This window comes from Notechis scutatus, chromosome 8 (genome assembly GCF_049901735.1).
Source record: "Notechis scutatus isolate UNSWTSFEM ecotype Mainland chromosome 8, rNotScu1.2, whole genome shotgun sequence".
Lineage (NCBI taxonomy): Eukaryota > Metazoa > Chordata > Lepidosauria > Squamata > Elapidae > Notechis > Notechis scutatus.
Window position 1 is genome coordinate 10,610,780 of NC_142016.1, and position 142,801 is coordinate 10,753,580.

Sequence of the window (142,801 nt, forward strand, 5' to 3'; positions counted from 1 at the left end):
TGTTAAATGAAATCTGGATCCCCCGTTGACTTGGTCAGATGGTCGCAGCAAGGGATCACGTCAGTGGTGGGATTCAAATTTTTTTACTACTGGTTCTGTGGGTGTGGCTTGGTGGGCGTGGCAGGGGAAGGATACTGCAAAATCCCCATTCCCTCCCCACCCCACTAACCTGCTTTCCAGCTCCGTTCTCCTGTGCAGGGCAACAAAAGAGACCCAGCCAATCAGCTGGGACTCGGGAGGTGGAGAATAGATGGGGGCGGGGCCAGTCAGAGGTGGGATTTGCTGGTTCTCTGAACTACCCAAAATTTCCACTACCGGTTCTCCAGAACTGGTCAGAACCTGCTGAATACTACCTCTGGATCACATGACCCTGGGATAATGCAACCATCATACATACCTGCCAGTTTTCAAGCAATCAAATTTTGATCCCTATGGCCTTGGGGATGCTGCAATGTTCATAAGTGTGAAAAATGGTCATCAGTCAGATCCATTGTAACTTTGGTCACTAAGCAAATGGTTGTTAAGTCGGGGACTATCTGTACACTACCAATCATATATTTGTTTAATAAATTTATATGTTACTCATCTTCCTATCCGAAGTGACTCTAGGCCAGGGCCCCCAAAACTTGGCAACTTTAAGACTTGTGCACTTCAATTCCCAGAATTCCCCAGCCAGCTGGCTAGAGAATGCTGGGAATTGAAGTCCACAAGTCTTAAGTCTTAAAGTTGCCAAGTTTGGAGACCTCTGCTCTAGGCAGTTTACAATACAATAAAAATACAAAAACAGCTTGTTTTCAACAACTATTGAAAGTTACAAGAGTGAGAGACTAAAACCTGGGGGCTTGAGTGGTGTGGAGGTAGGTGGTGTCTTCTCGTACTCACTTGAATAATGTCCTTTACTAAGGTGGATACCAGTTGTTGAAGATGGTGGTTAGTCAAAATCTCTAGCAAGCGCCAGGTTGGGGAGGGTGTGTTAATTCCCCTGGTTGAAGTTGGTTGTGTGTGTATTTATCACACCTCCTTAAGCTTTTCTTGTTCAGATTTAACTGCACTTCTGCAAGATCTTTTTACTCTCTTTCTCTGCCACAGATGATTTGCTCAGGTACTCAAATCAAGTGATGCATTTCTCTTTCTCCCAAGATTTTGGTGGCTTTCTTTCTAGATTTAAAGAAGGAAAGAAAAGGCGCTTAGAGCAAGATGCAGAAGAGATGTTTTGTGTTGAATTTGCAGCTCTTGAAGCCGAGGGGGGGTGGGAGAAGGGTCAGACTGTCCAATAGACCCCTTGGAGATTTCATCTTCGGGATCAGAAGACTGGCGATCCCTGCCTAGTGGAGAGTTACTCCCAAGTAACAGCCTTGAGAACCTCTCATGTCTCATCCTTTTGCAAGTATTCCTAGCAGGAAAATAAGCATTTGCCAAAATAATTTTTTTTAAATAGACTCAATAGTACAGAATCAAAGAGCCTTTTGACATGAATCAAAGGGTATCATTCTAGCTCCTTATAGAATTTCTATTGAATTTTGAAGTACAGTGAAGCAGCATTATTTATCACCTTCATTCAAACATCACAGAATGTGTCTAAAAGACCTGGCCCCTCACATTTGGAGCACAGTCTTCAGAGCAGTTCTTAAAGATGGAGGAAATGTTTTTTTTTCTTTTGAATGATGTATATCTTCCCTATCTGTGTATAATAATTTACTGCCTAAATGCATCTGAGAGCAGCAGGGGTTAAACCAGAGCCAGACATGATTCAGGGCATACAGATAATCCTCACCACAATTCAGACCAGAACTTAATGCTAATGATGCAGTCATTAAGTGAGTCGTGCCCAATTTTATGACTGTTTTCCCATATGACACAAACCCAGTTTTTCCCCTTGAATTTGATTATCAGAAGCCCCCTGGGAAAGTTACAAACGGCAACCACATAATGCCAGGACACTTGTAAATACATGCTGGTTACCAAGTGCCCAAATTCTGATGATGTGGCCACAGATGGTCATAAGTGCATGGTCAAAAGTCACTTTTTTCATCATCATTATAACTTCAAACAGCCTTTAAACAAATAGTCATAATTTAGGAACTATCTGTATCTTTTTCTCTTCTCCCTGCTCTGTCCAATGCAAGTATCTGCTAAGGAGAAATATCAAATATACAGTACTCTTTCCAGAATCTAAAATAAAATGCATTAAAAATCTGAATGAACAGAACAGTTTTCAACAGATAGCAACTTTGAACTTGATAATGAACTTGAAAGTAGCCAAAGATATTTTTTACTTCATTAAATCTAAGACTCAAAATTGAGTCATTATTGCATTTGGCAGTTAGAAATTGCATACAACTTCCAAGGACCTTAGCTAATCTTGAAAAAGCTAAACAGGGTTAGAGATTACTTGGTTAGGAAAGCTCCAGAAAATCCCAGGGCAGTAGGTTAGACTAATAAATCAATAGTAATCATCATCATTGTCATCCTGGAAGACGGCTGTGGCAAATCACATATTATTGCCAAGAAAACTACATGGTCTTATTTATGTAATTATCAGGAGTCATATAGGACTTGGAGAAGATTTGAATTTTTATTTTAAAATTGTTTTGGTTTATCCTTCTGAACCAAGATGATGTTCATAAAATTCAGTGGAGTGAAATCCGAGAGGTAAAATGCATTCCACCCCACACATACACTACAACTGATCTATGTTTGCTTGGATTTTCTTTGAAATCTGAAGAAATCTTTACAGGCTCTCCATCCCCACCTTCTACTAAATGTTGTAGCAGACTACAGCAGGAATCTTCATTACAGCAAAGGGAGCGGGGAAACGAGAAAAGATGGATGGGGAAAAAAAACTAAAGAAATATGTTCTACCATATTAAAGGAGAGTTGAAAGTATACGATTATTCTCTGTTGTCTAATATGGCAAATTTGTGAGTGTGGTGAAATTTCAATTGATTGGTAAAACAAAACCACCACTTCATGAGCACATGGCACAACATAGAAGATCAAAATCCATCAGGACAAGGTTTAGCACCCATCTGCGTTTGAAAGACAAAGGTCACTCTTTTGAAGAGAGCAAATTTTGGATAGAAAGGAACATTGGTTTGAAAAAAGGGTAAAAAAAAGTCCCTCTATTATAGAATTTAACAACCCTCCCTCTACAGAGAGTGAGGATTGGAATAAGGCACCCCCTATCTCCAGTTTACAACTTGGCTTTTGCAGATTCCACAACCAGTTGCACCCTAATTCAGATGCTCCTGAGGGCACAAATAAACCCCCATGTGGCCTCAACTGCTCTCAGAGAATGCTAACAACCAGATGACTGCAAAGAAATACAATCCTTTCATACCCCTTCCACCATCCTATCAGAATCTGTCCTTGCATCCCTCCACCATCAGAACTGATGAAGCTTCTTGAATTAAAAGCAAAATGTTTTCTTCCTCAAGGAAAAAACAGCCCAGTTGTCTTTCGAAGAGAAAAAAAAGCACCTTTTGAGATTTCAGTTGATTCTTATCTCTTGACTTTTTGAAATGCAGCTGCCAGTTCAGTTGGAAGAGCAGAACATGCAAACTTACAAAGTGTAATTATTTCAAACATATTGTGACACCCCCCCACACCAAAAAAAAAGTCTGTGGTCTAACCAATCTGCAAAAGAAGGGGTTTTTTTTCTTCTAGAGGTGCGACATGCAACACAGCAAATCATGCCGCTGTGCTCCAGTGGGGAGAAAGTATGTCAAACGGAGGACATGAATATTACAAGTACATCACAATTTATTGTATAAACTCCTTACAGAAGGAAAACAATGATGAAATAACATAGCAACTGCGTGGCATGCAGATTGACATACTTGTTCTAAGAACTGTTCTTGAGAAAAAGACAAAGGTAGCATTAATAGTATTTTTTAAAAAACCGTACTATGTACTATGAAATGGCAAGAGGAGGTTTGGGAAGCTCTTGGCAGAAATTTGGTGGCTGGCAAAGTGGAGTAGACCTTCTTTCTAAGAAGGAAAAATGGGAGCACCAAAAAAATAGAAATAATTGACCGGCTATTTATCTGATTTCAGAAGGAAGGGAATAGAAGGAAACTCACAGTTTGAATGAACCCACTTGAATTTTTTAAGGCATACCACAGATTTTGCTCCAACTGAAAGAAACACTGAAGTGCATTAGACATCATACATTGGCTCAAAAACAGTTTATGGCGTCCAGTGATATTTGGGTTTCCTGTGCTGGGATTTCCTTTCCTTCCCCTCCCCCTTTGCTACCCTTTGGGCCCCAGCAACACAAACTGAGAAAACTAAGCAATTTAGTATTTTCTCTAGTAAGGAGAGAAGAACCAAGGTGGAAATGGGAAGATTTATAGCCACTCGCAAGACTGTTATTAAGGACTCTACAGCCAAAATCATGTGGATGTAAAAACATAAAATTGCAAAGGGAAAAGTGAGCTTTCTCCTTAGATCCTGACCACACATGAAAAATAACAAGCAGGAATGCCATTTCCACCAGAATCAAAGGGAGCTATTTAGCCAGTGTCGGGAAAAAGATACTGGCAAGGCCCCTCTTATATTTTCTTCATGTTTAATGGGTGTCCTCTTGTTTCAATAGAAAAATGGAGCATACAGATCATTGCTACACCTCTTCAAGCACATAACTCCTGTTTTAAATGCTATGTGTTTCTGTCCCTATGTCTGAATACATATCCATCATTTGATGGCTCTGTATATTAAGCTACATTCATCAAGGTGGACAGCAGCCTCAATGTCACATATAAGCCCTATAGTACCACAGTGACACTAAAAATAATAAGGGAAGGCAGCATTTTTGGTGGTTTCATCATTTTAATCTTTCTCGCACATCCAGGTCTAGACAGCAAAAGACATAAAAGAAAGAGGAAAAAAATAGTAATCTGAAGTCAAAAATGAAACATTCCAATGTGTTTGGGGTTCTTAATTCCGCCATCCATCATCGGAAAAATATAGCTATTCTTTTATCAATCTGGGAATTTCATAAGTGCTGTAGGACTATGCAGGCTTAATAAGGATCTGGTAGACAGTGATTTATGGAAGAAGATTTAAGTAACTTAATATTTATCGCTTGGCCAAACAACAGCTAGCTAAAGAGGGATGTGGCTTTCATGCAATAGGTTCTAAGACCTGCATTCATCAAAGAGAGAAGGATATAAAAACAATGCAATGGCAAAAAGCTATAGAATGGTTTGATACAAGATAGGAGCACTTGTGAGTTCTTTGTACAAAAGTGCAAGTGAAGGGGAATAGCTAGACAAAAATGGCATGGATTGTATACTGCATCACAATCTTATTTGATTTATATCCTGCTTTTTGTTTAGGAGCAGGAGGCAGTATTTGCAAAGCTTCCTACTCCTATTTTTCCTAGTCCTTGTTCTTAACTATGACACTATACTGCGTGTAGGAACCACCCTTAATGGTTGGCAAACCATGGTGATGGTTTAGCATGTTGGTTGTGTTGGGGGACTTCTTTGACAAACAGCATAAACAAAGGGTTGTTTAATGCCTTGTTCAAACCAGCCCCATAAATCAAATAGAGCCTTGCAGAATTTGAAATATGGTTGCTCTCATCTTAGAGAGACCTGCATTCATTGTGCCTCCCAGATGGCTGCTGAAAGTAGGTCATGGAGTAGAGTGGCCAATATCCAACAAACCATAAGCAAAATGTGAAAGAGCAAATTCTGTGCATAAAAATTAGATCAGACTGTCTAATAAGAGGGAAATACAGAGCATAAAACAGCAGCGGAGGTAAATAAGAAAATAACCATTTAGCAACTATTCACAGTTGCAATAATGAAAAAGGAACTTTGTGACCAATCCTCAGACTTACGACCTTCTCAGGATTGCAAAGCAAAGCTGAAGTGAGATCATAAGCACAATCTCGGTTTCACTTAGTGACCACTTTGCTTAATGACTGAAATGCCGTTACAAATTGTGGTTGCTAAATGAGTACTACCTGTATTATGCTACATGTACTTATTTTTATTTCTACCCTATCTTTTCAGAGAAAAATAATATTTATTCTCGCTAATTTTATTCTTGCAATTACTTTGAGGAAGATATGGAAAGATGGCGATCCAGGTTTAGTGTCACATGAAGTTACAATTTGTTTTTAAGTGATTCACTGAATTACTTGATTGGATTTATAAAGTACCTGGTGAGATACAACATGCCAGCAGCGCCTCTGTTCCCAGGCATGTAAATCTTTCTGCTTGGTACACTCATCTCTGTGTATCAGCAGAGCTGGCTGTGTTGTAAAAGCCAATGTTCCAGCAGTTCCAGCTGTTGCAATGGTTACCTCATTTTTCCTAGAATGAAGAAAAAGGAAACAAATATATTATGGCAGAACAGAACTTGCTCTTTTTTTTTTAACCTCCATCCCATCTTGTAGGAATGAAACAAAAAGAGCCACGTATATGGATTGTGCTGTGAGGCCCTGATACTGGTGCAACCATTTTAGGACTTATCTCAGCCCCGGTATTGTTATTCGTTCACGATCCAAATAGTTGACAGAGGATTCCAGCCAAAATAGATTTATTTATAATGTGTAACACATTCCTAAAGACATAAGCTACCTGTTAACAGTTTCCTCATTCTGAGGTCTGGATTGGCCTCTTAAGTAAACAGTGGGCAACACTTCACTCTTTTCTCTGGGACTGACATACGGATATTTAGGAGATGAAACATTTTCTCTTTTTTTACTCTGACCAGAAGGAGGCAGGCTAGCGTAAAAGATTTATCCCAGTCAGGGCTGCCCAGTGTTTTCCAGACAAGAGAGGAGTTTTAAACCTCATGCTGTGAGGCTAGCACTAGAGACTGGAACTAAAGCCAAGTTTCATTAAGTAAAAGTAAACACAGTTAATATGATTCTGTTTCAGAAATGTCTTTTAGAATTTCTCCTTTGATAACACTTAATGGTTTCTGGGAGCCTCACTCAAGTCTTTTTCTATCCCTTGAAGACCCATGCACATCACCAGAAATACAGAACAAAAGAATATGAATTCAAAAATAACAATGGCCACAGGAGCAGCATTAACGTTACATTGACTACAGCACACTCACGCTACAAAAACCTGTTCTGTCTTGGCTCTTTCTTCTTACAGGACTTGAAAGCTCAGACACATCCCCAGAAATCCTCACAAATCAAAAGTAGCGTCAGCCACTGGCTGACTGACCTCCATGGATTTCAACAGACAGTTCGGTGTGCCACCAGCAACAAAGCAAAAAGCTCACACTGTTAGGATACACCCTGCTCGCTGGATGGTATGCAGAAATATTTGCATTTTTGTAGTTTCGCAAAAGAGAATTTGTTTCTGAAATTTGTTTCAAAGGAGAAATTAATTTATGTGAAATTGTCCTAGATGGGAGTGCGAACCTGCACCTCTTTATTTAGTCATGAAGCAGCTATATTTTAACAAATATCTTGTCTTTCATGGTACAATAATCTCTCCAGAAGTTTGCAGGCTCTGTGGCATACCATACTTCCAAAGGAAAGGATCTCCAAAACATGACTTTTTTTTAAGTGACAGACTGGGAAGTGCCAAGTAAACTGGAAGAATTCAAAATGATAAAACATTCAGAACAGAAAGTATAGGAACAGCTGCACTAGAACATAAAACTGTCAGAGAAACTGTGAGGTCCTGTAGTTCTTCAATAAAATAATTTTAAAAACCATTGGTACTGTCTTAGTGCAGAGATGAGTTCTGGTCGCATCAAAACACAAATAAAAGGACATTTTGTAGCTGAACACTTCTTCCAGTCATCACAAGTTTCCATTCCATGCTGGATTCTATAAAGCTGATGCCATCATCAAACTGACCAACATATTGGCCACAACCCTCAGAGGTTTTTGGAAGGCCCTGAAGACACGGCCCTGCTGCCATGCCTGGGGATTGTGCAAATGGTGAGGAGCACAATACACAATGGTTGTACTGAGCTGATGCAAAGTTTAATAGAATAACTGCCCAAGCAAGAGAATGCATAGGTAGATTCTGGTGCTGGTGCTGATCATGATTATTTGGTTTAAATTGATCATGGATGGTTTTTATCTACTTGTCTATTGTTTTTAATTTGTTTTTCACTTGTAGTGAGCCACCCAGTTGCTTGGATAAAATGGGCAGCCATACAAATGATGCAAATAATGATAATAAATACTACTAGCTTTAGTAGTGAGTAGCTGAAAGCTTTACTACAGGGATCATACCCATCTCTTACCATCTTTTGTGGTGGTTGTGCATTAATGAGCATGGAGCATAAGGTAAGAAATAACTGCATAGATATAGATGATATAGATGGTTGGAAAACTGGTAACTGATAATTTGATAATGAGCAATGAACAGAGGACTGAAATGTCCTAAGCTGCGAGTTAGGATGATGAAATCCCTTGAGATGTTTTTCTTTGCTGTTTGGTTCTTTAGATTTTGTTCCTAGGTATTTTATTTTCTTATTTCTGAATGTCATTTCATTTCATTTATTTTTAATGTTATCATTACACCAATTACCTCTATTGATACTTGATTTTGATACATGGATACACCTACTGCTTGATACACTGTATTGTTGCAAAACTGTATTGTTTATATCTGTTTTCATAAACCTTTTTTCTTTTAGTTTTTTTTTTAACCTCTAAGCCCAGTAGTAAAGAATAAAAAGAAAAGATAAAACAAAATGTTACAAGATCAAGACAATTTTTTGTGGCGGTCCTTTTCATGCCTACTTCTCCGGAGAGTCCCCAGACTCTCGTACTCTGGTAGCCACCAAAGCACCCAAAATGACTTTGGGCTGATCTCAACCTCAACCCATCCTATCCCACAGGGTTGTTGTGGGGAAATTTATGGAAGGAGATCTGAAGCGAATTACAGGTAGTCCTCAACTTACAACAGTTTGTTTAGTGACCATTTGAACTTACAATGGCACTTAAGTGATTTATGGCTGTTTTTCACATATGACCGTTGCAGCATTCCCATGGACATGTGATCAAAATTCAGACGCTTGATGTGACTCATATTTATGACGGTTGCAGTGTCCCGGCTCATGTGATCCACTTTTGCAACCTTCTGACAAGCAAAGTCAATGGGGAAGCCAGAGTCACTTAACAACCATGTGACTAATGTAACAATGATTCACTTAACAACTCTGGCAGGAAAGGTCACAAAACAGGGCAAAACTCGCTTAATAAATGTTTCACTTCACAACAGAAATGTTGGCCTCAACTACCTGTAGGAAAAGGATCGAGTGGGAAGGGAGGGCGAGCCAGGAGACCCTGAGCAACTCCGAGTCGGCCTAGTGGGCCCCGAGCGGCGGTGGTGGGAAGACTCGGGGAGGAGGAGGGAGGAAGACCGCGCAGGCCGCCTGGACCAGCGCAGGAAAGGCGGGAGGCGGGAGAGGGCAGCTGGAAGCTCCGCCGTCACGCCGCGCCGCGCCGCCCGAGGCCGAAGTGGAGCCGCCTGTCGACTGAGGGGATCCTGAGATGCCGCCGCCTTCGCTGCTTTAGAGGTCCGCGAAAGAACCACGAGGCCGCCGCCGCCGCCGCCGCCTCTCTCTGCATTCCGGGCGAGGCGGGACCGAGAGCCGGCGCTTCCCCCTCCCGGCCAGCGGCGGCCATGTCCCGCGGCGGTGAAGAGGAGGGCCGCCCGCCCGAACAGGCCGCCTCGCCTACGGAGGCCTCCCAAGGCGGCGGTTCTGGGCGCCGGACGCCACCGGCGCTTCCTCCTGCTCGGCTGCCACGGCTGGGCCTGGGCCTGGCCTTCCTGGCGGCGCTGCTGGCCGCCAAATACTACCGGGACGCGGAGGCCGCCCGGCGGCAGGTAATGAGGAACTGGGTTGGGGGTGGTCGGGCCTTGGGGGAGGAGGGGGCAGCTGTGGGGTCTCGGGACGTTGAAGGGGACTGAGACTCATAATAGGAATAATCCCATAATCATGATTATGTACCATGATATGGTATGTTTCATATTACATTTCATCTTATATTGAAGAGAGAGAGAATGAATATCATACTGAGTAAAGTCATAATTAAATATTAAGTCGTGATAAAGAACTGTAACCCCAAGGAGTGCAAGGAGCCTGCAGTCTACCAGGGCTTCTGCACAAGATATTCCTAAGGCCTTTTTTGAGGCCATTGGGGTTTATTCTGGAGACAGTGGAGAGTAAAGATGGGGGGTCCTTCCCATGGTGCTTTTGAATCTCGGTTTAGAAGGGGGCTCAGAAGGGGCTTGGTCACATTCTGACATTAACCTGGCTTGAGTAACTAACGTTTTGGATGTGCAAAATGCAATCCTGAACCATCCTGAAATGGCAAAAGGGCCTCAGCCTCATACACACAACCTCCTTGTAAGGTTAAAAACTGTCAGACATAAAGTGCATCTGCTAGTTGTTTACCTGATGGGTGTACATCTTGTATGGATTAACTAGGCGTATGTGCATCTGTGTCCTGTTGGAGTGGAGAACATCTGTTTTATTTAGGTATTTACATTGTGTGTGTGTGTGTCTCTCTCTCTCACACACACACACAAACACACACGCACATACAAGGCAGTGAACATACCTCATACTCCTTCCTCCTATTTTCCCCTCAACTACAACTCTGTGATGGATTAGGTTGAACCAGAGAGAATGAACCAGTCATTCACTTTGGTCCATCCATCCATCCATCCATCCAGGTTTCATGCCTAAAGTGGGACTAGAACTCTGTGGTTGTTTGAACTGGACACCCAACGATGGCGCATACCAATCTCCTAAGGAGTTTGAAAGGTATTTCTCCCAAGTAAAGAGCTGTATAAAAAATGGGCAACAGCTTGTATTGTTTGGGGGAAATAAGCCCCATAAAATTCAGAAGTGTTTTTATTAGAAATAATTGTACATGTGATGTGAATGTTGATGTTTGGAAGAGTGTTTGTTCTTGGAGTGCTGGAAGTTTTTGAAGGCTCTTTCATCTTTTACTAGGGTAATAAAAGCTGAGCTGCCCAGGGTTATATTCATAAGACAGGCAGCCACACTCAGCAGCATTAATAGAATTGTTTTCACTGGGTAACTGTTGTTCCTGGTGCCATAAAACTGAAGGGGAGGGCATTTGAGGACAGACAAAAGAATGCACTTCTAAATGCATGTAACTGATTGGATTCTTTGCAGCCTTCAATTACTTTAAAGGAGGTTTAAAGGGGCGTGCATAAGCGCACCAATCGTGCCTACCATCCCTGTCCTATTCTTTTTATTTTTCTTATAAGTATCTATCTCATGTATTCAAAACGATGTTTATTCTTATACCTGTATCTTGTAAGCGATTGACAAATCAAATAAATACTAAAAAAAAAAAATACTAAATACTAAATAGGTTCCTAAAGGGAGGGGCAGAGGATAACCTTTCAGCACCCCCCACTAAACTTAATTCCTAAATACAGGTATTCCTCAATTTACGACCACTTTTGGAACTGGTACTTCCAATGCCAAGCGAGGCAATGGCTAAGTTAGTCATGCACAATTTTATGGCAGTTTTTGCCATCCTCATTCAAAGAATCCATATGGTTAAGAAAATCACGTGGTCTTTCAGCAAATCTAGCCCCCCTTGTTGACTTGCTTGTCAGAAACCAGCTGGGAAGGTCATAAATGGGAATCACGTGTCCCCAGGATGTCACAACCATTGTAAATGCATGCCGGTTGTTGCCAAGTGCCTGGATTTTGATCATGTGACTGCAAGGATGCTGCAACAGCCATAAGTCCCAGGACCAGTTGCATGTCACTTTTTTCAATGCCGCTTTAACTTTGAATAGTTGCTAAGCAAATGATTGTAACTCGAGGATTACCTTTAGATACAGACGGATGCAGATAGTTTGGACTGTATAGAAATAAATCTTTTTATATTGTTTTGTTTTCCTTAAGTCTACTTATTGTGCCTGCAGATTCCAGGTTTTGAGGCTTGCCATTTTGCAGTTAGTGTGAATACCCTGGGGGAAAGAAACATATTTGGGAAATCAACATCCTGGCTTGCAGAACATTATTATACTTGTAGGCATTTTAATGGCATTGCTCAGCCAAACGGATAACTGGTTGTACCTCACTGCATTTCAAACAGCCTTGGGCTAGTGCCACTAAAATAATGTCCTGGCCTTAAATGCTTAGTGATGTCACTGTTTTTTTAGCTCGTGAGCTTTCATGTCTTCTGAGTTTTAGCTTGGGATCCATTCCCGACCCATTTCTACTTTTGAATCAGCCCTGCAAGGCACTTAAGTGTCTTCCTGTCCATAATTGACAACAACAGCAGCTTTTCAGGGCGCATTAGCATCCTTTTAGGCTGGCAGATAGCAGATGGAAAATAAATGCTCTTCAGAGCTGTGGGAACTTTAATGGGGTGGCAAGCAGCAGAGAAGCCTGCAGAGGGAAGAGGAGACCACATTGCTCTGGGGAGATGGGGTGGGGGTCTGCCTGCACTCCATAACAGATGACAGAGTAAATTTTAAAGTCACCTCCTCCAACCTTACTTGAGATTGCTTGCTCATAGACCAGTGTTTTTCTAACCTTGGCAACTTTAAGACTTATGGGCTTCAACTCCCCGATTTCCACAGGAGAATTCTGGGAATTGAAGTCCACATGTTTTAAAGGGACGTGTCTTAAAGGGATGAGGAACATGTGCCCTTTTAGGTACTGTTGGACTCCAACACCCATTGCCCTCCATTGAAGTCCAAAAAACAGTAGAGTTCCTTACTTCTAATCTTAACGACTTACTCATGTTTCCCATACTCTCTTATATCTCCAAAACACTGCCTGAATTAAGCAATTTTTTGCCAACCTGGCAGTAATGAGCTGAGATAGAAGGAATGTGAGCTGTGGACTCAACCCATCAGGAGAATTTGCCTTAAGTGACTCATAGAAATTAATGGGAACTAGTGAGATAATGTAACTATATTTGTTTTATAACAGCTGCTACATCTCAGCCATGAGATGGAATAGGTTTGGGGCCAAACATCTCCCCAAACATTTGCCCTGTACAGGAGAACGGAGATGGAAAGCAGGTTAGTGGGGTGGGGAGGGAATGAGGATTTTGCAGTAACCTGCCCCTGCCACGCCCACCAAGCCACACCCACCAAGCCACACCCACAGAACCGGTAGTAAAAAAGTTTGAATCCCACCACTGCAGAATTCGCATAAGAGCCGCTGATTCATTTAACTGCTGGGATTTACTTAACAATGGTGGAAAAAAAGTTGTAAAGCTGAGTGCAACTCACTTAACAACACACTGCTTAGCATCAGAAATAATGGTCTCGGTTATGGTCATAAGACAAGGACTATTCGCCTTCTCTCTCTCTCTCTCTCTCTTTTCTGAGATCTTTTTTTTCTAAGTAGCAGCTGCAGGAAAAGAACAGCTAGAGAACTCCCAGAGATCTGTCTGATCATTGGTTGAAGGGTTGTGAAGATAGTCCAAGGGCTTTATGAAATTATATTGAAGCCACCATACTGCAGAAAAAAACAGTGAGCCATGAGTTGCAACTTGTTATAATCCTCTCCAGTATGATAATCAGTTTATTCTTACTTTGTGTCAAAACAATTCACCCAGAACCAAAGTGACAGCGGGATTAAAAAAAGGGAGAGTGTGTTGTATCATATCACACAGAATGATAATAGATGTTTGTATAATTTCAGCAGTCTATTTGCAGTTAATTGCACAGATTAAAAAAAATCAAATTGTCTCTATTCATTTGTAAAACAAATAACTTTTAGGATGGAAAATCTTCTCAAAACAGATTTTGAAGGAAAATGTGAGAGTCCCCACTATCCTGTCAGAACTGAAGAAGCTTCTTGGATGAGAAGTGAAATGTCTTCAAAAGAAAAAATAAAGTCCACTTGCCTCCTGAAAAAAAGCACATTTGGGAACATGTAATATGTTCTCTCTCTCTCTTTCTCCCTCCTTCCCTCCCCTCTCTCCCCCCCCCTCTGAATATATATCTGTGCATCTATAAAATATGTATATTAAACACGCACACTGTATACACACACCTGTATACACACATATATTTATTTTATGGGTGTTTGCATGCCAAAAATGATGCTGCCAAAAGCCAGTGTTTTATTGCCGAATTTTGGCAGTCTGATGTTGCATAGTACACAGAAATGCAGAAATGGTTGAGGATGGAATCTTTGTGACTCATGGACTGTAAATTGTCTACTAGTACAACTTTATCGAAGGGACAGTGCAGGTAGTCCTCAACTTATGACCACAATTGAGCCCAACATTTATGTTAAGTGAAAAAATTGTTAAGTGGATTTGTCCCATGTTGTGACTTTTCTTGCCACATTTGTTAAGTGAGTCATTGCAATTGTTAAATTAGTAACATGGTTGTTAAAAATTAATCTGGCTTCCCCGTTGACTCTGCTTGTCAAGAAGGTCGCAAAATTACTCCTGAACACTGCAACCGTCATAAATATGAGTCAGCTGTCAAGCATCTGAATGTAAATCACATGACTATGGGGATGCTGCAATGTTGATAAGTGTGAAAAATGGTCATAAGTCACTTTTTTCAGTGCTGTTGTAACTTGGAATGGTCACTAAATGAACTGTTGTAAGTCCAGGATTACCTGCATTGGGATGAATTAACTGAATTTTGTTAATTTTTTGCAGTTAATTTTTAAAATTGTTTACTGCTCTTCCATTCTTGCACCTGAGGCTTCAGTTGTATTCCATTGCTGGACAGGGATAATCACTTTTCAAGCAGGTTCTATTAAAATTAGACAGCTTCAGAGCTCCTGCTGCTACTGCACTTGCAGGAAGAGCATTGCTTAAATTTAGAAATACCTTCTGCCGTATTTGAGAACCCTGCACATATAATTTTTCTGACCATGTACTTGATTGATTATATAATCCCTGCTACTGGAGCATGATAAATATCCCTGGTTCACTAACCATAATTGCAAATCTTTGAGCTATCTGAAAGACTCAAATTCCTTGTGAACAGCAAACCTTTTGACAAAACAGTGGCTGGTGAAGTTAGTGTCTTGTTCGCTTTTCAGTTCAATTCTAAATGCAGTTATGACACAAAGTTCTCTTCAGTTAAGTGCATTGGTGAGGCAAATTTGATAACAACCCAATCTTTTTATGCCTGCTATTCTACCAAATAGCAGGGAGGTAATTATCTTTTGATTTCAACCTGTAAAGTTGGCTTACCTTCTATAGCGCATCAGCCTATTTCTAATTTGCCTTTGCTGAGACTAAAACAGGTGCCATGCAATCACGAATCTCCACTTTGGAGAATATGTTCTGAAAAGTTAGTATCAGAAGGCTTTGCCTTAGAAGAGTGAAAATGAAAGAGGAAATTGGTTCTTTCTTCACTTCACCTTTTCCTAACATAATTCTCTCCTGTGATGTTAGTCTTGCTGGGTGAAGATTTTTGTTTTCTGCACCAGAAAGGAAAAGAATCCCTCTGTGAGGGAGATGAGCGGATTCTAAATTTGATAAATAAATAAAACAATAAAAGCAAGATGATGCATGCATTTTTCACAAGCATAGCTAATACCTGCCTCTAATTGGTGTTCCTTGGGTGTGTCAGACCAACAAACATAATACTCAGAGACGAAGTCTAACAAAACTGGAGGGTTCTTGGTACTGTAGAAGAAGGCTGGCTTACAAATAAGGATATGTAAAAATTAATTAAAAGAACAGTATCAAATTTAGCTGTGCTGCATCAATGCCATTTTCTTGACAGGATTATAGAAGTGGTTTGAAATTTCTTTCTCAGTCTAGCTTACAACTGCAGTTATGAAGAAGCATACAGGTAATCCTTGATTCATGACTGGTCCCTTAGTGATGATTTGAAGTTCTGATGGACTTACCTGAGCACAGTTTTTATGACCCAGTTCTGAAGATTTAGCAGTCACTCACCTTGTTGTCATGTGACTGGACTTTGGTGCTCAGCAACCAGGCTGCTATTAACTATGTCCCATCATGTGACCATGATTTATGATGGTTTTGCCAGAAACCAGCATTTACTTTTGGTTTTCAGCAAAATCCATATCAAAACATGGATTTGCTTAATGACCACAGCATTTATTTCACCACCACCATAAAAAAAGAAAATAAAATCATGAGCTTTTATGGGCCACCACACAGTGCCTGATACCTAACCAAGCTATAATAGCTACAATAGTCATGACTTATAACCATGATGGGCAGGCTCCATTATGGTCAGAGTTTGAGGACTACCTATACTTACTTTCAGCATATGTGACTCCTTCCATCAAAATTAAATCCTTTTCCCTCCTGGAGTTTCGTCAACATTACAATACCGAATTGGAAAAAAATCATTTTCCAGCTGTTCTGCATTATACCTGTTTTGATGAAACGATCTATCTGCTCATTTCATTTGTCTGAAAGAGGAGATTCTTACGCTTCTTACCTGCCCAGGTGCATATCATGTAACTAGCTTGGGTGATGAGACAGATGGTTAATTTGAATTTCTTTATTTCATGAATGTATGATTTAAAGAATCCCTTTCCTTCCACTTAGGAAACAGCCCTGAAATCTCTGGGAAATGAGGGACTTTTCCTCTTCTCTTCCCTGGATACTAACAATGATTTGTTCATCAGCCCTGAGGAATTCAAACCAATTGCAGAGAAACTGACTGGTAAGTGTTTTAAGAATTTGAGAGCAGAAATGATGAGTAAATATCGGTGCTGCGCAAAAACATTCCTACCATTTTTTTCCTCATGGCTTAAATGTGTGGCTTGTACTTCTTTGGTTATGATGCGGCTAAGCAGTGTGTGAATATGTGGAAATGACTTGCTTTTAATTGTAAAATGATCTATATTTTATATAACTTCCCTAATTTTCTGTATAGTACTTCCTTTAATTCACAAGGAGTGACTCCAGGATGGAATTTCTCCCACTGATTTTGTTTTGTTCAGTGTTATTGTCTCTAGCAAGGAAAGATCCTACCCTTAAAAAAAAAATCAGATTTGTGAGAACATGGCGTCCATGAGGGGACTGTTGCAATAATGTAAACAAAACTTTCCACACTGATCCAATATGTTTTTTGCTACCTCTTTTTTTTGTTTTTCCTTTCATTTCTTGGCAAATAGCCATATCAAAATGAGAAGATTTTGTTTTGCTCTGCCCTGATTACAAGCTTTGGAATGAAGAGTTCTCGAGTGTGTAGATGCTGCTTATCGGTTTTTAGGTGGTGTAAGCCGCCTAATGCAAAAGACTGATGGCCACTTGAAACCAGCTTTAACAGCTATACGACAACAATTCTCTTTTCTTGTGCCACAGCCCTGCCATAAAGTAGCTACTGCAGTTGGATTAAATATCAGGAGCTGTGTGGTGGCCCATTAAAAAGTTTGTGATTTTTTTCAAGGATTGACAATTTTGACTTGAATTCCGGATGTATGAATTGCCTGCCCTTTGAGGGGAAGGTATCCCTTGTAAATCCATCATGCATAGATGCCAGTCCTACAATATATGTATGTACATTGTGTGTGTGTGTGTGTCAGTGAGAGAGAGAGAGAGAGAGAGAGTTGTGCCCACAGCCTTTTCCTCAGCTCAGTTTGATTTTCGAAGGGCAAGGGCGATGAGTTCTCTGATTTTCTTGAAAGGCTTGTGTGTCAGATGCTGTTCTCATCAAGGACAGTTTTTTTTTTTGTAAAGTTGCTATTCCCATTGTTGTACGAGCTGGTTTTGGCTACAGCTTAAAAGGGATCCAGCACAGCTGAAGGCAAGAGGGCTCTGCTGTCAGGTGACCGGAGAGCTGTCCACGGGGAGGTGTCAATGGGCTACTTTGAACTCAGAAATCTCTTTGCGTACAGCATCCTAATGTCAAGATTTCTATCTACTGGTTACTTGGGGTTGTCTTGATGATATATTTGCTTGGGAAATGGATCCGGTTGCCTTTTCCAGGGAGTCCTCAACTTAGGTCCCCAATTGAGACCAGAATTTCAGTTGCTAAACAAAGCAGTTGTTGAGTTGCACCTAATTTTATGACCTATTTGCCATGATTAAGTGAATCATTGCAATCGTTAAGTGAATCGTGTAATTGTTAAGGCTTCCCATCGATTTTTTCTTGTGGGGTGGGGGGAACCAGCAGGGGAGGTCACAAATTGATCACATGACCCTGGGAAGCTAAAACCATCATAAATGAATGCCATTTGCCAAGTGCTTAAATTTTGATCACGTGGCCATGGGGAAGCTGTGATGGTTGTAAGTGTGAGTCACTTGTTCAGTGCAATTGTAACTTCAAACTGTCGCTACATGAAGGATTGTAAGTCGAGGAGTACCGGTACAGGAAGGAAAGATTAATTTGGCCAATGCTTGTCCTTTGCATATCTATAAGGAGATCAAACTACCAGGGAAGCTAAAAAGGTTCTGTCAACTTTTCTGCTATTTTCTTCATAGAAGTCTAGTACTGTTGAACTACGCCAAGGATAAACGCCTCGGTGGCAATGCCCTAGCATAGTGGTCACCAGCTTCTGTAGTTTTAGAGTCAAAATCTTACCAGTTCTCCCTGGTCATGGAATAGCCTCCTCCTCATTTTGGCTGGATTCACACACAATGCACAGTGGTGACTTGTTTTAGTAATAACTTGCTGAACAAAGTATAGTGGCTTTGTTTCACATATGTTGTATGCTATACCTCAGGTGTGCCCTACCTGAGACCTTCTCCTTCCTCCAAATGTTTGGGTGTGGCCTCGAGAAGTTTCTATAGAGATTCCCTAAAAGTGCTGATTTACTGTTATTTTATTAATTGATTTCATTTTAATTTTACATTCAGACAATTTAATTGTGGGGCTAATTTTTGTGCCTGCATAACCTTTGCATGTTTTGGGGTGGAAGGGTTGCCAGTGAACCACTCCAGGACCATGTACAGGTCTCTGTTCAAAAAAAGCTTGTGCAGCCCTGCAGTAAACCTGATTCCTTCCACCACAACTGTGGCATTAAGCCAAACCCAGACAAATTTCCTTATGGTTTCTGAATCTGATCTGTATTGTATTTCTTCCCAACCCAAAGTATTTGGCAGCAGGCTGTATCCCCCTCTCATCCCCAAATTATTACCATCTTCCAGTTTGATGCATAGTAAAGTGGAAGGAGCTCACTTAGCAGGAATCTGAGAAGAGGCAGGAGGAAATCCACAGGCCTTTTGCTTAAGCCTATTTATGGGAACAATAATAAATTTGCAATCCCACTTAAGCCCCCATGTCAATTATTGATGGTCTGTTACTGCCACCTGGTGCATGAAGGTAGAATTGTTGAGCTCTGGCTCTCTTTTGGTATCTGATTTGAGGGTTTGTTATAGTTGTAAAGTGTAGTTTCCCAACTGCACGTATAATCCCTGTTTACAATGTGGAATGCACTGTGTGCTTCTGCTTGTTCTGTCATGACAAGGAGCAAATATAGTTGTACTAGATTGCAAATTGAAAAAAGGGCAGTCATAATAATTTGGATCAAGCTTTTTTGCTGGTGGTTTCCATTCTTTGTAGCTCACATCTGCCAAATTGAAATTTAAGATTTCGTTGGCTTTTTGAGTAGGCTTACCTGCTGATTTTCCTTGTTTTTCATTTCAGTGCTTGATTTTAATAACTGTAGCTTTATATTTTTATAGCAATCTGTCATGGGAATTTTGGTAGTGAAATGTAGAACAAGTTAAATGAGTCAGTATGTTCACGAGGACAGTGGTGTAATTTTTAAATGCTTGGCAACTTAAAAAAAAACCAAGGTTTGTCAGCATTGGCACTAGCTACTTGGTGAAGCCCATAAAGAGCAGATAGAAGGAATCGAATCAAATGTAAGGTCTTGCCTCAGCAGTCCCTTCAAGGAAGCAGAACTCTTGAAACAAGCAGCATTTCAAAAGGAACTTGTATTGGGTGGCAGTGATAGCAAAGAGAATAGGCAGGACCTGAAGTTCCCACGCTCAAACGTTAGGTTAAAAGTTACCTGGACAAAACCCCTGCCCACCATTCAGTCCGACACGAGCCAATCACCAGGTGTTGAGTTGCTGTGAGAACTTTAGGCTGGGAAGGTAATAAGAAGTTGTTCTCAAGCACCACACTCTCTTCTTCGGAGCTAAGATAAAACAGATGGCCCCAAGCCCATCCCATCCCTATCCCAGAAAAATACATCAAAGTAAAGAAAGACCAAAGCAGGTGTCATAAAAATACTAAGGCCCCCTCCTTCTCCCAGAACGTCGATGTCCCGATAGGGTTCTATTGGGGACCTGATATCAATGATCACATAATACTCTGCTCAAAAAAATAAAGGGAACACTTAAACAACACAATGGAAGTCCAAGTCAACCACACTTCTGTGAAATCAAACTGTCCACTTAGGTAGCAACACTGATTGACAATCATTTTCACATGCTGTTGTGCAAATGGAATAGACAACAGGTGGAAAGCAGAGGCAGTTAGCAAGACATCCCCAATAAAGGAGTGGTTCTGCAGATGGTGACCACAGACCACTTCTCAGTTCCTATGCTTTCTGGCTGATGGTTTGGTCACTTTTGAATGCTGGCGGTGCTTTCACTCTAGTGGTAGCATGAGACAGAGTCTACAACCCACACAAGTGGCTCAGGTAGTGCAGCTCATCCAGGATGGCACATCTATGCGAGCTGTGGCAAGAAGGTTTGCTGTGTCGGTCAGCGTAGTGTCCAGAGCATGGAGGCGCTACCAGGAGACAGGCCAGTACATCAGGAGATGTGGAGGAGGCCGTAGGAGGGCAACAACCCAGCATCAGGACCGCTACCTCCGCCTTTGTGCAAGGAGGGATAGGAGGAGCACTGCCAGAGCCCTGCAAAATGACCTCCAGCAGGCCACAAATGTGCATGTGGCTGCTCAAATGGTCAGAAACAGACTCCATGAGGATGGTATGAGGGCCTGACGTCCATAGGTGGGGGTTGTGCTTACAGCCCAGCACCGTGCAGGATGTTTGGCGTTTGCCAGAGAACACCAAGATTGGCAAATTCACCACTGGCGCCCTGTGCTCTTCACAGATGAAACCAGGTTCACACTGAGCACATGACAGACGTGACAGGGTCTGGAGATGCCGTGGAGAATGTTTTGCTGCCTGCAACATCCTCCAGCATTGACCAGTTTGGCAGTGGGTCAGTAATGGTGTGGGGTGGCATTTCTTTAGGGGGCCGCACAGCCCTCCATGTGCTCGCCAGAGGTAGCCTGACTGCCATTAGGTACTGAGATGAGATCCTCAGACCCCTTGTGAGACCATATGCTGGTGCAGTTGGCCCTGGGTTCCTCCTAATGCACGACTATGCTAGACCTCATGTGGCTGGAGTGTGTCAGCAGTTCCTGCAAGACGAAGGCATGCTATGGACTGGCCCGCCCGTTCCCCAGACCTGAATCCAATTGAGCACATCTGGGACATCATGTCTTGCTCCATCCACCAACGCCACGTTGCACCACAGACTGTCCAGGAGTTGGGGGATGCTTTAGTCCAGGTGTGGGAGGAGATCCCTCAGGAGACCATCCACCACCTCATCAGGAGCATGCCCAGGCATTGTAGGGAGGTCATACAGGCATGTGGAGGCCACACAAACTACAGAGCCTCATTTTGACTTGTTTTAAGGACATTATATCAAAGTTGGATCAGCCTGTAGTGTTTTTTTCCACTTTAATTTTGAGTGTAACTCCGAATCCAGACCTCCATGGGTTGCTAAATTTGATTTCCATTGATAATTTTTGTGTGATTTTGTTGTCAGCACATTGAACTATGTAATGAACAAAGTATTTAATAAGAATATTTCATTCATTCAGATCTAGGATGTCTTATTTTTGTGTTCCCTTTATTTTTTTGAGCAGTGTATTTTTCATGCATCCCCTCAGATGCTATCTAAATGATTTTTATATAAATTTCTGCCACTCTAATTTGGACAATAACTGCTATTGTGGATTCTCTGTCACAGTGTCTATCAATCAGTTACACTGTAGTGTAGCAGTGAGATCTATTGTACATGAAACATTTATTTCACTAAAGAAGATAACAACTCAGTAGGAGAGAAGGAATGAGAATAAATCTCAAATCCCAAATCTTTTAGGACTGCAGTATTTTTGGATTACGTTTTAGGGATGAAATTGCTGAAAACCTATATGACACGATAATGGCAAAATGTCAGGTATGGTAAAATTACGGTATGATTTTGTTTGGTGGCATTCAATTCCTAAAAAGGAATTATTTTTCTAAATGTTACTTAACCTCCCTGAAAAAGGGGGGAAAAGGTGGGGGGCAAAAAAAAAGGAGAACCCCCCCCCCCCCCCCCCCCCCCCCCCCCCCCCCACACCCCCCAAAAAACCCCCCCCCCCCCCCCCCCCCCCCCCCCCCCCCCCCCCCCCCCCCCCCCCCCCTATTTAGATCAGCCTGTAAAAAACACCACTGGGTCTGTAAAGGATATATCTTATAGTGAAACATAACATCAGTGTCATCTTGTTTCCTACTAAGACATTTTTTCCTCTCTGCATCGCCTGTTTCATGCCAACTTTTTCTGATGGAAATTCTTGTGTCCTCAATTCCATTTTTTTTAATTTTTTTTTTTTTTTGCATATTAAAATGAGTTTTTGCCCCATTCAGGCATGGTTCCTGTGTCTGGCACGGAGGAGGAAGAGGTGACGGATCCGAATGGGGAGACACTCTCTATCCTTGCAAAATTCCAGCCACTGTTGATGGAAACCATGACAAAGAGCAAAGATGGCTTCCTTGGCGTGAGTAGCACATGTTTGAAAATATTGCAGCTACAGACATATGTGGGGAAGACAGTTTGTCAGAGCATTTGCAGCGTGACTACTATTATGAGACAACCAGGAACAAAACACAGCACACAGAGACTTAACAGTGGTTTATATACAAGATATATACAGTAATATATGTGGTAGGCAAAGACCTGACAAGCAATCAATCTTCTTAACTCTACACTGAGAACTCTGCAATGGATACCAGAAACAAGGACAGAGAATATGCCCTCTAATGGCTACTTTATATAAACATCTCTTAAAGGGGTAAAAGCATTCCCTTGAATCACAGGATCAGAATTTGGGCACTGGAGCAACTGGCATGTATTTATAATTATTGCAGTGTCCCAGAGTCATGTGATTGCCATTTGCAACTTTCCCAGCTGGCTTCTAGCAAGCAAAGTTGTTTAACTTAACAACTGCAGTGATTTGTTTAACAACCGTGGGAAAAAGGATCCTAAAATCAGGCAAAACTCATTCAACCACCACCTTGGTTAGCAATGGAAATTCTGGTCCCAATTGTGTTTGTAAGTTGAGGAGTACTTGCAATCTCTTAAAACTAGGTTTGCTTATTAATAGGCCTTCTTTTTTCTTTAGATTTCCCATGTGGCCTTTACTGGTCTCCGCAATTGGACAGCTCCTGCTTCACCCCTCAGTGTGATGTTTGCTAGACAATTCAAGGCCTTTCTTCCCCCAAAGAATAAGTTGGAACTTGGTGATCCATGGTGGATCATTCCCAGTGAATTAAACATATTTACCGGATATCTTCCCAATAATCGTTTCTCCCCTCCAGCTCCCAAGGGCAAGGAGGTAAGCATTGCGCTTCCTAATGAGGAAGAAAAAATAATTTTTGCAATTGTTGAGTGGAACTATCTTGAATTTGATTCAATGGTCAGGTTGTTGGTTCTTATTAAAAGGGTAATTCTGCACCTTTAATTTTGTTTATTGGGAAGTGGAGTTAAATGCCTTTAATTTCTGAACTCTATGTATAGAACAATTTTGAAATTTCTTAGTCTTAGAAACTTCAATTCGTTTGGATTTCAGCTCTCTAGAATTCTGCAACTAGCATGCTGGGGAATAGAAAATAGAAAAAAAAAAGCCTGCTGGCTGGGGAATTCAGGGGTTTTGAAGTCCACAGGTCTTAAAATCACAGAGATTGAAAAACACTGGGATATAAGATGATTAATTAAATCCAGTCCCTGCAAAACTGACTTGAGAAGACGACTTTGGAAAGTGGGGTAAGGGGGAGAGAAAGCAATGATATTTTAGTGCAGTACTTTCTGAATCACAGAAAGAAATACTGCAGATCGATAGAGCACAAAGTAGAAATGCAGTGCAAATGGGCAGATCAATTTCCAGTCCTTGGCAGCTGCCCATTGGAATATTGGATAATGTGTATTAAAGACCAAAACAGCTGTGATTACTATAACAAATATTCAGTAATGACAAGAGCTATAAATTATTGAAAGGAGCAGAGAAACGGGAGGGAAAGCGAAGAACTAAGATACCTATTTCAGAAGGACATTTTTCTCTGGTGAGGAGAGGCAGCTGGGGTATGTTTCCTGTCATAGAGAGACAATGTGAGGGGAGATTTAATAGCTCTTTTCAAGAACCTGACAGGCAACTTAGACCAAGGATTTCAAGATAATTATTTCAGAATGCAGACAGTAGAGGTGCTTTCTAGTCCTGAGATTCTGTAATTCTTGGCTTATCGTTTCAGGGGCTATCATTTCTTTTCAGGTCATACCTCCTTATATATTTTCCTTTAGGTCATCATTCACAAGCTCTTGAGTATGTTCCACCCACGGCCATTTGTGAAAACTCGTTTTGCTCCTCAGGGAGCAGTGGCCTGCATTCAAGCTGTAGCAGAGTTCTACTACAAAATAGCCTTCAGGTAAAGTAAAGGTAAAAGGTAAAAGTATCCCCTGACTAGTCATGACCAATTAGAGGGGATGTTGCTCATCTCCATTTCTTAACCGAGGGAGCCAGCATTCCAAAGATTTCTGTGGTCATGCAGCCAGCATGACCATACACCAAAGTGCACAGAACTTGGTTACCTTCCCACCAAAGTGGTACCTATTTATCTACTTGCATTTGCCTGCTTTCGAAGTGCTAGGTGAGCAGGAGCTGGGGCAAGGAACGGGAGTGCTGCACTCGGGGTCTGGAACTTGTGCTGTCAGCTTTCCTGCTGATAAGCTCAGCTTCTTCAACTGCTTAGCCACCCATCCCACCCACACTTCAGATATAGTTCCCCCAAGAGAAGAAAGGTCGCATTCAGTGTGGGGCATGGGAGGAATAGTCCATGTATGTATGGGTAGATCTGAGCTGGAAGCATGTTGGGTGCAACCGTGAAATGGGACCATTTCATCCTGTTGCTTAGAACTATCTGAAGGAAAGACACTGAGGGATGCACATTAGGTATGTGACTCTGTGGCCTTGATTCATGAACTGGCCCCTTTCCAAAGTTATGGCAATCTGAATTGTTGGCCATCTATGTTCTCTGAAACGGGGTCCCCCACTACCGGGCCCCCCGGGCCCCCCCCGGGGAAAATTTCCCCCCCCGGCCCCGGCGGCCGCCGCCCCCCCCGTTTTGTGAAAAAAGTTTGTGTGGGTTTTTCCTGGGGGGGGGGGGGGCCTTGGGGGAATGTTAGTTCTTTTTTTTTCCTTGGGGTTGGGGGTTTAAAAAACAAACAAGAGGGGTCACCCCCCCAACCCAAACAACACCACCCCCACCCCCCCCCCCCCCCCCCCCCCCCCCACCCCCCCAAAAAAACCCAAAAAAAAGAAAAAAAGGAGGGGGGGGACCGGCGCCTCCCCCCCCCCCCCTCCCCCCCCCCTCCCTCCCCCCTCCCCCCTCCCCCCCCCCCCCCCCCCCGCCCTCATTTTTGCCCCACAAAAAGTGGGGACCACCCTAGAATGCTTTTCCTGTCAAACTGAGAACTGACGATCTTGCTGGAATTTTAAAAAGGCCTTAAAACATATTGCAATTGTTTTTCATTGTAGGTAGATACAAGTTTTTAAAGTTTGTGATCTGTTTGGTATTTATGTTCTATTTAAATTGCTAAGGGGCTTCAGTATTGAAGGCTCTAAAATGTAATTATAAATAAAGATGGTCCAATGGGTTAACTTTTAATTCAAAGTTAAATTTAGCTTTCTTTGTCCCCGAACAGATTGAATTGTTGGGATGTGATATTCCTCCCTCAGTGCCATTTAAAGACCATGTATTTAAAAGCCTTCTGTTGCTGGGTTGTCAGATTGAGAACAATCGTCCTTGCTCACTGGTTGTTCCAAACTCCACAGTCCTGCACTAACATTGCTTATTGGAATCATGTGTTACTTATTGGTGCAGACAAGCAGTTCCCATGTGATGGGGAGGGTGTGTTTCATGTGCCGGTGAAATTGATCACCTGAGGATTACCTTCTCAGCTGAGCATCTAGCCAACCTGCTTTGCATGTAAATAGGCTCTGATTCATTCCTTGGCATCTCCAAAAGGTCTGTCAAAAATTCCAGCCAGGTCTCAGGAGAAGGCCAGTCACTGTACAGCTTAACAGTACTGAGCAACCATTTAGTTTCCCACTTCCATCGTTCAGTCATTGAGATCAGGGGTCTCCAACCTTGGCAACTTTAAGACTTGTGGACTTCAACTCCCAGAATTCCTCAGCCAGCAAAGCATTGCCAAGGTTGAAGATCCCTGATTTAGATCTACTATACCTAAGCAAGAAGAGCTTGAAATGTATGTGTGTCATTTTTTGCAATTGTGGGTATGTGACTGGTTTTGTCACACATTCCTCAGGAATTTCTGTGATCTTCTATAACTCCTGGATCTGAATGGATTTGCACTTATAAATCTTTTCCTAACGGTAGATCAAGCTAAGTGACCGATGAGAAATTGACAGTGCAGTTTATTAACTCAGAAAATGCCTAACAAGAGAGCTGATGTTTCATCGATGAGAATATAGAATTCTGCTTAATAGTTAATATGCTGTTAAAAACAGAAAGAAAACTCAGAGTTACAATTACGTGCTTTATATAGAACTGTTTTCATTCAATTTTGGGTCCCCACAGATCCTAGCAACTCCATTTAAAATAATTAAATTAAATTAAATTAAAATAATCACACACAATCATTTTTAAATACTGCAGAGTACGAGCTTTTAAAAAAACACCTTCTGATAGCCAAAGACTTCTTTTATGCTTTGAAGGCAAGAAGCACCATCATTGTTGTATGTATGAGAGGCAGAATATTCCACCCTGTCAATTATTCAGTATTAATGGCAGTGCTGGGAATTTTACCATAGAGGTAAACTGGAAGCTTCTGCAGCTGTCTAAGCCAATATAGATAGATGTCTCAGTAAATGAATCATGTGAAGAAGTTCCACTGTTTAGCCACTTTATTCTTGCTCCTTTACAATAACCCAAAATTCTTATGGCTTACTATGATGTGTGAATCCCGTCATCTTTATTTGGTGCAGAAGAGGGAGGATAATTTTTGTGAAAACGAAGTGCTTGGCTTCATTAGGACAGAATGGCTGATTGCTCTTTTTGATTTCAGAATCCATGCAGAATTCCAACTGAATGAGCCTCCAGATTTCCCATTCTGGTTTTCTCCTGCCCAATTCACGGGCTACATTGTCTTCTCAAAGGATTCTTCCCATGTTCGAGAGTTCAAGCTATTTGTCCCTAATAACAGGTAGGTTTCTCCAGTTTCCAGTACCAATGATCAAGAAACAGCATGAAGTTAGCGTCAGATTCAAAGCATGCACGCTCAATACATCATTAACAATTTCACATGCTTCTGCCTGAAAACAGTTTACAATAATCATTTCGGTATGATTCATTTTCAGATGGAGAAACAGGTCTGCTTTAATTTTAGTTCTTAGCAAGTTTAAAGCCAAAATGATTATCATTTCCCAACTGAACCGGAAGGCTCTGTTTTCTTCTCTGGATAGAGTTCACTACCTTGATCAACCTATAGTTTATGTCATCCTGGTTTCTTTAAAAAGATACAGTGACTGAATGTATATCATGTGCTAAGCCAAAATCGGATAAACCAAATTGTAGCTTGTGGCGTGATTTCATCTACTCAGTCAGGCAACTATCGGGTTTTAGAGCAGAGTTTCTCAGCCTTGACAATTTTAAGATGTATGGACTTCAACTCCCAGGATTCCCATGCTGGGCAGGGAATTCTGGGAAATAAGTCCACCCATCTTAAAATGGAGAAACCCTGCTATAGAGCACGTGCTTTGACACTGACCTTTCTCTTTCTCTTCCCTTTCTCATGGGTGCCCTGCTTGATATGAATGAAAATTTCTGGCATTGTTGAATACAGTTTTCCCATTTCTAATGACGGTGATTTTTCCCCCCATCAGGTCTCTCAATGTAGATATGGAATGGTTATATGGTGCCTTAGAGAGCAGCAACATGGAGGTGGATATAGGATACTTACCTCAGGTCTGTAGCCAGTGTGGACTAATTCTCTGTGTACACGCATAGACTTTCTTGTTCTAACAACAAGAACATTCCGTCTTTTCCAATCTAGTCTCGACCATCTTTCCATAAAATGCTGGCTAAGAAATTGGAGAGTTCTTTTCCAGCTGTTCCACAGTGATTGCATTTACTGTTATGTTTAATGTAGCTATTGAAACAGCCCCTGTTCTGGGTTTGTGAAATAGATGACATCATAAGGCAATCACATACCACTTCGGTATTCCCAAAAGATCTTACGTCCCTGTTGCTTCGCAGATGGAGCTGGAGTCTCTGGGACCATCTACCCCTTCAGTGATTCATGATGAAAATGGGAACGTGATTGACAGCAGAGAAGGAGAACCAATTCAATTTATTTTTGAAGACATTTCCTGGCAGAGAGAAATAAGCTGGGAAGAAGCATCTGGGAAGCTGGAAGTGGTCATGTATCCATTTAAGAAAGTATGTAAAGAGCTTGACGTTCTCTCAAACATGATTAAATAATTATGTCCATGCTCTAAGGCAGGGGTGTCCAACCTTTCACCTTCCCTGGGCCACATTAGAAGATGAAAATTTGGTTTGGGCGCACATATAATAAATTATTATAAAATAATTATATTATAAAATTATATAATAAATTATAAATTATTTTTATTATTTATTATTAATTATTTATTAAAAATTATTAATTTTTATTAATTTTCCGGCCAAATTTTGCGGGGGGGGGGCGGGGGCAGAAGCGGCGGCGGCAGGGGCAGAAGCAGCAAAGGCGGCGCCCGCCTTTTCTGTTGCTGTTTGGCGTGGCGCTCGCCTCGCCCCGCCTCGCGCCTGCCTCTCCTCCTCCTCCTCGCTGGCTCTTGCCAGAAGGTTGGGGTGGGCACTGGGCCGCATTACGAGGCGACCTGGGCCGCATGTGGCCGCGGGCCGCAGGTTGGACAAGCCTGCTCTAAGGAATGAAAGTAATACAACTATGCAGGCGATATACCAGTAGTGAAAGTGAATTAACCTACTAACAAAACAAGCAGCTCTTTTAGCCAAAACTCAGATATATTAAATAAATACACAGTACATTTTTTGATACATGCATTCGTTAGCATTCGTTAACAAGACATGATAAAGACATGAAGGGTACACTCAGCTCATTTTGTTTTTCAGGTTTCCTACTTTCCCTTTACCCAGGCTTTTGAAAAGGCCAAGTCTGAGGGTAAACTTGTTCATTCCATACTCTTATGGGGAGCCTTAGATGATCAGTCATGCTGAGGTAAGGGCTAAATTTGACACTGGGTGTTTTTAAAGGAGTTTGTCAGGAAGTCTAAGGGTTTTTCCCTCCATCCTAAGATAAAAATGTTAGAGCAGGGGTCTCCAAACTTGGCAACTTTAAGACTTGTGGACTTCAACTCCCAGAATTCCTCAGGAGTTGAGGAATTCTGGGAGTTGAAGTCCACAAGTCTTAAAGTTACCACGTTTGGGGACCCCTGTATTAGAGGATGCTTACTGAGAATATTAGCAAATTAGCATGCGAGGTAAACATAATATATGCTTGTTGTTTTAATACCCTGACTTTTTAACTCCAAGCTCATGAAACCCTAATTTTGCAAAGCCTCTATAAAGGTGCTTCATTTGTTAAGGATCTTGTGCTAGGTTGATTTTATATAAAAATCTCAATAAGATATATATGGCTACAAGCCAATATTTCTCAACCTTGGGAGCTTGAAGATGTGTGGACTTCAACTCCCAGAATTCTTAGAGTGAAATCCACACATCTCCAAGCTACCAAGATTGAAAAATTCTGATCTAGACTTTAGTTTTATATGGAGCAAAAGGAAGCCATTCTCTGAAGAACCTAAAAAGTAAATTGAGACCAGACAGGAAGGTAAAAGTTGCAAATGGAGATAGGAAGAGGAAATGCAAAATAGAAGGGCATACATTCAAGCCATTATAAAACAAATGGCATTTTGGTACAGTAGGATGTTTTAACTCCATTTGCATATTATCTCTCATTGCTTCTAATGCTTCCTTTCTGCTTCTCTTGGAAGTCAGTGGAACATCAACCTGTGTGCCAAGACTTTACTCCAAACTGCCCTACTAAGCCAATTCAGAGTAACTTGCATTAAGGAAAATTGAGTTCCATCTCCCTACCAGACATATCAAGAACCTTGCCTAGGAGCCCTTTTGACAGTGCCCACTCACTCCTATATTCATTACCCAACCCAATATTTGCAGCAGGACCAACATAACAGATATCCCCCGAGGTGAAAGTGATAAACGAGATATGAATATTATTCCTTTACCTAAAGATTCAGAGATCTGCTCCTAAGTGGTCCTATGTTTCATCCAAATATTTCACTAACTTCTTTTGTTGTTCCTCTTTGGGCAGGTTCAGGGCGAACTCTCCGGGAAACAGTCCTGGAAAGTTCGCCCATCCTTGCATTCCTGAATGAGAGTTTCATCAGTACCTGGTCGTTGGTGAAGGAGCTGGAAGATTTACAGGTAAGCTGCTCCTGAAATTCAAGAGGAAGACAAAGTGGAACAGGTAGCTTGAGAAGACAGGGAAGAGATCACATAAGGTGACCCTCCTTTAGTAGTAGTTTGATTAATTAGTCTTGCAATTAGTCTTATCAATCTTGGCTCTATTAGATCATGTTCTGTTGACTCTTCTACTCTTATGGTGGTCAGTTCTTCTTTGAATAGATCTGGGAAGCTTTATAAGCAAGACAACAAAAGCAGAAGTACCATCCTTCTTCTGCTTCTCAACACATTGCCTCTGATTCTTAAAAGTATTTCATAACCCTTATGACTATCTGATAAGCTGCCCCTCCATTGCAGCAAACCCCAGAATGGGGTCCCTAAGCCCCAGGAGTGTGTCCTCTTTGTTTAGTAAACTTGTAAGTGCCCTAATCTATTAAACTCCTGGTGCCTATTAATATGAATATATATTAAATTAAAGCATCCTTACTGATCTAAATTTGTGAATAGCAATTAAATTACTGATAGCAATTAAATTACTGATTAAAAGTGAAAGATAAATAACTAATCATAATCCAGAATCAAACATGCGTGGTTCCATCTCCGTTCATCAAGTGGCCTCCAGAAGGTCTCAGTTTTTCCCTGAGATTAGGGATAAGGGACAACTATGATCTCTGTGGGAAAGCTGTTCACAAAAATGGCTGCTAATATTGAGAAGTGACTCTGAACCTCAGCCCTGCCTCCCCCCTTTACTTTACAGAAGTGGAGCACTACCAATGGCTTCTCTCAAGACAAGTTGGCTGGGCCTATAAGTGCCAACTCGTAGAGGGCTTTATATGTGCACTTTGAGTTGCATTCAGACTTATCAGAAATCAGTGAAGGTTTTTATCTTTCAAAAGCAAATCCTTCTGTCCTTCTGCTCTTACTCATTCTTTACTCAACACCTCACAACAAAGCTTATGAAACAGTGGTCATGCAAATGTTGGTGAATCACAGCTTCCAGCTTCTCAAGCCACAGAATATAGAGTTGAACAACATCTGGAAGACAATCCAATACACCAGAATAAAACAAGAAGCAAACTATTAGGAAATACTACATCGTACTAAATATATATATAAATACTAAATACTATAATCTTTTATGGTTTTTAGATCTTGATGCAAGCATAGACTTTGATCTCATTTTAAACAAGATTTGTTTCTATTTGAACAGCAGCGAACAGCATCTTACACAAGAAATGTTAAATGCAAATGTCTTTTTCACAGAATAAACAGGACGAGATCATCAGCAAACTTGCAGACCTACATCTTGAAAAATATAACTTCCCTGTGGAGATTATGATCTGCCTGCCCAATGGCACTGTGGTAAGATTCTTACTCTCTTGGATCTTTTCAACCCCCTCTTGTCTATCTTGTATTTTTCTAAACCATGGAATCTTTTGGAATCACTTTGACTTACCTACAATAAGAACTGAACATCTCATGGACAATTCTGTATCACAGAACTAAAATCAAATTATATGGAGCAATGTGGTGTCCTTGCAGCACCTAAAAGAACAGAAAAGTATTTTCTAATGACTATGGAGATTCTCACTCATTCAGGTCATGGTTGTCTCAAAGGTGTCTTTTCAAGAGGCAACTGGATTTTCTGGTTTTTTCTTTGAAGATGTTTCTCATCACTAGAGCTGAAGAAACTTCTTGGATGAGAAGCGAATTGTCTTCCAAAAAAACCCCCCCAAAAAACCCAGTACAGTTTCCTCTTGAAAAAGCACCTTTGGGACTATTTTCTACTGGTTGTTCTTTTTGTCCCAAAGACTCAGAAATCAGTATTTGCCAAGCATCTGTAGGATGGTAAAAGTTACTTGCTTGAAAATAGCTACATCTTGGGCAGAGACATGGCACACACCTACTCAGAGCCACTAAAGCACCGGAATGGATTAAAGTGAAGAAATTAGCTGAAATACTCCCAAAACTTCAACTTGAAGCAGGGAGGGTTTATCACAAATATTCAAAGAAACCTTACAAATTAAATATGAATTACTATTTACTGTTATGACTCTAGGTATTCATAGCTACAAAAAAAGATGCATGGGAGTTTGCAGTGTATGCATGTATATGTAAATAGTATCTATCTATCTATCTATCATCTATCTATCTATCTATCTATCTATCTATCTATCTATCTTTCCATCCATCCATCCATCCATCCATCCATCCATCTATCTTTCTATCTATCTGCACCAGAGACATCTATGGGACAATCGCCCTTTTTTGATCCAAGAGATGCAGGCAAGGAAGCCCTGGGCCCCCCTCCACCTTCAGTGGCTCCTGGGGAAAACAAGAAACATTCTGTGGAGTTTGGAACCCGGTTTCCTTGTTTTGTTTTGCAGGTTCACCACATCAATGCCAATTATTTTCTGGATATTACTTCTATGAAGCCTGAAGAAGTTGAGAGCAGCATCTTTAGTTTCTCCTCCAGTTTTGAAGACCCCTCAACAGCAACTTATCTCCAGTTCTTGAAGGAAGGACTTCAGAAAGCCAAGTCCTACCTGTAGCCCCTAACACCCAGAAGCAGCAAACAAGTGCTCTCCTCTCGATCCAACACGATTGTTACAGTTCTTCTTCTTGTGTTTTTGGAGCTCAGGATTAACACAGTATTGAAAAGCAAATGTTGTATGTAAATGAAAACTCTCCAAACCAGTAAGTGTTCCTTGGAAATATGAAGTCTGAAATTTCCTGATTAATGTGAAGGACGCTGCCTGGACATCTTTCTTAGTGGTAAATGGTGGGGTTATTCTGAATCTAGACAGGCTATAAGAGACGGAGTTTTGAAGACAATATAGTGCAAAAGATGGAGACAGATTATGAGACTGCAATGAGATACCAGCAGGTTGCATTTTTGACTCCTTTGGTGTAGTTAAAACTTGGTGAGTTGATTCCTGAATGAGATGCCATCATTTCCACATCAAACTAGACCCTTTTAGGATCCTTTGGCAGCAGCCAAAGCAGTAACTAATTTTATACTACTGCAAATTAGAGGGAGCGTAATTTTAGAACACAGGGCTGCTGTCATGCTTTAATGTGAAAGAAACAAAGGGGAGCATGTTCACATTAATTCTGTAAATCCAAAGAGGGTAGCTTTTTTTTCCTGGAGAAGGTTCACACCTGGCCTTTGAATGGAACATTGGGAGTTGCATTCCTAAAAGGAGAGTGAAACTAGGATAAAAACCACATTTCATTTATATTTCAATGTAATTACCATTGAATATAGGTGCTTGGGGAAAGCCACATTTATTGCATTTAATTTAAAAGAGCTTAGGGAATCATGTATTAAGAATTTCCCCCTAAATTGCCATTTAGTGATAATGTTTGAAAATTGGGGGAGGGGGGTGTTTACAGGCAAGGTTTGTGCTTCTTTTCTGTGAAGAAGCATTCCTGAAATCTTAAGATGTTTTAGATGCATTCAGAAAGAATGCCAAATATTTATGCTGATTGCCAAGCACTCAAACCATCTTTGCAAGACCTTGGGTTTTATCCAGAGTTAAGGCAATGGAGTTGAGCAGACATTTAGTAATTGTTATGGGATGGTTTTACTCAGTAGTGGGATTCAAATAATTTAACAACCGGTTCTCTTACCCTAATGATTTCTTCCAACAACCAGTTCACCAAACTGCTCAGAAAGTTAACAACCAGTTCTCCCGAAATGGTGCGAACTGGCTGAATCCCACCACTGGTTTTACTGCAGGAAATTCTGCTTCCTTTTTGCAGTAATCACCACACCCTCAATATTTGAAAAACAATTTAAAAAACACTTTAATTTCCCTGATTCTTTCTCCTGCTTGAATGTATGAAATTGGCTTACATTATGAGACAGATCATGGGTTAGTCCCATGAACAAAAGTCAAGAGGTTTCAATTCAATTCCCAGCATTCTCCAGATAAGACTGGAAAAGCTGCTGCCTGAAATACTGGGGGCCATTGAGTGCTGTTAGTTGTTACATTTATCCACAGTTAACTGAATCTTGGTTTGTAGAACACATGCACACTAAGCCACAAACAAGCCGAGCACACTTCAGCCTAATGGATAGTGGGGATTTTACTAGTACCAGACTAAACTGAGCCAAATGGTGGCAGGGTTTTTTTTTTTTATATTTCTGTGTACACAAAACAACATTAATAGACCAAAATCAGAGTTATTCTCTTGTTTCCCTACCCAAGATTCATTATAGGTTGATATTTCTGACTAAATCTGAAATTTGGGGACTTCAGAGAAAATGGACATTTACTTCTGTTGGATGTTGATGAGGGTTGTGTAAACTTAAGAGCAAGAGTGTCCAACTTTGGCAATTCTAAGACCTATGGATTTCAACTCCCAGAATTTCCCAGCTAGACATGCTGGGTGAGGAATTCTGGGAGTTAAAATCCCCAAGTCTTAAAGTTGCCAAGGTTGGACACCCCTGTTTCAGAGATACCTTACTAGAAGATATCTTTCACCCTACTTCAAAACAGAATGCAGAGACTTGGTCGCATGTTTGTATGCCATTTTGTCACATCACATCATGCCATTTTGTCACATCGTGTACTTACAAAGGCTGTGTAAGGTTTTATATTCTTGGAAGCTTCTGCACATTTCCTGTCTCACCCTCTGACTTTAATTTGATCCTGATTTGCTGTAGTTTGTTCAGGCAAAAGGCAAACACATTATTGAAAACAACTAATGGTGTTCTTGGAAAAGAACCTTCTCTGTGGAAAGTTATTTAATGCTGCCAACTTGCATCAGAACCAAGAATAAGTTCCACTGAGCTCAATGAGATTTATTTTGGAAGCACTGTGGAAAGAAAACACTTGTGGGCACTTTGGGGTAATCACTTTGTTTATTCTATTTTTGATCCCTGGATTTCTTAACCAAAAAAGAAAAAAAAAGCTAAGACTTTTCTATTTATCTTATCACTATAAATAGATTTTATAGGTATTTTGATAACTATATAGAGAAGAAAATGAATAAGTTGGTTTCTCTCCTTGCTCATCTGTTCTTTGTGAAGGCCTGATCTTAAATCAAGGATGGCTCAGGCTTGATGTCTGACAGTTGATTGCAAGGAGAAAAAAAATCTTTATCATTCTCTTCATTTTTTAACTATTCCTTTAAAGATTTTTATTTTATTTTTGCTAAATGTTCCTTTTTTTAAGGTGCTTTATTGTACAATACAAACTTATTTGCATTCCCTATGTTAGCAGCCTTTCCCCACTTAGTCTTTCATGATTCTTGGTGATCATGAGAGTTATACAGGTAGTCCTTAACTTACGACTAAAATTGAGACCAGAATTTCTGTTGCTAAGCAAGGCAGTTATTAAGCGCCCAATTTTATGACCTGTTTACCATGGCTCTTAAGTGAATCACTGCAGTCGATAAGTGAAACATGCAGTCATTTAGCCAATCAAGCTTCTTCCATTGATTTTGCTTGTCGGAAGCTGGCTGGGAAGAATACAAATGGTGATTCCAAAATTCCAGGAAACTACAACTGTCACCAGTTGACACCAGCTCCTAGTGCCCAAATTTTGATCACATAACTGTGTGAAAGTTGCCATGGTTGTACAGCACATGTGAAGACCAGTTGTACGTCACTTTTTCAGTGCCACTGTAACTTTGAACGGTCATTAAACAAATTACAACTTACAACTGTTGAGGACTATTTATCTTAAGGAACTACCCATATCTTCAAGAATAATTAGTTTGGGGCTGTATAACATTGAGAATGTTTTGGATCTAATTAGTGTTGCTATTCATAAAATTATATTAGAATAACTGTGCTGGACAGGTTTTTAATAATGGTTATCAGAGGTCTGTAAAACAAGTTGAGGTCAACCTTTCAGAGACTGTGCCAATATTCAAAGAGACTATTTTTAGTTAGAAAGTTTTGGCTTCAAAGCATTGAACGTTTTACACACCTCTATTTGTTATCAAATACTGAAAAAATATTAAGAGGAAAAATCAGGAGAGTCAATTAAGTGATGGTCAATGTATTTTTAAACACCTGTATATTTAAAAATTTTTTTAACTTGCTTGTAATTCATATAGAACCACAGTCCTTGAATTTATTCAAATCCAAAGAATATTCACTTTCACTTTGAAACTGAACTGAATATTTGGATATATAATCTTAATTTCAGACCTCAGTTATTAAATTTGCAAGTTCACAGATTCATTTATAACAGTTGAACCAGTGTTATAGTAAACCATCATGGATTTATTCTTGTATAAAATGTTGGCAACATGGCTGTTTGTAGCAGCAAAGATCACTTTTTTTCAATAATAAAAAATTGGGAAAACCAAACAAATGTGTTTTTGTATTTGATGCCAGGGCAACAAACACCGTATATTTGAAAAGTAAAAAGGAAATGGCCAAATGAAACTGGAACTAATCTGTAAGTGGAATAGTGAAATGGGCAGCATTTTTGCTACCTGCTGGTGAGAAGGCAACGAATTTTAAAAATGTCTAATTAATTGTAGAGTTGGCCTTTTAAACTAATACATCAAAACAGGGTTTTCAAACTTTTTCAGGTCACAGAACCTGTCATTAAAAAAACTTTCCCTGAACCCTCTAGCAAAGTTCTTGTAAAACAGGTTGTTTTCCCCACTTGGTCTTTCACAGAACCCTATCAAGTTCTTGGGAATATGATTTGAAAAACCTGCATTAAAACATGGAATGGTTAGCTGGAATCATAAGCGACGTTGTAGCCTGGGCTGGGTCTGTGCATGTGCGAACTAAGCTTATAAACATTCCCAAACCAGAGCCTTGGCTCTTTAGCCTAATCCTGTTCATACTTAGTCAGCAATTCTTCTTGTGTAGTTTATTGGATCAAAGACATCACAACATTTTGCAGCACACCCGTTATTTACCCTAGGTCTCACAATGTCAATTCAGTTTTGAAATTCAAAGTGATTTGCAGCACTGAAAGTAACTAAGCAAATAATGTGGCTTTGGGCAATAAAGGAGATTCTTCGAGAAACAGCCTAAGGTAGTACTATATCTTCTGGATGGGGCAAGTTGACAAGTAGCTGTTACTTCCCGAGGCAACTCTTTCCTGAACAGCAGCTTTTCAGGAATACTCCTTTGATTTGACTCACCCCACCTGTAGGCATTCATTATAAATCACAATGATGAAAGATGATGAAAAATCCAAAATACGCACCTCAATGACACACACCAAGTCTGACTTTTCATATTTGTGTCCAGATGTTGGGTATCAGTACACAAATCACAGGAACAATGCTTTTTACATTCTGGGGAAGCCTGTGTACTACCATTCGTGGGACTGATTAGGAGGGGGGTGCATCTCTGATTTAAAGTAACACAGGTTTGTTTCGCATAGAATAGAATTATTTATTGGCCAAGTGTGATTGGACAAACAAGGAATTTGTCTTGGTGTATATGCTCTCAATATACATAAAAGAAAAGATACATTCGTCAAGAATCATAAGGTACAACACTTAATTATAGTCCTAGGGTGCAATAAGCAATCAAATCATACTAGGAAACAGTCAATATAAATCGTGAGGATACAAGCGGCAAAGTTACAGTCATACAGTCACAAGTGGGAAGGGATGGGTGATAAGGAGTGATGAGAAGATTAATAGTAATAATAGTGCAGAGTTTATAAATAGTTGGACAGTGTTGAGGGAATTGTTTGTTTAGCAGAGTGATGGCTTTCGGGGAAAAACTGTTCTTGTGTCTAGTTGTTCTGTGTGCAGTGCTCTATAGTGTCGTTTTGAGGGAAGGAGTTGAAACAGTTTATGTCCGGGATGTGAAGGATCTGTAAATATTTTCACAGCCCTCTTTTTGACTCGTGCAGTATACAGGTCCTCAATTGAAGGCAGGTGGGTAGTAATTGTTTTTTCTGCAGTCCTAATTATCCTCTGAAGTCTGTGTCTGTCCTGTTGGGTTGCAGAACCAAACCAGACAGTTACAGAGATGCAGATGATAAATTCATACAACTAAGCTGCAGTTCCAAGCTTCCCTAAGCCTCAACTTCTTTGAAATCAGAATTCTGGAGAAGCATTCGTACTTTTCTCTTTTTTTAGGTGCCGTAACTCAATTCAAACATGTCAAGTCATAATTTAGTTTGGTTTATGAACCATGGCTTGTGATTGTGGTGGGCTTGTGGTCCCATGAAATACAGACCTGGGACCAAAAATAAGGAGAAACTTTCTAATAGTGAGAATCAACCAATGGAACAGTTTGCCTTCAAAAAGTGTGGAGGGTTTAGAAAAGAGCCTGGACAGTCACTTGTCAGAAATGGTATAGAGTCTCCTACTAGAGCAGGGGGTTGGACTAGAAGACCTCCAAAGTCCCTTCCAACACTTATTCTGAAAGTCAGAAATCAATGAATGATAACTTCCTCCAACAGAAGCTTCAAATAAAACCTCAACCTTCATTGTGACAGTATCCGTCAACTCTGGTATGAAGTTATTGTGAAGTTTCCATTTAAAACTTTAAAATGTTTTATCTAAATTTATCTATTTATTTATTTGATTTGTCAATTGCTTACAAGGTAATAGTATAAACATAATTATGAATACATGAAATAGATACATATAAGAAAAATAAAAAGAAACAATAGGGACGGTAGGCACGTTGGTGCGCTTATGCACACCCCCTTACAAGACCTCTTAGGAAAGGGGTGAGTTCAATAAGTAGACAGTCTAAGGTTAAAGTTTTTGGGGTTTGGTTTGGGAAAGAAACCAGAGTCAGGTAGAGTATTCCAGACATTGACCACTCTGTAATGCCCCCAGTATGTATTTTGAAATAATTTAAGGGTGAGAAAGCTGAACACCACGTATGAACATCAAAACTTAACTAAAAACTAATGTAATGCACTACATACACCCCAAACCCCAGACTAGTAAAAACATCCAAGCTTGGCATATTGAGTTAGCTCAGAGGTCTCTGAACTTGGCAACTTTAAGACTGGTGGACTTCAACTCCCAGAGTTCCTCAGCCAGCAAAGCTGGCTGAGGAATTCTGGGAGTTGAAGTCCACCAGTCTTAAAGTTGCCAAGTTTGAGGACCCCTGATTTAGCTGATCCCGTTAAATGCGTTCAGCAAGCCCTGCTCATCGTTGCTTATTCAAAAAACCGTGTTTAATTAAAAAAAAAACATGCTTCCGGGGCTTATTCTTCCAACGAGGGCTTGCAAGCAAGCGCCTCGCCTCAAGCATCCACGGTGCCCCCGGCGGGAGGTGGGGGGAAATGCCTCCCGACGCTTTCGTCACCCAGGAGGCGGGGCGGGACCTTCCCTGCGCATGCGCCAGGAGGAGAGCGGGGCGACATTTAGGAGGAGGGGAGGGGGCGAGCCGCGGGGGCCGAGCGGAAGGGCAACACTCGGGTTCGTCGGGAAGCGGCCTTCGCGGTTGGTGCCTCGGGGGTGGGGTCGTCGAGGGCGCTTTCCGCGTCCGGGTCGTCTTCGCTTGAGCGGCGGCGGGGGGCAGGGGGCCTCGGCTCGGCCTGACGGGACCACCGCCTTCCACGGAAGCGGCGGTGGGGACCCAGAACCGTGTCAGGGAGAGAGGAACGTGTGAAAGGGGCAGGGGGAGGGGCAGCTTGCGGTGGGAGGGGGCGGCTTGAGGGCGACTCTAACGGGACCTCCGTTTTACTTCCATCCACCTCGTAGGCCCAACCTCTGCGCCTGGTCACGAAGTCGGACAAGAGGGCTCCTGAGCTGGTGCAGAGTGCTTCCCCCCTGGCAAGCCAGTTTTGCAGAGGCTTTCGGACGGGGGTGGGTGGGAAATGCCGGCTTCGCCCTCCGCAACAAAATCCCTCCATCCAGGCTGCACCCCAAAAGACCGTCTGGTGCTTTTCCCACAGGCTGGTTGGGGATTTGGGGGTAGGGAGGTGGGACTGCCACTCCCATCCTCCCCATCCAGCCTGCAGCTAGTGGGGATTGTAGTGCGTGTGTCCCGTTAGCCCGAGAAGGCTTCTCAAACCCAGGCAGCTGCCTGTAGGTTTGCCCCGAGGTTCTCCCTTTATTGTCATTTATTTTTAAAACAATCTTTTTCCTCCAGTCCCCTCCCACCACATTAGACGACTATGAGGGGCAGAGCTTCTAAATTGGAGAATCACGATTTAGCATTCATTTTTTTAAAAAAAACACCTAGGGAGTCGTTAGTCACTAGGTATTTCAGTTTTTTTTATTTGTTAATTCATGTAATAAGCCATTTTTTTCTCCCTGCGTGCAACTCTGTTCCATGATGGTTCAACAAAACTTATTCCCTGAATTGACATCGTACAGAATGCATCCCGCTGCTTCTGGACAGTAAAAATCCTGATATAGATATTTTATAATTGTTTACTCAAGCTTTTAAACCTTGTTACATTAGGTAGATTAGGTTTTAAAGGTTGGTGCTTAGGTTTGTCCTTAAAATGGTTTTTGGTTCTCTGTTTCATTTTGCTGTTTCAAAGTAGCATATGAGACCAGAAGGAGGATTGTTGTGTGAGGATGTCTTGAGTGATATTTCTTAAAAGTAGAAAATTGATATTAGGTTATTAACTTTGTAAGGACAAAGTTGTTCATCTCTTTTTTGGACAGTTCTTCCAAGTTTCTTATAGAGAGCAAGCTGCTGACTCCACAGTAAATTTCTTGGAAGAATTCAGTGTTTTCTTTTTCCAAGTAACTGTATTATGATGACAAAGTTTTTCCCCCCCTTAAATGAAAATACTGATGATTGAATTAGCTTTTTGCTTTTGTTTTCAGAACGTTTAAACCTGAGAGAATTGGCTTTTTTTCTGGCAAATACCTTCACTGAAAAACATTTTCTCTGTTGTGTTCCCAGACAGTGATGCTTGAAACTTCAATAGGAACTATTATTGAAGAATTGATTCTAGTATTGTATCCTAACTTTAATCTGCTCATTCAGGAGCTCTGGAATAGGGGTGTGTTAAGGCCTCATATCACCAAGTGTACACTGGTGCATACATTCAGTGTGGTGGCTTAGATTTTCAAAGCATATCAGCTCTTTTCTTGGTTTAGTTTGCAAATTTGTAATAAGTAGATGTATGGATATTAGGTTATATTATGCTTATTTGTTTGTTTTAAATTGTAAATGCCTCACACTCTGTTTTTATAACTCTAGCCAGCTAACAAATAGGTTGATTCAGTATTATAAACAGGTTAAGTGCATTTTGTGAACACATCTAGTAAATATTACTAAGTCAGTGGGAGAAAAGAAACAGAAACTTTGTTATTTATTATTTCCTACTATATCCTTTGTCTGTGTCAGCCCACTCCCCAAACTGATGCCCCCCCAAAATTTTTGACTGGTAATTTCAGCCAAGCAAGTATTTAAAGCATTTGATTTAAGACAACTAATCTATCTGGAAGTTATCTGTTATTATTAATATTGTTGGAATACGGTCTTTCCAAGTCTGGAGTGTAATATAAAATGAAATACAGGTAGTCCTCAACTTATGACCATTTATTCAACCATTCAAAATTATGGCACTGAATGAGTGGTGGTTAGAATTAGTTTTTAGAGTTCCACCCCTAGTTACATGATTGAAATCTTTGTGTTTGGCAACTGGTTCCCATTGAAGATTAATTGCAGCACCCCACAATCACATGATCATAATTTGTGAGCTTTCCTACTAGCTTCCCCAGAAAGTCAGTGGGGAAACCAGCATGCAAGTCACTGGTGCAAGTCACCTGCGCACCCTTCCTTAACCGTTCTGCACTTGCACTAGACAATGCACCCTCCCCAACCCTTGCCATGCTCCCCCACCCCCACTCATATATCTCCCCATGTATCTTGCCCAAAGCTCGCTGTGCCTCCCTTGCTGGCCTGGGATTCTTTCCCTTATGTGAAATAAAAATAGAGGGGTTTTTTATACAATTGAGTTCTATAATCTGAATTCTATCACTGATTATGGTCTGTAGGAGGAGGTAGCGATGAGAAACTGACTTCCTTTTTCTTCTTCTTAGCAATGCATTTGTTAGTAATGCATTTTGCCAATTTCTGTGCCAGATAATGTGGCTTTGCATTAAAGCATCCTGAATTTTATGTATGGATTTTGAAAAAGATTTTTTCCCCTTGATTTTTAGAGAAGCTGATACGGTATTGTTGGATCAATATTAATTTCTGTAAAAGCTGGTATTGTCCATTCCATGAACTTCCAGAAAGATACTTTGGCCTTATATTATCAGGGCAAGCTGGGCAAAACAAAAGCCTTATTTTTTTCCCAACTAAATCAGCTACTGAGTTGTCTTGAGCATTAGCTTTTAATTTCTGGTGTGTGTTGTTGCTGCTGATCTCTCTTTGATTTCCCTCTTCCTCCAAACTGGGCAAAACAAATACTAAATACTATATCTGCCTTCTGCATGACATGTAAACTGAGGATGGATAAGCACTAACTATATATATGTGTCTCTGTCTAAATAATTTATCAAGAAACTTTTGCAATTTATCAAGAAACTTTTTCTTCTGAGGTGGCTGACAGTGATACCAGGAATGGCACATGCCAAACTCTTTGACACTAATTTTGTGTAGATTGGAGAGTTGACTCTCTATAGTAGGACATATCAGATAATTATATTTTCTTGTAAAGTTTGCCAGGATTAACAAAAACTGCTAATTGCCTCTGAATAGAATAGGAAATTTTATCTAGTTGGCTAACTTAATGTTTTAGTTTAACCTTGTACTTATTTCTTTTATCTTATTTTGCTTTTTCCCCTTGTGAACTTCTGTAAAAAAATTCTTAACACTCGATATATTTCTTCTCCCCCCTCCCCCCCCTCCCCGCTCTATTCTTATGAGTCAAATCAGGGACTGGCTGTGTTTTCAAAGCCAAACTAAGTAGTGTACATGACTAGTGAAACTTGGTCAGTCCAAAAGTCCATGTCACAAATGTGGGGGCTGTCTGTGTTATGTGGTGGATTTTAGGAACCAGATAATTGCATCACAAAATCAGGTGGCTAAGAAGGGAAATGAAAGTATAGCTTGTTTTTTGTGGAACAAAGTCAACGTTTATACATTTCACTTCCCACAGACAATATTTGCTCATTTTCATATACAGTAAATAAAGTGGTTATATATATATTCAACAGAACAATCATTCTTGGGATAATTACCTCTCTGTTCTGTGATACCTTTGGCGAATGGGATGCCACTCCACAGATCTTCTATTATGAGGAAAAGCTGAGCTCCTTCAGATTATTAGGTGAGTTCCACATTTAGGAGGGCAGAGGGAGAGAAAAGTAACTTTATTGCTGTGATTAACTAGCATAACAAGAGTTCTTGGATGAGTGTCATATTTGCAGAAGCCCCCAATATCTTGGGGGACTGGGGAGGGGAAACCTTTAATATTTTTGGACAAAGAATGGCCTAATCATGGATTTGTAATTGTCCTTGTCCTGGGAAGAAATCCACTATCAGCCTGTCGGGGGGTTTTCTGGGAATTGAAATCCACCCATCTTCCAATCGCTAAGATTGAGAAATGCTGATCTAGACCTAAGCAGCATAGAGATGCTCACCGGATTTGTGGTTTTTGTCAATGTGATGAAAGCATTATATTGCAAGCCTATAGTCCTTTCATAGAGACAGGCCATGTCACACCACAGAAGGGACAGAATGTAAAGGCATTATGCCATTTGTTCACTGGAATCCCCTCTCTGGGCTGAAACAATGAAATTGCATCAGATTTGCCCTGTTGTTATTCTTTTGAGAATGCAGATAGTTGTGTTACTAGCTGCATTTCATACCATACTTAGTAGTTGAATTTCAGTGAAAAGAAGATGAAATCTTCAAAACTGGAAAAACAATTTCAGAAATGGCCGCCCTAAGCTGTACCTTTATAGCAAGGATATTCTTGTGTTTGTAACTTGAAGTAACCTACGTTTTGCAAACTTTTAATTCTCTTAGGAGGGACATTTTCCAGATGATAGCAAAGGAATGCATGCTGAAGCTTTAAACTGAAGATTTACTTAGATTGTAGTATTTTTTATCACAAAGTAAATATTAATTGTAATTATGAGGGAGTATTCTCTTTCACTTCAATCAGTATGTAATCATGACAGTATGTCAACCAAGGGACTTGTCTTACTACTTGAACGTTATCCTAATAGTTGTATAATTGAATAGTGAAGCAAATTATCAAGGGAATTTGTGTAATTGAGAGGTTATGTAAGTGTCTATGAGGAATATCTTTTTTAGAGTACAAGAAACTCATTTCTGTTTGGCAAACTATCAGCTGTTCCAACAGCATCATTAAAGGCCTCTCAGGTCTTGTTTACCTTTTTTAAATACATGAAACAACTGTGAAACCTGCATTCATCTGTGTTTGTAACAAGTCAGTTTTCTTTAGGGATGAAATACTGTGCAGCTTATATATAAATCCTGGGGCTTCAGTTTTTTCCTGTGACGTATCTATACTTCTTGTATGGACAGACATGGAAGCTGAATCAGTAAGTACCTGATTTCTTTTTATTTTGACAGTATACTCTATGGATTGCTTATTTTATTTATACTGTTAGAAATGTATAAGACCACCCACCTCTGTAACAACTGTGGGCGGTAAAAAGTAAAAACAAATACAATAACATTAAAATGAAAAGAACATCCAAACACTGTAAGACAAGCAACTCTTACAAGACAGATTAGCCTGTTCTTCCAGGTATATTGCTTTAGAGAATGTCGTCCCCTAGCGGGTGAAATTTAATCTCCAAAATTAAAGATACATGAAACCTCATTTTGATGATCGGTGCACGATTGGCATGATGAAGCTGAGATCTGAAGCTTCAAGCTTGCCTTAGTTTTCAGGGACTAGGCAAAAATATATACCAATAAAAGAGAGCCAAAAGTTGTATAACCTGGCACTTGGTCTGAATAAATTATACTGTGTCCCTCATTGTCAAGGCAGTCGGTCCCTTCTTTATAACTTGATTGATTGATTACATGCCATCAGGTCAATGTAAATTCATAGTGACTACCTCAGTATGTTTTCTCCAGGACAATCTGCCCCTATACTGACCTTTTAGGTCTTCTGGTGGCGAATCCATCGCTATGGCAATTGAGTTCATCCATTTTTTGCTGTTGGTCATTCTCCTCTTTTCTTCCATCTTTCCCAGCATCATAAACTTCTCCAGAGAGCCAGGTCTTCACATTATGCGTCCAAAGTATAACCTAACTTGGACAATTTGTGTCTCAAGTGAGAACTCTTGAGATAATTTTATTCGATGATCCGTTTGCTCTGTGCACCTATTTAATCATAGTGCCATCAATATGCCAGAGTTGGAGAGTTTGACCAACAGTCACAAATGTCTTCTTTGGAAGCTCTCTTTTATTTTGAGTACATCTACCTCCTGTTATCAGGGCTAGCTGCTCCCATACCTTGAATGTTTTAGATTCTGCTCCAAATTGTTCTTTATTCCAGGAATTCTCACCTCTTTAAGGCTATTGGGTCACTGCAGCTAATTTGGAAAAAAACTAATTAAGACTCTAGAAGGTCAATCTGGTATCTGATTACTCTGAGCAAGGTGGGAGCCAGTTTGGAGCTGAGATAACATGCCCTGCTCACCTGTCTTCAAATGACTGGACTTCTCCCCTTCTTCCTCTTTATGGTCAGGGCAAGCCCAAAGGTCCTTGATCCCAGGCAACTACCTAATGGGTTGAGCCTTTTCTCAACCTGTTGAGATTTAATACCTTGCCTCCAGGGTTGCTAGACAGGAGACCAGGCATCCCAGGACAAGACCCGAGTGACCTTGAGATAGCCACATGGGTTCTCCTCCTGCCCTTTTTACACAGGTTGGCATTCAGACCTAATCCCCCCTCTGCTGCTAAATTGTTCTTGCAGGTCAGTCATGGAAATGTGTTGTTTCTTCCAGCAGACAAACATGTATGCAGAAATCTTTGGAAACGGCTGAATTCTGTGCTGTTGCCATTGCCATTTGGATAGAAATTGTTCAGTCCCGCCCCCCAAGTTTCATCAATTCAATTTGTTTATTGCTTTGACCATGGATTATGGGAAAAAATTTCCTAAATTCACAGTCCCTCCTCCCACACCACTGAAAATTTTGGCCCATTTTGCTTTTATCTCTGTTTCTATATCTTTAAGTGTTTTGTGTTTTATAGTGCACGTACATACGCTCATTTGAGAAATTTGTTTCTTTTTATTATGCTGGTTTATGACCGTAATAAATGTTAATTATCATTGTTCTCAAGTGAGATTTCCAAAGCACGATTGTCCCATTATAATCGTTATCTTGGTTCCAAGTAACACATCCCATCCAATAAGACTCCAAGGCAGGCAAGTTCCTCAAAGGACATTTTATTGAGACATATCAAATTGGCATATTCCTGGTGAAAAACCGGCTCTAGGTTCCTGCCGATTTTACACCCCAATTAAAAGTAAAACTTTGTCACTCCCCCCCCCCACATTCTCCAGTCACATGGTCCAATCAGCATGCAGTCCAGTTGCTAGGTGACCTCAGTCTCCACCTTTTGAACACCTGCACCCATGTCCTTGATTCCCAGGGGAAAGGATTTTATTTTGGCTACAGCACCCCAGCTATCTCTACACCCTCCTCCCTGGCCTCTTCACTCCAGGCTGTGTCAGTCCTGAAGACGTGAGAAGAAACTCCCTAGAAAAAAACTAACAAAAGAAAATGGCCGTAGTTCAGCCAACTTCAGAGTTGACACATTATATGAGTTGTCTCTGGTTTTTTTTATTTACCGAGATTGTACCCTTGTACAGGATCCCCAATGGCAGACCCAGGCCCAGCATTGAAAAAGGTTGCCAACCTGCCAGTTACAGAAACTATTAATCTTTCTAGGATAGAGGCAGAGTTCTCTTCTTGATTCCCTTGCCATAATAATAATTTTTAACATATTGTGACACAGTATCATATGGTATCATTTGTTTTGACAATACTTGTGTTTTCCTCCCTTATGTTGGCAATTTATATCCTAGCAAAGCATTAGGATAGAGAAGTATCACTTATTCCTTTTGCAATTCAGGGTCAGTTATGGAATTGTGGGGAGGCCTTCTAATTCCCACATTGTGTTTATTCTACCATTCAATTACTCTGTTTGCTGTATATAATCTACGTACTAAAATTTCTGAAAATGAAAGTTGATGTCTCATTTTTAAAGAAAAGTTCTGCAGCATTTAGTGACTAATAAACTGCCTGCAGAATAACTTTTTAAAATGACCAGGCACAAAACGATCAGTAGCTAAGGCCCCCGGGCTGTATTTATAAAGCCAGTTGTTTTCAAATTCCTTAGTACATTATAAAGATTAATTCCCTTTAAACAAAGCTATCCCAGACCAGCAGTTAAAGTTAATATTATGGATCAAAATATGTTGTATGATGTTTCTTGATAATAGTAATCAAATTGTATTAAGGCCACTGTCTTTAAAACATTTTTATTTTGAATTGTTTATTTCGTATTTTTCTGATTCAATTAGTTCACTTTGTGGTTGTAAAACTAGCTAAACTAAGAAGCGGGTGACCAAGTCATCACCTGCTTTGCTGTGTTCAACCTTCATTTGATAAATGACAATTGAACTAATAGGGGTTATAGTAGCTTGCTGGCAACCTGCAGACAAAAAGCATCTTCACAGTGTTATTGTGACTAGGAAGATTACAGTGGCAAGACAGATTTAAGATATAAATTTTGCACATTGGCCATTAGTATTCCAACACATTAACATATAAGCAACAGGAAAGATGCTCTGAGCAAACAAGATCAGTGAATTGAGTCATTCAAGTTCCATTGAGGGATTTAGCTAAAATTTTGGTTACTTCTCCCATTGTTTTGTGATGATGTAAAGTTAGCTGCAAGCGTCCAGTATATTTAGTCTCTTGCATGAAACTACGAAGACAGGTGTGTTTTTTTACAACTACTCCTTATCTACAGATTGAATAATTTAATTTAATATTGTATTGGTCCTCAGACAATACCAATTTGGCAGAACAAACCCCATGGTTCATCTCGCAGTTTTGTGAGAAGAATTGGAACAAGCCTTCCTTTAAAACCATGTCCCAGAGCTTCCTTCCAGGTAAAGTTGTGTGTTTGTGATAGTGTATCAATCACCCAGGTCATGGTTGTCCCAAAGGTGTGTCCAGGGAACCTGGTCCCTGATTAATACAAGTAGGATTGTAATAATAAGATACTGTCTTCAGTATCAAGTGTATTAAGTAATAATAAACATCAGATAGGAAATCTTAAAGGGTTACTTTGATGATAGAATGAAAGGTTACTTTGATGATTATACAAAACCAGAAAGCACTCCACCCATCTCAGCATTCTAAATAAAGTGATCCATTAGTAGTCATCACCAAGGCTTTAATATTGGTGTATATTATTCTGTGAGGGAGGTGGAAACTTGCTATCTGTCACACCTTAGATGGTATCCACTGATCTTCCACATTAAACGCCATTTTTAAGCTTGGAATCTTCTGAGATTTCAATATTCTCATATTTCATGAGATCACAGGATTGAGAAAACAGAGACCGTATGAGATTTAAACATTCTGAATAGATTTCATATGATCATTAAAACATTTCATGGGAGTAGAGGCCAGTGCCTTAAAAGGTTGCCAACCTCTGCTTGTGAGGACATCATTGTTGTTATCATTCTGTTGTGGTTCCAGGGTTCGTTTATGTATACAATACTTGCATAAGAGTTGCTTCTCCAGTTGGAATGAAGCTTTCAGAAAAATAAATTGCCTTACCTCTTATCATTTGCATTACTTTTAGGCTTCAGAGGTAATGGATCACCATGAGGTAGCTTTTCTAGCTTCTTGCAAATCACACATGCTGGGAAGTTTTTATGTGTAGTGCACAAACTCCGCATGAATGCTTTGGGCTCACATCTACTGATTTCATGATTGTTTCCAATCTCAAAAGGACTGAGTGCATCTTTTCAGCATGTTTTTGCAAAGTAGCTGCTTTCTGTAAATGACCTTCATTTACTCGCCCTCCTACAGAAATTGTCCACTTGTGATTTTCTCTTAAGAGCAAAGTCACTGTGCCATCCTGCTGACAGAAACAGTTGAAACAGGAGAGCTAGTGTGTTCTCTAGGGAAATTTGGGAGTTTTGTAAAAGGACAAGGAATTTATTATAGTCACAAAGACAAATAAAGCAAACAAAACAAGCCACCCACTTCCCCACTCCGCAAGAGTCAGTCAAAATAGGAGCCTTCTCAATCAACATCCGCCAAGATTTGTGATTACCTAGGAAAAGCAGGCAATGAGCGACAGTTGAGCCGTTTCAGCCTGTATCACCTTATTACCTGGGTGTGCAAAAGGGGTGTGCCCTCTACAGATGTTTCCAGTTACAAATCCTATAAGGTAGCCAGCGTGGCCAATATGAGGGATTACGAGGTCCCCTAGTTCTGGGGTCCCTAACCCCCGGCCCACGGACTGGCACTGGGCCGCAGCATGCCAGAAACCGGACTACACAAAGAAGCGAAGCCCCGTCCACAGGACGCAGGCAGCATATGCAAAACCACGCCTCCCCTCCGATCCATGGAAAAAGCCTCTCACCACGGAACTCGTCCTTGATGCTCAAAAGATTGATGGCTGCTGCCCTAGCTTCCAATAGCTACGAAAGGCTGACCAGCTGGAATCCAGAAGAGAGTGCCTGATAGAGCGGTAAGGGTGTGCTTATTTCAGATGACGCTGCTTTTCTAGATTCACCAGGTGTTGGTTTTCTGTACCCTTCTTTAATTGGGCAGGTGTAATTTTTAGACTTCTAAGCCAACCTGAGCCCCAAGGTGAAGCAGGAATTATTTATAAAGTGAAGACCTTCCACAGAACAGTGCTTAAGAATTAGCTAATGAGCTTGGCGTCTTCTCTCCTCTAGCCACTACCAGACATTTCTGATTTCTACTTCAACGACACCCCGCCTGTTCCCACTCTGGCAGATGTTGCCTGGATTGCCTCTGATGATGAAGAAACATATGCCAGAGTCAGGTAGGTTCCTTCTCCTTTTTCTACTCTTTTGACTTCTAAAGTAGAACATCCCCAGGGCAGGAATTATATATACCCAAGAGAATTAAGTCGGGGTCAGTTTACATTTCTTCCTAAAGTTGTCTTCTTACCCTAGACTTAAATTGTGTTTTTATAATGGTTGTTGGATAGCTTCTCCAAAGCCATCTTTGTGGTCCCCTGATTAGACAAGAGAGGTCTTTGGGCAGATCAGAGTGGACTCTGTGCTTTCATACAATTCATCAGGACTGTCCAGCAATCCACATTCTGAGGTCAAGTGTTGATTCTGAGTGACTGTGGCTGGCTGCATATGAATCATCCCTTGGGAGAATCTTCAACAAATGTATCTTTTTCCAGAATCACCCAGCAGCTGCAGAAGCCAGGACAAGGCATTGCTTTAAGGCATTCCCAGCAGGTGCTCTGTGTGTCTCTAAAGCAGGGATGGCAAACATTTAGGGCTCAACATATCAAATGCCTCCAAGGCCCAGCGCTCTGTGAGATCTGCCACATACCGCTTACCTTCAGGTGGTCTTCTCTTTCTGTTGACAGGCCTTCGTTCTCAAAGCCGCTTTGGCGAACGCTCTTGGGTAGTCCCTGCAACATCAGAAAAATGTGCAAAAGCATGCCCCGTACTCACACCACTTCCAAAGACCCCAGAGGCTATACAAGAGCACGCCTTATTCTCATGTAGTCTCTGCAGCTTCATACAAGAACGGGGTGTGCTTTCAAGAATAGTTGTTGGGAGTTACTTAGTGCTAGTGTGTCACTTTCGATACGTGTGTCATAGGTTTGTCATCACTGATTTAGAGGGACTATGAAGTTCATGCCCTTTGGATACAACTGCATTGCACAGCGCTTCAACTCAGGATAGCTGGTCCCTTGTTGATCAGGGTCAGTTTCACTGAAATGTTGGGTTCTTGACTTCTAGGACAGATACACGTCCACTCAAGCACAGATGGAAACCCACTCCGTTCTTCGTTATTCAGCGGAATGCTTCGGTCCCAAATTTGAGGAAGCAAGAAGAAAAGTTGTTGGTTCTGAAGAAACCATGTTTACCTGCCTTGAGTCGAACCACAGAACTCCAGGAAGAATTGAGTCACCTGCGGAGTCAGATCGCTAAAATTGTTGCTGGAGATTCAGGTAAATGCCCAGGATCTCATTATTGGAAGCATCACACTAAGAAATAAAACAAGAGCCAAAATATTTACAACCATTCATTTGGTGATTTTGAAGTTGCAACAAAACGGGGCTTATGCACTTATGAGCATTGCAGCATCAACTACGGTCACGTTATCAAAATTCAGGCCTTTGGCAACCTGCATGTTATTTACAACAGATGCAACATCTTGTGGTCCTGTGTTTGGTATCTGTGATGTTTCTCTGTTCAACAGGAAACATCTTTTACCTCTGCATCCTCTTGTAACTTAAGAGCCAATTTACTGTCTGCCACTAATTTAGAGGTTGAACTCAGTGGAATCAACCTTTCATAATTTATAAACTATTGTAGTGTATTTTAAAGTTCTTTTGCAGTCTCTCTCCTCTTTGGAGAGTCTGTGGTCTGGGCCTGGAATAATTATAGCAGCCTTGTTATTTAAACACTTATCTGGTGGCTGCTGGTGATGGGAGGCTCCATGCAGGCATGTGAGTGGGTTGGCAGAGCAGAGATGATGCTTGTGTCCCTCTTTTGCTAGTCTGTTTAGTGTCTGTCCCAACGTATCTGCCTGTGAGGCCAACATCTGTACCCAAACTATTAAACCCTGTTAGAGAATCATGTTACTGCCCTTTTAAACCGGAGTTTAACTTACGACTTGTTTATCTATCTACTTGAAAGCAGAAAAGGTGGAAGAATGGGGAAACTAGTATGTCTAATGCAGCTGTAATACAGTTACTACAAATAGCCTGTCATGGTTAAAGCGAAAGAGTCTGTGGAACCTTCTGAAAGGAACCCAGAGAACGTTGCTTCTGCTCTTTTGATGCCCATTGAGAAGTTGCTCCTGTATCCCGTGTGGCCTGCAAAATGTTGCCCTTCTAGGCTGGAGGGCAGATTTTTCTGCTTTCTTTTTTTTCAAAAATGCATGTGTTAAAACAACCTATGAGAACCTTACTCCTTCTGGCATGCAAAGCAGGCAGTCCTATCTTACTGGGGGGGAAAGGATTCTTTGGGGGGTGTTTTGGCTGTCTGTAACTGATAAACTGGATTCTTTTGTTGAGCTTATGAGAATGGAACCGTAGATTCTGGATTAGTCTTTCTCAGCCTCAACAGCTTTAAGACCTATGAACTTCAACTCCCAGAATTCCATATGCTGACTCTGTAAACCACTTGCAGAGGCTGTAAAGCACTGTGAAGCAGTGTATAGGTCTAAGCGCTATTGCTATTTCTCTCCTCCTTTCCTTGGCCCAGGTGATGCAGTGGTTAGAATGCAGTATTGCAGGCTGATTCTGCTCACTGCCAGCAGTTCAATTCTCACCAGGCTCAAGGTTGACTCAGCCTTCCCTCCTTCCGAGGTTGGTAAAATGAGGACCCAGATTGTTGGGAGCAATATGGTGACTCTGTAAACCGCTTAGAGAGGGCTGTAAAAGCACTCTGAAGTGATATATAAGCCTTAAGCGCTATTGCTATTGCAAGGACAAAACCCTTGATCCAGTTCATGTCTCCTTATATTGTTCTCTTTTTTTTTTTCTAGCTTCCTCTTCCTTAACGCCAGAATTATTATCTCCAGGAAGTTCCAATGTGTCTTCTCCCTTGCCCTGCTTTGGACCCTCATTCCAGTCTACAACTTCTTTTGTCATTAGTGACATCACAGAAGAGGAGGCTGACTTAGAAAGTCCCGAACTTCCATCTGTTTCCATGCTTTGTTCTGCAACTTCTGAATCTTGCAAAGCCGACCTGAAGGATTCAGATGACGAGGACACAGTGTCTCTCTCAAAGGCCAGTAGTTTTGCGGATATGATGGGCATTTTGAAAGACATTCACAGAATGAAACAGAACAAAGACTCGTAAGTCTTTTTTTATTTTGGATTTGTGCCCAATATTTTGGAGGTATCTATTAATCCAAACAGTGAATTGCATGTGAATCACTGTGTTTTAATTCCCAAAACAGTAGCTAATCCAGATCATAGTATGGCTGCATTCTCACAACACCTGAACCTGGCTCTCAGATTAATCCGCATATGCATCACACAGTAAGTTAACCAAATGGTGTTGCACCAGTAGAGTTAAAATTAGACCAGCCTAGTACAGGTAGTCCTCAATTTACGACCACAGTTGAGCCCAAAATGTATGTTTCTGATGAGAAATTTGTGAAGTGAGTTTTGCCGCATTTTACAACTTTTTTGCCATATTTGTTAAGTGAATCGCTGCAATTAGTAAAATGGTTGTTAAGTGAATCTGGCTTCCCCATTGACTTTGCATGTCAGAAGTCCGCAAAAGGTGATCACATGACTTCAAGGCACTGCAACCGTCATAAAGATGAGTCAGCTGCCAAGCATCCGAATGCTGATCATGTGACCATGGGGATGCCACAAAGGCCATAAGTGTGAAAAACGGTCATAAGTCACTTTTTTCAGTGATGTTGTAACTTTGAACAGTCACTAAACAACCTGTTGTAAGTCGAGGACTACCTGTATGTACCATACCAATTACTCAGTTTCCCTTTGGCTTGGCATAGTGATACGTAGGCACCAAAGCGGTAACTGGCTGTTAATATTTCCCTTCCACACAACCTTGATTGTTATGACACCCTTCTGCATTATCCAAATGAAGGTCAAATTGTTTAAGGACTAGGTTGATGAATACAGACCACTTAATGAAGGAGTCCTGTTGAGGATGACATTAGGAAGGAGAGGGGCACCTACCAGATTAAAAGGAACATTTGGTTGACGATCATAGTTCTTGTTTTGGGAGTGAGTTTCCTTAATCTCCTTAATCCTTCAAAATGGCCCAGGAAGTAAGTTGGCATAGATAGTCCTTGATTTACAGTTGGTCCATTAGCATCGTTCGAAGTGCTGATACGTCCCCCAAAAGTTATTTACAACCTGGTTCCAAAGTTTTGATGCACCACCCACTCACATACCCCCACAGTCACAGGGGCTTGGCAGCTGGCCTACATTTACAGCTGTTGGCAGCATCCCATGAACATGTGACTTGGTTTTACAACATTTTTGCTGAAAACTGGCTCCATTATGGTCACAGGTCAGCGGTGACTAACCTTTTTGGGCTCCTGTGCCAAAAATTGTGTGCACACCGGTGCTCGCACGCTTGCATGGCACCACCCAAAAGGCAATGCGCGCCCCCCACGCCCCCTGCGCATGCATGTGCCATCCCCCCACGCCCCCCTTACCTGCACTGCACCTTACAGCTGATTTTCGCCTGGTTTGAGGCCCTTTTCGGCCTCCCAGAAGCTTGAAAAAAAGCCTCTGCAGGCCGAATAGGCCTGTTTCATCATTTCTGGTTTGACAGGAAGTGACGAAACGGGCCTATTCGGCCTGCAGAAGCTTTTTTCAAGCCTCTGGGAGACGGAAAAAGGCCTCAAACCAGTCGAAAATCAGCTGTGAGGCACGCACATGCGCAGTGAGGCAAGTTTGCGGCTTGCGTGCCGGCACAAATGGCTGCGTGCCACCTGTGGCACACATGCCATAGGTTCACCATCACCGTCATAGGTCAAGGACTACCTGTAACGTATGGAGCAAAACAGAACTGAAGGAAGGGTGGAGTTCTTTAAAGGATGCTTTTCCATAATAGTAGAGCTTAACATCAGTTGTACTTTAAATCCTCCTGGCACCTTTTAATATGCTCATCCGTTGGGATTCTTGCTCTTACTTCAAGTTAATTAAACCAGTAAACAGAATTACCTCATTATCAGGGGGAAACTGGATGAAAATTAAAGCTGGAACAGATGTGAGAAACACATTATAAATAAGTGAGCTCACATTTAAATACGTTTAATTCCAAACCCCCATGCCGGTCTTTTAGTAATAAATTTGATTTCCTGGGAGTTGGTCCATGGGTCTATACCTGAACAACATGGTTGCTTACTGCATAGAGTATTTATTGTATTGTTTTGAATTTTAGGGCAATGCATCTTTTGTGGTTGTTGACCGTAAATATACCATAGTGGAAGGACTTGGCTAACCAGTCGACACCATTAGCACCCTAAGATGTGTTGCTCTGAGCACCACCACTCCCCAGGAGCCCCTTCCCACACTCATGTTCCACTCCATGGTAGGACTGATTGTTGGGAGCAAAAGAGAGACAAGGCTTCATCTGGGATATGGGAAGAGAAATCTCTGCTAAGCAATGAAAGAAAGGCTGTTGCAGCAAGGAAGTTGAGAAAGGAAGGGAAAGCTAACGAGAACAAGCCAAAGGAAATAAAAAAATCTAGGCCAGTGTTTCTCAGCCTTGGCAACTTTAAGACCTGTGGACTTCCAGAATTCTCCAGGCAGCCAAGGCCGAGAAGCACTGATCTAAGCCAGGGGTGTCAACCTCGCGGCCCATGGGCCTGGTGCGTCACGTGCTGGCCCCGCCCCCGCCTGGTTTAGCGAAGGGCGGCAAAGTCCCGATACATCACATGACGCCACCGTGACAATTTGGCGAGTTTGACACCCCTGATCTAAGCCCTTTATAGTACCATGTTTGTAGATCGTATCATCTTAGCTATGATCTTGGGGAAAAATAAACCACTCGGGTAATAAAACGGATGAAAAGGCTGCCAGCTTCTTTTAGAAGGTTGGTAAATATTTTAGAAGGTTGGTAAATAATTCAGGAACAATTGCAGCTTATGAAAATCTCCCCATACTCCTATGTAACGGCCTTCATCTGGTATCTTCCTTTCAGGAACAGAAGTTTGCTGAAAGAAGAGGATCCTGCGATTCTTATAGCAGAAGTTTTAAGAAGGAAATTTGCTTTGAAAGATGAAGATGTAAATATGAAAAAGAACTAGTTACGTTCATTTCTTATGTTAGTATGCTGCTTAAATTTTTTCTCTACAGTGGCTGCCTTTCTCGAACATTAAATATCCTTTAAGCTTCCTGTGTGCTTTTGTGCAAAAGGAGCACACTGAGAAAAACTGACATTTTGCTGGTTTTTTCCCACACAGCCAAACGATATGAATTTTTTTTTAAAGGTAAAACTTTTCCACATTCTGAACTGAAGCAGTGAATATGGATTCTTTTAAAGTTGGAATTGCCAGTGGCCGACAGTGATTATTTTCATTTAAAAAAAGAAATTAATTTTGCATTCTTGCTGCAGAACTGAAGCCTGTGAATACTTACTGTTGAGTCCCAAGATTTTGTTTTGTAAAGATAGATTTCTGAAAAGTTCTTATTTTCTGCAGCCTCCCTCCACAACCAGCATTCTTCAAACAACTGACATATAGTTAACTAAAGATGGCATCAGGCATCTAATCTAAGCATTGAATTTAAAATCTGGTTGTTGATAATATACATAAAGCTGTGCAGCACTACAGATTTGAAAGTAGACTTGGAGTCCATGTATCAACACCTCCTTAAATACATGTATGAGTTGAAGCACACCTGTGTGCACTCCAGAGTATCTTTACCCCTTTGAATTTAGGCTGCTACCCAGTCTTGCAATTAAGCTCTGTAAAGGTAAAATTCATTTGTTGAGACAGAACACAACATCTGCGTGCCTCGCTCTTTGCTTTAAGCTCAGGGGCCAGCAGGTTAAGTTAACACAAATGGAAAAAGTTTCTAGTGGGAGGGCAACAAAATAACTCGTGAACTTGATAATATACTTTAGCACAATCCAAGGGTGGTTTGATCTTTTGTATTGGCATTAGAGAATAAAACCCTATTGTGAAGATGGGCTTTGCAAAGTTTTGGTCCAGGCAGAGCATTTTTTTCTCATGGGGTTCTGGCACAGTTGCATTAATGATGTTTGCAGTTTTATCTTCATGTGCATCTACAAACATCTCTTTCTAGTGAAGCATCTGTGACCCAAGAACCCTCAAAGCAGCTCCTCAGTTACCTTTCTCCCCAATATTTTGCACATCAGCTCCTTGGACTCTGGTGTAGCATCAGGCCGTGGCATTTTTAAAGCAGTTGGGAGGTGTTTTCTAGGGCTTGTCTGCATGTTTAAAAATATTATCACTAATTATCTTCCAGAACCTCCTTGCAATTTGTAGAAGGGCAAAAGTGTGGAAAAGTTTTTACAGTATATTTTAAAAGCCTTTTGAGCACTGGCTGGTCCTTTGTCAGCAGCAATTGTAGCATGATAGTTTGTGATGCTGCCACTGTTATCTAGGGGAACCACGATGGTTTAAATCACTAACTTCTACCCTCAGGGAATTTATAACACTCTCTTTCCCATGGCACACAAAACAGGTTTCCACTTTTTACTCATTCTTTTCTCTTTTCTCACTGTTAATATTCTATTGAGTTAAAGATACTGTAAAGCCAGATGTAGACAACGTGGTATTTTCCAGTCATTTTGGGCTACAATTCCCAAAAGCTCTTGCCATTAGCCTGAGGTTCAGGCTGATTGGCATTCAAATCTCTGGAGAACATCAGGTTCTCATTGTGGCAGAACAACTGTGAGTCCTGTTCATACTCATTGGAGTTCTTTGTTAAATGTCCAAACTGGTGTTCTAGTCTTAAACATCGACTGCGGAAGAGAAATAGACCCATGTTGGCAGGCTGGATCTTGCTGAAGTTGCATGGGGTCAGGTTCACTAGCTATGCAACCTGGCAGGTCTGTTTTTGTTTTTTTTAAAGCAGGACATTTCCCCACCCACCCTCCATTTTGAAGCAGCGAGAACTGGTCCGCAATACGAACTTTTAAGCAGTGCTGTAGCTGATGGGTCTGGCTGAAACCCATCTTAAAAAAAAAAAAAAAAAATCTTAAAATCTTTAAAAAAAAAAAAGCCAACCTTTCAGCTACCTGAATGAAAGCTGGTCGAATCTCAACTCGTGGAACAATTCTAGAGCAGCCTGACATCTTTCTAGAACACCAGGATTAAGCTTGCATTCCTCGGTTTCTTTTATTAGCTCCCACGCCGAAGGAAGCATGTTGAACAAAACAGGTTAGGTATGCGACACACAGCCACAGGCAATATACAAAGGGGCCCTTTAAGCCAGGTTTGTTTTGTAAGGAGGCACCGAGCACCCGCTATCTCACAGAGCAATTACGACTTAGTGTTTAATGACTTTATTGCCTTCTGAATCCTCTGTGAATAGCAAGTCATAACACGACTTTTCCCTACGTTCTGTCGGAGGAGGAACGCTCCTGCCCAGAGACCCAGGGGGGCTTCTGTCTCCAGCCCAACCATCCCTAAAGCCGCTCTTATTATTGAAGGAGCTTCTTACAGGGGTCCCTTTGCCCCACCAGAGCTCCTTTGCCAAGGACGCTTTGCTTCCTTCTCCTCCAAAGTGGTGCAGAATGACTCTGCAGCCCTCAGAGTCCTGTGTGAACAGCCGCTGAGTTGAAGCTAGGGAGCTGGTCTCACAGCTAGTGGCGTCCGTGTATTTTCTGCAGAGTCCAGTTTGATTGAACCCTCTCGTGTGTGCTGCTTCTGGTAGGTTTGCTTCCAGTTCAGGATCCACATTTTCAGAGTCAGAGTTGTCCGCAAAAGTAGAGCCCGCCGAAGAGGAAAGGAGTCTGCGTCGTTTCCCTGCACCCATTCTTCGGTTGGGAATTATTTTAAAACTTGGGCTTCTCTGAGAAAACAAAGTGGGGCTCTCTCCTCTTTGCCAGCCACCGTTTTTCTCTTTCAGGGGGGACCCCGGAGCCACCTGCTGCTGAAGGCCCCCCTTTTCTTCCAGGCGCCGCATGAGATCTGTAGTTAGGAAAGCCTCCCCTTCTGTTACGGCATCTTCCTCCCGAGCAACAGGGAAGCTGCTGGGGTGGCTCTGGGCTCGAGCGGAAAGAGAATTGCAAAGGAAAGGACCTGAAGCCTTCATGGCCTCTGCAGGTTGGCTTTGGCAGTCTTGCAGGCTTGATGGTTGAAGGGCAGAAGCTGCGGCCCTGATCCTTTTCCCTCTAAGCAATTCAGAGTCTTTTAGATTGACAACGTCGTCGTTTGAAGCGGAGGTCGTTAACTGCTTGTTTGGGTCTGTGGTCTTTTCCCCTGCCAAAAACGATGGAATCTGAATCAGCCAGAGGTCAAAATACACAGCCTTTATATAGCCTAGCAGTCGAGGGAAATGGCAGGTGCAGCTCTTTTACTTCAGGAGCCAGATATATGACTGGGGGGAAAATGCTATAAATCCAAAATCCTATTCTTAAGAGAGGTCCATGTGCTCCATCTCTCGAAGAGTCTCCCTGAATCTAAGAGATCAGGTGTTCTCCCTGCTAGGTAGATGACCTGCCCTTGGAAGGGATCCCCGTCTCCCTGTTTGATTTACGGTGGTTTCCAGAAACTTTGCCAAGACAGGGACTTGGGCTAATCTAAAGCTTGCAAAGGAGGGGAAGAAGATCACTTTATTCAGGGAAAAAGTGTGCCTTAGCCTCTGTGTTTAAAAGAAAAGGTTTGGGGGATGTGTTTGTTGTTGCAAAAACCTGACTTGCTAACCACTGAACCAAATATACACAAATACTGATCAGGCTCTTGTTGTAGCCAGGACTATGCCTTGAACGATCAACACGCCTTTCTTACTAGATCTCAATTATTCCCTCTCTTGCTCTTCTGTGGGACTGAAAGAAACAACCAACGAAGGACTGTTACCTAAAGAAAAGACTTGAATTTTTTTTTTTCAAAAGTTGCTGCTTTCCTCAATTATCTTTTCCCCAGTTTTTTAAGTTGTGAAGAATAAGTAGCGGAACAGGAGTTGTCACACATCCTCCACACCTTTTAGTAGTAGTAATGCAGTGGAGAGACAAAAGTTTTTTGGATGACATTGTGTGTTTTGTATGCCTTTGCAGTGAAGAATGCGATGGAATAGCAAATAAATCCTCTTATATAGAGCTCGGCAAATGTATGTGCAAGTTATTTGAACTTACTACTTAACTTACTAATTACTATCTAGCCTTGAAAATGTGCAATGACTGCAGCTGCTAAAATATGGGGTGAAAAAGCTGACCACTAGATGGCGCTAAAAAGTTTACATTTATCTTCTTGCTGCCATCTAGTGGTGGGGCTTTTTGCAACCCTGATGTAGTTGAAGAGCTTCCGTTTTCACAATGATTATATCCAAGAAAGTTCATAAGCCTCCCCACCTCTCTCCACTTTTCAAGAGCAGACCGCAGCGTTTCTCCAGTAATGGGGAGATGGAGGAGTGAAGTGGTTACGTGACGGGCTGCAATACAGCTTCTAATTTTGTCTTAGGGCCATAGAAAACCCTTCCATGATAGTAAATGGATATGGTTGAAATTTTCAGGAGTTAAGGATGAGAATATAATTTCCTGCCAGAACAAAGACTCTGGCAGGCAAACTCTTTCAATTGCTACCTTTAAACTCCAAAACATGGCCCCAGGTCCCACTGGAAATGTGGCGAATAGAATAGAATAGAATAGAATAGAATAGAATAGAATTCTTTTATTGGCCAAGTGTGATTGGACACACAAGGAATATGTCTCGGTGTAAATACTCTCAGTATACATACAAGAAAAGATAATAGCTTCCAAGTGTCAGCAAAGCTACAGCCCTGCACCCCCATCTACCTGGTACAATTCGCCAACTTGCTGCGGCCAACTTGCCACAGGACAAGAGTTACACTAATATCAAAGAAATTGAATAGAATCACTAAAGAAAGGATGCAAAATAAAGGACAGAATGAAATGTGAACGACAAAAAAAATTAAATATTTATTTTAAATAATTGCATTGTTAAATTGACTCCCCTCCTTGCATTAATGTGGAGATTAAACCTGGGCGGGTGGGGAGTACTTACTACATTTCCCAGAGACCGATCACTCTCGTTTCTGCCTCATTTTAACAGGAATCCCGAATTTGCCTGCTGCAGATTAGGGCATTTGTGACACTGTTGAAGCAGCATGTAAAGAAATGGAATTTCTGCCAGCTTAGATAGCATGTACTAAATCCTATTCAAATTATAACGGAGAGTTTACATTGTGCTAAGCCACTGTCCATTGTAACCATAGTGGCCTAATGCCAGAATCTGGCAGACTACATGATGGCTTAGCACAGGGGTCTGTCTCCAACCTTGGCAACTTTAAGACTCGTTGGACTTCAACTCCCAGAGTTCCTCAGGCAGCTTTGGCTTAGCACACCCTGTAACCCCATAACGAAAAGAGAGAGCGCCATGTTCTCCCAGTCCCCTTTGGGATTATCAGTGTGTAGCCTCATTGTATTTGTACACAAGCATAAACTTAGATCAGAAATATTTGTTTCAGTTAAGCCTAAAGTAGTTTCACTCCTTCTTCCAAAGCCTAACTCTGAACAATTTCATATGTATGTATGGTCTCCTCTCCCCCAGCAACAAAAAAAAAAAAGCAAATGGTGGGGTTTTTTTTTACTGGAGGATTATAGAGGGAGAAATCTGTGTTTTGGGGTCCCTCATTTTACCCAACATAGCTACAAACCTACCAGCTGCATTTACACAACACAGTGCGCTTGATTTGTCTATTGTGGCTTAAGCAAAGCAAAGGACTTGAGCCACTGGGTCTGCTGATGTTACAGTGCAGTGTGCATAATGAGTCAAATTGGTAATTATTTCTGTGAAGACAATTCTCTTCCCATGTCATGAGTACCTAACAATTGTTCCCACTTGTGGGGGAGGAAAAAACAGACTGTACCTGCTTTCTGAGCAGTGAAGAAAGTAGAAATAGTGGTTTGTTTATTGCATGGATGAGCTCCAATTATTGCAGAAGGATGAGAGTCCCGGACCAGGAGAGTTAAGGCTGACTTAGTGGCAACATTCTAGATGGAACAAAATACAGAAGGAAGAGCAACTGTTCCTCATACATTACCTTTAGCATATTGTGTACACTTAGTTAATCCCAAACCCTAAATTAATAATGATTCACTTAGATAAAACCAATTTGAACAACATCTGCAACCAATAGGCAAAGTGTATGGGTATCAAACTCAGACACATATCACATTGTCATCACGTGATCTACCGCGATGTTTTTTCCCTTCAAGGAGTTGGGGTGGGCGTGGCTTCATGTGACGCATCCAGCTTCATGTGGGCTGCCAGTTTGACAACCCTGCTGTCATAGTGTGATTTCCTCTATTGACAGGAGAGTTCCTGGTCACAAAACCTTCCTGGCAATCGTATCTTTGTTTTTGAAAAATGCCATCACACTATGACTAACTTAGGTTTGCACATGTTAAGGCAGGGGTCTGCAACCTTAAACAGTCAATCAGCCATTTGGACCCATTTCCCACAGAAAATAAAACACCGGGAGCCTCAAAACCTGGGTGGGCAAGGCCAACTCAAAGTCACTCCCACTCAGTCACATGACACACACCCTACCCAGGTTTTGTGGCTCCCAGTGTTTTCTGTGGGAAGTGGGTCTCTCTCTCTCCCTCCCTCCCATTTCTTCTCAGGCGAGGTGAGTGGCTGGGAGGGGAGGGTGAGGGGCGGGGCCAGCCAGTGGTGGGATCACCCAATAGGGAGCCACAGCAGAGGGCCCAAAGAGCCACATGCAGCTCCAGAGCCACAGGTTGCTTACACCCGTGTTAAGCCAAAGGAACCCTCCTTCCTCCCACCATGTTTTTGCAATGTGTGACCAGTAAGTAAAATAACCTGATGTTTTTTGAACTAGAGATGATCTTCGGGTTATGGTCATGACGGTCATAAAGCAAGTCAGTCACGTGACTGATCTAATATTAACCACCTTTTTTGAAGCGTTTGTTAATCACGGTTGTTAAGCAAACCAATGGTTTGCTAGGAGCATAGTTTTGCTGATAAGAACTGCCAAGTTTTCAGCAAAACTCTGATAATATGTAGTCACATGACCATGGAATGCTTCCAAGAGCTGTAAGTGCAGCCTAATGAACATTTGAAGTGCAGTCATGTGACTACAGCCTTCTCTCCACCCCAACCCACCCCGCCCCCATCATAACTTCAAATCTGGGCCATAAGTATCCCCCAAGTAGGTCCATCATAATTTCAAATAGTTGCTAAGCAACCAATCTCAAGTCAAGGGACTACCTGTATGGCACCATAATACTGGTGCTTAATACTATTGTTATATGTGACTTTAAGGCATCTTTCCAGAGGTTCTAAAACAGGGGTCCCCAAACTTGGCAACTTTAAAACTTATGGACTTCCACTCCCAGAATTCTCTGCTGGCTGTAGAATTCTGGGAGTGGAAGTCCACAAGTCTTAAAGTCCAAGTTTGGGGACCCCTGTTCTAAAAGGTCACTCTAAAAAAAAAAATCAAAATCAAACTAAGGTAAGATTAATAATGTCTGACCTAGAGCTGCTTATGGATTTCCTGGGTGCTTACCAACCTGTTCATCTCCTCAGACTTCCTCTTTGATACAGTATTCCAAGGCAGATACTGGCTAAACTTGTACATCCTAAATCATGGTTAGCTTAACCATCATTGACAAAATCACAACGATCTGGTTTCCTACTCAATTTATGCTAAATATAAATCACAATATACAAATCCCAATCAGGCAAATTCACCCAATACATTAACCCCAAAATGAGCAAGCCATTATGGCTTAGCTTGTTGTATGAACCAGGCCACAAAGGGCTCTACTACTATCTGAAGGCCTGGAAAGATGACAAGTTTCAGATTAACCTGCACAATGAAATATCTCGTGTTATTTTGCTGTTCAGCTTTAACACTGTATGAAATAAACTATCTTAGTACATTAGAGCCAGTTTGGTCTAGTCTAGCGGTTAAAATGGCAGGCTAAAAACCAGGAGGCTGTGAGTTCCAGTTCCGCCTTAGGCATGAAAGCCAGCTGTGTGATTTGGGTCCAATCACCAAGAGATCGAGAGCCTTCTAGTCCTGCCTTAGAGATGAAAGCTGGCTGGTTGTCTTTGGCCCAGTCCAACACACATCACAAGAGTTATGGAAAAATAGGAAGAGGAAGGGTATTGTGTAATTCACAACCTTGAATTATTTATAAAAATAATAATAAAGGTGGGATATAAATTACCACCACTTTGCGTCTTTTGAGTGCTGAAGGATCCAGCCACACATCACAAGAGTCCTGCTGCTTTCCAACAGCACTTCTGCCTTTCCTCTTCATTTTCTGCCTTCGGACTACATGAAATATCCTTCAGTATGAAAACAAAGAGAAGATGCAAATTAGGGAACTCCTCAAAACATATCGAAGCTTTGGAAACACATTGTGAACAAAAACCAGTGTGCAAAATAGAAGAATCCCAACTGACTAACATTTGTAAGGCTGAAATGTCCAAGAATACGACTAACCAATTTGTTACTGCAACTGCCTCATAGTCTTTGAGTGTACTCAGATTAAGGTTACCTTTGCACAACTTCGTTGCCAAATTACTTGGCCACCAAATTAACTCACCCATTTGTACATATATCCAACCATAAAGTAATCAAGACTGACTGGATTTGCACACACAAATTAAAAATTATAAAACTAGAGGTGAGCATGTTTGCTCAACCTTGACAACTTTAAGGGGTGTGGACTTCAATTCCCAGAATTCCCCAGCCAGGATACTGTCATTGTAATCTCTTCTTATTTTATTTATTAATTGTAATTCTTAAAATAGGATAGAAAGGCTCATGGAAAGATACTTCAGGCATTCTAACAATTAAAAGGTCAAGGTTCCTTTGAACTCAGCTCATTTCCAAACAGCAATACTGACAATGGACAGTACTTGTTTTCTTGGCAGCAATATAGTATGCTTCACCTTCTCCATTTCTCAACTCCCAAAATACTCCACAGTCCCGGAATCTCCTGGTGTTCTCCCACCCAAACATCAACCAGGCCCAAACACTGCTCAGCTTGGGACAGCATCCCAAAGCAAACCTGTTTGCACATGTTTATTATACATACACCCCACATCAGGAAAGGGAGAGGCAGGCTGCACCCCGGTTTTATGAGGAGTCTCCACAGCACAAGTCCCAAATCTTCTTTTCCCAGGAATTGCCTTCCTAAGGTGCTACAGAGGCGTCTCCCCATCCAAAGGGACCTGCAGAGTTGGGTGGGGAACCTTCGCAAGTCAAAAGTCTGTCGAGATTCTCCGCCATTCAGGTCATGGTTGTCCCAAAGGTGCTTTTTTTCAGGAGGCAACTGGACTTTGTGTTTTTTTTTCTTTTGAAGACTTTTTGCTTCTCATCCAAGAAGCTTCTTCAGCTCTGGCAGGATAGTGGGAAGGTGACAGAGCTGAAGAAGCTTCTTGGATGAGAAGCGAAACATCTTCAAAAGAAAACAAACGAAGTCCAGTTGCCTCCTGGGGGAAAAAAAAGCACTTTTGGGGCTTCTCAAGACAGCAAATCTCAACTCCATGCGGTCGGGATTCACCCAGTGCCCCGTGCAAACGCTCTTCCCCTTCACTCGTACTCCTATGAGTAATTCCCCTTGCAACCCTTAATAGGAGTGCTCGGCCTGATACGAAGCGCTTGCGGGCTTAGCTGCGTCTTACCGGCCTCCTCTTCCTCCAGGCAGGGTGGAGCAAACTCCAGCTCTCCAGTTCTGGGAACTCTACAAAGAGGCTTCCGGATTCCAGATTCATATTTCCCGCCAGCCTGACTCCGCCCCCCCCGTTAGGAACTGCCCAATGGCAGAAGCAAGCGGCGATTCACCACGCCCCCCTCGTGGCTTTCTGGAGGCGGGATCAGTCAGGGGCGGGGCGTGGCCAGGGGAAAAAAGAGCCCGTTCTCGTTTGCGCCTGCGCCGCTTCCAAAGAGGCAGGGGGTCCCCAAACTTGGCAACTTTAAGACTTGTGGACTTCATCTCCCAGAATTCTCCAGCCAGCAAAGCTGGCTGGAGAATTCTGGGAGATGAAGTCCACAAGTCTTAAAGTTGCCAAGTTTGGAGACCTCTGCAAAGAGGGATCGCTTGCAAAAGAGGGATCAGTAGTTGCGCCGCCGTTTGCGTGTCAGCGCCAGATCCCGCGCAGGGGATGGGCTGCCTTGCCCGTGTTCATCTGCTCCGTTGCAGCTGTCGCGGCATCCGATGCAAAAAAAACCACAAACCCGCAGAGCTGCCCGCCCTGCATGAAATCAGACCAACAAAGCCTCGGAAGCATTCACACGTGTCAGTCCGGGTCATCCGTCTGGGAATGCACTAAAGTCGCCGCTTTCTTCCAAACGGAGGGTGTCAGCTGCAGGGCCGTGATCCCTCTTGGTTTATCCAGCGATCTCCCCGGTTGACTAACCCGTCCCTGTTCCTCACACGGGGGGTGGCTGGGTTCACACGAGATGCTTGAGCTGCAAATGGTAGCGGCTGCCCGAGAGGTAACTCCGGGCCTTAGTTCTGACAGCGGGGTTGGTTTGAAGCTGTTCAGTTAGGCTGCGGTTCCGATTCGAGGAAATGGCTGCAGATTTAGCGTTTAGTGATCGAAGTTTAACCACAGCACTGAAAAAAAGGGACTTAGGACTGTTTTTCACACTTACCACTGTTGCATCCTCCCCGTGGTCACGTGGTCAAAATTCAGGCACTTGGCGAGGGGGATGTATTTATGACAGTTGCACTGTGCCAGGTCATATGATTACATACATGTAACCTCCCCAGCCAACTTCTGATGAGCCAAGTCAATGGGAGACGCCAGATTTGCTTAATGGCCCCATGATTCATTTTAACACTGCAGTGATTCAATCAGAGCAGAGCTGAAAGGGGACCTTGGAGGTCCTGTAGCCTACCCCGCTGCTCAAGCAGGTAATTCTCATACCAGTCCAGATCGGGGGCAGTCCAGTCTTTTAAAAAGCTCCAAGTGATGAAGCACCTACAACTTCTGAAGGCAAGTAGTTCCACTGGTTAATTGTCTTCACTGTTAGGAAGACAAGAAGCAAAGGGTGGAAACTTAACCAAGGAGAGAAGCAACTTAGAACTAAGGATAAATTTTCTGACAGTTAGAACAGCGTAGGAGGCATCGCTCCCTTTCTTCTACGCAAGAGAGGAATGCGTTGAATTTCTAGGGTGTGCCTGTAGTTTTTTGCATTTTCTTCCCACAAACTAAACAACGGTTTGTCCCAAGGGTGCCTTTTTCAAGAGGGAATTGGACTTTCCCTTTCCCAGAGAGCGGAAGAAGCTTCTTGGATGAGAAGCAAAACAACTTCAGAGAAAAACCAGAAAGTCCCGTGGTCTCTTGAAAAAAGCATATTTCGGACAACCTGTGACCTGGATGACCGAGGATCTCCACAAATATTTAAACAAAGGCCTCTCTCTCTCTCCATCCCCCCTCCCTCCCTCCTCACTCTCTCTCCATCATCTCTCCCTCCCTCTTCTCTCTCCTCCCTCACTCTCTTTCATCTTCCATCCTCCCTCTCTCTCCCCTCTCTCCCTCCCTCTCTCCATCTTCCTCTCTCCCCCCCCCTCTCTCTTTCATTTCTCTCTCTTTCATCTTCTCTCTTTCTCTCATCCTCTCTCTTCCATCCCCCCCCCTCTCTCTCAGGGAGCCAGGTGTGTGTGCGGGAGAAGGAGGTGAACGTAGTCAAGATGCATCCAGACAGGGTGGGTCTTCAATTGCTTGAGTGTGGCCACCATCTTTGTGTTTTGGACTCCCTCCAGCCACGTCTGATGTCTGCATATTTTTGACTCTGCAGGTGCCTGTTTTTGTTCTCCTGTCTCGTTGTGTCTGAGTGTCAGTTCGTGTCCTGGGAAGCACCCCAAAATGGGTCCATGCTAGGTCTGCATGGAGTGGCCCGAAGCATTCAGCGCTGCTGCCTCCACCAAAGGGTGGAACTTCTTCTGTATTTTTCCTCTCTGCCTCCCCACCCAGATTTGAAAACAATTAATCAAAGGAACATCCCATCTCCCAGAGTTGTTGCTCCATCACTGGAGGTTTTTAAGAAAAGATTAGACAATCATTGGTCCAGGTTGGAATAAGGACTCCTGCCTTGGGAAGCGGGTTGGACTACAAGATCTCCAAGCTCCCTTCTGGCCCTGTGGTTCTAAACTTAAGTCTTTCTTTTCCTTTTTGGAAGGAATTATTTTGGAGGATTATTCTACAGACCCGTCTCATCATCTTTACATAATCTATTGAGTTCCAAAGAATTAAAATTCTCACCATTACTGTAGAGATAATTTGAAGGATAAAAAAACATTTTTAGATATCCCAGAATATACGCCTATCACAAAGCTAAAATTTGGCTTTAGGTCTTTTTTCCTGCCAGCTCTCCAAAGAATCACGGGATCGATCTTTCTCATTTGTACTCTGTAGAATTTTTTAAAAAAAATCAGGACTATTTCCCACTTTCTTGCAGCTTACAACTTTTCAGGAAGAAAATTCCTTTCCTTGTTTTCTTCTTCGCTTCGCCAAAGCTGCCGAGTGAATCTGGGTGATCTAATGATGTTGGTATTTCACTAAAGTTTAACTACTGAATACAGTTGTTTGCTACAGAGGATTTGCAGTGACCTTTCTCTAATGCAGACAATTTGGCTTCAAATCCTCTGCTTGAAATTCACTCCCAGGCCAAGATAAACACAGGTGACTCCGAGACAGGAACTTTGCTAAGGGGGCAGCCAGTAGTGGGCTTCTACCAGTTTCACAACCGGTTTGGTGAGTACACGCTTTGCGCGCGCAAAGAACATTACAAAAGCCACCATTTTACAGCTTTACAACAGACTTTCCACTGCAACGCCAGTGAGTAAAACAGCTGAGGCATGGTAAATCCATTATGCCGCGCCTCAGCTGAGCTTCAAAATTACAGAAATAAAGGACAGACTAAAGCAGGGGTAGGTGGGCAGGGCCAACCGATCGCTAGAGCTAACGGGTCTGCCTGAACCCCTGTGAACCCTGAGCAGCCCACCCCTGGGGACAGCAGGGCAAAATAGTCCCCCAAAGGAAAGTTGTTGGGGTGCTGATTGAGTTACAGGTATTACAGCCTTCCCAGACTTCGGTTATGGCCAAAAAAGAATCTTATTTCCAGTGGGGGGAGACAGTACAGGTGTCAGGTGAAGCTCCCATTCAAAATCCAAGAAAAAAAACAACACCTTAGACTCCATTGTTATAGAGAAAAGGACTTTCACTGAATTTGAAGTGGTGGCATCAGAAGAATATAAGATCTGAGGCAATAGGCGTGAAAATCACATGTAGAAAGTTATCCCATGTTCCCACCCCCAATAGTTCAAACTGGCCATCCAGTCTGGGATGTGTATAATGTCATGTGGGTGCATCTTCAGGTGGCGTTTCACACATCTGGCATGCCAAGACGGCCTTGGCCTAGAGAGAAGAGGCTACATCTGCGCAGTAAGCAAGTAGGCATAGTCAAGGAAGCACCCCAACTTTAACAATACATCAACTTAAATCTACAGCACTCTTCCCCCCACAAAGCCCCCACAATTATTCTTCCCTCTCTCACACACACACCCGTTTCTATGGCAGCAGGAAAGATAAGCAGAAGAAGGATTCTTGGAGGCTGACAACAGGTAGTCCTCAACTTATGACCACAACTGAGCCCAAAATTAATGTCGCTAAGTGAGAAATGTGTTCAGCGAGCTGTGCCCCGTCTTATGGTTTTTCCTTACCACAGTTGTTAAGCGAATCACTGCAGCTGTTAAATTAGTAACACCATCAGTGGTGGGATTCAAATTTTTTTACTACCGGGAGTTTCCGGTTTGTCGGCCGCGGCGGTAGGGATTCGCGAGCTGCGCGATCCCTGCCGCGCTAGCCGTTTGGGGCTCCGACCGGACGGGTGCGGAGCAAGGCTGCCCTGCAGGGGTAGCTGAAGGTAAGGGGATCCGGAGGAAGGGTTTGGGGTGTTGCAGACCCCCTCCCTGGCGGCAGAACCCCTTTTACCAGGACGGTGCAGCGGCGGTCCGCAATGGCCGCCACAAAGAAGTTGACAGCCGGGCAAGTATGCGCAGGAGGAAGAAGAAAGTTATTGAAAGTGAAAGTTCTTCTTGGTCGACCCAGGGCTTTGAGATTTATCTAATTTAATTCCTGGAAAAGATGGTTTTTGATGATTTTTTCCACAAGAGAAAAAAAAAAGCGGCTATTTTGAGGTGCTGAAAGGAAAGTTTACTCTCCCTCCCGACGGAATTAAGCCGGAAGGGAGAGGATAAAGAAAATATATAAATTTGGATCTTGTTGGAGGAGATGCCTTGAAGACTTGAGGACAGAAATATAATCTTAATAAGGCTTTAAAATATAGATTTGGACTCTTTTTTTTTTATTTGTTTGATACCACCCTGGAAGAGGAAGGGGAATTTTGGCTTGCTTGGATTTATTGAGGATTGTGGATTTTGGGATTGTTTTGCCTTTCTCTCGGAATATTTGGTTGGTGTAAGAAGAAAGAGGAATAAAGAAAAGAAAAGATTTATTTATGATGGCTTTCCTTTTTGAAGACCTGAGGGATGAATATGAGCAAACAAAAGCAGCCTGCAAAGATGGCATGGAAAAAGCTTTTCTATTTCTAGAAATGGCGCTGGTCAATTACCAACAGACAATGGAACAGATGGAAACGGAAGAAGAACAACAAGGAAGAGACGAAGACGCCATCTTCATTGAATCCCAAAACTTATCTAAGGAAGAAGGAAGGAAGAGAGCAAAGAAAATGAAGGACTTAAGATCTAAAAAAACATTTGAGAAAGAGAAAAATATGATGCAAAGTAAATATAATGATAACAAACAAGAGAAAAGGGAACACAACAGAGAAGGGATCCCAGCAAGGCAGAGGTTAGAAGAAGAAGGGGGGTAGGAAGATTTGGTGGGGGAAGAAAGAAAGGGAAAGGCGGAGAAAAGCCTCAAAGCTTTAAAATTGGATGGGAGAAGAGGATTTTTTTTAGAGACAAAGGATGAAATATAAATTTCTGTAAGAAAGATTCTGCTAAGGTACAGAAGATGGTATTGTAACATTTATATTTGAAATAGTAAATTAGAATGGTTTAAGATTTAATAAGAAATTAAAATGTTGAAGTTTTTAATAATGATTGATTTTTAAAATGTAATAAAATATCGAAGGAAAGGAGGATACAATGTATTTAAACATTTTTGGTGGATAGAATGTACCAAGCAGAACCAAATTGGGTATTTGTTATGTTGAATGTTAATTTTACTAACTTAGGGGAGGATAGAAAGGCATCATACTCTGATTAGTGATTTCAGGAGAAATTCTTTTTATTATAAGAAGAGATAGAGGATAATGAATGGGCAAAAGATACAAATTTAATGATTTAATTAAGATGGATTAAATAAGATAGAATTGTGAAGAGTGATATGCGCTATTATTTTAGCCCATGCAAAGAGAGGTAACTGGGGCCAAGGTACTTTACTAAAAGATTTTTATGTTTGTTTGTGTTTGTTTGTGTTTTATGAGAATATTGGGGAAATTATTGTAGAAAGACAGGGAAAGATTTAATATGTAATGATTTGTTTGTTGTTGAAACTTTTAATAAAACTTGTTTTAAAAAAAAAAAAAAAAATTTTTTTACTACCGGTTCTGTGGGCCTGGCTTGGTGGGCACGGCAGGGGGAAGGATACTGTAAAATCTCCAGGCAGAGGTGGCATTTGCTGGTTCTCTGAACTACTCAAAATTTCCGCTACCGGTTCTCCAGAACTGGTCAGAACCTGCTGAATACCACCTCTGAACACCGTTGTTAAGTGAATCTGGCTTTCGCATTGATTTTGCTGGTCAGAAAGTCACAAAAGATAATCTCGTGACCCCGGGATGCTGCAGCCGTCATAAATATGAACCTGTTGTCAAGCATCTAAATGTAAATCACGTGACCACAGGGAGGCTGCAGTCGTCATACGTGTGAAAAATGGTCATAAGACACTATTTTCAGTGCTGTGGTAACTTTGAACGGTCACTAAACAAACTGTTGTAAGTCTAGGACTAAATGTATCTGCTGAAATTCCCCCTTTTATTGATTCCACGAACTGGTTGGGCTCACATCAGAAATGCGTAGGGAAATTTTGAAAATCATCCTTGGATGAATAAAACCATAGTGGAGTCATTCCCATACAAGGCTGTGTCACTCGGATGACCTATACCAGTGATGGCGAACCTTTTTGTTGTGCTGTGCCAAAAGCACAAGTGCACGAGCACCCACAATACAGTGCGTCCTGCCCCACACACACACATGCACACGCAACACCCCCCCATCGCCCCCCTTCCTGCATTGCGCGTGCGCGTGCCTCCCAGCTGATTTTCGGACCATTTGAGGCCTTTTTCAGCCTCCCAGAGGCTCGAGGGAAGCCTCTGCAGCCTTTGGAGGCCGAAAAACGGGCCAGTTTTTCAGCCTCCAAATACTGGAAGTGATGAAACAGGAAGTGACAAAACAGGCCTGTTTTTCGGCCTCCAAAGGCTGCAGAGGCTTCCCTTGAGCCTCTGGGAGGCCGAAAAAAGCTTCAAACAGGCAGAAAACCAGCTGGGAGGTGCGCGCATGTGCAGTGCAGGTAAGTTTGGCTGGGGCTCGCGTGCCTGCACAAATGGCCCTGCATGCCACCTGTGGCACACGTGCCATAGGTTCGCCATTACGGACCTATACCATAATAAAGATTGATTTTAATGGGACATCATTGCTATTGCTATTTCTTTCTTCCTTTCCTTGGCCCTGGTGGCGCAGTGGTTAGAGTGCAGTACTGCTGGCTACTTCTGCTGACTGCCGGCTGACTGCAATTTGGCAGAATCTCACCAGGCTCAGCCTTCCATCCTTCTGAGGTGGGTAAAATGAGGAGCCAGATTGTTGGGGGCAATAGGCTGACTCTGTAAACTGTTTTGGGCTGTAAAAGCACTATAAAGCGGTATATAAGTCTAAATGCTATTGCTATTGCTATTCATATGTAACTTCAGGTAGTCCTCAACTTAAAACAGTTCATTTAGTGACCATTTGAAGTTACCTCAGCACTGAAAAAAGTGACTCTTTGACCGTTTTTCACAGTTACAACCTTTGCAAAAAAAAAAACCCCGCCCCCATGATCATGCAATCAAAATTCAGATGCTCAGCAGGTGATTCATACTTATGACTGTTGCTGTGTCCCCAAGGTCATGTGATTGCCCCCCTTTTGCGACCCTCTGATGCAAAAGCAAAGTCCATGGGGAAGCCACATTCACTTAACAACCCAGTTACTAATTTAACAGCCGCAGTGATTCACTTAACAACTGTGGCAAGAAAAGGCATAAATTGGGGCAAAACTCAGTAAACAAATTATTCAGCAACATAAATGTTGGGCTCAGTTGTGGTCGTAAGTAGAGGACTACCTGTATGTGTGGACTAGCTATTGGGAATAAACTATCTCTCCAAGCACAGCTGGCTGAGGAATTCTGGGAGATGAAGTCCACAAGTCTTAAAGTTGCCAACTTTGGAGACATCTGGTCCAAGCTCTACTGGAAGACAGTAGAAGCTCATGTAATTTATCTGCATATGAACCAAAAATGGGTGGAATTCCACCAGTTCGGGCAAACCGGATGTTAAATTTGCATCTGGTTCGCTGAACTGGTATTTGAACCAACCGGCTGACCCCACCAACCCCTCCCCTCCCCTTCCAGGTATCTCCACACGGTCCATTTTCGATGCAGGTAAGTGCAGGGTCCCCACAGGGGGAAAAACAGGCCATTTTCACCCTCCCAGGGGCCTGAGGGAGCCCTCCGGACTCTGGGGAAGGTGAAAAACGGCCCTTCCAGAAGTTCCACTAGGCCACATCCACGTCCACCCAGCAACTGGGTAGCGAACCGGTTACTGGGATTTTTGAATCCTACCCCTGACCCCAAATGCCAGAGATGCTCGCAATCACCCTTCTGTGGCGGGCATGCGACACAAACTTTTCTGAACAATGGTGTCACATATCTTCTGTGAAGGATCCTATTTCTGAGGAAACAGATGCTGGACACACACACACACACACACACACACACCACTTCCCCTTATTAACGGAACAAACCTAACATGTCAGAAGTTGATCAGATAAAGGGACAAAGAAGGGGAAGAAAATGATTTGGCTCTCAATTTTGCATTTTTGCATTTTCCAACTAATCAATGTCAACCAAAATGCAGCTATTGTTCTCCATTTGTGTTTTTCCAGACAATAAAAATGTGATCTGTCCACCAAACAAAAAAGACTTGAGAAAAGTCTGCGTAAAAAAAAAAATCATAGTACATTGTTAGGTCTGTCAAATAGAATAGAATAGAATAGAATTCTTTATTGGCCAAGTGTGATTGGACACCCAAGGAATTTGTCTTGGTGCAAATGCTCTCAGTGTCCATAAAAGAAAAGATACATTCGTCAAAAATTATAAGGTACAATACTTAATAATAGGGTACAGTAAGCAATCAAATCATACTGGGAAACAGTCAATAAAAATAGTAAAGATACAACCTACAAGTTACAGTCATACAGTCACAAGTGGGAGGGGATGGGTGATAAGGAGTGATGAGAAGAGTAATAGTAATAGTAGTGCAGACTTTGTAAATAGTTGGACAGTGTTGAGGGAATTATTTGTTTAGCAGAGTGATGGCGTTCGGGGGAAAAACTGTCCTTGTGTCTAGTTGTTCTGGTGTGCAGGGCTCTATAGCCTCGTTTTGAGTGTAGGAGTTGAAATAGTTTATATCCAGGATGTGAGGGGTCTGTAAATATTTTCCCAGCCCTCTTTTTGGCTCATGCAGTATACAGTTATTTAGAGACAGCTCATCTCACAGAATGCAATGCTGAGTTCAATGTATAGAAGTGCACTGAATTAGGAGGAGAACGGTTTACCCAGACCGTGTGTTAAAAGAACAACAATCCACAAGGTCTCTTGTGTCGGGAAATTGCAGCAAAATAACATAATTTAGTGCAAACCTACTGGGGCCAGCACAGCTTTTCCAACAGGTTCAGAGAAATCTGTACAAGTGCTCTTGTTTTTATCATCCAGATTGTAGGAAGTTTGCTCCCTTCTTCCATTAATTGCAGTGGCCCGATGCCAAAGTAACCCTCTTCCCTCCAGTTTATTATAATTTTAATGGGAGGCATTTTCAAAAGCTCTGCTGGCGTGATAGAAGGAAAATGTTCACATCTCATCTTGGTCCAAGAAGTCCGGTTATTAAATCCCATTATGTGCTCCAGAACGTCCCTCTTTGAATTCCCCTGTTGCTCTTTAATAAGCCAGAATATCTCTTTCTCTCTCTCTCTCTTTCATGTTTACCCTGAAAAAGCAGCCATGTAATTTGTATAACTATGTCAGGGTTTTTTCCCCCCCTAGCTTGTAGAGCTTGTTGTGAAACCATCTTGTTTTGATTAAGTTATGGCTCAATATACCAGCCAGAAAATGAGTCAATTCAGAAACCAGGAGAAGGTTGGTGAATGATGACAACCAGCACTGGAGAGTCTCGTGTTTACACAGAAACTCCAGAGATACTTAAAGCTTTCTGAAGCAGCTTGTAAACCAGGCCTTCTGTGAAAGAGATGTCAAATTTTAGTGGAAAGCTTCCTCCACCCCCAGAAGGAATGCAGTCTGACTTGATTTTTTTATTTTTTAAATTATGTGTATTTAAAGAATTCATAAGGCTGCATTCACAATTTGGGATTTTTCCGTCACATACATCAATAAACATGACCAAAAAAAAAATGAATTAAAAAAAAAAGTATATAACCAATGCAGGTGGTTCTCGATTTACAGCCATTGTGTTTAGTGACTGGTCCTCATACTTAGGATTGTGGCATCATCCCCACACACTTGCGTGATCCAAATTTGGGCGCTTGGCAACTGGCAATGTGTCTACAATGCTTGCAGCATCCCTGGGTCATGTGATGGCCATTTGCAATCTTCCCTAGTTTTGATCATGTGATCATGGGGAATTCTGTGAAGGTCATAAGTATGAGGACTCGTTGTAAATCAGTTTATCAGAGCCATTGTAACTTCAGGTGGTTGCTAAACGAAAGATTATAAGTCCAGGAATACTTGTAAATCTTTCTGCAGCCTGTGAACCAATCACTCACTCTTGGAAGATCATCAGGAAAGCAGCCTATTCAAACAGGTCCAATGGAGATCAGGCCATGAAATCATTGTTTTCTTCCAGTGGTCTTTGGGCTTAAAATCACTATAAAGTTTCCATTGTCAAAGAAACAGATTCTACCTGTCTGCAGGGGTGCTGCAAACACCAGCCAGCCAATGGACATAATGGCATAATTAGCATTACAGAGTAACAGAGATGAAAGGGATCTTGGAGGTCTTCTAGTCCAACCCCCTGCTTAAGCAGGAAACCCTATACCGTTTCAGGCAAATGGTTGTCCAATCTCTTCTTTAAAAACAGGGTTGGAGGACCCACAACTTCTGGAGCCAAGTTGTTCCACTGATTAATATCAAGAAATTTCTCCTTAGCTCTAGGTTGGTTCTCTCCTTGATTAGTTTCCATCCATTGCTTCTTATCCTGCCTTCAGGTGTTTCGGAGAGTATCTTGACTCCCTTGTCATTGTAGCAGCCTCCCAAATATTAGAACGCTATTGTGTCACCCCAAGTCCTTCTCTTCATTAGACTAGACAGGTCCAAATCTAAGGTGACACAATTTACCTATCTTGAAGTCAACACCTAAACAGCCCTCCATCCTGGTGATCTCAGAATCTAGGATAAAATTTTCTAGTGGCATCTATTAACTTTTAGAGAACTCTTTAACTAATTTCCCTTGAAGTTTGTATATCCACAGATACAGTTATTTTATTTATTTTGCATCACTGCCAAATAAAACTGTGGCAGAGCCTAATCAAAAACTGTAATGCAAACAAACTTATCAGAGAAACCCTGGGTAGAGGAAGGTAAGAGCGCCCAGTCATTTTCTCGATCCAGTGTGTGAATTTGCAAGAGACTCTGGGTGAAGACTTTTGTAGTCCAAAAAACTGTTGAGAGTATCTCCTTGACTTCTAAAGTGGGGTTTGGTTCAACAAGGAAAACATAGCATTTCTTTGTATTAAGAACAGTGGCTACAGTTGCGCAATGAAAAACCTATTTTATCATTTGCTTGAAGTTGCTTTAAAAAACATTAAAGGAAGTCTCTTAAGGCGTGGCTGGCATGTCAAAAGCCATTTCAGAATCAAAAGTGTTTGCATGTTGAGTCACAAGAAGGTCTGCAGGCTACTCAAGAGGGACACAAGGGGGAGGAAAGCCATGGGGCGGTTCTCCTCCAGCGGAGACAGCTACAGTGTCAGCTGGTGCTCCATTCAAAATCCAAGAAAGAAATACTTAGACTTTTTTAATTAGAGAAAAGATACCTTTTACTGGAAATGAAGAGGATTCTGACTCTGAGGAAATAGGCGCGTAAATCACATATACAAAGTGATGGCAATGTTCCCACCCCCAATAGTTCAAATGGTTCTTCCAATTAAAAGTTGTGAATGTCATCATGTGGACATCTCCAGGTGGTGATGAGGCTTCTGTCAGTTGACCTTGGCATACTTTGATAAAGGTTTGCAGCTGCGCAGAGAAGAAAAGGCTAAGCAAGAAATAGAAACCTAAGCAAGAATGTACTCCCCCCCCCCTCAGTTTATACAATACTAGTTTGTATCACCTCCAGCTCGCTTCCCATACTTTTCCCCCCTCCTCCCCCTGTTACTTATGGCAGCCGAAAGATGCAAAGCAAAGGTAGAAGATCTTGAAGGCTGACATGCAGAGTGAAGTCAGGGATTCATTCCTGTTAATCTGATGCAGCCAACAGGCATTCTCTTCTCCGCTGTTGTATATACAATGAGGCATCTTTCCCTCACTGTTGTTCTGAAATCTACCAGCTGGAATCAGAAACAGAGAACTTCAGGAAGGGTTTGTGGGTAGCATATCGGTCTCTTACTCAACGAAGGAGATTTGCAGCCCAAGATCTCCCAAAACATCACCTTTTAATCCACTTCGACCCCAAGATCATCGACTAGAGAAAGAGCCAGAGCTGAAAAGAGGTTTTTTTGCAGACAACTTTGCCAAATTGCCCTACGATGAGAACATTGTGTTGTTGTTTTTTATCAGGAAACCTCAGATAAGAGAGATTCATAACCTTAATAGCAGAGTACAAAAGCTTATAGTTGTGCCTACTTATCTAGCACAAAATGTGCGTAAATATTCTAAAGTGGGTCATCAAGATCGAGAGCCGGGAGAGAGGCCACTCGGACTTTTCCAGGGAAGCTGGAAACACTCTGGATTGCAACGGAAGGCCCTTCAGCCTTGATCTCAGCCCTTCGCCAAATATCTTCAGGGCTGCTCAGTTGAGGAGCCCGGCAAGGACAGAGGATCTGAGCTGATGACCGCTGGCTCCAGGCACCCAGGGGCAGCTGGAAAAGCTCACGAGGACATTTTAAAAGCATCAAAGCAGGCAGCCCTTTTGTAGCGAAGGCCCTTTGGGAAACGCCCCTTCCATCTGAGTGAAGAGCCTGGGCCTCCAGGTTTCCAAGACCTGAGGGGCAACAGTCCTGCTGGAAGTTCTTCTCTGACGTGGACTTCAGTGCCATCATGTTTAATCAACAGGGCTGGGGATTATGGGAGTTTAAATCCAAGACTCCTGGAGACCATTGGATGGAGAGAGGGCCACCCTGAAAGCTACCAGCACAGCAAGACTGATTTTCCTTGACAAGTCAACGGGACTGAAGAGCAAGTCAAAAAAACACCAGTCCAATTCACTAGGAAAGCCAGTTTGGTCTAAATAGTTAAGGCACCAGGCTAGAGGCCTGGAGATTTGTGAATTCTAGTCCTGCTTTAGGCATGAAAGCTGGCTAGGTGACTTTAGGCCAGTTCTTCTCACAGCCCAACTCACCTCTCAGGGTATTGTTGTGGGGAATGTAGAGGGAGGGAGGAGTATTGTATATGTTCGTGGCCTTTCTTGCAAAGTAATAAAGGCAGGATAACATTAAAAAAAATGCAAAAATATCCACAACTTGAGTAACAATTGCTGCAAACTCCTGCATGTTCAACCTTGCATCATTTACAAGGAAAGCAGATTCTTTTCTCGTTCAAGCAAGTCCTAACTTCCCCCTTGGAGGAAACTAAGTACAAAGGACCACCAGTGAAGAAGGCAGATTCTTTCTCAGCGAGCAGTAGACGTATTTTTGCATTAACAAGATTTCCTAGTTCCAAACTCGTCCTTGTCGAAAGGACGAGTTAAACTGCAGAGTTGGAGAAACCGTCCCTGGCCTTTCTGGGAACTTAAATGTTTTGTTACTTCCCTGGTTATTATTAATATTTTTTTAATAACAACGGAAACCATGCATTGTCTGCCTCCTCTGTAGGGCATTTGGTTATTTGCTTTTGTGCATTGAATGATTTGAGGCTTGTTTTTCTCTCCTTCCACACTTGGCAATCTGGAAAATTGAAAGAATGTAGAGGAGGACCCGGCTTTGAAGATCTTAATCTAGCTGCTTCTCTTAAAGGAAGACAAGGCAGTGCTTTTGTTGATTTAAACACACATATTATGCAACGTTGTGTGTCGACATTTAGAGTAAGCAACAAAGGATGCCCAGCAATGTGGTCACATTGCAGCAAAAATTCCAGACAAGCCCCTGAATCCGCAAGCCACAAGTGTCATTTTTGAAATCAGACAATGAAACAACTTTATCTCCAAAACAGAAAGTTTTTTTCTGAACACTGTTATGTTACCTGTATCTTGCCAGTCTTCAAATACAAATCCCCAGAATTCGGTAGAGTTAACAAACGTGTCCCAATTTCTTTGGGCAAATATCAAAGAACTTGCGTGTTGCATTTTTCTTATGTTAGATTTTTCTATTTTTTATTCCGCCTTGGTTCTCTAGATGTTGCTTCACTACAACTCCCATTATCCCAAACTAGCGTATTGTGAGTCAGGTTTAGCCTAGTGAGAGTTCGAAGACCATAACTTGAAAGGGGTTACGGTTGAAACTGCAGGGTCTAGGTGCTCAGGTAGACACCCTCGTTCATGAGATGAGGGGCAACGCCTTCTTTGCTATTACCACCCTCTCTCTTTCTCTGCTCACATTCTTAATTCAGCTGAAGTTGTAGCAAAATAAATAGGAGGAAGATGCTGAAACGCCTCTGTACTCCTTAAGCCCTGAGTGGACTCTTGCCTCACTGTTCACATCCTCTCTAGGAGAGGACAAATACCAATGCTTAGATCTTTTGTTTCCTTTCCCTTTCTCCTTTCCTCCTTCTCTCTCTCTCTTTCCTGTTTCCTTTTTTCCCCCCTCACCTTCTCCTCCTCCTCTCCTCTCTTCTCCTCCCCTTCCTACCTGTCCCTTCCTCCTCCTCCCCTCTTCCCCTCCCTTCTTCCTCCTCCTCCTCCTCTCCTTCCTTCCCCTCCCTTCCTCCTCCTACTGTCCTCTCCTCTCCTCTCCTCTCTTTTGGTCCCCCACTCATAGGAAAAGCCAGTCCTTTCCGTGTAGGCAAAATGTTTCACCCCCAGCAGCCCTCTCCTTTTTAAAAAAAAAAAAAAAGATTTTTTTTTTATTTTTGAACAAACATACAATAGCCCAGCAAAGACTGAAAAATAATAATCATTCCTTGAATTCTGTCTGTAGTAGAATGGGATATATGGACTTGCAAGTATGCATAGGAGCCTCCTCTCTCACTGCTGCAACATTTGGCTCCAGCACCCCCTCCTCTCCCCACGGAGGAAGGCGTTGTGGTGTAGTAAGGAATAAAAATGAAGCAAAAGGTTAGAATATCTGGCTTATAAAAATTTTTAATAGAAATAAGTGGAGGCATCAAAGCCCACTAACATGTACAAAATGTAGGAGAGACGAGAAAACAAGAATCAACAGACACATGTATCCAGACCTCCTTTCTACAAAAATTCTGCCGTGTGATTGAAAAAATCATCGTTCAGCATCCAGGACAATCGGTAGAAAGATTTCAGCCCAAACGTACACATGCATAAATATCATCCAGTCCAAAGCATTCTGGCTAGGAAGCTTTGTAATTCTGATGGAGAAGGGAGGTTGGACAAGAGAAGGTTCGTAGCCTGGGAAAAGCTAAACTGGCAGCAAAAGCTTCTGGCCTCCCCCTCCTCCTTGCCATGCGCTCTTCCATTTTTCTAACTGATCTTCCCCCAAAAACCTGAATTCATGAGGAGATTGAAACTCAGGCTTTTTCGTGATCGTGTCACCAGATCTTTGGACTCGAGGAAGAGAAGACAGCACAAAGCCTCTTATTGTTGAGGTCGAAGGCACCAAGATAAACTTCCAACTGGCTTAATGTATCTCCCACAGAGCTGGCTCGTTTTTTGGAAGACGGATAAAGCTAAAATACAGAGGAGGGGGTGAAATCTCGTAGGTGAATCAGGTATTTGACAGACAGGGATGACCCAGATATTCGATTCTTCCCTTTATGAGTTGTAAAGGTGGTGGGTTTTTTTTAAACCTTATCTTAAGCTTACTTTTGGTCATCGGTTATGGGGTGGGGGAGATACCCCCCCAACTCTGGCAAGTTACACTCTCAAATTTGGACACAAAGCAGGTGGCGAGGGCTGCCAGGAAACAAAGGTACGACCACCTGTGCTCTAAATATCAAACCATGATATTAGCTTTTTGCAAAGGTCAAACCACATCAAATTGCTCCACTTAGAAAACCTAGGATGAGTCCTGATGCTGCAACCGTTGTCCGCACCGTGTCTCAGCGTGTGTGTGTCGCTCGGCTAGCATTCCCACAGGTGTTGGGACTTCAGTGTCAATCATTCCCAGGAATTTGGGGAATGCTAGTGTAACTAATTGCTGTTTGGATCTCGACCAACCAAAAATGGGGTAAAAGTGAGTTGGGACAAAGCTAAATCCCACTGCATTCAGTGGAAGCTGGTCATGCGCTCCCATGCTTGTTTACACAGAAGTAGGCCCCAGGGAATTTAGCACGGCTGAGCCCCTATCAGTACGTGCGGGGTTGCAGCTGAAATAAACAGACCATCCAGAGCCAACCCGTTATGAAGAGTCCCCAAGTTATTTCTCAACGGACTCTGTTTAGGGATTTTAATTTCTACTCTCTTGGGAAAAATAGGACATGTGTTTGGCAAATGGAAGATGCAACCTCGCTCCTCTTAAAAGCTGTGAATATAGTGACACTCGGGTTAAGCTTATTTACTTGTTTACCAGTAAGCATGCATTGGAATTTGGAATAGTCCAAAAGAAGAACATATCTTCAGAAAGACATGGTGTTCTTTGGCATATGATCCCGTAACCGCCACAAACGCACGCAGGGCTTTAAAAGAAGGCTGAAGATACACTCGAGAGGCCCAATAAAATGATGCCTAGTATACAATTTCACAGGGTGCAATCTGGTTGAGTTGGAAGGGATCTCCAAATGCAGCTTGGTGGCATCACAAACGTTTGCCGTGTGAGAAGGGCCAATCTCAATTCTTGGCATTGCCATTTGAAAAGGGCAGATTATAGGTGACAAGGAAGCCTAATCTCTGTGTAAAAAAAAAAAAACTAGAGGAGAAGAATAAATCTCAAGGGTGGTAGATGATTAAAGTCGATAGAAGGAGCCCATAGATAATTGGGGGGGAGGGGTCTCCGGAGCACTGCTTTAAGGTCTGTTAGCTCAACCCACCACAGTTGCATGGACTTCCTTCTGAAAACGCTAGTTGTCAAAGCCCATCTCTTCCCCCTTCTCAAAACTCACTTTGACCCACAGAGGTCCAGCGTCGTCCCAGGTTCTCCTCTCCAAACAAGCTTACCACTGCATTTAAAAACATCACAAGTAAAATCATTCCCACATACAAAGTTTTGGGTAGACAGATGCTCTTCTGAAGGCACGTGTCTACCTGGCAGGTTTCCCCAAGGCTTGGCTCATGGTAGACAAGCAAAAGTCCTAGATGGTTTTCCCAAAACCAGGAAGGATGCTTTCGTCTGGATATTGCAGAAGGCAATCCGTGAAGGCACCAGTGCTGCACAAGTGCCCTGACGTAGGGCATAGAATTGTGGGGTTTGGGACTGCATAGTGCAAAGGTGCTGGACAAAACAAAACAAAAAAAACCCCAAATCAGTGAACCCCAGAGCAAGAGCTATTTTTATTCAAAATATGGAGGCTAGGAAGTCTTCTCCTCCAGGGGAAGTGCTGGTTAAGTGCCATCTCTAATCTACCTCCAGGAAGCTCTTCCACTACTTAAAAAAGGAAGAGACCAAAAAGATATCTGCAAGTATTTCTCTCTGTAGATCATGGCCGATAGGCTGACGTCTGTTTTAAATGGCAGCAGTGAAAGTAACCATTCCATCCATTCTCTCTCAAGCACTGCCTGAAATGGAGGAAGTTTGTAGAACCCCAGGATGAACGTTGGGCTGCTCCGTCTAGTTCTGATATTCAGAACCAGTTCCGGGCCTCAGGAAGGATCCTAAACTGATCCCTCTGGCCCAGGGTCCCGTTTGTGGATCTGGGAACTCTTATAACAACCAAGTGGATTCCTAAAAGCCCGAAGGCTGCCAGCTCTGATTCAAGAAAGATGCAAGAAAGATGGATGTAGCTTCTAAGAGGTATAACCAACAATGTGTTCTCCCTTCAATCGGAGACAGCAGAGCTACAGTACCGCCCTCCAGGAAACAAAACACGAACTCCTTTTCCACCAAAGAGTTTGGTCACTTCCTTTCTGATGCAACCTCCAACTTATCATCTCAGTTGCCTGGGCAGAGCAACCCGCAAGCAAGATCTCCAGTGCAAGAGGAGGGGAAGACCCCAGCATTAGCTAGCTATCCTATTCAGTTTCCTAAATGACAGCAGGAGAGACATTCCCGGAGCAAGAGTACCTAAAGAAGAAGCTGGCGGCAAATCCCCAGCAGCTGGTGTGTCCCCTTAGCTCAGTCCCGCTTTGGCCAGATTTTGTGTTTGACCTTGACCATCATGTAGAGGGCTGTGAGGCTACAGCAAGCCATCAGCACAAGGCACATGATGGAAAAGAAGGGAGCGAGGTCGCCATGCAGGTCAGCATAAATGTGCCGCCTCGTCTGGTAATCGATAAGCACCGCCTCTAACTGGATGAAGGTACAAAGCATGAGGAACATGTGGAAGAGCTGGTGGCCCTGTCCAACAAAGTGACACTTCCCGGGAAACCACTTCTCGGGGTAAGGGTAGGCGAAAAAAAAGGCTGCAACCAGGAAGCACAAAACGTGGCACTTATGGTAGGTAGCAGCCAAGTCATTTTTCCCGGAGATGGTGGAGGTGTAGATACGATGGAGCACAGGGCTGATGTCTAAAGCATAGGCTACCGCGGAGGGCATTTCCTGGCAGAGCCTGCCCTGCAGAGGGGAGAGGTGAGGGCATCGGTATTTGGCGTAGCAGGAACCAGCACAGGACAACCAAGCCAACCCCACTGCGCCCAGAATGTAGAAACTGGAGATCCAGGCGTGCCATTCTGGCTCAATGGCGTAGTAGTAATGCACCAAAGCGCTACTGTACTGGTAGGTGGCCACCCCGACATAGTCCATGAAGAAGAACGTGTAGTGGCAGAACTCAGACTTGGCTTGCAAGAGATGAGCCAAGCTGCTGAAGGTGGAGTAGATGATGGAAGACACAGCCACGATGCAGAAGGGCTGTGCGTGCAGGTCGCCCGCAAAATCAACTATCTGGGAGAGTTGCCAGAACCGCCCCAGCAGCATGAAAGCCGCCAGCAGATGCGTCCAGACGTTGAGCGCTTCGTTATGCTGCTGGAAGAGGGACAGGAAGTAGAAGGTCCAGCTCCGGTTGAGGGGTCGGTAACCGGCGTGGATGTAGGGCTTCCGGAAAAGCTGAGGCACCTCTGAGGCTGCCATTGTGCAGGATGGAGCAGGCAAGGCCTTGGACAGAAGTTGAGGGATTTTGCACAAGTGCTGGAGGTTGATGAAGAGGTGGCTGAGTTTTTCGGATACAATCGTTGCCATGACAGGAAAGGGAGAGACCTTGAAGAGGGAGGCAAAAAAGACATTCAGAGGGAGAACACAGCAAAGCCAGCGGGATTGATCTTGATCAGCATTCTAGGATAACGGAAGTCAGTGGGCCAGCAGGCCATTGGGAGGAAGCAGATGTGTGCATCAACACACACACACACCCCCCCCAACACATAAACACAATTCGGCAGGAACTTAAGACTGCGACAGCCTGGTGCCTCTTCATCTGGAAATTAAGCCTAGCTGAACGCAGCAGGACTTGCTTTTAAGTAAACACACCCTCTACTACACTGCTTGGATACAACCAAAACAGGAATGCAAAAAAAAAAGAAGAGCAAAGTTCAAGACAGTAACATGGAACGGTGCTAAATGGTGTACGGCTTTCGGTTTTATCCCAAACAACTTGGAGCATTTGAAAGCAAGACTTGAAAAGTCAGAAATTGGAGGCTTAGTGGAGCCATTGTAATTCTAAATTTTCTAAGTTGTCAAATTGCATAACTTCAGAACAACCTAATCCAGGGGTCCACGGAATGGCCCCTGGTGCCCAGAAGGTTGGTGAGCACAGATCTAACCCAGATACATAAGTAAGGAATGAGTAAATCAGGTGGGTGGACGTGCACCCAACATAGGTAGTCCTCCATGTACGAAGCAGAATTGAGCCCAACATTTCTGTTGTTGAGCGAGACATTTGTTAAGTGAGTTTTGCTCCATTTTACAACCTTTCTTGCCACAGTTGTTAAATGAATCACTGCGATTGGTAAGTTAGTAACCTGGTTGTTAAGTGAATCTGGCTTTTCCATTGATTTTGCTTGTCAAAAAGATGGTACAGGTAACCACGTGACCTTGGGATTAAGCCACATTCACAAGTATGAACCAAGCGTCTGAATTTTGATTGCATGATCATGGGGATGTTACAATAGTCGTAACCGTGAAAAATGTTGAGAAATTCCCCCCCCCTTTTTTAGTGCTGTTGTAACTTTGAACGGACACTAAGTGAACTGTTGTTAAGTCGAGGAATACCTGTACAAAATTACTTACAACCTCCCTGGAGCACAAATGATAAAATACTGCTTAGGATACTGTACAACAGGGGTGTCAAACTCCAGCCCGCGGGGTGCGTAGATCTGGCCCATGGGGCTGCCCTGGAAACAGTGAAGGACCAGCCCACGATGCCTCTGCCAGCCAAAATGGAGCTCAGGAGGGCCCTCCCGACCTCCGTTTTCGCTGGCAGAGGGTTGCAGGAGGCCATCGCAGGCGAAAACGGAGCTCGGGAGCCCATTTTCACTGGCAGAGCGCTTGGGCCATCACAGGCACCCCGACATGAGTGATGTCAAGCTGGCCTCGCCCTCTGGCCGTGCCCCTTCCCAAGGTCAAACACAACCCTGATGTGGCCCTCAATGAAGTTGAGTTTGAAATCCCTGTTGTACAACAATGGAGAGGAATGGAGATCAATGTGTGTCTTGCCTAAAGAACTACGTGTTTGAAATCAAGGTCAGACCTCAAAAAACAAAGGGTTCCTAACTTTATGGAGATGGAGACAATTACCGGAGAAATGAGAGGGGCTCAGCTCAGGGGCTGCGTTTGTGTGTCCACAGGGGAGAGAGAGAGAGAGAGATGGGGGGGGGGGGAAGAGCTCATCCTTCTTAAAAGACTGCCTGCTGCAGCACATCTGCACCACCTAACAGCTGGTTTTCCTCTCTCTCTCTCTCTTTCTCTCTCTCTCTCTAGACTTGTTTTCCTCTCCTAGCTAGAAGACAAATGTGCAGGGCTAAGGGAGGCATCAGCTACAATGCACGTGATGAGTCTTTCACCAGGCAGCCGTGAGACCAGATAAGCTTTTCAGCATCATGAGCGTGTTGCTGTGGGCCGTTTGACAGGCAGAGAGAATGCGATGTGCCCGGTGCGCCACTCAGGAGCAGCCTGGCTGGGTAGAAGAATTAGTTCTAAGGCTCTTTTCTTTAACTGCTGTTCAGGAAGTCTGTCTAAACCTCCGGTAGATTAAAAAACAAAAAACAAATTCCCTAGTTTGAAAATGATTGCCAGGCATCATATTTATCCTGGCAGCTTTGTCCTCTTGCACAACACAAGAAGTAGATTGGTGACTTCCTCAAAGGTCTTCTTTGTTCAGGCTGCACTTTCTGGATGGGAAGGAGCTGGGTCAGGGTTACATTTTACTATCTGCCAGGTGCTAAAAACCGACTGAGATTTACTCCAAGAATCAGATGGGTGACTGTGATGATGGCATCAGGCGGATAACGATCGCCTTCTCTGCATCGCTTCTCCCCAATCAGATGTCCTCTAGATCAGTGATCCCCAACCTTTTTTACGCCGCGGCCCGGTATCCCCAACCTTTTTTATGGCGCGGCCCGGTCGACATCAGCTGGGCGGCGCCATCTTGTTTTGATGAAAAGTGCTTCCGTGAGCTCACAGCACTTTTAATCAAAACAAGATGGCGCGCCTTGAAGCTCGGTGAGCTTTTCCGGGTAGAAATGGCTTTCTACCCGGAAAGCTCACGAGCGCTAAGCGCTGCCATCTTGTTTTGATGAAAAGTGCTTCGGTGAGCTTTCCCGGAAAAGCTCACCGGAAGCACTTTTCATCAAAACAAGATGGCGGCGCCTAGCAAGCCAGCGGCCCGCAGGGACTTGTTCCACGGACGGTACCGGTCCGCGGACCGGTGGTTGGGGACCCTGCTCTAGATGTGTTGGACTCCCAACTCCCACCAGGTGATGGACTGGACAGTCAGACACATCTGGGGAGTGAGGGGGAGGAAAGGCTGCCCGGGCTGACCACGTGACGATCTGGTAAGGAAGGGTAAAGGCACAAGCCGCGTTCATCACACAGTTATGCTTCACCTCACTCGGGGGCTCAAGAGGGTCACTTTAGAGCAAAAATACAGGAGTCAAGTTCTTCACAACTGTAATGGTGGCTTCCATACAACGGGAGGCGAGTAGGAATAATCCAATCTCACGTCTCCATCTTATTTTCATTCCGTTCTTGCAGAGGCCCTTGATTTTATCTGTTTTACTTCTATAAATAAACTAATAATAATAATAATAATAATAATAATAATAATAATAATAATAATGCTCATCTGTTTTAAGAACGTAGACTTCATCTCCCTTAAGAGCTGTGGTGGCACAGTGGTTAAATGCAGTACTGCAGGCTACTTCTGCTGACTGCCATCTGCCTACAATTTGGCAGTTCGAATGTCACCAGGCTCACAGTTGACTCAGCCTTCCGTCCTTCCTAGGTGGGTAAAATGAGGACTCAGTGAAGCAGTATATAAGTCTAAGTGCTATTGCTATAAGAAAGCATTCTCATTCAACTTTCCATAATTCTGGAGAGGATGATTAAGAGACTTCCTCAGATTATGGTGCTACCTTTATTAATAATACTCTTGCTAACTAACCACTTTAGATGGCCAGAAAGAGAGGAGTGTTTTCTTTTGGTCTGCAGAAATATCTAGGAGACTTCACTATATTTGGTGCAGCGGTAACTGCCATAAAAGGCCCTAGGATTTTCAAAGGACATCTTGATTTATTCCCGTGAGATAGGGCTCATTTGTTTTATTAGGTGTGTAGGAAGTATTAGCTTTCTGTTTGAGTTCTATGCAAGCATATCTGTAAGAGGCAAGCAAAGAAAGTCAAGATGCAAACTGTGACCTTGTTGCTTTTTAATGTCCATTGTGCACAGGGGGCAGAGCTTAGATTGCAAGGTGTAAAGAGGGCGGAATATGACCTAGATGGAGATATATGCAGGAGCGGTTTCCTGGCACAAAGGTCTGAAGCATATTTTAAGTCCACAAGGAAATAACATCTTGCAGAAGCCCAGGCAGAGCAAATCCCTAATTCACTGAAGTAAAAGCTCCAGCGTAATCAGACTTGCAAAATTCTGTTATTACAGCCAATCTCAGTAAAAGTAGTTTTGGCCTTCCTGGTGTGTGTGTGTGTGTGTGTGTGTGTGTGTGTGTGTGTGTGTGTGTGTTGTTTTTCTGCTTTGGTCTACTAGCGGAAGGACCGAAGGACACCATCTTTTTCCTTTCCTTTCTTGCAGATGCCTTTGTCTGTATCTGCTTTTCTTCTCTAAATAAACTAATAAGAGCAACAGTGTACAAATACAAATCAGGAAAATGTGCTTGGGACAAGATAAAGTGGGCTAGACAAACAATGGAGTTGGTCAAAAGGGATAGGAAGGTAGGGTTTGTTTATTTTTTTACATTTTTAAGAACATATGTGTGAGTTACAGCTTAATGGCAAAGACGAGCCCACAAATGCACTGACCACTAGGCCAAGGCTGTCTGATATCCAGTAAAGCTTCTACCAACTTGCATATTTGATGTGCCATCTTGTAGCTAACATGGCCCTTCCCAAACATTATCAGGCTACAAACCATGTGTGCTGAAAGGGAGGTCCTAAGTGCTGCGTAAGTATGATAAGGAGGGTGAAAGCGCATGGGACGGGTGTGGGGGTAGGAATCTCTCCACCTAACACACACTAGCAAAACCCCAAACAACAGAGCCACAACAGAGAATGTTGGAAGCAAGACGTCAGTTTCTGGATTCCAAGACCTAAAGATGAGTCCCAGGCTTGGTGAAGCGCAGGAGAAGCAGGACATGCTGGCTGTCTTCACGTAGCACACTCAAAACAGCTACAGGTAGTCCAGCTTCTGAGCAGTTCTGGAGAACCAGTAGCAGAAATTTTGAGTAGTTTGGAGAACCAGCAAATCCTGCCTCTGACTGGCCCTGTCCCCATCTATTCTCTACCTCCCGAGTCCCAGCTAATCGGCTGGGTCTTCTTTGGTTGCCCTGCACAGGAGAATTGAGCTGGAAAGCAGGTTAGCGGGGGTGCAGAGGTGGTATTCAGCAGGATCTGACCAGTTCTGGAGAACCGGTAGCAGAAATTTTGAGTAGTTCGGAATACTGTCTCTGACTGGCCCCACCCCCATCTATTCTCCGCCTCCCGAGTCCCAGCTGATTGGCTAGGTCTTCTTTTGTTGCCCTGTACAGGAGAACAGAGCTGGAAAGCAGGTTAGTGGGATGGGGAGGGAATGGAGATTTTACAGTATCCTTCCCCTGCCAGGCCCACCAAGCCCACAGAACCGGTAGTAAAAAAAATTTGAATCCCACCGCTGAGGTAGTCCTTGATATATGACTACAACTGAGCTCAAAATTTCAGTTGCTAAGCAAGGCAGCTTTTAAATGAATTTTGCCCCATTTTGTGATCTGTCTTGCCATAGCTTGCCATACTGTTAAGTGAAACCACTGCAGTGTTAAGTGAATAACGCAGTTGTTGTGTGAATCAGGCTTCCCCATGGACCTTGCTTGTCAGAAGGTCGCAAAAGGGGATCACATGACCTGCAACCGATGTAAATACAGGCCAGTTGCCAACCATTTGGATTTCGATCATGTGACGATGGGATGCTGCAGCGGAGGGAAACGTGCAAAAAAGGGCCATGTCGTTTTTTTCAACACCCTTGTAACTTCAAATGGTTACTAAGCGAATAGTTGTAAGTTGAAGGCTACCTGTACTTAGGGGAGCTGTTTTTCAGCTTTACACACAGCATGGGATCTCCAACCAAACGGGCTGGATTGATGGAACATTGTAAGCAGAGGTGGGCAACTATGGCCCCTTTATGACTTGTGGACTTCAACTCCCAAAATTCCTGAGCTAGCATGGCTTGCTCAGGAATTCTGGGAGTTGAAGTCCACAAGTCATAAAGGGGCCATAGTTGCCCACCCCTGTTGTTGTAAAGCAATTAAAAAGAAGCCATGATTAAAACTAACCATGTTTAACATGCTGTGTGAATGGCAGCCTCTAGGGGTTAACACAGGGCAAGAAGGTACACGAACAGAATAACAGAGTTGGAAGGGACCTTGGAGGTCTTCTAGTCCACCCCCCTGCTCAAGCAGGAGACACTCTACCATTTCAGACAAATGGCTGCCCAATCTCTTCTTAAAAGCCTCCACTGATGGAGCATCCACAACTTCTGGTGGCAGGTCGTTCTACTGATTAATTGTTCTCGCTGGCAGGAAATTTCTCCTTAGTTCTAGATTGGTGCTATCCTTGATTAGTTTCCATCCATTGCTTTTTTGTTCTTCCTTCAGGTCCTTTGTAGAATAAGTCAACACTCTCTTCTTTATCGCAACCCCTTAGATCAGGGGTGTCCAACCTTGGCAACTTTAAGACTTGTGGACTTCAACTCCCAGAATTCCACAAGTCTTAAAGTTGCCAAAGTTGGACACCTCTTCCTTAGATATTGGAATACTGCTATCATGACACCCCCCTTGTCCTTCTTTTCATTAAACTAGACCAGTGCTGGCTAGCCTTTGGGGGCTCCTGTGCCAAAAATTATGTGCACTCGCATGCCAGCACCCAGAAGGCAATGCGTACGCCTCCTGCGCATGCATGTGTAATCCCCCCTCCCACGCCGCCCCCTTACCTGCACTGCGACTCACAGCTGATTTTCAGCCGGTGTGAGGCCTTTTCAGCCTCCCAGAGGCTTGAAAAAAGCCTCTGCAGGCCGAATAATAAGCCTGTTTCGTCACTTCCGGTGTTTACAGGAAGTGACAAAACGGCCCTATTATTTAGCCTGCAAAGCCTGCAGAGACTTTTTTGAAGCCTCTGGGAGGCCGAAAAGGCCTCAAACCAGCCGAAAATCAGCTGTGAGACGCACGCATGCGCAGTGAGTTTGCCTGCGGCTCACATGCTGGCACTAATGGCTTTGCGTGCCACCTGTGGCACGTGTGCCAAAGGCTCGCCATCACGGAACTACACATACCCAGTTCCTGCAACTGATCTTCATATGTTTTAATTCCAGCCCCCTAATCATCTTTGCTGCTGTTCTCTGCCCTCTTTACAGAGTCTCAACATTTTTTTTATATGATGGTGACCAAAACTGGATACAGTATTCCAAGTATGGTCTTATCAAGTGATTATACTGTGGTACTAACACTTCAGGTGATCTTGATTCTATCCCACTGTTATCACCGAACATCTGATCATCACTGAACAATTTTTTTAAGATAATTCAAAAAATGGCAACCAGAGAGCTATAAAACCCCTCGTTTTATAAAACAAAGGAAAAACCAACCACAAAATCCACCTGGATGGGCCCAGGTGTATGAATCTCTCTTGTTAAAGGCCAGGGAGATCAAGGGATCCAGGCAGTTCAAATGGGCAATAAAAGATTGATTGCAAGTTTAAGCTCTCTACAAGAAACTGAACTATTAACAGTCCAAGCAAATTGGCGCTAGATAAAAGTCACAGGAATTCAAGGAGGGCTGGACTTAGATCTCTTGTGGGAGTGAAGGGACTCAAGACTGATGACGTGTTTGACCCCTCCCTCAGGCTCAGCCTGGTCATCTCCTACCACTCTTCGCTAGTCTCCTTTTCGAATTCAGTAGAGATGAGTGGTACTTAGAAATTAGGAATGGAACAAATTGTCAATGGCTAACAAAAATGTCTGAATACATTATATTCATTTTAAAACTTTTTCTTTTCTGTTCTCAAACATCACCCACTAAGGGTTATGTAAATAGAAATTACACTCAAGTTTTATATTAAAAGTGGTGGTGCTCAAACAGAAGATCGTCTTCTGTATAGAATCCTGCACAGCAACAGAGTGTGGGATAAAGGTTAATGAGCATACCAGGAATACGACGTCATTCATGAAAAAGTCCAAGGAAGTATTTTGCATGTTCCCTACTGTACAAAAGGTAGTGAGGTCCAGTGGTGGGATTCAAACATTTTTACTACCGGATCTGTGGGCATAGCTTGGTGGGCGTGGCAGGGGAAGGTTACTGCAAAATCCCATTCCCTTCCCACCCCACTAACCTGCTTTCCAGCTCTGTTCTCCTGTGCAGGGCAACCAAAGAAGACCCAGCCAATCAGCTGGGACTCGGGAGGCAGAGAATAGATGGGGGCGGGGCCAGTCAGAGGTGATGTTTGCCGGTTCTCTGAACTACTCAAATTTCTGCTACTGGTTCTCCAGAACTGGTCAGAACCTGTTGAATACCAACTCTGGCGAGGTCTACGGATTCAATTTGGAGCAGAGGTGACATTCAGCAGGTTCTGACCAGTTCTGGAGAACCGGTAGCAGAAATTTTGAGTAGTTCAGAGATCCGGCAAATACTGCCTCTGACTGGAGATTTTACAGTATCCTTCCCCTGCCAGGCCCACCAAGGCAAGCCCACAGAACCAGTAGTAAAAAAATTTGAATCCCACCACTGGTTTGGAGGCGTTTATTTATATGGCAGCTGAAAATGGAACCTGCATAATCGGAAATAGGATATCTGCACCTTAACTCCTGAGTAGGTGTTGTTGAAAAATATACTTTGGGTTTCTATTTGTCCAAATCCACACCAGCAAACTTTAGGATGATTTAATAGCCAACACACGGGACAGGATATCTTAAGTGTTCTGAATGTAAAATTAGCTACATGAAAGACCTCTAAAGGAAGTTGTATTTTTGACAAAAAAAAAAAAAAAATAGAATATTTTTCCAATGAAATAGAGTATTTTTTTTTTATTTAAAAAATCCCTGGTTTTGATTTCCCTTTGAACAAAACAACAATCAGCCTTAGTCTCCCTGGAAATGTCGCCCCTGCTTTCCAGTTTCAAAGGCGGCTTTTCATCTCCTGCCAGAGATGGCTAATTCAGTGCTCAAGCCAATCCTTCATCTGACTGAGCGCTTCATGAAATAACAGAGACGGTCTTGCAACACATTAAAAGGAAAAATAACCCCAAAGTCTACTCTGAATCCAGCAAGCGCAGCCAAGGGAAATTCACTTGTGTCTTTGGTGATTAAAATCCATAGCTAAGATTGGGGTCTTTGGTGGACGGGGGCTGCGCTTTGTTTTATTTTGTTTTATTTATGTGCAACCCATCTCACTATCGAGTGGTTCGGATGTGTGTGTGTGTCCTTTTATTTCATTTCTTTTTTATCTAGTTTCTTGGAGAGCCCCTGGCTGGATCTGGTATTGCAAGGAGGTTATTTGAGAGTCAGGAACTCAGTTTTCTGGATGGGTTTAAACAGGTCCTAACAAATCTATTTTGTTTTTGTTTTTTTTCCCCCAGCAAGAAAATCTACGCACTGAAAATCAGTGAATGTGCAGTTGAATGTTTTCTGCACAGTTAATGGCGCCTTCTGGTTGTTATAAAATGTTCCCATTCTTTGCTTCACACGCTCAGAAAAAGACGTGGAATGTATTTTGCATAATTCCTCCCTCGGATTCTTCAGAAATTCACCTTCCTTCTTTCTTGGTACACTGGAAAAAACTGGTCAAAGCCGATCAGCATCAGTTAACGCCCATGCAGGTCAGACTTTAACCAGGTTGAGAAGGGCTCAGCAGACACAATGGCCCTTCGTGCTAAAACTTTATAAGTGTTACCTCCCGTCTTGTCTGACTGGATCTGGTAAGCTGGTTTCGATAACAACTGGAGGGCAATATTAACAGTACAAGAAACGTTCGGCTTCTTGTAGCTTTGTGTGCCAATCAAATCAAGCAGCTTTGACTACTCCATGACCCCATTTTTACACGGAAACTGAAAATCAGGTAGCCAGGCCTGTCCTATGAACACAACCTGGGTTGACTCAGAGAGGTGTGGTCCTCATGTGTCCAGAAGGTGCCAGGGCCATCAATGCTGATACATGGGGCTTGGTCTCTCCCATCATCTGCTATTTGTTTCTTTCTACTTGGGATCTTTCTTGATCTACAGCCAGCATTTCAGCAAGTGACTTCAGGTGGTAAAACATAAAAGCAATTAAAACAATAGCAAACAAATATACTCAGCACCAAGTAAAACTGTTACTATGGATGGTCATAGAGCCAGGAAAAGGAGCCCCAGGCCTGGACACACAAAGAAGTTATCAGGCCCGAAATTGACCTATGGGTCAATTGTGTATTTTATGTCGTTGCAGCGGTTTCTTTTCAAATGAGGGAGGGCAGCCTGTCAAGCCCAAAATTGATCTATGGGTAGCCATTTTAGTTAGGCTTAGTATATATTCTTTTTTCTTACTTTCTCTTTGGCAGTTATGGGGGAAGGGTTTCGGGCTTGCCACATTCCTAAGGGGGGAGGAATGGAGATAGAGTCATTTAGAAGTGATTCTTCTTCCCGTGGGAAAACAAGCTGTTATACTTAGGCCCCTTGAGGTGGAGATTTATGACATCAAGCAATGTTGAATTACTTCTATTGGAGAATGTGACTTTTGGGGGTTGTTTCTAACTTCTAATATTGTGGGGTAATTTTGAGTTGTGTCAGATCTGGAATTACCACGGACTTTGCCAATTTGATGCTTTCCTAAATAAAAGAAATTGTCTTGGAAGATGGACTTTGTTCTTTTCTTTTGAAATGGATTTCATCACTTGGAAACCTGACAGAAGGCTCCATGATGTTGCAAAAGGTGAGCAGGCTAAGGGTCATTATGCTAATATCTGAAGGAAGAAGGTTCCCTGAGGGCAGAAATAAGGCTGAGAAAGCACCTCTCCTAGATCCTGCCAGCCAACACTCCTTAGCTGATGGGACCCGCAGCAGACCCAACCTGCCTGACCAAACTGGGCAGGTAGAAATGACAACAAGATGGACCTTCAGGCAATCCACGTCTAAGCCATGAAGGGCTCTAAAGGTGACAACCTCTCAGTATAAAACAGGGACTGCGATATCTTTTAGATGTGAAAACCCTGCATGCCACAGATTTTCCTCCTTGCCTGCCTGTATTTGCTCAATTGGCAACCTCCTAACAAAACAGCTGTAACAAAAGACACTATCTAGAAGAGGTTAGGGGAAAAAAATAAGAGAGTTGATTCATAACGTCCCATTCTAAACAAGGCTGCAGGGAGCTAAAAGCTTGCCACAATATAGCCATACATGTTTGCACAAGCCTTGATTCATTCCCATGATCCTAATCACATTCACTTGTTTGTTTTAATTTGAACTCAGCGGCACTTCCCAAAAAAAAGGAAACACAAGAAAAGAACCAGCAAAGATCTTTAAAGCCTATCACTGTAGGTGTGAATTGAAATAATCAGGTAAAATAGTCGAAAATTGGCTCAGACCGGCAGCCCCATGAAGGGGTGAATGGCAGCTAGCTTGGGGTCAAATCTTACATGCTCCAAACAGAATATTCAAAGACCAAGGACACTGAAGGTTCTGGTAAAGCTCATCTGGAAAACACCAACCTTGTTATGTACACCAGTGGTTGTTAATTAACAGCACGCATCTCACTGAAAGACTCAGAAACAGTTTAGGTGAGCCACAAGGTAAAGAATTGAAACTCGAATCAACTCTTGAAAGCTTGCTGTAAAGGATAACATAACAACAGGATGCTTAAACATGTATGTATATTTGGAGGAAAATGAACTAACTTTCATTCATTCGTTTGTTTGTTTGTCTGTCCAGCTTGTATCCCAGCAAAGGCGTCTCTAGGCAGCTTGCAGATATTGCATAGAATGCAGCATAAAACATTCAAACAATAACTAAAGGTCTTAAATTTAAAAAGTCAGTAAAAATAAAACTAAGGAGAATGGAGGGGGGAGCAAAGTGCACGCAGGGTGCAGGTGCCAATGTGCCACACCCCATTGGGGCGACAGACTAGTTGGCATAGCCATGACCAAGGCCTTTCGGAAAGCCAAAAGGATGGGAATAGATCTGACCTGGAATGGGTCAGATCTACTGCAGAGAGCAGGAGCCATGATAGAAAAGGCTCTTCTGGACCCCATCAGCTGAGATTCCTTGGCTGACTGGGTCTGCACTGCAGCATGCCCCTTCTACCTGCACAGGTGGGGCTGGCTAATCCCATGGAAGTACCAGTTTCTCAGATTTCTACCAAGATCCAGGTTCTTTGATCACAGTGACAGGTGGAAGGCAAGATGCAAGGAGCTGAGAATCAGTGGTACAATCTGTACAAACTTTCTCCGGCCCTTGAACATGGTTTGAGCATGCTACGTTCTGTCCTACACATGGAGGACTAGTATACAAAGAAGAAAACACACTACATTCTGTCCTACAGATGGAGAACTAGCGTATTAAGAAGAAAGTGTTAGTTCAGTGCTTTGAAACGTGCTGTGATTTTTCTAAGATTTTTTTAAAGATCTACATCATATTTTTTATGATGTCATGTTATATTCTACCCACAGAAGATTATTCTGTATCACTAATAATTTGTTAGGAAACCCAAGATTGGTTTCCCTTTCTGAAATTCCTTGGGATTCTCTAGCACCTTCTCATCAATGCAGTATAATAACTAGGTTCTACTCCAGCTTTAGGTATAAAATCTGGCTGGGGAACTTTGGGTGAGTCCCTCTCAGTCCAACCCACCTCACAGGGTTGTTGTTTTGGAAAATGGGAGGAGGAAGGAAGATTAGGTATGTTCACTGTTTTGAGTTATTTGTAAAAATAATAAAGGATCAAAAATAAATGATAAAATGAATAACATTAAAGCATACTTTTGGTTTCTTGCATGATGTACTTGCATGATTGGGAAAAATCAACAAGGGTCTTTCCCAGATGAGTTGAATTTTGACTTCCACTGCTTCCATCCTCAACTTTTGTTTTTCTCTGGGCCAATTTAATATCGTTCTGTTGGCCTCATCCACCTTTCTCGAAAGCTCCACTGGCAATTTGGAAAGCTGCAGTCCTAGCCTACTTGAGGAGATGGCTTAGGTAGTAGACTTAAATCCCAAAAACCGTGGAGCAGAAAAGTCTGTTTTATAAAACTGAACCACCGGAGCAAAAAATGGGGGCGATCCCTTTAACTGAATTAAAAAGCAAGCACACCCAGAACCAAAGTCAGCACATTCTCCCAGTCTCATGCTCTACCATGTCATTGACAATGGAACAGCTTTCTGCTTTTTGAATAATAATCCTCCCTGTGCCACTTCTATTACTATTAGAGTGGGGGGGAAGGGTATTATTGTTGTTATTATGTCTGGTCACCCAATCAGTCAAATGTCTAGACTAGATTTGGCATTTTTACCCACCTATGAGGGGTTTTTCCCAAGGTCCTCTGGGATAGGCGAATGCTATTCTTTGAAGGTGTTCAAAGTATATTATTTATTGGTAATATAAGCAGAAGGTGGAGGAGAAACATCAGCTGCAGCTTTCTTTCATAATCTCCACAGCCACCCAAGTTTATATGGCAACAGGCAGATTTGAGTGCCATTCGATTAATTTTTTTAAAAAAATATCACCACTAAGACAGGAGCACCTTTTTCAAAACAGGCAGACTAGCTCTGAAGAGCACCACCCAGTTACATAACTCTACATGGTGGAAAGGAGGGTTTTGTGTGTGCTTGAATTTTTCCTTAGAAGCAATTCAAGAATTTGTGCACAAACTCAAAAGCACCTGCCCCTCCCCTTCTGATTTTAATAAACATGGTTTGGGATTCAAGCAGCATTAAAAAAGCCACTGAAATTTTCCCAGTTGTAGTTTGTTTTTCTTCTGTGTCTCCAGCTTAACCAGCTTTTTCCAAGCCTTCCCAATATATTGGATTACAAGCTGCCAGAATGTCCAGCCAACAAAGGGTGGAATAGTTGTCAACCCACCACTTTTGCCCACATCAAAAGGTTACCAAGTGAGAAAGGCCAAGAAAGGGATCATTTTTCCTCCCCAGATTCCCCGTGGTCGAGAAGCCCAGTCTGCTTCCAGAGAGACTTCAAAAGTCATTGAGGCTGGATTGTACACAAACAAGCTAAGGCTAAATCACACAGTGGCTTAGACAATGTGTGAAGCAGGCTGATGGTTTAAGTCAGGGGTCTCCCACCTTGGCCACTTTAAGCCTGGAGGACCAACTCCCAAAGCTGGCTGGGGAATTCTGGGAGTTGAAGTCCTCCAGGCTTAAAGCTGCCAAGGTGTGGAGACCCCTGGTTAAAGTCCCAGAAAGCCAGGCAGAGCCACCTTCTCCACAAGCTGTTTTCAAGAGTCCCAAGCTACACACCGGCTCGGAGCAACCAAACAGCCCCCACCCAGAATAAACTTGTACTGGTCTGAGCAAAAAAACCCGCCTCTTTCTGAAAAAAGATAAAGGTATCAGGAGGGCACTTAGCTGCTCCCCCCCCCCCCGTCCCCGTTTATTGAGTGTGACAAGGGTGGCGCTGAGGGTAGCAGACCTTATTATAGTCCAGCAGAGTTCTGGCAAGACTTTGCAACAGACGAGCGAAAGTTCCAACGCCCCAAAGGCGGCACAAGCAGACAATCTTATCCTATTCGGGGTTATTCCGAAGTAAGCCCTGCTGGAACCCAGCGCCCTGCGTTCCCCACTGGACGGGAGCTGCAAAGGAAGGGGAAACGGCACTCTTCTCCCCCCCCCCCGCCCCCAACATACCTCTTTTGAGAGAAGCTGCCTCTTGACTTCCTCCCGAGGCGGAGTAGTTCTGAAGCAGAAGTTGGTCTCGCCTCGGAGACGAAAAGCAGAAGCCCCCCCGCGACACACCCGTCCTCCTCCTCGCCTCGCTTCAGCCCCACCCCCCACCCCCACCCCCTCAACTCCAAGCGGCTGGCTTCTTCCGCGCGGACCCGCCCCGGCTGGGATCCTTCATAGTTTTAGGGAAAGCACGAGGACGCCCGAACAACCCCGAGTGCAAAACGCGCGTTTAAGGCGCCCGGGCATCGTCTACTGGAAACAGATGGGGCTTTGGCCGTGCAACTCGCTCGCCTCCCCCGCCAAGACCGGGAGGCTTGCAGCGTCCCAGTTTTCCCCTCCTCCAGATGCGCCCCCTCCCCGTTTGGTTTTATTTGTTCCCCCTCCCCCCTCCTTTTTTCCCCTTTTTACTGACCTCCTCCTGCTCCTTCCCGAGGATGCTGGGTGGGAAAGCCGAAAGGCTGCGAAAAGCCCCAAAGCGGGAACGGGAGAAGGGCCCCGGTCTCGCAGGGCAAGGCCGCCTCTCTGCGGCAAGAGAGCCGCCTCTCCCTGGGAGACCCGCCTCACCTGTTTTTTCCTTTTTCCCACGCAGCTGCGCGGGCACGAACCAAACAGAAGCAGCGCCGCCGCCGCCGCCGCCTCCGACCGGCCCTGCGCCCCCTGGAGGTTGCAGGCCGACGGTCCGTTCCCCCCACCCGCCCGGGGAGGAAGCTCTAGGGAAGAGGAGGCGAGGACGCAGCGCCATCCGTCCCAGCTTTCCCCTTTCCCGCTTGTTTCATGCCTCCTGGTAAAAGGAAGCGCGCCAAACGCTGGCCAGCATCTTCCTTTGGGTCCAAAACCTGAGCCAGAGGAATCGGAGACCGGGCCCTTCGTCTATCCGCCTGGAATTTCTCTCTTGGGTTGCAAAAGGTAGAAGGGAGGTCATGCTTGTAGTGGGCCATCTCTTGAGAAGGGGAGAAACTTAGGGACTGTTTGTGGCCTGCCCAGATCTTGACAAGGCATACAGAGCTGAACCAACGACTAGGCAACTCATGTCCCAAAGGTGCTTTTTCAAGAGGCAAGTGGACTTTCCGATTTTTCTTTGAAGACGTTTCACTCCTTCAGAAGTAAAATGTCTTCAAAGAAAAACCAGAAAGTCCAGTTGCCTCTTGAAAAAGCACCTTTGGGACAATCATGACCTGGGTGACTGAGAATCTCCCTAGACATTTCGGCAACTACATGCCGCATAAGGTTAGACTGCTTTGTTATGTGAAGACACACAATTTGATTAAAATAAATAGTAAAACCATTAGTTTTGAATGCTGCTTCCAGCTAAGTTGGTGCTACTTAGAACATGCCTATTAAAGGCATCTGTTCAATTATCTCAAGTGGCACAAACATTTATTTTGAGTCCAATCAAATCCAACTTCAGTCATTCCCAGCCTGGCTGTTAACAGACGAGAAACATTCTTTGTTGTAAGCCAACATGCCTAGAGATAAGCCAGGCTAGGGAAGGCTGTTCCAAAACATGGGTGGAGACTGGAGCTGTGCTGGTAAAAGAAACGGTGGTATCACCAAGTTTTTGTAGAAGCTTTGATAAGTGAATGATCCAAGAGACATATGGTCAGAATCCACATCAAAGTCCCTTTCGGCATGATTCCTCTCTGCAGGAGGAGCTGAAGCCAGTCCCATATGAACCAAGGGTGAAGCAGTGGACTTCAGCAATACATACCATGGACAGGAATACCAGCAAAATATTGGATGGCAGAGCTGGGAATGCCGTTTGACAAGCAAGGCTTCATACCCAGGAGCAGGGCCTCTGAAGATCCCAAGGGTTTCTCAGATGACTATAGCTACCCTTCCACCCTGACCCTGATTTACAATGAATGCCACTCATGAAACTGGCAAACGCCTCTCTGAAAGGCCCTGGAAGGTGGCATTAATACCAAACATCAAATTCACTTTCCCCAAGTAAAGTCTTATTCCCTTGCCTTATTCTACTTGTCCATCACCACCATAACTGCTTTGTCTGTCCTGCTCTATTTCACACCTACCCACTAACCTAATCTCAACTCTTTGCTGGTCCCCAAGCCAAATACCAACACATCACTCAACCTTCTGATCCTGCCATCCAAACATTTGGCACTGATCTTGGGAGTACTTTTGCATTACAATCAGCCTCCCCTAGCCTATCTACACTCTCCTTTGGTGTCATTAACCAAACACCTTCTACACACCTCACCCCATTCTCACCTAGGTATGTTTATGAAGAAGCTACCAACCTATAAAGAACAGGTAAACTTGGGATACAATGCTGCAGCCATTGTCACAAGGAAAAACAATGACAATTACCTTCTTCTCCCACTTGATGTGGTGGGAAGTTTGGTAGCTTCAGTGAGGCTGAAAGGAATGCTGCATGGAGCAAGGGATTCCGCTTTGCAGGTAAAGTCAAATGGGAAGCAGTTTACAAGAGGAAACAAAATGCAGCTGAGTAGCTTCAAAATCAACCCCAGAAAAGGCAATGGCAAACTACAATATTATTGTGAAACAAACACATAGATTTAGAGTTGGAAGGGACCTATGAGGCCATCAAGTCCAACATCCCACATACCGTGAACATATACGAACATTACACATTGTATGGATATGGCTAAAACAGTTACAACAAAATATGTCTGCAGATTTTTACCAGTAAATCTGGAGGCACCAAACCAAAAGGAGGAATGGGGAAACATAGACTTGTGGGAAGATTTGGATTGTGTAAACACAGTAATGCAATAGATAGAATAACAGAATTTTGTGAAGACAATTGCTTGTTTATTGCAAACACCTGTTTCAAGAAATATAACTGTAGACTCTATATAAGGGTATTTCCTAAGAATACAATATCAAAATTAAATTGACTGCACAATAAGAGACAGATGATGAAGTACAATCCTGTCATCCAGGACATTTCCAGATGCAAACTGTAGAATGAATGATTTTTTTTCTTTATGACTTTACTCCACCTCCTCAATCCAGACAGCTCTAGGCAGCCCAGACACCAATAATAAAATTTATACAATTATAAATAGAAAATGATACACTATCAAAACTAAAGCCACCACCAGTGACTTGACAATCGGTACCCAAAGGCATTCCAAAGAACTAGGTTTTTCTCAGCTTCTTCAAGTTCACAAGAGTAGAGCCCATCCTTGTCTGTCACAGGAGAGTCCCATACAGAATGCCTACTGTCTGTCCCCCTCCTCCACTCTGGCCATGTGCACAAAAGGTGGTTTTATAGATAGCCAAGCCCCAAGCTGATTGCTCCCTTTCAGAAGTAGCAATCAGTACCTTGAATGGCACTTGGAAATGCACCAAAAGCTAGTACAACTTTGACAACCAGTGTAACCCTATCAATAGCATCACCAAGCAGTAGCTATCTGCTTCACTGCATATTCATGTTTTTCATATAGCAATAGTACTTAGATTTATATACCACTTCCCAGTGCTTTACGGTTTAGAGTGCTCTAAGCAGTTTAGAGTCAGCATATTGCTCTCAACAATCTGGGTCCTCATTTTACCGACCTCGGAAGGATGGAAGGCTGAGTCAACTTGAGCCTGGTGAGACCCGAACTGCCAAACGGCTGGTAGCTGGTGATCTGCAGAAGTAGCCTGCAGTACTACACTCTAACCACTGCACCACCATAGCTCCTATCAGATATCAACCACATCTCTGTATACGCCGGTATACGAAGTATAGATAGAAAAAGATGAGATTAAAAAATAACATGGAATTGTATAACTAACTTGTTATTTTTTGATCTCATTCAAGGTAGGGACATTCAAGCATTATCATGAAGACCTAATGGAGCTAACCAAGGTTACAAGGAGGTAGAATGGCTATAGTGAATCCACTTAGAAAGGACAAAACTGGCCGATTTAAAAGGTGCAAATGAAACACCACTTAAAAGCTGCACAGATAATTAAAGTATTTACAACTTCTATCCAATAAGATTTGCTCATTATTTACAAAGACATGGAAGAGACAATGGACAAGTTTCAGCTATGAAAGATCAGATGGCTAAGATACGAAAGATATGCAAAGAGAAAATGTTTACCTTTGCTTGATTACAGGAAGACCTGTAAACTGTATGATATCTCGAACATCTTACTATTCTTTTGAGGAACCTTCACAATGAAAAATAAGTTGTAAGAACCTAGGTTTGGAGAAACAATATTCTAGAATAGGAACATAAATAAGAACATTTTCCTCTCCCTGTTTGAACTTTTACATTGAACCATGTAAACCAAATGACCAATCCCTACTGTATTGGACAATAATCAGAAGCCAACGCCCAGTTTATTCAGGCCTGCCAAAGGAAAATGGGCTACAGAAAATCACTATCCTTTGCAAGGTTGAAGGAAGAAAAGCACAACAGTAAGGTAAACAGGTTCAAGATGACTATAACAATGTCTTGGAAGCCTAAAACTATTATAACATGTTGAAAAGGTTAATATTTTTCCATGCAATCAATAGACATCAGCCCCAATGGTATCCCAACAAACTCATTGTTTCAGGTAAAATGTTTTTTTTGGGCTGGTCTTGTGTATATTGGAGCTCTGGAAAAAAAATTAAAGACCTGTACTCTAAGAAACACTTCAGAATTCAAAATACTGTATAGTTAGTACATAAAATTTACTTGGCTGTTCTTAGGAAATCACTGTAATCTAGAAAAAAGAGAACTGAGTTTTAAGGTTTGTTTTTATTGCATAGGGTCATCTTCATAAGACGGACAGCTTATAAATTAAACCTTTCATCTCTTTTCTGAAACAAAACTGAAATTCCCCAATGTAAGAACATTTTAATTCAAATTATTATTCAAATACATCAAGAGGCATTCCAAGCTTTCAAAATGAACTTTTCCAATTGATCTTTTTCCAATGTTATACCCAGATGTTTTAAGTCTAAGTCTAGTAACTGCTGTGGATATTGGTCAAATTAAGCTGAAGTATTTTAGAATTTTGAGTGGCATCAGCTTGGAGAGGCTTTTATTACTAAATCGATACTTCCTAAGGCAAGGATCCAAAATTATACAAGCATTATATTACTGTATGAGTGAGATGTATGGCAGGGCAATTTCACTTGAATACCTTTCCATTTTCTAACCTTCCTACTACAATTTAAGTAAAACCCAACAGGATTTAGATAGAAAACAACTGAGGAAAATAACTGATGTTTCTCCAATTGGGAAGAATGGATTAAAAGTGAAAAAGTATCTTCCTTTCCTGACAGGAAACCCCATTCACAACTTACTTAAAAACCAACTTTTTACTTGAAGCAGTATTGGTGCTTGTATCATGACAGCATGTATTATCTCTAAGTAACATACTTTCATGCAGGAGCACACATGCAGAAGGCAAAATATATAGCCATTGTTTTAAAAATGTGACTACTAAAAAGTTTATTTATATGCTTTCTGAAGTGTTCTCAACATTCTGACTCCAACGGCTTTGCATTCCAGCAAAAACACCCGTTAAATATTAATTCACCTATTTCGCATTGCAGAATGCAACAGCAGATTCAAGCTCTAACTTCTGCATTTGTTCGCTTCAATCCACCAGAAATGCAAAAATGGGGGGAAGGTTTTCAGTTGTTAAGCAAAATGTTTCAAATTAAGTTACAGGTAAATTTTTGGAGACATGTTTTTTCAGTAACAGAATATATAGAATATATAATAAAGCTAGAAAAGACAGAGGTGCTCTTAAAAGATTTTGCAAAAGATTTCTATGGTTAATATGTTTTGTTTAACATTTTATCTGTTTTTCAATTAAATGTAAGTTATCCAGGGTCACTTTTATGTGATGGGCAGCTGCACAAATATAATAAAATGGATTTGAACCCTTGGTGAAACATACCTTCTGTTATCTTTACAAAAATGCACATATGGTTTGCAATTACCCCTTTGCAACATTTTTAACTTCTCAATCAGCCCAGCAGCCTAAAATTCTCTTAACAATCTCCCATTGACAAGATTTGATGTCAATATGCTTTTTAACCTAGTCAAAGGTCAGGCAGATGTCCCTATCTGCCGAGATCCACACTTACCTGAAGGGTAAGCCTCACTATAATCAACCAAATTATTACCAAATAAAAATACATACAATTTATACATCAAAGTATTTCTAAAAAATTCTTGGTCTTTAGTGCTTTATTTATTTTACGTTTTAATAAAATTTACCTGACAGCTAGCTATACTACTTCAAATGTATGTTTTTGATATTTTCTGACCCCAACATACTTTCAAAAATGTCTACGCAGTTCTTACAGTGGCAAAACATTCGCTATCTAAAGACAGCAGAAAAGTGCACCAAATTTGATTAAGTCTATTTATTAATAACTGACTAAGTCTAAGATACAGAGATATTGTAATTATAAATTTTATTATTTTGAAATGAGCAAGGAGATCAAGCACATATATCTGAACACAGGCATGCACAGAAGCAGTTTCACCTTTAAACTATTAAAAATTACAGCATGAACCACTTGGCACCAATCATATATTTTAATTAAAACATCCAAGGCCTGGAGATGGAAAATCAGATAAATGTTTCTCATATCAAGGTAAGATGGCTACAAACACAATTTTAGTTAACCCAATCAATTCTCTTTACTGCAGCAATTGAAAAACTACTTTTAAAGGCTTGAAGATGTTGAAAAAGTATTTTAACTGCAGTAACCAATTGCCATACTGGGTTCCTGAAGCTTAAATGCTTTTATTTCCAACATAATCCAGTATACAACATACCATTCTTGACTATATACTGTAGTTACCAATACTACTGCCACATGAGGGCGCTTTTAATTCCCACATCCATTCTACAACAATGATACAAGTTAAACAGGTACTATGCCAGGCTTTTGTCATCATCCTAAAATACAAACATTTTTGATGGCATATATTTATTGTTAAGGAACAAAGCTTAGCCTTACTTTAACAGTATCTCTAGGATCAAATTGTAAAAGCAGCAGAACCAAATGTTCTTACCTAATAAGGTTTGAACCTACAAGTGCAATGATTTTTACTGTTTTTACAAGGTAAGAGTTTCCTTTTATGTGCTGTTTAAGGAAAGCTGTTTTTATTTCTAAACTTAATTTTGAAGATACCCTAAATTTTAAGAGATTTTATCCCTTCAAATTCATCCTATGGAACAAGGAATTATTTGTTTTTGTTGAAAGTACTAGAATAGTCAAGAAGGGAGGTGGTTCTGGGTTGTCTGAATAAATAGCAGCTGACAACTGCTAAGGTAGAAGACAAAGCTCTTATTGTAAACCTAGAACAATAGGCAACTGCACAGAAAACAGTACTGAGGAATATTATGTCACTGTATTTAGGAATAATTTGTATATTTTAATATTGCATTCCAATATTCTAGCTATAAATATGCTTGAACTGCTTATGTAGTAATGCTAGTTTCAAAAACACCTGTGGTAACAGCATTGTGCAGCTTTATTAAATCACTTGGTTACAGTAATATCTTAAGACTGACAGATTCTGAAGTGTAACAGATTCAGCATGAACATTACACTACATATTCAGTTCACAAAAATGTCAGAGCTGAACACAGCACTAGCCATCAATCCAGGAACAAATGCTCTGGAATAGAAGAAATGCAACAAGATAGCTACACTGGAAAGACAACAGTTTAGAAAAAGTGAACATGAAAGGGCTCCCCTCTAATTCCCCAAATCAAGTGTACAGTCAGATCTAACTATACAGCTCTACATCAGTTTCTAGAAACTTAACAAAAAAAACCACTGGCCATACAGTCTTTGGATATTTAGACAAAGGGGAGATGTTAGTTTCCAGAATGAAGTCAGTCGCTTTCATTATCACCAGGTTCTTTGCCTCCTTCTTTGTTCTTTCGTACTTCTTCAATATGCTTATCCTAATAAAGCAAAATTAAGAAAATGAGAAAACATTCTTCATAAATTTTAATTCTACCCAAATTGGGAGTTTAATTCAAAGTACTTTTCTTTTAACTAACACTGTCCAAATAAATTGGTTTACAATTAACCCTTGGCTATGCTGTGGGGAATTTAGTGAGTAATTTCCTGGTGGTAAATGGAATATTGGAGTATACTAGATTGAGAACATTATCAATGTAGCAAAGTAGGTCTTAAATAATCTACGTATAAAGTCTGTACAGATTATATTCTATTTTTTTCAGTTTGTAGTAGTGATAAACTCAATAATGTATTGAGAATTTTCATTCCAGCTGGCTAGCTTTGAGAAAGGGGGTGGGGTGGGGAAAGATAGAGTTACATATATAATCTTTTAATCCAGTTTTTAAGTGTTAGCTCCAGAGGACTACAATTCTCATTTGTAAGTTATCCTATGTTTAAGAAAGCTACTGCCTTAAATAGTACGCTTTTGATGGAGTAATTTTTATTATTAAAATATGCCACAGCAGTTTAAAGCATAAAAGCAAACATTTTACACATTTTTACGGTTGTAAAGGGATTTTTTTATTGAGGAAAGACTGAGTTTGATCCCACTACTCTATAAACATAAGTTATTTGGACAGAGCCATGTCTAGATGAGCCTACTGTGTTTGAATCTTCCTAATCTCAATTCAGAATGCCATATGCTGTACATGGCTCGTTTCAGCCAATTTTAAAAATAAGATCTTTTTTAAAAAAGGTTTACCAAAATTTATCATTAATTACCTATCATCTTTGCTTTTCCTAGGATCCATACAATCCCCCCAAATACAAACCAATTTTTTAAAGCTCCCACCCAAATTCTAGGAATCACCCACGGTTGGTTATAAGATGGGTGACTATATAGGTGGCTATATAAATAAAACAGCAACAAAAATGATTAGGGGACTGGAGGCTAAAACATATAAAGAACGGTTGCTGGAATTGGGTATGTCTATAGTTCAATGAAAAGAAGGACTAGGGGTGAGATAATAGCAGTGTTCCAATTTCTCAGGGGCTGCCACAAAGAAGAGGGAGCCAAGCTATTCTCTGAAGCACCTGAGGGCATGACAAGAAGCGATGGAAACTAATTAAGGAAAGAAGCAACCTAGAAGTAAGAAGAAATTTCCAGACACAACAATTAATCAGTGGAACTTGCTTCTAGAAGTTGTGAATGTTCCAACACTGGAAGTTTTTAAAAAGAGATTGGATAACCATTTGTCTGAAATGGTATAGGCCAGGATTTCCTGCCTGAGCAGGGGGTTGGACTGGAAGACCTCCAAGGTCCCTTCCAACTCTGCTATGCTAGTCTATTCTATTCCTAAATAAAAAGTAAAACAAATTAAGATCAATACCTATCACTGCTTTAATTTCAGATGGAAGACATGTACATTTTCTTGTGTCTTTGGGAAAAGAGGTATTTTCCTAGTTTTCCTTTTGGGGGAAAATAGCTAAAGTCTGATTAAACCAAAAATTAACATTCCATTGCCATATCAAGTTGTCTAACAAACTTGTCTCAGATAAGCTTTTCTGTTTTTTTGAAAAGATGGTAATTATTTAACATGAAACTTATTGTATGAGATATTGTACCATTTTGTTGTAATTAAACACGCCTCACGTGGCAACCAATGTATGGTCATGCCCAATGATGTCCCAAGTTCTACAGTCCAAATAGAAATAAGGGCTAGTGAACTAGCTATGTTATTTTTACTTGTTGTAAAGTTCAGTTCCTTTCTTTGTAGCATTCAAACTGAACAGCTACTTCTTAACCAGATTATTAGTTTTTATTATTATATTATGATTTCTGAATTTAGCCACGTTTTAAAAAACAACTCTTATGTGAAATTCTGAATAACTATTGCCAGTTATTCTGTGTGTAACTGGTAATGTAAGTTCAGTTTACTAAATGAAGAAAATTGAACAGCACTTACTTTCTCTCTCAAGCGTTCCAGTTTAGCAGCAATTTGTGCTTCTCTGTTCTCTTTGATGGCTTCCATTTTGTGAGTCAACTTTTCCTCTGCCATTTTGCTGAAGTTGTTATTTTCTTCAATTGCCTTCTGCAGCACCTCTTTTTCATGCTCTCGCTTTTCAGCTAGTTGCTTCAAAACTTCAGCTTCATGGGACTGAAATATAGATCCATTTTGTATTTAGCTAAGAGCTATCTATATACAATTACAGTTCTTGTCTAGGTTCATATTACCCTCATATCATAAGTACTTGTACCACAACTGCAACTATTAATTCCCATTCAGTTAAATATGAAGTACTGAAATGGCTACTGCGTGAGTTTACTGTTTACAATACTCCTTTATGGTCAGCTATTATTTGCTACAGTTTAAACTGTCCCCTTTTCATTGGCACATAGGCATATGAAAGCAGAACAGTATATATTTACCTTGCGTCTTTCTTCTGCAGCTTCTAATTTCCTCTGAATTTCTTCCAATGAGAGATCTTTTTTCTTTGGAGGAGAGAGAGGAAATTCTGGAACAGCTTCTTTTGGAGGAGGACCAAGTATCAATTCAAATGCCTGACCTGAAGCACGCTTTTCTAGTTCCTTCACTTGAATGTCTAGATGAGATATTGTGTTTAGTTAATATTCTGAGCCATATTATGAGTCTTGTCACTTTAAACTTTTTATATTGGCTATTTCATCTGCCCAGGACCTTCACTTTATGGAATCAATAAAATTTCATATACTTGCTATATTCCTTACAAAAAACTAAAAGTTTATAACTTTATTGTATACCTAACTCCATAGTATGCAGCATTCAGGAAAAATACCTACATAAATTTAAAACACTGGAACACTTCTAAGGATTACATAAGAATTTTAGTCTAATCAATTACAATTGCTTTAGAACTACTATTATTTTTAATCTTAGTTGCTAAATTAACCTCCAGAGGATAAAAATAACTTTAAATTAGGCATAGCTTGCTATTTTTCAATTTATATATTTATACGTATCTCCATTATTTGCAAATACAATTTTTCTTTAGAAATAGCTGTAATCAAAGGATGACTCATAACACCCACTAAAAATAATTTATGACTTTTCTAAATGATGAGAAAGCATTTTTCTTATTCAATTATGATGCATTATATTACAATGAAGCTAATACTTACCAGAAGAAGCCATGGCTAAACAGAATAACTCCAAAAGGTATTACAGCTAATCCAGTAAATGAGCCCTAAGAAAGCAGACACATCCTTAAATAAATTGAAATATGCAGTACCGTTAACATGACTAATCTCAGTATTTAAATAATTCTAAATAAGCATTAATAAATTATATCTTCTATCAGTCTAGCCCTTGTTTTTCAAATTTAGAAGATACATGTGAGGTAATGCATCTAAAAATGTCAAGCAGTATGGAATGTAGTAACCAAGCTAGACTATTCAAGCTTAGGTCATATCTGCTATACCCTACTTTTCACCTTAGGACCCATTCAAGATCCACTGTAACATGTATATGTGGAATGAACAAAGACAGGGTACCACGTGGCTGTTCTTCCTGAGACACTATCATCACCATATTCTCACCAATGACATTATGGGTATTTTATTGTTTAACATAAAGCACAGCACTTATGCATTTTAAAGATTAACTATTAGCTAAGATGATACCTATTTCCTCACTAATTTCACATGCAAAAATTAAGAGTTAAATATAGTCAGTTTTTCTTAAATTAGAAGCAATTCCTCTGTAGCAATAACAAAGAATCCAACACTATACAATTCACAATTAGACAGTAAAATATCCAAGATACAGAGTTGCTCTTAAAGGCAGACATACTAGTTTTCTCTTTAGATATACCTAGAATGAAAATACCCCTGGAGTCCTTGTTGCTTAGGCACCCAGACATCTGATGCTGGCATTAGGGGTTTTTTATTTAACACTAAGGTAAAGTATTCAAGGAAATGTATTTCTAACATAAACACCTATCAACTAAAAGAGCTGTCTATACTTTATAGGGAAATTATGAAGGATGATCAAACCTTTTGCATATCAAATTAGAACTGAAGATCTCCCTCAAGAAAATCCATATTTCTAATGACCCCGTAAGCCACAGATCAGTAATGCCATTGTTCTTGCTTTTTGAAACAGCTCAAAGCACAAAGGGTGCCTCAGCAGGAGTGTTTGTTCTACACTAGCATCAATAAAGCAACCACATTGCTCTTGGGTCTCTTTAAAGCACATCTACACAAAGGAGTTGAGATAAAGCAGGAATTCAGAAAAAAAAAGAAGCATGAAATAAAACACCCCTAACGTTTAAGGCTCCTAGGTGTGCGATGACATAATAAGGGGGAGCACTGTGGGGACTATTCGTTTTTGCAAGGGGGAGAGGAAGCAAAACACCGTTAAAGAAAAGCCAGATAAACAACGCCCAAGATTGAAGAGGAAGGAACTGGGTGGAGAAAAGCTCCCCACCGCTGCCCCTCAGTGGGGCGGGGCCATCGGGAGCCAGCAACCCCCCCCCATAACTAAAGAGAACAGGTTTAAAAAAAAAAAGGGAGGGGAATGGGAGGAGAAAGGGCGGAAAGGAAGCCCCGCCCTCCCCACGCGCCGCTCTCGAACGCACCGAATTCAAACTGAAAAGAGAGCAAGAGCGCGCGCGCGCGCGCTAACCCCCTTCGGAGGGGGGGGGTGTTTTTGCAACGGTAACATCCGGGTACCCGCCGCTCGGGCTCCCCTCCCTGTTTTCCTCCCCCCGCTCCCCTGGGGAGCCCCCCCCCCACTTTTGACCCGCCAAAAGAGCTCGAGCGGGACGAGCTCTTTGATTTTGCCTGCGGGGGACGACGACGACTCTTTTCGGTTATCGCAAGCCCCCCCAACACACACGCCCTTTTCGCTCAAGCGTTTCTCTTCCCCACCCTCCCCCCGGGCGGACGGAGACGGCGCCCGCCAGGCGGGTGTTGTCTCGGGCGCCCCTCCCTTTCAAAGCTCGCCAGCGCGCGCGGTAAGGCGGCGCCCGCCCCCCCACTTTCCACCTTCCGCCGCCGCCGCCCCTTCCCCTCGAACAATGGATCAAAGCGCTCCACTTCTGTCAAAGCGAGGAGGGGCCGGGAGAAAGAGCGGGAGAGCCCAGCCGGCGGGGAACGGCACCGGAGCAGCCACTGAGGGAACGGCACCGGAGCAGCCACTTGTTCCGTGCTGGGAAGGCAGGAGGAGGCGAAGAAGCCAAGCGTCCCAAGTCTCGCAGCGGCCCTTCGTCGACGTCGCGCCCCGTTTTTTTCTCTCTCCCGCAACCCCGCGAAGGACAAGAGCCCCGCCAAAGTAGATGGAGCCGCCCGAGACAAAAGCGGCTTTGTGCTGAGACCTCGCCCCAGCCGCCCATACCCCACGGGGACCCGCTTTCCTTCGCTCCTCGCCAAGGCAGACTCGCGCCCCGCAGCCACCCCGCCCGCGCCCTACCTCGCTTCGCTTCGACCCACCTGCTCCCGTCACCACAAACGCACACGCAGACTCCGCGCCTAACTGCCCTGCCCGCTCCTCATAAGCGCCAAACAAAGGCACGTGACCCGCCCCCGACACGCCCCTCTATTGGTTGAGGCGGGCGGCACGTGCCGCTCGGCGGGAGGGGGAGCGTCCCCCTAACCCCCACTCACCTTTTTTTTTTTTTTAATCTAGGTTTGATGGGAAATGTAGTCCTGTGTGTCCTGTCATTGGGGGCTCCCCGGCCTTTTTACCTTCGCTCAGAGGTGGGAGTGCTTCTGTCTGCTGCTCCTGGTCACGCCCTGAGGAATCAAATCAGGGCTTTAACGCTCAGCAAGCTTTGCGCGTGTGGCCATTGCAATTTGTTAACATTGGAATGGGCGTTTGCGAAGCGTGTTAGCCTTAAGTGGGTAGGCCAAGGGCCTTCAAACTTGGGCAAGTTCAAGACTTGTGGACTTCAACTCCCAGAATTCCTGAGCTAACATCACTGGAGGGGGAATGCTGGCAGTTGAAGTCCACAAGCCTTAAAGCTGTCAAGTTTGAAGACCCCTGATAGGCGATTCAGCGAGGGCAGAGCAGGCTCTAGGGCAGCCCCCCCCAAAAAAAAAACTTGGCAACTTTTAAGACTTGTGGACTTTAACTCCTCTTAGTTCCACCTCTCTGCTTCTATCTCGTTGGGCAAGCTGGGGGTGGCCTCAATCAGACTCTTGCCTGCTTCACACAGTAATGCAATGCATAACTGGGAGGGGGTTCACTTCGCTTCTTTTGGCGTTTCCATATGGGACTGAACGAGCAGATTTCTTTGGGAAGTGGGGGGCCACACCCTCCACAGCCTATTGGGGCAGGTCCTGACTGTTTATGTCAGTGTTTCTCAGTCAGGGCATCATGAACTTCACTTCCCAGAGTTGGCCAAGGTTGAGAAATGTTTGTTCAATTTCAGCCCTTCACAATCAGTCTGCACTCTGGGTTGCAGCCAGTAATATATGGTAGTCCTGGACTTGGTTGTTGGAAGTTGCGAAGTCGTGTCCGACCCATTGTGACCCCGTGAACAACGTTCCTCCAGGCCTTCCTGTCCTCTACCATCCCCCGTAGGCCATTTCAGCTCACACCGACTGTTATGTTTGGAGAGTAATGGAGACCAGACATCTGACCAGTGACTTCAACTCTTTATTAACAGTAAATAGAACAGAACAGAGCAAGGCTATGGGCAGCAGTAACCCTTTTATAGGGTTGGCTGCTACCCTATTAACCAATAATAAGTGCATAAGGTCCAAGCCAATAACCAATAGGAAGTGTCCTAAGTTTGGCCAATCAGGGGCTTTTATGAACCAATCCTTGTTTGCTGTTCAAGGACCAATCAAATGTGCAGGCTTCCAAAACCTACTTTGCATTTGGGCTTATTTACTTTATTCATTCACAACACCGACTGCTTCAGTGACTCATCCAGCCACCTTATTCTCTGCCATCCCCTTCTTCTTTTGCCCTCAATAGTTCTGTAGGAAGTTAGCATCCACCCCTTTCCTAGAAAAATGAAATATCCTAGGAAATATTAAAAAGGTAGACTATTTCCCCTAAAAAGAGTAGAAACTCAGAAGCAGAAACTTACCCCCACCTTTGTTAATGGGTGGGCCAATTAAGGCCTGGGCCAGAATATTTTACAAAACAAAGATCTCCAGGTAGTGCTATAATAGGAATTGCCCAAAGCCCTTTCATTACATCATCATCCAGCAAGGCTCAGCCAAGCCTGGGACTCAGATGAAGCCATGTGGTCCAGACCAGCGGTCGCCAACTGGTGGGCCGTGAGAAAATTTTGGTGGGCCGCAGAGAAATCTCACCCCCAGAGCATCCCCCCCTCCAAAGCAATTAATCCAGGCTGCGCAGAAACACAAGGCTGCACCACCCACATGGCCCACGGGAACCTCCCTGCCCACTCACTCCTTACCCGGTAAACTTGCCTACTAAATTGCTATTTTTCCTTTTTCCAACCATCATCTATTCTGCTGTGCCGGGAGATTTAGATTAGCTAGGAAGCAGGAAATGATTGGAAAGAACCATCTTTCCAAACAGCCTCCATGTTTCCAGTGTCTTTTTCCCACTTGAAACTGAACCCAGAAGGATAATTCTTCCAACGGTTCCCAGCATTAGGCTCTTCTCCAGTGAGTCCTCGACTTACAGTCATTCATTTAGTGACCATTCAAAGTTACAACAGCGCTGAAAAAGGTTTTTCACACTTTAGAATTTAGAATAGAATAGAGCTGGAAGGGACCGTGGAGGTCTTCTAGTCTAGCCCCCTACTCAAGCAGGAGAACCTATGCCATCGTAGACAAATGACTGTCCAGTCTCTTCTTAAAACCCCCCAGTGATGGAAAGCCCATGATTTCTAGAGGTTAATTGTCCTCACCGTTAGGAAGTTTCTCCTTAATTCCAAGTTCTATGGATGACATTGCAGTCCTGTGATCAACATTCAGACATTTTTGGCAACCGACTCAAATTTCTGAGCGTTGCAATGTCCCAGGGTGATCACCTTTTGCAAACTTCTGACAAAGTCAAGGGGGAAGCCAGATTCACTTAACAACTGTGTTACTGACATAACAAGTGGAGTGGCTTACTTAACAACTGTGGCAAGAAAACTCTTAAAATGGGACAAAAAAAAACCCCCCTCACTTTAAAAAATGGTTCACTCAGCAACAGAAATTTGGGGCTCAATTGTGGTTGTAGTCAGGAACTACTTGTATACAATTGTTGGAAAAAATATCCTTCTGGGTTCAGTTCCAAGTGGGGAAAAAGACACTGGAAACATGGAGGCTATTTGGAAAGATGGTTTAATGATGGACAGGATCACATGCCCTGGATGAAGAAAGAAGGGCTGAGATGCTGAGAGACCCTTAGTTTTATAACCTCTGTTGGGCCCCACCTTAGTGTTTCCTGTTCCTGTGCAAGAAATGTATCCCATTGGCTGTCAGACTCCCAGGGGCGGGGGACTTAGCTACCTTTGTAGGCTTTGTCTGGCCCACATGGCTTCACCTGAGTGCTTAGTTGAGCCTTGCTGGATGATGATGCAATGAAAAAGGGCTTTGGGCAATTGCTATAGCTTTACCTGGAGATCTTTGTTATGTAAAATATTGTGGCCCAGGCCTTAATGGCCCACCCATTAACAAAGGTGGGGGTGAGCTTTTGCTTCTGAGGTGAGTTTCTGCTTCTGAGTTTCTACTCCTTTGGGGGGAAATATTCTGCCTTTTTAATATTTCCCAGGATATTTCATTTTTCCAGGAGAGGGGTGGGTGCTAACTTCCTGCACAATAAACCAGGAGCCTTCAAACTTGGCAACTTGGCAGCATAACTAGCTGAGGAATTCTGGGAATTGAAGTCCACAAGTCTTAAAGTTGCCAAATTTGGAGACCCCCGCAATAAACCATCATCCACAATATAAGAGTAGCTTTTCAGAGTGGGAGAGGTGGCATATAAATTTAATAAATAATAAAATGAAAATGGAGTTCAAAAGATAAAAGATGTTAAGTTCCTGCAGGGAAAGTGCAACAAATAAATTACCTTATAGCTGCATTCAAACTTCAAAAACCATAATTTTGTTTAGGTTCTTCAATTCTGTGTGAATGTTCATTGGCTACACAACAGAATTAACCTCTTATGTGATTAATTAGGTTCACACTTTAGGCTAAGCTGCAATGTGTGAATTCAATCATTATATGCTTATTTGGAAAGGAAAATTAAGAACCAAGAATCCTCACGTATACAAGTCCAATTTGTTAGCAGTTTCAGTGCATGCTAAGCACACTTTTTGTATCATACAAGCAAAGCTGAAATGTGAAATCTGTCAGACATTCTGTCTTGGGCATTATCTATTGTACAGATATAAATTGGTTTAATAGCAACAGAAACAAAAAGCAATAAAGGATTATGTGACACTTAAATATTTTAGAGATTATTGTGGTATAATTTTTTCACTTTTTGAGTTAGAACTAGATGGAATCACAAAATGTTTGCAGCACAATAAATATTTTAGATTTAAGATACTCCAAGTTCATCCATATTTGTTCTACAAAAGATTGATGGGCCAGCCCCTTGACTTAAATCTCTGTTTCACTTAACCTATGGCACATTTGTTCTAGGTTCTTAAATCAAGCACGTTTAGAAATAGTTTTGGTTCATTCTAAGAGCTTTCACACAGAGAATATCAGGGGATTCAGTTCTGGCACGATGCTAATGCTAGAGAGATTCCTTTGCTGAATGAATTACTTTTAGAGTTCTTTGGATACAATGGCAAAACACATTTGAAAACTGGTTTAAATTTTTCAATAAGACAAGCTTTAAACCTTTTTCATTACCTTAGCCATATAGGGTAAGAATCTTGTAAGGAGTTGAAATCTAAGACATCTGGCGGAGATCAGATCAGGGTAAATAGTTCTAGACATATATTTTTAACAAATCACTTTAATCTGTTTTTCATCCCACAATCTTTTTGAACACTTCCCGGATTCATAGAATAATAGAGTTGGAAGATACCAATTGAGGTGATGAGACCCAGATCACAGCATCCTCAACAACTGGCTCAGACAGATCTGTGCTCAGACAGATCCAGCTAAAGCCTCTAATTCATCCCATTCAAAACTGCTCTTGTTTTACAAAGTTTTTCCTAACTTTCAACTGAAATTTGTTTTCCTGTAATTCACAAAGGGTAAGGATACTTGGGGGGGAAATAGTGTTATTTTTGCATAAAAGCTTAATGGAGATCTGAAAACCCCAACCTTCAACATTTTTAGCAACAACTTGGAGGAATCTGAAGATAACACAAATTTGGGTGAAAAATGAAAAGCTCCAGTTTTCCCTTCTGTTACTTGTGTGCATGTTTAAATGCGTTTCACTCCAGGGAGCTTCTGCCTCATTGCAGTTTCAGCAGGTGCTGACAGAATGTAGATTTGAAATATAGCAAGGAAGTCACACCCTGGAGGTACTCTGCAACTTGGCATCAGGCCCTTCCATGTGTTCTGATTGAACTTCATAAATCTCAGCTAATTGACAGGAAAGTTGTTAGGTTTCATTTTTTTAACATTTATAAAATATTGCTGTGTGTGCTTCCAGGAGAAATTGCTTTTAAGAAGATCCATTTTTGTATCGAAAGGTCCTGACAATTGTCAGCATAAATTGTTCACTACAAGTATAAAGAGAATAAAGTACATATGTCAGGCTTCAAAGGGCAAAACACACTGGCTGTCACTACAAAAAGTGCAACATACAATTTCAACTCTATTGTGGCACATCCATTAACCTTTTTTTAAAGCTTTTCTTTTTTCAGCACTCTCACACAAAAGGTTTAAGCTGAGAATATTTAGTCCTAAAGATGTGGTGCATGTTACTTTAGAACAGGGGTGTCAAACTCCCAGGCTGGATGCGTCACGCACTGGCCACACCCACCTCTGGTTTAGCGAAGGGGGGGAAGTCACAATATGACATGTGATGACAACCTAACGCCATGAGTTTGACACCCCTGCCTTTTGAATTAAGATTCTGATTGGATTCAAGACCACAAAAATCTGTATTGGATATCACTTAAACATGTGTTTAAGCAATTCTACACATCATGCTCAACTAGGTCTCAATAAACTCACTGGTGGTTAAGATCAGTTGCATTGTTCCTTAAAAATAAAATGTCACTTATCTAATCATTTGTGAACATTCAAAAAATTCTAATGTTGATAATGTATCAAAAATCAATCAATAAAAGATTATTAATTTTCTTCCAATACTGTACAGATTTATTAGAAAAAATGTTTAGTTTTCTAATCATGTGTTTACCTGCATATTTATATATTTCTTCCCAAAGTTGATTATAATCTTGAAACAGGCTCAAAGCAATCCATTAGGAAAAAAACAGATATTCGGAGGGAGCTAATAGTTAGGAAAGGCCAGCAATACAATGAAATTTTAATATAGGTAGTCCTTGACTTATAATCACAGTTTATTGTTAAAAATACATGCTATTTATAACAATTGTTATAAATACTTGCTGGTTGCCAAGTGCACAAATTCTGATCATGTGACCATGGGGATGCGACAGCGGTTGTAAGTGGGAAGACCACTGTTTGTTCAGCGCCACTGTAACTTTGAATGGTTGCTAAAGGTGGCTAGAATGCAGTACTGCGGGCTCCTTCTGCTGACTGCTGGCTGCCTGCTATTTAGCAGTTCAAATCTCACCAGGGTCAAGGTTGACTTCCTTCCTTGGAAGGATGGAAGTTAGCCTTCCATCCTTCCAAGGTCGGTAAAATGAGGACCCAGATTGTTGAGAGCAACATGCTGACTCTGTAAACAGCTTGAAGAGTGCTGTAAAGCATTATGAAGCAATATGTAAGTCTAAGTGCGATTGCTATTATAAGTAAAGAAAAACGTGCAGATGTCTGAAACTCATCAGTCCCATGGCATGGCATCATCAGAGCTGATATCTCATGCCTCTCTTTTGTGTACCAGGCTAAGTCCATAACTTACATATACCAAGTGGTTGGACTGAAGCAACTTAATTGTGCCAATCCTATGGCATTTTAAGACAGCTGTAAATCATCTGTAAATCGTTGGCTCTTAACCTTAGGTTGCATTGAATGAAACATTTTTTTTCTCCCTGACACACCCATAAACATACCTCCAAAGACAGCCTTTTTCTTTGATAATGCGTTATTTATTTTTATCCTATATCAAATACAGCAGACATCTGGATTTCTCACGGACAAATAACCACAAAAAAAACCCCATCACTGATTACATATAAGATTTTTTTTTTTTAAAAAAAAAAAATCTTCTCTAGCTCATCCATTGAACTTTATCAAGATTTTTATCTATAACAAAAAAAAAACCCATGCTGAATAGTTTCAGCAAACCAATTCTTTTATTAGGGGAGGTTAATATTGTGACAAACCAGGATAAAACATTCAAAACACATATTACCTTAAAACCAGGGGATTTTTCTTTCTCTTCCCAATTGGATTTATGTTTCCATGGAAACAGCACCCAGCAGCCAAACATTTTTTTTTTCAGATGAACACGCTGAAATAGATATTTTTCACAAGCAGCTATTTACAGCCAAACTATGTAGTATTTCTAATATGGTTCAGCTGTTTCACCATCTATGGGGTCGCCAACCTTTTGGACCTCAGGGATCACCAAACTCATAAAATTAAATCTCAGGGGCCACTAACCGGTTCTGTGGGCGAGGCCTAATTTGTGGGTATGTCTTGGTCATGTGACTGGCAGGGCATGGCTTGTATGTAAATATTATAAATATATAAATATTGAATTTTTTATAAAAAAGAACGTCTTTTACCCAAAATCAGGCAAAGCAGGCACCTTTTGATTGAGTTGCTCACAGAATCACAGATTCATTCAGAGATCTATCTATCTATCTGCCATTGGCTAGCTCAGTCTGTCACATAAAATTTGCTTGCAAGCAAACTCACAAAATTAACTCACAACACACCATGTATGTAAATATTGAATTTTTTTATCTAAAAAAGAGCAACTTTTACCCAAAATCAGGCAAAGCAGGCAGGCAGATTGAGTTGTTCACAGAATCATTCAGTGATCTATCTGCTATCAGCTAGCTCAGTCTGTCACATAAAATTTGCTTGCAAGCAAACTCACAAAATTAACTCACAACACACCATGTATGTAAATATTGAATTTTTTTATCTAAAAAAGAGCAACTTTTACCCAAAATCAGGCAAAGCAGGCAGGCAGATTGAGTTGTTCACAGAATCATTCAGTGATCTATCTGCTATCAGCTAGCTCAGTCTGTCACATAAAATTTGCTTGCTGTGCTTAAAAGCAGAGCCGAAGATCTAAAGACTAGCTAGAAAGCAAGAAATCCAACCATTTCTTGCTTCCTAGCTAATCTAAATCTCCCGGCACAGCTGGGAGCTGATGGTCGGAAAAATAGCAATTTAGCAGGCAAGTTTGCTGGGTAATGAATGAGTGGGTGGGGAGGGTTCCCGCGGGCCACGTGGGCAGCACAGCCTTGTGTTTCCAAGCAGCCTGGATTAATTGCTTTGTGGGGGTGCTCTGGGGGTGAGATTTCTCTGCAGCCCATCAAAATTTTCTTGCAGACCACAAGTGGGTCATGGCCCAGCGGTTGGCGACCGCTGATCTACATGACCTCCTATGGCAGAATTCATTATATTTACTTATTTTACTTAGATTCATATTCTGCCTTTTCTTAAGGAGGTCAAAGAAGCTACTAGGGACCCCAAAACAAGGTTGGGCTAAGAGTTAACCTTGTAAACTAGGTTGAGCTAAGAGGGGAAAAAGACTGCCCAAAGTCACTCTGTAGGTTGAAGGGGGACTTAAATTTAGATCAAGCCTACAATCGCCATGCTGTATTGGCTATCCGTAAGTATCTTAGGTGGTTTGTACTATGAACTGGCTAACTTATTTTGTACTATGCTTTGTTAACTAACAGTGGCAATATGTACATAATGCATTAAACTACAAATAAATCACATTAGCACGATGGTTGAACCAAACCAATGTTTATAGGACAAAGCACTAAAGTCCCCCCAACTCTGCCGGAGCCCAAAGCAATCTACTAATTTCCATAAAATTCTTTCCACCCTTATTGAGGGCCAGACAATTAGATAAATAAGACATTCTCCTTAGGTATCACATAAAGGAAAGTGAGACTTGCTCTTAAAGATAACTTGGAATTGAGATTAAAATTTTAATGATGGTATAATAATGACATAATATGATATGGAAAGTTGATTAATATAATATGAATGTAAAGTTAAGAGGAAAAGATTATAGATATTGTGCACATGATATATGTACCAAACCGACACACTGTACAATTGAAAGGAGGTTTTATTTGTTGTTTTGTATGTTTGTTATGAAAAAAATAAAAAAAACTTTTATTACAAAAAAAAAAAAAAAGAAGAGTGGTCAACTTATTTTCCAAAGTCACAGAAGGCAAGACAAGAAACAATGGGTGGAAATTAATTAAGGAGAGAACCAACCTAGAACTAAGTAGAAATTTCCTAACAGTGAGAACAATTAACCAGTGGAAGGGCTTGCCTTCAGAATTTTGGGTGTTCCATCACTGGAAGCTTTTAAGGAGAAACCAGCCATTTGTCTGAGTTTGAGCAGAGAATTGGACTAGAAGACCTTCACAGTCCCTTCCAACTCTGTTATTCCATTATCTGTTACCAACCGCTGGAGGACAATGAGTAAGGGTAAAGGGTGGAGATACTCAGATCAGAGTATTAGTACATCTAGAACAGGGCTGTCAAACTCCTGGCCCATGGGCTGGATGCGTCATGTGCTGGCCATCACCATGCCCACGCCCCGTTTAGCGAAGTGGGGAAAAAGTCCTGATACATCACATGACGCCACTGTGACGACATGAGTTTGACACCCCTAATCTAGAATTAGTTCTACTTCTTAAATTAACTTTACATTAATCTTATTTTCAATAATAATCGAAGTGATTTTCTATGAGGTTGCTACTATTAAAAAATCAAAATCAAGTTCCAGTTCACTTGGTTTCTCTATATTAGGGACTTCAATTTTAATGTTTTTTCGTGGGTTTTGAACAGCGCACTGGAGCGTTCTTCAGCAAGTAAGGATGATGGGTCAATTGAATTTGATTTATGTTGATATGAATGCTCTCCATATTTTAAAGCATTTTTCCTATTGCATTACAAATTATAATTGGATATTAACTTCCAGAGGACATCTGAAAAAACCCTAATGAGCTATTGTCTTGTCCTCTGACTTAGGCAATAGATTGTCTTGATGGGATATCACTAGACAGTTATGACCTGATGTGTGGCTGTGACCCCCTATAAACATAAGTGAAATGTACAGTATATAGTGGCATTTTTTTCAAAATCTAAGAAATGCAGTTTCTTTTGCAAAGGGTAAAGTTTCTTTAGCTAAGGTTATTCATGATAAGTGGCCTGCTAGATTATTCCTTTTAAGGTTCTGGCACTCTTTTATTCCATTATTTAATTTATTATCCTTTTAAGATTTCTGAAATCAGCCCATAAAACAGTTAAATAGAACAGGGAAAGACTAAATATAATCAATAAAATACAACGCTGCACCTTTTAACTAGGAAAAGTGGAATTTATTTGTAATGGAAATTTCCAACACCACCCAACTCAAAAGCAACTCTCGAGATACCAGTTAAAAATGAAAGCATAGTATGTTGAGCTTAAAAAAGAGAGATGATAATAGGGAGATATACAAACTAACCCAACCAGGGGTGGGATTCAAATTTTTTAACAAGTTCTGTGGGCATGGCTTAGTTGGTGGATTCATGTGACTGGGTGGGCATGGCTTGGTGGTCATGTTATTGAGGAAACTCAATAACTAAACAGAATCTCCTGCACGAAGTCAGACTGTGGGGATGCTGCAACAGTCGTAAATGTGTGAAGATGGTCATAAGTCCTTCAGTGCCATTGTAACACTCCACATAAGCAAAATACAGATACGCTTGTGCTATCAAAATTATAATTTATTCCATTTAAGAATTATAGCATAGTCAAATAAACAGTCCATTAGTCATATACCAAATTCAGTCAAGTCTTGTCGAGGGATACTCTAATTGCAAAGTCCGTGTACCGAATAGCCAGTGTCAGTACACATATAATAAATCTGTCCAAAACTTAGTCTTCTCTCGTTGAGAAATATCTTCAAAGTAATTCAACACTTCTTCTCCTCCCCGATCAAGCAAGAATGCAGTCTTCAATAAGCCAGCCAGTAAGAGCCAGAGAGTGCCTTGCTGCTTATATAGTACTTTTACAGCTGCACCCTTAATTACATTCCTTTAGCTTAAAGTCACATACACTTTATCTGACAAACCATGATTCATCATTTTATTATCTTTACCCAAAACAGTTAGGGTAAAACAATATTATCCCTAACATTCTCCCCTTTTGGGTAATAATAATAAATATTACAATAATATATCCATTTACACTTTCAAATCATAATTGTCACAACTCTCTTTAAATTTTACAACCCTTGAGCTTTTGTAAACTGGTCTGCAATATTTTCTTCCGTCATGCAGTACTCAAGTTTAATTAGACCATTTTTTACAGATTCTCTAACATTTAAGTATCTTAGATCAGTATGCTTTGATCTAGTCTTTACAGCAATATTAGTAGCTAATTGTATAGCTGCCTGGTTGTCCTCATACACAATAATGGAATCTTTAACAGTTATACCCATGTCTAATAATAACTGTTTGTACAGAATTAAGTCAGTGCATAGTAATGACAGACATGAAAATTCTGCTTCCATCATTGACAAGCTAATATGCTGTTGCCTGATTGACCTCCACCCTATTAATGTCTTAGCAAATAATATAGCCATCCCAGATGTTGATTTTCTAGTGTTTATGTCAGTTGCAAAACTTGCATCTGCATAGGCACTAAGATTCAAATCACCTTTTGGCTCTAGATACAATGCATGATGCATTGTTCCTTTAAGATATCTTAAAATTCTCTTTAGTGCTTACCAATGACATTGATGTGGATCATTATTAAATCGTGCCAGCTGATTAACACTATAAGCTATATCTGGCCTTGACCAATTGCTTATATATGATAAGCTACCAATCAAAGATTGATATATGGTCTTATCAAATTTGGGACTTTGAGCATCCATTTTGCAAATTTCCTGACTCATTGGAGTCTTTGCAGGCTTACAAAGTTCCATTTTATACAATTTAATTAATTGGCAAATTTTATCCTCTTGAGATATCTTAAATCCTTTTGTGGTTTTATTAATTGTCAATCCTAGATACTTTTTGATTTCACCTAAATGCTTTAATTTTATTCTTTTGGCTAATAATGAAATAATCTCAGTAGCTTCATTATTGGTCTTAGTAATCAAAGCAATATCATCTGTAAATAATAACAATAATGACATCGTTCCATTAATTTCTCTTTTAAACATACATGGATCTGCTAAACCAGATTTCAACCCTATATTGTTTAATTCTTTCACAATATATTGGTTCCATTCATAGCCAGATTGTTTCAATCCATATAAACTCTTTTTGAGTTTCCAACAATCATTGCTATTTACTTTATTATCATTTATACTAACTGGTTTTTTCAAATATATTGTATGCTGTAATGGTGCATGTAGATATGCAGTTTCTACGTCTAAATGGTTAACTATATAATTATTCTTAGCTGCCCATACTAAAGCTGCTCTTAAAGTTGTAGCCTTAAGATTTGGTGCAAATACCTCATCATAATCAAATACATTTTGGTTAAATCCTTGTGCTACTAATCTAGCTTTATAAGTTACTTTCCCATTATTTCCAGTCTTTACTTTAAATATCCATTTGCACCCAATGGATTTTTCTCCTGGAGGTAATTTTGTTTCTTCATAAACCTTCATTTCCTTTAATGAATTTAACTCTTTTTCCATTGCCTTTTGCCAATTCTCCTGATCCTTAGCAGGATACATCTTAAGTTCATCTATGCTAGTAGGAACTTTATTTACCGTATATGCCGGCGTATAAGGCGACCCGGCGTATAAGACGACCCCTCAACATTTCCACTCAAAATATAGTTTGTTATATACTCGCCCCCTCTTCCGCACGCCTTCCACTTTTGCACTTTTTTTTTTTTTGAGGCACTTTTGTGCACCGTGGAAACGAATCCCATGAAGCCGAAAGGAGCAGCCAGCCTTCTCCCAGCTCCCAAGGAAACGAGGCTCGCACCGCCCGAGCTCCGCTGAGGTATCCGGCTGGGGCTGTCAGGAGTTGTTACCGCTGGCGCAGCTCCGCGCAGCTCCAGTCCCGCGTTGCCTCGGAAGGGAAAGGCAAAAAGGAAGAGCCGCGGCGGCGCTTTGCAATGGCAGCAGCGGCTTCTTCTCCTCCCCGATCAAGCAAGAATGCAGTCTTCAATAAGCCAGCCAGTAAGAGCCAGAGAGTGCCTTGCTGCTTATATAGTACTTTTACAGCTGCACCCTTAATTACATTCCTTTAGCTTAAAGTCACATACACTTTATCTGACAAACCATGATTCATCATTTTATTATCTTTACCCAAAACAGTTAGGGTAAAACAATGTTATCCCTAACAGATACCACAAACTAACCCAACCAGGGGTGGGATTCAAATTTTTTAACAACTTGTTCTGTGGGCGTGGCTTAGTTGGTGGGCATGGCTTGGTGGTCATGTGACTGGGTGGACGTGGCTTGGTGGTCATGTTATTGGCTGGGTGTGGCCAACTCAATATCATTCACATCAAGGCACGCATCTCCTCACCTAGCCTCTCATGACTGTGGGGATGCTGCAACAGTTGTAAGTGTGAAAAATGGTCATAAGTCACTTTTTTCAGTGCCATTGCAACTTTGAATGGTCACTCCACATAAGCAAAGTACCAGCAAAGGAGTGGGAAAAAACTCCACAGAAGTTCCTGAGACAGGGAGTCTAGTCCTACCAAGAATGTAATAAGGGTTAACGGAGAGGCAGTTTCTGTAAGCAACACCAGAATGTTTCCTTCCTGCCTTTCTTACAGGATTAGACCAGTAATTTCTTCTAACAACCAGTTCTGCAAACTGCTTAGAATGTTAACAACCGGTTCTAGTGAATAGGTGCAAACTGGTAAAATCCCACCCCTGAACCCAACTAAGGGTCTGGAGCAGGGGTCTCCCACCTTGGCAACTTCAAGCCTGGAGGACTTCAACTCCCAGAATTCCCCAGCCAGCAAGTGAAAAAGACCAAGAAAGAGATCATTTTTTCTCCACAGATTCCCCAAAGTTGAGAAGCCCAGTCTGCTTCCAGAGAGACTTCAAAAGTCATTGAGGCTGGATTGTACACAAACAAGCTAAGGCTAAATCACACAGTGGCTTAGACAATGTGTGAAGCAGGCTGATGGTTTAAGTCAGGGGTCTCCCACCTTGGCAACTTTAAGCCTGGAGGACCAACTCCCAAAGCTGGCTGGGGAATTCTGGGAGTTGAAGTCCTCCAGGCTTAAAGTTGCCAAGGTAGAAGACCCCTGTTCTGGAGGAAAATCCAGATCTCCAAGACTGGTTTAAGGGAAGGGGGATGAGAGCTGTGTGAACTTTCATAGGACAGCGTTCCAAAGGGCAGGCACTGCTTCCTAAGTCCCACCAGGCAGCATCACATGAGAGATGGAATGTGAAGAAAGCTTGCTCTTTAGATCTTACAAGACAAGTAGAAACAACCAACCTCTACACAGCATAAAGGACGTTATAGATGACAACCAGCATCCTGAAAGGCACCTAACTTCTCACCAATATCCAGTGCAGCTTGTGTGTGTAAGAGAAGTGCTACTTGGACCTACTGAGATATCTGTACTACTAAGGGGATGTCAACCCTTCAAGTAGATTGGACTAAGAAAGTCATGCCATAAGAAGCCAGTACTCCTTTTATCATAACAGCTGTAGTGACACAATCTTGCAGATCTAAATGCACTTCATCCCCCCTCTCTTTGTGTGAATTGGGGGGAGGGGCTTGTCTGATTTATTTATTCACATTACAGGTAAGTCCTTGACTTACGACCACAGTTGAGGTCCAAAATTCCTCTTGCTAAGTGAGACATTTGTTAACTGAGTTTTGCCCCATTTTACGGCCTTTCTTGCCACAGTTGTTAAGTTGAATCACTGCAATTGTTAACTTAGTAACATGGTTGTTCAGCGAATCTTGCTTCCTGCTGACTTTCCTTGTCAGATGGTCTCAAAAGGTGACCATGTGACCCTGGGACACTGCAACCGTCATAAATATGAGTCAGTTGCCGAGCGCTGTGAGTTTTGATTACATGACCATGGGGATGATGCAATACTTGTAAGTGTGAAAAGCAGGAATAAGTCACTTTTTTTCGGCACCGTTGTAACTTTGAACAGTCACTAAATGAACTATAAGTTGAAGACTACCTGTACTTTCTTGGCCATGGCAGGGGGCCTTTTACCTGATCGTTGCCTAGTTAGCAGCTCTTCCTTCTGTCTTTCAAGGCCCTTCTCTCTGCCCTCTACATCAGGGGTCCCCAATCCCCGGCAGAGGTCTGCGGCATGCCAGGCCCTGGGCCGTGCAAACAAGCGAAGCCCCTTCCTCAGCACGCAAAACCACACCTCCTCCGGTCCACAGAAAAACTTCTTTCCACGGAACTGGTCCCTGGTGCTCAAAAGATTGGGGGCTGCTGCTTTACATCCAAGGGCATCCCTTAAGAAGTTTGACGTAATTATAAAGTCTTTTCGAGAGTGAAGAACAAGAATGGGATCTCCCATCATGAGTGCTCTGCATTGATAAACCCTTATTTAACTGTGATGTCCAGAAGGTCTGCAGTGTTGAAGGCGAAAGGCTTTTCTGGTTGTTCTCTGATTCGTCTTCTTTCCTACTTTTGGTGATACCATTTTCCTTCACCATTGCCCAGTCTAGGAAGGCATTAAAATTGTTATATGGGGTCTACCACACCACAGTCTTTCTGTGATGGCCCGGAGGATAACACAAACGTAACAAAATCCAAAATGTAAATAAATGTCCTTAATGCCTCCAACTTGGCCCCACTGTTCAATAATTCTCAGTTGGAGATAAAACTTATTCAAAAATAGTCTTCAAAAGAAAGCAATACAGTCTGAACTTAATGAGCAGATAAAGGTGAAATTAAAAACCAAAACAAACTATAATAAAGGAAATTCCACAACTTGGACCAGGATAAGTAATTACCAACTTCAAGGAGATAACAAGGCGCAGTCTGTTGGAAGGACGCCAACCAAGATAACTTCAAAATAAAACACGCTTTGCTTCTGGCAACGCTGTGTTTTAACCATCTCTCTTATATACTATGCTCCCCAGCTTCAACCAATGAGGGGGATCATGGCCGCTTCCTCTCTCGTAAGCCAAGTTGTTTCTTTCTTCATTTCTCCCTGTGTGTCCTAGGATGAAGAGGGGATGGGCTTGGTTCTTCCTCTGACTGCCCTGCTGGCCTCTGCCCTTCCCCAGCTTCCTCCACAACCTCTGAAGCCACACCTCCACTCCCTGTCAGCTGTTCCTCCTCTCCCTCAGTGTCCGACTCTAACAAGGACGTGACATTTCCTACTGTTTTCTTATAGTCAAACAGCTGCTCTAATAGTTAAATAGAAAGTGGGTTTCTATCCCCTCTCCACAATGACATGAAACATATTAATTAGCTGTTGCAAAGTAGAGAGTTGGTTTCTTCACCTTGGATCTAGACTAGAGACCTGTTTTTTTTCCAACAACCCACCACATAGCCACGCAAAACAAACAAGCTATGAAATATCAACACAGGAGGAAAAAGTGTGTTCCAACAAGGCATTTGCTGTGAAACTAAAATAGAAGAGATTAGGTGAAGCACTAAAAAAACAAAAAACCCTAGTCCCTAATTAGACTGCAAGACACAAAAAAGTAAGTCCACGCCTAACAAGCTCAGAAAGTGCTTTGTATTATTAATAGCTTCTTCTGATGAAATAGTTAAATGTTTATTTCTGGACCAAGCCTGCCTCGTCTCACAGGAATGAACTGCCTTCACAAGGAGCAGTATGCCTTGTAAGGAAGATCATTTGCAATATTGATCTGTGGTTGTAGGAATTAATGGGTCAATCCTGGTGCTTGAGTTAAAAGAAATCTTAGACATTCTTTTGCTTTTGAGTAACAGAATGCTTTTGAGGGGGTCAATCCTACAATTTGTGTGATGCTTTCTACGATCTTGGTAGGGGAGGACTACGAACATCATAGAAAGCCAACAGGGGAGGACTTAACCTTGGCCATTTTAAAACAGGTAGGCTTTAACTCCCACAATTCTCCAGTCAGCCATGCTGGCTGGGCAATTCTGCAAGTTGAAGTCTACCTGTCTTAAAATTGCCAAAGTTGAGAAACACTGAATGGGAATTTAATACAGGACAAGTGCTTTTTCTCCCTAATTGGCTAATAGCTAAAGAGGTACATTCTAAACATAGACGCCGGGGCTAAAAATGATCTTTGGTAGCTAATGGTTACCAGTTGGTTTCAGGTCATGTCTTTCAAATGGATCAAAGGGGATATTTCTATGAGCATCTAAACGTTACAGAAAAATAGATGTTTGGAACAGGAGGCATGCACCTTGTGCTAAAAAAGCCAAAAGAGCTGGCAGGTTTGATTTTGAGCTGAGAGTTTTCCCCCCCTGAACTATGCATAAATTTAACTTCATTCTTCATACAGAACTGATGGTTTTTTTTTTTTTCATGAGAAGCTGCAGCAGAAAAACAACCCATATTTTCATCTGCAGTAACCTTTTAAGAGTATGGAGGCCTCTGTCCTCCATATTCTTTGCCTGCAAATGTCCACAGGGTAGGTTAAAAAGTCAAAATAATGCCTGTGGTTGCACAATCAAAGCCTTGCTCCTATTGAACAAGTAAAAAAGAGTGAGGTTTTGGTTGTGCAGTTGCAGCAGCCATCTTGACATTTTTGACCCTAACCCTCTCCATCATCCCTCTCCTTGGCTCTTTATGTTTTCATAATAAATACAAATTTAGTGGTTGAATGTCGCAATTTCCTTGGCCACCTTTGATAAAAGTGTATCTCTTCTTTTCTCGCTGCTACAGTGTTCCATGTTATTTCTTTTACGTCTTTGTTATGATTTGATTTCTTTATTTTTATTTTATCAAATCTAGATGGCCATCTACCTCCTAATATGGAATCTGGGTGGCAAATAGAGTGAAAATTAAAAGAAACCATTACTTATTAGTTCCATTTTCCATTAAAAACAGACAAACCCAAGATTGTCTTACAAGGCACCGTAATATGGTTGGATTTGTAAAAGTCATTTCCCTATCAAATTCTGCATTACTATTTTAACAATGTGTTTAGCACAGAATGCAAGCAAAATATTTCAAATAAAGACAAAGTACGTGTGCACAGCCCTGGAAAAAAGGCAATTACGTTCCATGCATAGGAATATGAAAAATAAGACAAGCTGTAGTATACATGTAATCCTTTCAGCATCAGCTAAAAATTTCCATGTCCTTCAAGCATTAATTTCTGGATGCATGAAATACATTCTAAAAAAAATGCAATTATTATGAGCCTACATAGCATTAAATCAAAGCAAGGAATCCGGATTAATACGAAGCAGACACCTTTCTCCAACATCCAAGTATTTATAAACACTATCAAAACCTTCAGAACAATCCCTTGGGTTTTGAGCTTTGTCAGGCATATGTCATTGGCTGTTACACAGTACATGTAAATACACAGGCATTTACATTTCCTATAAAGCATCTTACTCTTTGAACCTAATTTTAACTTCTGTCTTAGTTCTGTGGCTGGGGAAATATTTTATTTTTCGCTCACCAAAGGCTGTGAGTAAGAATGAGTGACTTCACCTAAAGAGACAGAATAGTCTGCCCTTTTACATGTTTAGCAAGCTGATTTTTTTAGCAGAAATAAAATAGGTGTATTAAGGTTATTTGAGGCTACTGCTGCTGTCCTACTTACTTTCACAAAAAAAAAGAAAAGATGATGAAGCAGAAAACCACATTAGCATCTGGGGTGGTTTTACCAAATCATTTTGGAAAGGAACTGTAAAAATCTGGAGTGGGGGCTTGAGGTGACCTGCCCCCACCCTAAATTTATACTATGCAATTATTTTTGTCTTTTCCATGGGAAATATTTAATGCATCATGGTTTTCCAGCATTGCTTGTACCTTTATTTCCTAACACTAAGTGATAAAGTATTCAGATGTGATTCTGGTGTATAAGGATAGCTTTCATCCAGCATCATTGTTCAAAACATTATCAGAAGAGTGCTTTCTTATTATACAAACCAGAAATGTTTTTCCTTCTTGCTGTTTAAAATGGTTTAGCCGATTTTTTTAAAGCTGATTTTGCACTTGGATAAGAGATAACATTCTAAATGAATAGAATTTACTGAATGGCTAGTCAGGTCATTATCATAAATTTCATAGTGAGGTTGGCTAAACATGTGCTTATTTTAATAACAGTATTGAATTTGAATGTTTATTCTTGATTACTTATATAAAAAGCTGGAAATAACAAAGGTATGATATGGATTTATAGAATTGTATAAGTTCTCTCTATCCCATCTGTCTCTGTCTTTCTATCAATGCATGTGATACAATATGCTTCTATAGGTACAAGGTTGTTCAAGAAATAAGAGATTTTTCAACAGGGCATAAGGCCAACAAAAACAGCCTACTAAACAGGTCAAGGAATCAGGCACTATCAAGAGGCAACCCAAGGCACAATAAGTTGAAACAAAAACTAATTACCCTTATTTTAATCAAGCACACTGTTTCCCAAGCTTTGTAATTTCCATCTACGTAGATTTTGGCTTATAAAATTCTTAACAATAGCCATACTGGCTAGGGAGTTCTTGGGATTCTTGGGATTTGGGCATTGGTTTTGAGAGTTGGTCCACACATTTAAAAATGTGTTAAGATTGTGAAACCTTGCCTGAAGGCAAAGTTGTTCACAGCCAAAGTCTTATTTAAAATTTAAGAACTGTAAGAGTACATATATATTATACTGAGCCAGAATATGATAAGGTTGGTTTCAACTGAGCATAGCTTTCCCCAGATTGGAGATGCTCCAGTTGTATGGAATTCCAGCTCCAGAATTCTCCACGATGGCTTGTTGGCTAGGGCATCTAGGAGTTTGAAGTCCACATGCCCAACTGGCCCTCAGGATGTACAATTAACTGCTTGTGACACCCACTTGTGGATTAGTTAAAAACAACAAGAGTTACTGTGATGTGTAACTCTACTGCAGAAATAAAAAGAGCAAGTCAATACTGTAATTGTCGTTCAATACTTAGAGTCATGATTACAAATGAAAGGTGTATAATTCTCCCCAGTCACCATCTTCCCCCATGTAGGAAAATATGCTGCACTTTTTAGGTCCATGAAAATTGTTCCTAAGTTTGCATCTATTCATATAAATCAAGATATGCAAAGATTATGCAAATCCATGCTAAGTTTTATCACTGTTTGGAGATGCCCTTGATTTCTTGGGAAATGACCTATTTATGACCCTAAGATACCCGTTGGTCATTTGGCCTGCAAGCTGCAATGTCTGACATTGTCCATCTGAGGCAGATCCATGCCATCTGATCCATCTGTGGGTACAGTCTGTCATGGCCATCTTGAAGCCTCCCCTTACAGCTGCTCTCTGTCTCCATGGCAACAAGGGTAAGGGCCTTTCTAATGGGGTTTGTAGATAGGCCTCAGACTCTAGTAGCCTTTTCCCCTGGATTAGCTTTTGTTGGTTTCTGTCAACAGACTCTAGGAGCCAGGTCACTGAATGTTTAATTTCTATTAAAAAGAGCAAACGTGTAAACTAAGGGATGTTCTTCTGTTCTTTGTTGTATTTTGCTACCTTGGCAAAATCAATGTGCTAAACAAACTGCAGATGCAGTTGACTCAAATTAAGTGCTGGCTTCTTGCTTCAGTTGTGGTATTTTGCTCAAAAATGGAGACTGGATACTTATGACAAAAGAAAAAGACAGAGGAGACATTTGCGAAAAGCAATTGTTTTTAAAAATGATTCTATCCCAAGGCAATAGAACTGCATTCTTATTCAATAGTGTAACAGAATGTCCTTCAGCTGAATGTGAAATAAAACCAGAAGATCTTATGACAAACTCAGGGACCTTCAACAACTCAGTAGTTCAACTCTGAGCTAAATTATATTCTCTACTCTTTGATCGAGCAATCATCAAACTAGGACTTCCACTTTTGTTTTGAATTACAAATCTCAAATACACAATTTTAGAATGACAGTAATTATTATTAGGCTAACTTCTATCTATCTATCTATCTATCTATCTATCTATCTATCTATCTATCTATCTATCTATCTATCTATCTAATTTCTAAACTGCCCATCAGATTGTGATTTCCCTTGGTTTGTTAGGTGAGTTCAAAAGTCATGTAGATGTTCAGCAATATTTGGAGAGCTGCAAGTTCTCCATTAAAGAATCAGCTACACCTTTGTTACATACTTTCATCAAGGTGATTCCAGAAGAATTGGAAGCTGGTTATGGCTTAGTTGATCCTTGTGCAATTGGGATAAGTAGATTCAGATCTCAAGGCAAGTTTGAGCCTGTATATCACTCTCTGGATTTCTGCAACACACCACAGTGAAAACATTGTCCTTCCTTTTGCCCTAGGGACTACATCAAGTTTATCTCACCAAGACAGATGGCTTTCGGTGATCAAACTAATGGTGTGTATAGTCTCCAGTGTATGACAAAAGTAGCCCCTTTCTAGACTGGGAAGATGGGACTTGCTTGATTTTAATCTTTCAAATGGCAATTGTATAAATTATTTCTGATGCCTCTTTTAATGGACTGACTTCGCGGGGAAGGTTGGTGATGTGTGAAGACCGTAGAGAAGGCAGCCAGCTGCCCTCTCTGGAATTCATGTCACAGTTCTGTTTAAGATATCAATTAGCAGAGAAATGAAGGCATTAAAATCTTTTTTTGTATCGTTATAGGATGCTTCCCCCTCCAAAGCCATTTTAACATCAAAGGATTCAGCAGGATCCCAACATAACTTCCTTTTACAAGTGAAGATATCAACATGCACATTTCATTATAAACTAGATCTAGGGGTATTTAATTAGGAACAAACTTTGTTGAATTACAAAAGCATTTACTTCTCAGAAGGAGCATCGGCAGGGGGTCCAGAAAGTCAAGAGGGCAGCTGTGGTCAACCCTCTTACCTTTTTTTTTATGTGGCTCCCACATGTAACCACTAAAAAGAGGGCAGTTTTTTGATGGCAAAGCTATTTAATACCCCTGCTGGACATCTGCTTTTGAATAGACACAGAAAGGATTCTTTTGTCCCTTCTCAAATCCAAAGCCCTCAAGAGGGAGAGACCCACCAGCCCCTTGCATTCTCAGGAATAAATTGGAGCAGCTGTTGGATTTGGTCCAAATTTGCCATGTCCCTTATTTTCAAAGAATGCTGCCCCATTTCGGAATTTCTTGTTGTGCTTCACAAACACACTTTTATTCAGCTAAATCAGCGCTAAGAAGACCTACTGAAATTAGAATCACAGAATTGGAGGAGATAATTTTGGGTCCCTGGGATCCATCCTTATGTTTGATGCAGGAGAAATCCAGATGCAAGTATCCCAGATCAAGAGCCATCTTGCTTTCATGTGGATCCATCCAGTGAAGGGATTCTGTTCTCTATGCAGCTAATTGGTTCCACTGTTGAGCAGTTCTGCTTAGAATTGAATTTTAATTCATTCAGAATCCACCTTAATGGGGCTGAAATTAATTGTTATACCTAATGGTTTTATCATTTGCTATGATGCTTTTAATTAGTTGCTTAGTCTGCTTCGTCTGTCTCATTCCCAAAGAGGTAAGTTAAATATAGGTGTGTTATACAATACAGTATATGCTGAAGGACTACTGCTACTAATAAAAAATAAATAATACAAGCCTGGAATGATTATTCAACAATCTGAAGATCTCTACTTCCAGAACCATTTTACAGTAGTGAGTCCCTATTATAGACCTATATATTTGGATTACCATATACTAATGCATTTGTTTAACTTCTCATGTTTTCCTATTATTAAGAAAACTGAATTAAAAGTTAATAATTTAATTCTATCATTTGGCATCATATAAGTTTTGATTAATAAGAGAGATTGGCATCTGTGGGCTTTTTTGTTTTTGTTTTGGATAAATAATGTAAAATGAAGCATTTTACATTTATGATGCATTTCCTCCAATACTCATTAAAAATAATCTGTGTTTTGCATCAACTTTATAGGAAAACTGTATCTAAATCCTATATTTGGAGAAATTGGTTGAAATAAGGGACAAGTGACACAAGCAGAAAATATGATGTCCACCAGGTGTTTTAGATCTAATTCTTAATACTAGCAATGTTGGATGGGGCTGACTGATGTTGGTTAAAATGTCAGACTGCTTAACCTTGGCAGGTAAATAAGCAGTTGGGTAGGTGGTCAGAAAGAAGTAAGCTAATTCAAGGAGAGAAACTGCTAGCACAGGGATTAGAATGCAGTACTTTAGGCTACTGCTGCTGACTGCTGGATGACTACAATTTGGCAGTTCAAATCTCAGCAGGCTCAAGGTTGACTCAGCCTTCCATCCTTCCAAGGTGGGTAAAATGAGGACCCAGATTGTTGGGGGCAATACACTGACTCTGTAAAACACTTAGAGAGGGCTGTAAAGCACTGTGAAGTGGTATATAAGTCTAAGTGCTATTGCTATCGGGGGCATCTGGCCCAAACATACTCCAAAATCTGGCAATGAAACCAGTTAGACTCCTCATTTGTCTTCATCTGATCCTCTAAGAACCCACAGAACAGTGTTTCTCAAAATTGGCAATGTCTAGACATGTGGACTTCAACTCCCAGAATTCTCCACTCAGCAATTTGGCTGGGGATTTCTAGGAGTTGGAATCCATGTGACTTAAACTTGCCAAGTTTGTAAAAACACTGCTGTAGAATTTTTAGGAAAAACAAATGCCAATTTTAAGGAGGTTTGAGGTGCTTTTTTAACGCTGCTGCCCGAGTGCAATATTGCATTTGATGACTTTATCAGTAGTCTTCAGACAACGCTAAAAACGCTTAACTAAATATCAATGTAAGTAGAAATTATCCCAAAGAACCAAAATAACCTCATCATACTCATGAAGGTTGCCTATTGAGGGAGGTCAAAAACAGAAGATGGCAACCACAATGAAGCCGTGCCCTTTGTTAACCTCTGCTGCTTGCATAAATTCTGTGCCCCAACCATATGCATACATTTCATTTTGTTTCTTTTGTGCCTGAGGCTACAAAATGAAAAGGCAGACTGCTAAATGTTCATGAGTTTTAGTAGGTCATCTTTGTATGAGTAATCTGACACTCTCACCAGGGTCGTTTTGTCATTCGAGACAGCAAAGAAATTGCACAGGCAAAGAATAAAGCAGCTGGAGATGGATGGATGGATGGATGAATGAATGGATAGATGATAGACAGGCAGATGATAGCAAAAAATAAAATTGGGGAGGAGAAGCAGAAGGGTGGAAGACACTGGCGTCTCTATTTGTGAAATGACAGATGGCACCATTAATGGAACATAAAGATTATACATGTAGCCGCAGAATACACACTGAGCATTCCTAATTCAACTTCCAGCTTTGAAACAGGTCTAGGATTCTATGGTGCTATAATTCTTCTCTACTTAGAAATTCTCCCCCACCTGAATGATTTCATATAAACCAATGCAATCAATGGATATCAGTGCTCCTGCTACTTAAATCCAACCATTGCCGTACCATGATAGATTAACATACACTGGACAGCTATTTAAATTTATGTTATAATTATATCAGCCATCCATCAATTATAAGCCATATATCAGATAACAGATAATAGATAATCAGAGTTGGAACCCCCCACCCAAGCGGGAGACCCAACACCATTTCTGACAAATGGCAGTCCAATCTCTTCTTGAAGGTCTCAAGTGATGGCACTCCCACAACTTCCGAGGGCAACTTCTCTTCCATGGGTTGATTGTTCTGTCAGAAAACTTCTCCTTATTTCCACGTTGAATCTCTCCTTGTTCAGTTTCCATCCATTATTCCTTGTCTGGCCTTCGGGTGCCTTGGAAAATAGCTTGACCCCTTCCTCCTCCCTGTGGCAGCCCCTCAAATATTGGAGGATCCTGGTCCTGTCTTCCCTGGTCCTTCTCTTCACTAGATTAGCCAAGCCCAGTTCCTGTAACCGTTCTTCATATGTTTTAGTCTCCAGTCCCCTAATCATCCTGGTTGCTCTTCTCTGCACTTTTTCTAGAGTCTCAACATCTTTTTTATAATGTGGTGACCAAAACTGGATGCAGTACTCTAGGTGTGGTCTTACTAAGGCTTTACAGAGTGGCATTAGTACCTCACTTGATCGTATCCCTCTGTTAATGCAATATTACAATTATAAGCCATCCCGTGATCAAAATTTGGGCACCATTTGGGCCTTTTCAGCTGGCTTTTAACTAAGTCAATGAGGAAAGTCGGATTTGTTTAATGACCACATGATTCATTTAACAACTGCAATGATTTGCTTGACAATCATGACAAAACAGGTCATAAAATCAGGCACTTAAGTACTGCTTTGCTTATCAATGGAGATTCTGCTCCCAACTATGGTCATGAGGAGGACTACCTATAAGCCCAAATGGATGGGTCACACCCCCATTCGTGCCAAAAAACCAAACCCCCCCCCCCCCCCCCCACCCCCCCCCCCCCCCACCCCACCACCCCCCCCCCCCCCCCCCCCCCACCCCCCCCCCCCCCCCCCCCCCCCCCCAAAAAACCCCCCCCTGAGCTTCCCCAATACCCCCCCCCCCCCCGGAACGCACTTCTTCACAAAACAGCCCGGTGTTCCCACATGCTGTGCTATAAACCATGTTTCACCAATCATAACACCCAAGCGCATGCGGTCAGAAAAAGAGGCACCTGTGAGTTCAAGGCACCTATTTTAACTTTTAAAAATCCTGTCCTCCCTTTACTCCTATCCAAGATAAATACATAAATAAAAATGGAGAAGAGTTCCAACATTTCAGCACTAGTCAAGGAGCGGAGTTATGAGTACAACATCACCAGGCTTCCTCCGTTCCTTGGAGGTTGGGCTTTTCAAAGCGGAAAAATCTTCCAACGGAAAGAAATGGTCTGTTTCCAGATGTTGAGGGCTTGTTCCTTTGGCCTCTGGATAGAGCCAAACCTCTCTCTTCCAGAGGCTGCTGCTGCCTTTAAGGACCCATGAAGACTGGCTCTCAAAGGGAGGCAGATGTTCCATGGCAGGACAAAGCTTTTGCTAGCAGCCGCCTTTGTCTCCCTTGAGAAGGATGTTTCCCTCAATGAAACATATTTCGGATGCTCAAGTGCTCTCCTACAGCTGCCAAGCCTTTCCCAGTAAACAGCAGAATGCTGTGTGGAAAGAAACCCTGCAACCCTGTTTGGGAATGACTGCACAGAACAGCAAGAGTTAAGAAGCACTAAGGCAGCTTTCAAAGACACCTCCAGAGGTAACTGCGTCATCATCCGCTTTTGATGCCCCGATGCTCCTTCCTTCCTCCCTCCATCTTCCTGTTATGTAACCGTACTGAATGGCTTCCTCTGAAGCGTATCTTTCTCTAACACGTGACCACCCTGAGGATGGATAGGGCAAGACACAACAGATTCCCTGAACAATTGTGTAGCTGTCAGAACAAATCCCCAGCAATGTGAAGGCAGACTGGAAATGGGACTTAGCGTCCTCTGGTGCAGCTAAAAAGGGAAACGACTAGACTGGCTTTTGACGAGAAGCTCCATTGTCAGACTTGTTTTCAACCAAAATATATTTTATTTATCTTGCCTTTCGACCCTTCTTGCTGCATCCAGGGGTCCATTCGCAACCATTCCCGTTCTGGGGATTTTCCATAAAGGTTCTTACACAACCTCTCCAAAGGTAAACACGTTTCAGTCTGAGGAAGAACCATCTACCTTATCAAATATTTTAGGCTGCTGCTTGTTTGTTGTGCAACACAACTGTTGGATACATTCCTTCCTTCTGCACAATGCTCTTGAACAGACCGTTAAATGCTCCACAGCCTCTTCACTGGAGATTTTTAAGGAGAGATTGGGCAGCCATTTGTCTGAAATGGTGTAGTGTCTCTTGCATGAGCAGGGGGTTGGACTGTCTAGAAGACCTCCAAAGTCGCAACGTTTTGTTATTCTCTTTCAAACCACATCCTAGGCCATAATGTTCCTTGCTTGGCTTCAGTGTAGTGTGACGTGCGAATCCAGCCATTCTAAGTCATGGTTTACACAGCTTAGCATCTTATATTTACCTGGCAAATTATGGTATATTCTATTAACCATAGTTAAAACAAGCCAAAGTTTAGTCCAATCAAAACTGGGCTTTTTGTTCAGCCAGAGCCCATGAAGGTTCTGTTGACCATCTCCAAAGCTAAAGAGTTTGCATGGAAGCAGAACAAGGAAGGAAGCAATATGGTCTTTGCAGATCACAGCTGGCAGTTGAGTTCTATAGAGTACAAGCTTAAATGTCTAAACAATGTACAAAGGAAGTCCATGCAAAATGCCTTCACTGGAGATTATCAGCAAAGCTTCATTAGATTGTTTTCTTCCAGAAATGGATCTATGCACTGCTTCTATGGAATCCAGAAACTTTGCCAAATTGTATATCTAACTTTCTGGGGAAAGTGGCCCATGCAGAATCAGTTTTCCAGAATAAACACCCCTCCTAGCAAACAGTCTTGCTTATTTTAATGACTTCTGCAATGGAAAATAATTTGCCAGATTCAAGCATTGTGTCAAGCCACAAGATAGTTTGGCTTAATGTGCATAAGGCCAGCTCTCTGGTTTGCAAACTGCTTTGTGAACACAGCTAATTATGGTTGACTCGAAATCTGTATTTAACTTAAGTCTGGGGAATGTTTGAGCCCAGAATGGATGAACTGGTGGCCTCAAAAATAACCACTTGATCCAGTTTGATTTATTCTGTCAGGACTGAATAGCCTGCACACTGTCTTGTCCCAGGCTGTGGGTATAGAGTGTGGTTGAAACAGCTGGGGTAGTTTAGCCAAAGCCTTTGAATCAGAGAACAGTGTTTCATTTTTATTTATTTTAGAAAAGTGTACAGCTGCTCAACTCTACGATGACTCTGGAAGTGTACAATAAAAGCAATCATATAATACAAGTGAACCCTACCCCTCACCCGCAATGCCAGAAGGAAAATAACCATTAAAAGACAATCAAACACATAGAGGCTGGTACTGCCTCTAACCCAAACCCTGGAGAAAGTGTCAGGTTTTCAGAGGACTTTTTGAACATGGCTAAAGTAGGGGAGAGAGAAAAGGTGTTCCATAGTCAAGAGCTGTGATGGAGAAGATATGTTGAAGATACTGCTTAATGGATGACCTGGAACATGGTCACTCTGTCCACTTATCCAGGCTGGATGCAAGCCACAGAAGTCTGATGGTCCTTTAGATCAGGGGTCTCCAACCTTGGCAAATTTAAGACTTGCGGACTTCAAATTCCAAAGTGTCTCAGCCAGCTTTGCAAAGCTGGTTGAGGAACTTTGAAAGTTGAATTCCACAAGTCTTAATGTTGCTAAGGCTGGAGACCCTTGCTTTAGATAACCAGGCCCGATGCCATGAAGGGTTTTAATGATAACAACCAGCACTTTGAACTGCATGTGGAGGAATTATACGTACGCTGTAGTGTAAGGTAGCCTGCTCGTCTGAAGTACATCAGACCCTGTTCTAGAGCAGGGATGCCCAACCGAGGCAACCTTAAGACTTGTGGACTTCAACTCCCAACTCTCATGCTGGCTGGGGAATTCTGGGAGTTGAAGTCCACAAGCCTTAAGTTGCCCAGGTTGGACACACCCCTGCTCTACAGTCTGTAGTACGTCAGAGGCTGAGCTGGCTGTGGAAAGACTCAATCTGGCCAGCCAGGGTTGTATAAGCTGCTTGACTGTGAATAGCAGAGCAGATTCTGCCTTCCCGCTTCTTTCTTATCCCCAAGGGTTGCCCACAGAGGCCCACAGCAATTATTGCTGCTACGCTGCAGCCGTTTGCACCCAAACAGATCCTGATGAGATTCCCATTGCTGGAAGAAATGCTGGAAGAAAGTCATTCATATTCTCTCCCTCCCCTCTCTCTGTATCGCTCTCTCCCTCTCCCCCCTCTCTGTCTCTCCCTCTTGTAGAGTTGTAATTGCAGGAATGTTCCTATCTCGGATGGCAAACCTCAGATAAAGAATGTTTACAAGTAATTACAACTCAGGCAAACAAAGTCACTAATCTAAAGGAGGATTAGAGAGAGGAAGTAAACATATGTTAGACTTTAACTAGAGATAATTGTGTTATTTACTATGCTAAACAGTAACGAAAGTTAAGCAGTAACCAAAGTTAACCAATGATTGAGGATAACTAAAAATGTGTATAAATGCAAGACTAGACTCCAATTCTAAAGTTCATCATGATTCAGTTGATCATGATCAAACAACTCGACTGTTGTCATTACAACACCCTCTCCCCTTCTCTCTGTCTCTCTGTCTCTCTCTTCCTCCCTCCCTTTCTCTCTCTCATGCTTACAACTCCAACTTTCTTGCCAGGAATAGGTTGGGGTACAGCCTAAGACCTCCAGGAGGTTCTTCTGAGGTGGTGAACTTAGAAAAGGTAGCAACAGCCTTAGGCCGACAATCATTTTGAATGTTGCTTCTTCCATTTTAATATTTTGGAATTAACTGTGCAGCAGCATTCAAATTTTACATTTAAAAAAAGTTTCAAGAGCAGTCTGCTTGGGTGAGCATAATATAGAGTGGGATGTGCATCATCTGAGGTGCGAAAATGGAATTGCAGTTGCAAACCTGGCCTATCGGAAAGCTTGCATTGAACAGAAGATTAAAGCTTTGATGCTCAGACCTCCAAATGATTAAGCTCTTGCTTCGTGTACGTTCTTTACAGATTTTCTGCCACAACATCATTGGGTTGGTATATTCCTTCTTTCCAGCCCTGCCAAGGTAGTTGAAAAGGAATGATCTTTTCAATCCAGCTTTATAGCTGCAATTAATAGCTTTAAACTACGGTAGATCTTCCTTTTCTAGTTCTCTCCCAAGTTCGAAAGGGAT

At 41.9% G+C, this 142,801-nt stretch overlaps 5 protein-coding genes and 1 long non-coding RNA gene across 12 annotated transcripts; 2 read left to right on the forward strand and 4 right to left on the reverse strand.

Annotated features, from left to right (window-relative positions):
- Window positions 1-540: 540 nt before the first annotated feature.
- Window positions 541-9,754, reverse strand: LOC148129885 (uncharacterized). The gene is made up of 3 exons (XR_015750443.1): window positions 9,235-9,754; window positions 6,173-6,326; window positions 541-1,158 (listed from the first exon to the last, which is right to left on the reverse strand). It is a non-coding gene; the product is annotated as an uncharacterized LOC148129885 (long non-coding RNA).
- On the forward strand, window positions 9,432-33,644 carry SELENON (selenoprotein N). The gene is made up of 12 exons (XM_026676019.2): window positions 9,432-9,824; window positions 16,508-16,625; window positions 22,567-22,697; window positions 23,322-23,534; window positions 24,494-24,618; window positions 27,278-27,415; window positions 28,095-28,176; window positions 28,468-28,650; window positions 29,344-29,449; window positions 30,566-30,678; window positions 31,921-32,019; window positions 33,045-33,644. Exons 1-12 carry the CDS (start codon window positions 9,621-9,623, stop codon window positions 33,207-33,209), a joined length of 1,677 nt encoding a protein of 558 aa, XP_026531804.2. The 5' UTR covers window positions 9,432-9,620; the 3' UTR covers window positions 33,210-33,644.
- Window positions 33,645-39,854: 6,210 nt separating this feature from the next.
- On the forward strand, window positions 39,855-60,551 carry MTFR1L (mitochondrial fission regulator 1 like). 3 transcript variants are annotated; one of them, XR_015750441.1, is made up of 9 exons: window positions 39,929-40,059; window positions 43,747-43,859; window positions 45,003-45,102; window positions 48,594-48,698; window positions 50,508-50,617; window positions 51,561-51,772; window positions 53,317-53,629; window positions 53,734-53,815; window positions 56,466-57,104. XR_015750441.1 is itself a non-coding variant. In XM_087970622.1 (8 exons), exons 3-8 carry the CDS (start codon window positions 45,088-45,090, stop codon window positions 56,569-56,571), a joined length of 861 nt encoding a protein of 286 aa, XP_087826748.1. In that variant the 5' UTR covers window positions 39,855-40,059; window positions 43,747-43,859; window positions 45,003-45,087; the 3' UTR covers window positions 56,572-60,551. The 3 variants fall into 3 exon arrangements, 2 of the variants coding, with proteins under 2 accessions (XP_087826748.1, XP_087826749.1); XM_087970622.1 differs by lacking the exon at window positions 53,734-53,815 and having other exon boundaries at window positions 39,855-40,059; window positions 56,466-60,551; XM_087970623.1 differs by lacking the exon at window positions 53,734-53,815 and having other exon boundaries at window positions 39,996-40,187; window positions 56,466-60,551.
- On the reverse strand, window positions 58,763-66,209 carry AUNIP (aurora kinase A and ninein interacting protein). The gene is made up of 4 exons (XM_026676024.2): window positions 66,136-66,209; window positions 64,671-64,791; window positions 62,342-62,465; window positions 58,763-59,715 (listed from the first exon to the last, which is right to left on the reverse strand). Exons 2-4 carry the CDS (start codon window positions 64,761-64,763, stop codon window positions 58,781-58,783), a joined length of 1,152 nt encoding a protein of 383 aa, XP_026531809.2. The 5' UTR covers window positions 64,764-64,791; window positions 66,136-66,209; the 3' UTR covers window positions 58,763-58,780.
- Window positions 66,210-78,000: 11,791 nt separating this feature from the next.
- Window positions 78,001-100,349, reverse strand: PAQR7 (progestin and adipoQ receptor family member 7). Of its 3 annotated transcripts, XR_015750442.1 has the most exons (3): window positions 100,191-100,349; window positions 84,304-85,431; window positions 78,001-78,351 (listed from the first exon to the last, which is right to left on the reverse strand). XR_015750442.1 is itself a non-coding variant. In XM_026676029.2 (2 exons), the coding sequence occupies exon 2, from the start codon at window positions 85,411-85,413 to the stop codon at window positions 84,355-84,357; it is 1,059 nt and encodes a 352-aa protein (XP_026531814.1). In that variant the 5' UTR covers window positions 85,414-85,431; window positions 100,191-100,349; the 3' UTR covers window positions 81,238-84,354. The 3 variants fall into 3 exon arrangements, 2 of the variants coding, with proteins under 2 accessions (XP_026531814.1, XP_026531813.1); XM_026676029.2 differs by lacking the exon at window positions 78,001-78,351 and having other exon boundaries at window positions 81,238-85,431; XM_026676028.2 differs by lacking the exons at window positions 78,001-78,351; window positions 100,191-100,349 and adding an exon at window positions 99,740-99,819 and having other exon boundaries at window positions 81,238-85,431.
- Window positions 100,350-106,158: 5,809 nt separating this feature from the next.
- STMN1 (stathmin 1) lies at window positions 106,159-113,231 on the reverse strand. Of its 3 annotated transcripts, none has more exons than XM_026676042.2 (5): window positions 113,152-113,231; window positions 110,842-110,906; window positions 110,113-110,285; window positions 109,649-109,840; window positions 106,159-107,683 (listed from the first exon to the last, which is right to left on the reverse strand). In XM_026676042.2, the coding sequence occupies exons 2-5, from the start codon at window positions 110,852-110,854 to the stop codon at window positions 107,612-107,614; spliced, it is 450 nt and encodes a 149-aa protein (XP_026531827.1). In that variant the 5' UTR covers window positions 110,855-110,906; window positions 113,152-113,231; the 3' UTR covers window positions 106,159-107,611. The 3 variants fall into 3 exon arrangements, with proteins under 3 accessions (XP_026531827.1, XP_026531829.1, XP_087826750.1); XM_026676044.2 differs by having other exon boundaries at window positions 113,132-113,231; XM_087970624.1 differs by lacking the exon at window positions 113,152-113,231 and adding an exon at window positions 111,715-112,166.
- Window positions 113,232-142,801: the final 29,570 nt, after the last annotated feature.

Coding starts and splice junctions, on each gene's coding strand:
- MTFR1L (XM_087970622.1), top strand. Junction 51,773..53,316: donor AATTGTTGCTGGAGATTCAG/GTAAATGCCCAG, acceptor TTTTTTTTCTAG/CTTCCTCTTCCTTAACGCCA. Junction 53,630..56,465: donor ATGAAACAGAACAAAGACTC/GTAAGTCTTTTT, acceptor TCTTCCTTTCAG/GAACAGAAGTTTGCTGAAAG.
- AUNIP (XM_026676024.2), bottom strand. CDS start 64,763: ATGAAGAGGAAAGGCAGAAGTGCTGTTGGAAAGCAGCAGGACTCTTGT. Junction 62,466..64,670: donor TCAAAAGACGCAAAGTGGTG/GTAATTTATATC, acceptor TGTTCCATCTAG/AATGTTGCCACTAAGTCAGC. Junction 59,716..62,341: donor CTTCACTGCTCAGAAAGCAG/GTACAGTCTGTT, acceptor CGTTTTTGGCAG/GGGAAAAGACCACAGACCCA.
- PAQR7 (XM_026676029.2), bottom strand. CDS start 85,413: ATGGCAACGATTGTATCCGAAAAACTCAGCCACCTCTTCATCAACCTC.
- STMN1 (XM_026676042.2), bottom strand. Junction 109,841..110,112: donor CTGCAGAAGAAAGACGCAAG/GTAAATATATAC, acceptor TCTATATTTCAG/TCCCATGAAGCTGAAGTTTT. Junction 107,684..109,648: donor TGGAACGCTTGAGAGAGAAA/GTAAGTGCTGTT, acceptor TTGCTTTATTAG/GATAAGCATATTGAAGAAGT.